The sequence below is a fragment of the Mobula birostris genome, chromosome 29 (assembly GCF_030028105.1).
Source record: "Mobula birostris isolate sMobBir1 chromosome 29, sMobBir1.hap1, whole genome shotgun sequence".
Taxonomy (NCBI): Eukaryota; Metazoa; Chordata; class Chondrichthyes; order Myliobatiformes; family Myliobatidae; genus Mobula; species Mobula birostris.
The window spans coordinates 12,457,574-12,579,469 of NC_092398.1; the positions used below are offsets into that span (position 1 = coordinate 12,457,574).

The 121,896-nt window shown below is 42.5% G+C and overlaps 2 protein-coding genes across 6 annotated transcripts; both read right to left on the reverse strand.

The window, feature by feature from the left end:
- Positions 1-48,316: 48,316 nt before the first annotated feature.
- On the reverse strand, positions 48,317-72,895 carry stx12 (syntaxin 12). 3 transcript variants are annotated; one of them, XM_072246433.1, is made up of 10 exons: positions 72,808-72,895; positions 67,670-67,853; positions 64,659-64,728; positions 63,146-63,239; positions 61,155-61,292; positions 57,893-57,945; positions 57,167-57,272; positions 55,663-55,735; positions 52,141-52,223; positions 48,317-50,213 (listed from the first exon to the last, which is right to left on the reverse strand). In XM_072246433.1, the coding sequence occupies exons 2-10, from the start codon at positions 67,779-67,781 to the stop codon at positions 50,118-50,120; spliced, it is 825 nt and encodes a 274-aa protein (XP_072102534.1). In that variant the 5' UTR covers positions 67,782-67,853; positions 72,808-72,895; the 3' UTR covers positions 48,317-50,117. The 3 variants fall into 3 exon arrangements, with proteins under 3 accessions (XP_072102534.1, XP_072102536.1, XP_072102535.1); XM_072246435.1 differs by lacking the exon at positions 72,808-72,895 and adding an exon at positions 72,532-72,621; XM_072246434.1 differs by lacking the exon at positions 72,808-72,895 and adding an exon at positions 72,478-72,579.
- A 7,964-nt stretch (positions 72,896-80,859) lies between these two features.
- LOC140190083 (tRNA selenocysteine 1-associated protein 1-like) lies at positions 80,860-121,502 on the reverse strand. Of its 3 annotated transcripts, XM_072246551.1 has the most exons (10): positions 121,308-121,502; positions 116,255-116,352; positions 111,646-111,745; positions 109,757-109,812; positions 104,682-104,813; positions 98,065-98,184; positions 96,957-97,122; positions 92,482-92,515; positions 89,161-89,245; positions 82,386-82,461 (listed from the first exon to the last, which is right to left on the reverse strand). In XM_072246551.1, the coding sequence occupies exons 1-9, from the start codon at positions 121,332-121,334 to the stop codon at positions 89,181-89,183; spliced, it is 798 nt and encodes a 265-aa protein (XP_072102652.1). In that variant the 5' UTR covers positions 121,335-121,502; the 3' UTR covers positions 82,386-82,461; positions 89,161-89,180. The 3 variants fall into 3 exon arrangements, with proteins under 3 accessions (XP_072102651.1, XP_072102650.1, XP_072102652.1); XM_072246550.1 differs by lacking the exon at positions 89,161-89,245 and having other exon boundaries at positions 80,860-82,461; positions 109,757-109,809; positions 121,308-121,501; XM_072246549.1 differs by lacking the exon at positions 89,161-89,245 and having other exon boundaries at positions 80,860-82,461; positions 121,308-121,501.
- Positions 121,503-121,896: the final 394 nt, after the last annotated feature.

The window sequence follows — 121,896 nt, forward strand, 5'->3', positions numbered from 1 at the left end:
CTGGGGGCAGCCCACGAGTGTCGTCATGCTTCTGGCACCAACATGGCATGCTCTCGACCTACTAATCCGCACGCCTTTGGAATGTGGGAGGAAACCCACGCGGTCACGGGGAAAACGTACAAGCTCCTTACAGGCAGCAGCGGGAATCGAACCCCGATCTTTAAGCTGGCATTTCAAAGCTTTACACTAACCACCTTGCATCTGCGCTGTCCCAACCTCTTTATTATCTCTCGGAAGCCAATTGAAAAGATGACCGGCTGCTAATACAGTGATCCCTCTCTAGTACAGCTGTTTGTTAAAATAATGTGAACCATAAAACCAGGGCGAACCAAAAGGGTCAGACCAGTTACGCTCACAGATCTCGATTTTGCAGATGACATAGTCCTGCTCTCTGACCAGATGGAGGAAGCACAGCAGCTGCTGACAAAAGTGGAAATTGAGTGCAATAAAGTTGGACTTCACCTAAACGCTAAAAATACAGAGTACATGGCGTTTAACTGTGACGAAGGTACTCTCAAGACCGTAGAGAATGATACCATTAAGAAAGTCTTTGACTACAAGTACCTCGGGTCAAGAATGATGAGTTTGGAGAAGGACATAAAGATACGGAAGGTGTTGGCCTGGAGGGCTATGAACGACATGAAGGAAATCTGGAAGTCGAACCTGACAAGAGGGCTTAAAAAGAGGATTTTCATAGCAGTCATAGAGTCCATTCTCACGTACGGATGCGAGACGTGGACACTCACCAAGACGATGCGAAAGTCTCTAGATGGTTGCTATACACAAATTCTCCGGATGGCTCTTGATGTGAGTTGACAACAGCACATGACGAACGTCGAGCTCTATAACAACCTGCCGATCCTCACCACTAAAATCAAGGTGAGAAGACTGCAACTAGCAGGGCACTGTCTACGCCACCCTGAGCTACCTGCCAGCCTAGTCATCATATGGGAGCCCAGGCACGGAAGGATGAACCCTGGGCGCCCTCCCAAGACTATGGTCAACACGCTCCTAGAAGACAGCGGCGTGGCTAATGTAGATGAACTGAACACACTGATGAGGGAGAGGGAGAAGTGGAGAGTCCGTCATCGTGCCCAACGCTGGCCCTCTAGGCCTGAGTCGACATAGTAGTAGTAGTAGTTATGAGTAATATCAAACGTAATAATCTAACACTGAAAAAAAACATTCTACTTCCATCATAGCCTGTATCACTGAAAACATTTGATTTATGTGTACACTTACACATAGGTTTAGACTCAGAATTGCTTTGTGCATTGAAGACCGAGGGTAGTGGTTGAAGTGACTAATTCGAGCTAGAGGTCTGTAATTAGTGGCGTTCTGCAGGGATCTGCGCTGTGGCTTCTGGTATTCGTGATGTATATAAATGACCTGGATGAACATTTAGATGGGTTGGTTGGTAGGTTTGTGGATGATACCAAGATTGGTGGAGTTGTGGATAGTGTAGAAGACTGGCAAAGAATACAGCACAATATAGATCAGTTGCAGATATGGGCAGAGAAAAGGCAGATGGAGTTTAACCCAGATAAATGTGAGGTGTTGCACCTTGGTAGGGCAAGATCCTTAACTGTGTTGCTGAGCAGAGAAGATCTTGGGATCCAAGTTCATAGCTCTTTGAAAGTGTCTACACAGGTCAATAAGGTGGTTAAGAAGGCTTATGGGACGCTTGCTTTTATTAGTTGAGGCACTGAGTTCAAAAGTCAGGAGGTTATGTTGCAACTTTATAAAACTCTGGTTAGGCCACATTTGGAATATTCTGGTTGCCCCACTATACGAAGGATGTTGAAGCTTTGGAGAAGGTGCAGGAGAGGTTCACCAGGATACTGCCTGATTTAGTGGTCATGTGCTATCATGAGAAGCTGGATGAACTTGAGCTTTTTTCTCTGGAGTGGTGAGACTGAGGGGAGATCTGATAGAGGTTTACCAGATTATGAGAGGCGTCTTGTTACATACACCTGTTAAGGTGCATTCTCCAGTTACCTTATAAGGTAACCGTAGCCTTCAGCCAGGAGTAGATGTCATCAGGTGGTTCCCAACTTTCACCGAGTGTTTCGACCCTTAACCACGACACTCTCCAGTTGGTGGGCCGGCAGTGGTGGTCAAATCACTGCCTGTCTGCTCCTGGCTTCCAGCTTCCCTCCTCTCGCCGACTCCAAATCCAACAAGAGGCTCGTTCTGCCTCTTCCCCCATTCTATGAGCTGCTTGTTTTTTGCTCCTTTCGTCCAGGCCCAGATCTGACAACAACCGCCATGCTGATTTGGCTGGGAAACCTCTGCAGCTGATCTCCACAGGGAACAACCATGCCTGCCATCCCTTGTCTTTACACTCCTGCACTACGGGCTGGTACTTCAAGGCCATTCTCTCGTGGGCCTCTTCTCATCCCTCCTCCCACGGCACAGTCATCTCAACCAGAATTATTTTCTTGTCTTCGGTTGACCACAGTACAATGCCCGGGCGTAGGGTTGTGTGCACCACATCTGGGAACTGCAGCCTCCTTCCCACATCAACCCTCATCTCCCAGGACCTGGCCATTGGCAGCAGATTGGGCTTTGGTTGTGTGGTTACGAAAGGCCTGGCTCCCTCTTTGATGAAGGTGATGGCCTTCCTCAGATCTGTGCCAGCCGTCCTCTTCTTGCATCTCTCCTGCTCTAGTGTGTCAGCAAGAGCCAGGAGAACCTTATCATGATGCCACCTATACCGTCCTTGAGTTAGAGTGGACAGGGAGTATCTGTTCCCCAGAGTAGAAATGTCTAATACTAGAGAGCATACATTGAAGGTAGTGGTGGGGGGGGGGGGTAGGTTTAAAGGGGATGTGAGAGGTAAGTTTTTTACTCAGAGAGTGGTGGAAGCCTGGAATGCGTTGCCTGGTATGGTGGTGGAGGCAAATACATTCGAGACTTTTAGGAGACATTTGGATAGACACATGGATGTAAGGAAGATGGAGGGATATGGACTCGGTGTAGGGAGGAGTGATTAGTGTTTGGGTGTTTTTGGATTTGCTCTTTAGCTGGTACAGCACAACATTGTGGGCCGAATGGCCTGTTCCTGTGCTATACTGTTCTATGTTCTATATTAACTATAACTTGAAAGACGTTCATATATTCTGTTCTCATGTTGTCCATGACTGTCCGACCATAACCAACACTTACAGTTTTCAATCTTCACCATCGAGGATTTTTCTCCTCATGTAAAATTCTGGTGGAATGTCCCTGAAACATGTTCTCTGAAACATAGACAGTGAATCGTCTCAGTCTAAACATATATTTACATTTGTGGCAAACCTAATCTAAATCATCAATAGACTTTGCCCACTGCCAAGAATTTCCTTTTAACTATTCATGCCAAGAAATAATTAATCTGGGAATCATTTTCCTTATTTTCCTTTTGAAAATAGCCTTTTATTTTGGATTAACTCAAGATAATTAAAATTACTCAAAATTAACATCACTTTCCCTGCCATTTAACTTTGAAACGCTTCTACATCTCATTAACAGATTAAACAATGTTATTTTCTAGGATACTTGCATTTTACACGCATGAGCTTTCTAATTTCACAAAATTCGGGAAAACTGATAAACAACTGAAAATAGGGAAGCATGCCACAAATGTCAAATGGAGGTTAAACGAAAAAATGTCTATTCCCAAACATTGGCAGCTCTCCGGAATGTTTATAAACCTTCTCCGGTGTTATTTTTGGGACACAGTGCAGTAGTGGGAATGTTCCCCTCGGCTTTCTGAATTGGACCTCTTGCCAAAATAATTGGCATTTGTGCAAAGTGACTGTAGTGCCCGGGCAAGTCAACAATATCCTTATCAGATTAGTGCTTCACTCACTCTGCCTCTCTTTCTTTGAGCTTTTACGCTGCAATTATCGAGGGTCCAGCAGCAAGAAAGGCTGAGAAGGCAATTAGAAATGCATCATTACGAAAATGGTTCGGTTATGCTTCCTTCACGAGAATGATTCCGGGATTGGAAGGCTTATCATGTGAGGAGTGTTTGATGGCTCCAGGCCTCTACTCACTGGAATTCTGAAGAACGAGGTGCGACCTCATTGAAACCCACCGAATGCTGAAAGGCCCCGATAGAGTGGAGAGAATGTTTCCTATGCTGGGGGAAGTCTAAGACCAGAGGACGCAGCCTCAGAATAGAGGGACGTCCTTTTAGAATGGAGATGCAGAGGGATATGTTTAGCCAGGGAGTAGTGGATCTGTGGAATTTGTTGTCACAGGCAGCTGTGAAGGCTAAGTTTAAGTATATTTAAGGAAGAGGTTGATAGATTCTTGATTGGTCAGGGAATGAAGAGATATGGGGAGAAGGCAGGAGACTGGGGCTGAGAGGAAAAATGGACAGCAAAGATGCATACAACAAAATGCTCTTTATTGACTACAGCTCTGCATTCAAAGCTGTCATCTCTCAAAACTAATCAGTAAGCTTCAGGACCTTGGCCTCAGTACTTGCTTGTGCAATTGGATCATTGACTTCTTCATCAGTTCAGATTGGCAGCAACACCTCCTCCACAGTCTCCATCAGCGCAGGTGAACCACAAGGCTGTGAGCTTATTCCCTGCTCTACTTGTTTTACATTTCTGGCTGTGAGACTAATCACAGCTCCAATGCCATCTCAAGCTTGCTGACCACATCACGGTCGTAGGCCGACTCAAAGGTGACGATGAACCAGCGTGCAGGAGGGGGACTGAAAATCTGGCCGAGTGGTGCTACAACAACGACTTCTTACGCAATGTCAGTAAGACCAAGGAGCTGATCATTGACTTCAGTAGGAGAAAACTGCAGGTACATGAGCCAAACCTCTTCGGGAATCAAAGCTGAGCAGGGTTGGCAAATTTAAATTCCTTGGTGTTATCACTTCAGAGGACCTGATCTGGGCTTCTGAACATAAATGTAATTACAAAGGAAGCACAAAGCACTGCTTTCTTAGATGTTTGCGAAGGTTTGACATATAAAACTTTGACAAAGTTGATAGATGTGTGGTGGAGAGTACATTGACTGGTTGCATCACGATCTGGCATGAAAACACCAATACCCTTGAGAAGAAAAATCATAGAAAAAGTAGTGGTAACGGCCCAGTCCATCACGGGTAAAACCTTCACTGCCACTGAGAACATCTACACAGAGCACTGTCACGGGAAAGCAGCATCCATCATCAGGAACCCCCACCACCCAGGTCATGCTCTCTTCTCACTGCTGCCATCAGGATGAGGGTACAGAAGCCTCAGAACGCATGCCACCAGCTTCAGGAAGAATTATTACTTCTTAACCATCAGGCTCTTGGACCAAAGGGTATAACTTTTAGGAGACTTTTAAGAAAGGTTATGGGGTAGTTAAGAAAGCTTATGGGGTGTTGGCTTTCGTAAGTCGAGGGATAGAGTTTAAGAGTTGCGATGTAATGATGCAGCTCTATAAAACTCTGGTTAGGCCACACTTGGAGTACTGTGTCCAGTTCTGGTCACCTCACTATAGGAAGTATGTGGAAGCATTGGAAAGGGTACAGAGGAGATTTACCAGGATGCTGCCTGGTTTAGAAAGTATGCATTATAATCACAGATTAAGGGAGCTAGGGCTTTACTCTTTGGAGAGAAGGAGGATGAGAGGAGACATGATAGGGGTATACAAGATATTAAGAGGAATAGATAGAGTGGATAAGCCAGCACCTCTTCCCCAGGGCACCACTGCTCAATACAAGAGGACATGGCTTTAAGGTAAGGGGTGAGAAGTTCAAGGGGGATATTAGAGGAAGGTTTTTTACTCAGAGAGTGGTTGGTGTGTGGAATGCACTGCCTGAGTCAGTGGTGGAGGCAGATACACTAGTGAAGTTTAAGAGACTACTAGACAGGTATATGGAGGAATTTAAGGTGGGGGGTTATATGGGAGGCAGGGTTTGAGGGTCGGCACAACATTGTGGGCCGAAGGGCCTGCACTGTGCTGTACTATTCTATGTTCTATCTTCAGTCAACTTCACTTGACCCATCACTGAACTGTTCCCTCAACCTTTGCACTCAGTTTCAAGAACTCTTCATCTCATATTCTCCATACTTATTGCTTATTTATTTATTTATTTGTTATTATTATTGTTTCTCTTTTCTTTTGTGCTTATGTCTTTTCACATTGTCTGCCCTGTTAGGTGCAGTCTTTCATTTATTCCGTTATGGTTCTTGGATCTACTGAGTATGCTCGCAAAAAAAAACAAATCAGGGTTGTATATGGTGATATATATGTAGTTTGATAATAAATTTACATTGAACTCTGAAAAGCATTAGAATTTGCTTTACATGAAGGAGCTTGAACAGAGGAGAAAATGGACAGCTGTAATGATAAAGGAGGAGGCTACGTTTCTCAAAAGGCAGGCAAGGGAAAAATGAAACAAATCTGCTTCATTGCTCTGCAGGGTAAAGTATTGTCTGTGGGCAGAGCACTTCAAGTTCTCGCTAATGAGTGGTTATGAAGTACAATACATCAAGCTTGCTTTTCAAGTAAAAAGAATGCGGTCTAAAACTGCACTCCACGGTCTTGAGCATGTTGGTGGGTGATCACTTGAGTTGAGTACGATGTTCTTCCAAGGGGTTTCCTCAGGTGACTGTCGGGACCGATCCCGCTCGTGTGGCCCTCTGGGGTAGTAATCACTACGATCACGGAGGGGTTTCCTCACCCAACCCAGCCCCAACCCCTCTCCAGTAGCCAAAGAGCTGTGGTCCTTCCCCACCGCAGCCCAGTGCATCCCTCAGTGCATGCTCCCGCAGCCTGGAATGTGCCAGTCTGCAGAATTCCTCCACGAGCATCTCAAAGTGTAGGCAGACCAAAGGATGTCTTTCAGCAAGCTGATTATATTTACCTCACTTTCATCCCTCCTCTTGGACCCAGCTGAGGCCCGAGCGCTGGCGTTGACAATGACCTTGATGCCTTACTTAGCTCAGGCCAGATTTAGCAATACCATCTGTCACTGGGACTGGGCTTTTGACTGCCTACAAACACAAGAGATCCTGCAGATGCTGGAAACCCAGAGTAACACACACACAAAATGCAGGAGGAACTCAGCAGGCCAGGCAGCATCAGTAACCGCTGATATGGGTTAGTAGGTTAATGCTGCCTCACCTGCCGAGTTCCTCCAGCAATTTGTGTGTGCTACTTTTGACCTGTTGTGCACAGATCACTCTCAACTCTTGCCGAGGCTTGTCCCCCACTTTTGGTGTGAACCAAGGGTCTCTTTTAAGATGGACGCTTTCAGGCCACTCCTCTGTCATAGTATCAGTTCTGCTGGATTCTGCTGCCCAGTTCATACATAACTGTGGAAATGTGCTTTTCACAGATCACCCTATCTGTAGAGTAATTGACATCCGTTATCTCACAGAACATAAAACAGTACAGCACAGGACAGGCCCCTTGGCCCACAATGCTATGCTGAACCAATTAAAATCATAATCGAATGGCCAATTAAACGAATCTCTTCTGCCTACACGATCTCCATATTCCTCACATTCTGGTTGCTCGGATTGAGGAGCGTGCCTTATGAGAATAGGCTGAGTGTACTTGGCCTTTTCTCCTTGGAGCGACAGAGGATGAGAGGTGACCTGATAGAGGTGTATAAGGTGATGAGAGGTATTGACTGTGTGGATAGCCAGAGGCTTTTTCCCAGGACTGAAGTGGCTAACATGAGGCGGGATAGTTTTAAGGTGCTTGGAAATGGGTACTGAGGGGATGTCAGGGGTCATTTTTTCACACAGAGAGTTGTGGGTGTGTGGAATGAACTGCCAGCAGCGGTGGTGGAAGCAGATACAATAGGGTTTTTTAAGAGCTTCTTAGCTATGTACATGGAGCTTAGAAAAATAGAGGGCTATGCACTAGGGAAATTCTAGGAGTTTCTAGAGTAGGTTACATGATAGGCACAACTTTGTAGGTCAAAGGGCCTGTAATGTGCTGTAAATTTCTATGTTCTATGTTCTATTCATCTGCCTATCTAAATGTCTCTTAAAAGTCCCGAATGTATTTGCCTCCGCCACCACCCCAGGCAGTACATTCCAGGAGCCCACCGCTCTCTGTGTAAAAAAAAACTTGCTCCTCGCATCTCCTTTGAACTTAACCCCTCTCACCTTAAATGCGTCTCTGATGAAAGGCCTTGGTCAGCTAATGGTGGCAGGGGCAGTATTTAATGCACATCTCTGATATCCCCTGAGAAGGTGGTAGTGGATCATCACTTTCAACCATATTGCTCACCCTGGGATTAGCGCTCTGTTAAAGGGTTGGGTAGGAAGTGATGCGTTTCGAAGCTAAGATTGTCGCGAGCCCTGCAGGTCTCTGCAAAGAGCCTTAGAGTGTTTGGTTTCTAGGTTTCTTGAGCATCTATATTGATTAATTATTGTCTTAACTAGAGTCATTAAGCCCTGGAGCATTCTGTTTAATATTGTCAAGTTAATCGTGACTGGCATGGGATTTTCACATTCTATGATTATTTATGGTGGACTCCTGATTAGTACTTATTGCGGGGTCCTTGTGTTGAGAATGATTCATCTCGTGGTGCCGTTCGGTCATGCCACTGATGTCCTGTCAGAATTCCTATATATAAGCTCTTTATTTCATCTCTACATGGGAGTCTGTCATTCAGTCATTGCCAGTGCTCACTGTGACAAAGATATAGTGTGACTTGGCTGTTGCATTTGATACGCCCTTTCACCTCGTCCTTCTGGTCAGTAGGAGGCACAGGCTTAAATACAAGTATTGGCATCTTGTGGATGACACTCAATGCAGCTACTGTTCAAAAGGTTTGTGGGTGACGTTCACCTTAATAAATAAATACGCAATAAATATGGAGAACGTGAGATAAAGAGTCCTTGAAAGTGAGTCCATAGGTCATGGGAACATTTCAATGATGGGCCAAGTGAAGTTACTATCCCCTTTGGTTCAAGAGCCTGATGGTTGAGGAGTAATAACTATTCCTGAACCTGGTGGTGTGAGTCCTGAGGCTCCTGTACCTTCTTGGCAGCAGTAAGGAGAGACTGTGTCCTGGGTAGATGCATGTACAGCGTAGTGCTTAGGAAAAGGTTATCACAGTGCCGACAACCTGGGTTCAATTCTGGCAATGCCTGTGAAGAATTCGGACCTTCTCCCCGTGACGTATCTCTAAGTAAATAAATATTCCTACTGTGCACGTCTCTAAGTGTGAGTGGCAGAGGGAAATGTATTGCCAGAGGTAGAGGTGTGTGTGTGTGTGTGTGTGTGTGTGTGTGAGACTGTTTATGTTAGTGGGAGCAATCTGTTTAACGTATCGTGGGGAGAGTGAACAATTTCAAGTTCTTGCATGTCAGCACCTCTGAAGACCTAACCTGGTCCCGACATATTGATGCATCTGTAAAGACAGAAAATATATTTCATTAGGAGTTTGAGGAGATTTGGCATGTCAGCTAAAGCACTCTCACGTTTGTACAGATGTACCAGTGGAGAGCCTTCTGACTGGTTGCTTCACCATCTGGTACGGAGGAGCCACTGCGTAAGATCGGGAAATGCTGCAGAGCGCTGTAAAATTAGTCAGCTCCATCGTTGCTAGTAGCCTCCGCAGTATCCAAGACCTCTTCAAGGAACAGTTCCTCGGAAAGGCGGCATCCATCATTAAGGATCCCCACCGCCCAGGACATGCCCTCTTCTCACTGCTACCATCAGGAAGGAGGTACAGAAGCCTGAAGCCACACACTCGACGATTCAGGAACAGCTTCTTCCCCTCTGCCATCTGACTTCTGAATGGACATTGAACCCCATGAACACCACCTCATTACTTCTTTATTTCTTTTTTTTTGCACTTCTTATTTAATTTAACTGATATATAATATAGAAAAAAGACTGAAATACTCTGTATGTACATAGATAAATAAATTGTATATATATTTATAGTTACTTACTCTAATTCATATTTTACTGCCACAGGGTTAACAAATTTCACGACATATGCCGGTGATATTAAATCTGATTCTGTCACAAGAAAGTGGTCAGCTTTAGAATGGGAACATGTCCTTTGACTCATTGGCTGCTAAAAACGCCAGCTCTTCACCATACTTGGAAAATACTTGCAAGAAATTCCAAAGGAGAAAGCAGAGTGTTTCATACACTGTCGTAAGGCGGTGGCTGGGAATGGACCCAAGTGCAAGACACAGACACTGAAGTACTAGGGACAGGACTAAGATACAGGGTGAGGGCAAGGACATGGACACAAAAACCGGGAACCCGGAACAGGACTGGACAAGAGTGCTAGGAGCCCGGGCTTGGATTCCGAGCCAGAGACTGGACAAGGACCCAGTACCTGGGTCTTGCCTCTGGCTTGGACCCCAGAACTAGGCCAGGATGAGACTTGGCTGGCAGGCAGGACAAGACTTGAGGCTAGAGACCTGAGGTCTTGCAGCTCCTCCTGGGCAGGGCACAGTACTCCTGGGCAGGGCACGGATCACCACCCGACAGAGGCAAGGGACAGGAAGGGACATAGATATAGGGTGGCTCCAAGGCAAGGCTTCAGGCGAGGCGAGGCGAGAACTTCAGGCCAGGCGAGGCGAGGCGAGAACTTCAGGCGAGGCGAGGCGAGGCGAGGCGAGGCGAGGCGAGGCGAGGCAAGGCAAGGCAAGGCAAGGCAAGGCAAGGCAAGGCAAGGCAAGGCAAGGCTTGGCTTCAGGCGAGGAAACAGAAGGCAGGGGAAGGGATACAAGGAGTAAGGACAAGAACAATCCAGCAACCATGCCCTGGTCTCTGGAGGTATTTATACAGCCAGTCCCAACGAGAATCAGCTGCCTCAATTAGAAACAGGGTAGACAGGAAAACCTGGAGCAAGGGTCGATGGACCAGACCGTGAACCGGAATGCGGACTTCACGGACCGGACCATGACATACACACACTAAGGAGGACGGGGTAAAGGGAAATGTGGCCCACTTCGAACAGATGGTGAACAGACCATGGAGAATAATGAGAGACTGGCAGACTGGTACGTGGTTTGTATCCATTTTCACAGAGCAGGAAAAGGAGAAAATAGCAGTGGTAAACAATAGGAATTCTGCAGATGCTGGAAATTCAAGCAACACACATCAAAGTTGCTGGTGAACGTAGCAGGCCAGGCAGCATCTGTAGGAAGAGTGCAGTCGACGTTTCAGGCCGAGACCCTTCGTCAGGACTAGCAGTGGTACACAGGCACCTAAAAATAAGTCAAGGGATTGAATTTAGTGGATTTAATGTAAGTAAAATAAAAGCCTTAGAAATAATATTGAACTTTATGGTTGAAGTAGCGTAGGATGTGGAGAGATCGAACTTCGTGGATTAGTAGGAGGAGGTGAGGAAATTTTGCGAATGTTAGCTTTTCCAAAGCTCTCCAGCTTCAGGAATCGTCCGTTTGGATCGGAAAAGTGGCACAATTCGTAGAGCTAGTACCTCAAAATGTCAGTTGCTTGGGTTCGATCCTGACTTCTCTGTGCCATGGACCAACACCATTAAGCAAGGGGTCCGTGCACCCCGGGTTGGGAACCCCCTGATCCTTGGAAATGAAACGGTCAACGTTTCGGACCGAGATTCTTCATAATGGTCTCATATCACACTTTTAGAGTGAAACGTGTGCTGCATAATTGATTAACAAGCACAGATCTCAGACAATAAAGTAGCCTGATTTGCCGAGTTCCCTACTGCATGTGTTATTTTTGATTTATTGTGTATAGGTCGCTCCCTTACTCTTGCCAGAACTTGTTCAGCACTTTCAGTGTGAATCAATGATCTCTACTAACGTGGACACTTTCCGTCCCCTCCCTCTTGGCCGTAGTACCAACCCCACTGGATTCTGCTGCCCGGTTGATCCATAACTGTGGAAATGCACTTTTCGTGAGCTATGGGAGGTCACCCTATCTGTAGAATAATTGACATTTGTTACCTCATAGAACACAGAATATTACTGCACAAGAACAAGCCCTTTGACCCACAATGTTGTGCTGAATTAATTAAATTAGTAATCAAATGGCCAACTAAACTAATCCCTTCTGCCTACACAATGTCCAGATCCTTCCATTTTCCTCACATTCATGTGCCTACCTAAAAGTCTGTAAAATATCTGCCTCTACCAGCACCCCAGGCATCCGCCAATCTCTGTGGGGAAAAGTAAATTTTTTTCCTCACACCCTGCTCATGTTGTGGTGTTTGAAAGTTATCCCCGTGACGGTGTGGGTGCTTTAGTTTCGTCCTACGTGCCGAAAACTTGTGGGTAGCTTGCTGTAAGTTACCCCTGGGGTGCAAGAGATTAAACGATTAGCTTTATTTGCCGCCTGTACGTTGAAATATTGAAACACACAATGAAGTGCGTCAAATCAAATCAGCGAGGATTCTGCCCATAAGTATCACCTTGCTTGTGGCAGCATCACGGCCTGGTATGGAAACACCAATGCCTTTGAGTGGAAAACCTTACAAAAAAATAGCAGATTCAGCTCAGTCCATCCCGGGTAAAGCTCTCCCCACCACTGAGGATGTCAACGTGAAACGCTGTCGCAGAAAAACAGCACCCGTCAACAGAGATCCCCACCACCCAGGTCATGCTCTCTTCTCGCTGCTGCCATCAGGTAGAAGGTACAGAGCCACCACCAGGTTCAAGAACGGTTGCTCCCCCTCAGCCATCAGGCTCTTGAACAAAGGGATAACGCCACTCTCTTGCCCTTCCATTGAGATGTTCCCACAATCAATTATCTCACTTTAAAGTCTCTTTATCTTGTATTTTAGTGTTCTCATTATTTATTGCTATTTATTTATATTTGCATTTACATGGTTTGCTCTCTTCTGCATTCTGGTTGATCTTTTATCGATCCTGTTTACAGTTACTACTCTATAGATTTGCTGAGTATGCCCGCAGGAAAATGAATCTCAGGGTTGTATGTGGTACTCTGATGATAAAATTTACTTTGAACTTATTTAATCTTGAACATAGCATGCCCACCACTTTACTAACCTTTCCCTTACACAGGGTTTTTGGACTGTGGGAGGAAACTGTATCACCCGGAGGAAACCCACATGGTCACAGGAAGAATGTACCAACTCCTTACTGACAGCAGGCAGGAACTGAACCCTGTTCGCTGGTGCTGTGATGCATTACGCTGCTGTGCCGATCTGCTGCAACTAATCAGTCCCAGTCCGAGCTTCTTCCTCAGGAATGAGGTTGAGAAGCTGACGTTGGAGGCTAAAGATAGTGGAGGGAGTCAGTTACGACTAATGGCCTTCCTGGCACTCCATCGGAGGGGAGTGTGGGTGAGCTGCTGTCGGAATACTCCAACATAGTTAGAAACTTGACGGAATGGGATTTACCAAGATGGGCAGGCAGATCTGTTGAGGTAGTTAACGATGAAAAAAAGAATTCCATTTGAGATCAGGAATGATGTCAACCCTATCATCGACTGCTTCAACATATCTTGGTTAGAAAAGCATTTACAGTCCACGTGGCCAAGTGGTTAAGGCATTGGACTAGCGACCTGAAGGTTCTAAGTTCGAGCCCCAGCCGAGGGAACGTGTTGTGTCCTTGAGCAAGGCACTTAATCACACACTGCTTTGCGACGACACTGGTGCCAAGCTGTATGGGCCCTAGTGCCCTTCCCTTGGACAATATTGGTGTTGTGGAAAGGGGAGACTTGCAGCATGGGCAACTACTGGTCTTCCATACAATCTTGCCCAGGCCTGCACCCTGGAGAATGAAGACTTTCCAGGCGCAGATCCATGGTCTCACAAGACTAATGGTTGCCTTTTTACAGTCCCAAAGGACTGACCTTACTGATAAACTCTTATTGTTCAAACAGAACTTGCTGCTCCTCACCGACTTTAATGATTCCCTGTAGGATTTTTGACCGAACATGCCTCTAGATGACTCTGAATTGTTTTGTACGGTGTCCGGCACATAGCCGCATTATGTCACAAAATGGTTCGCAGACAACAGAGCAACTTAATCCAGGTTCACAGCACGACACGTAGCTGAGGGAGGTGCACTGCCAAAGTCGCCAGGTCCAGCCAGAAGTCTCAGGTGGGATCCTCATGGAATAACGCTAAGGAAAAAGGAACTATTGTAAAATAATTTACATGATATAATTTAGTTATTTTTTTATTTTATATTCCATGATATAAATATAGTGTGCAAGAAGAGATCCAAGTAGTGAGGTGGTGTTCATGGTCATGGACCGTTCAAAATTCAGAGTCAGAATCAGGTTTAACATCACTGACTTACGTCATGAAATTTGAGGCTTTGCAGCAGCAGTACCACGCAATGCATAAAATATACTACAAAATACAATAAGAATTATTCATAAAAAATAAAGTAGTGCAAGAAGAGAGCAAAAGTAGTGAGAAGGTGTTCATAGGTTTGCCTCTCAAAGTCCAACACTTCGTCATGACGGGTGGAAACGGGCAAGGCTGGCCAACAGGTCTCTGGTGTAGCTGTACAGGCCGAGTCCCTGTATTGATAGATACAATGGATTACAGAAACATACTTACTTTATACTTTATTGTCGCCAAACAATTGGTACTATAACGTACAATCATCACAGCGATATTTGATTCTGCGCTTCACACTCCCTGGATTACAAATATTAAATATTAAAGATATTTAAAATAGTTAAAATTAGTAAATATTAAAGATTTAAATTATAAATCATAAATAGAAAATAGAAAAATGGGAAGTAAGGTAGTGCAAAAAAACCGAGAGGCAGGTCCGGATATTTGGAGGGTAGGGCCCAGATCCAGGTCAGGATCCGTTCAGCAGTCTTATCACAGTTGGAAAGAAGCTGTTCCCAAATCTGGCCATATGAGTCTTCAAGCTCCTGAGTCTTCTCCCGGAGGGAAGAAGGACAAAAAGTGTGTTGGCTGGATGGGTCGTGTCCTTGATTATCCTGGCAGCACTGCTCCAACAGCGTGCGGTGTAAAGTGAGTCCAAGGACGGAAGATTGGTTTGTGTGATGTGCTGCGCCGTGTTCACGATCTTCTGCAGCTTCTTTCGGTCTTGGACAGGACAACTTCCATACCAGGTTGTGATGCACCCTAGAAGAATGCTTTCTACGGTGCATCTATAAAAATTAGTGAGGGTTTTAGGGGACAGGCCAAATTTCCTTAGAAACATTGATGAACTCCAACCAAACAACAGGAATTCTGCAGATGCTGGAAATTCAAGAAACACACATCAAAGTTGCTGGTGAACGCAGCAGGCCAGGCAGCATCTGTAGGAAGAGGTGCAGTCGACGTTTCAGGCCGAGACCCTTCGTCAGGACTAACTGAAGGAAGAGTGAGTAAGGGATTTGAAAGTGGAAGGGGGAGGGGGAGATCCAAAATGATAGGAGAAGACAGGAGGGGGAGGGATAGAGCCGAGAGCTGGACAGGTGATTGGCAAAGGGGATACGAGAGGATCATGGGACAGGAGGTCCGGGAAGAAAGACAAGGGAGGGGTGACCCAGAGGATGGGCAAGAGGTATATTCAGAGGGACAGAGGGAGAAAAAGGAGAGTGAGAGAAAGAATGTGTGCATAAAAATAAGTAACAGATGGGGTACGAGGGGGAGGTGAGGCCTTAGCGAAAGTTAGAGAAGTCGATGTTCATGCCATCAGGTTGGAGGCTACCCAGACAGAATATAAGATGTTGTTCCTCCAACCTGAGTGTGGCTTCATCTTTACAGTAGAGGAGGCCGTGGATAGACATTAAAATGTGTGGCCACTGGGAGAAAGTAGGATCTCCCAGTGGCCACACATTTTAATTCCACATCCCATTCCCATTCTGACATGTCTATCCACGGCCTCCTCTACTGTAAAGATGAAGCCACACTCAGGTTGGAGGAACAACACCTTATATTCCGTCTGGGTAGCGTCCAACCTGATGGCATGAACATCGACTTCTCTAACTTCCGCTAAGGCCCCACCTCCCCCTCGTACCCCATCTGTTACTTATTTTTATGCACACATTCTTTCTCTCACTCTCCTTTTTCTCCCTCTGTCCCTCTGAATATACCTCTTGCCCATCCTCTGGGTCCCCCCCCCTTGTCTTTCTTCCCGGACCTCCTGTCCCATGATCCTCTCGTATCCCCTTTTGCCAATTACCTGTCCAGCTCTTGGCTCCATCCCTCCCCCTCCTGTCTTCTCCTATCATTTTGGATCTCCCCCTCCCCCTCCAACTTTCAAATTCCTTACTCACTCTTCTTTCAGTTAGTCCTGACGAAGGGTCTCGGCCTGAAACGTCGACTGTACCTCTTCCTAGAGATGCTGCCTGGCCTGCTGCGCTCACCAGCAACTTTGATGTGTGTTGCTTGAACTCCAACCAAATTCAACTTTGGACGATGGAGTTGGGAGGTCATCTGTGGTCTGTGCTCCAATGGGATGAAGATGTTCATGGGTTGAATGCCCGCTCAGAAACCTGATGGTGGAGGAGAAGAAGCTGTTCCTGAAATGTTGAGTGTGGATCTTCAGCCTGTTGTATCTCCTCCTGATGGTATCAAAGTGAAGAGGGCTTGTCTTGGGCGGTCCTTAACGATGGATCATGATTGGTGATGGAGTGTGCATCAAAATTGCAGCACTCCTTCTGTGCTACAATGAGGTGTGCCACTTATATCCTGAAGATCGGGTGAGAACCCACAAAAGTTCAAAGTAAAATTTCCAGGTCAAAATTAAAGAGGCGCTACAGACTGTATTGTTGAAACAGCAACTGTTTGTCTTCTTTCTCGTTGTGGAAGGAGTGCTCTCTCTCTCTCTCTGTCTGTCTCTCTGTCTCTCTCTGTCTCTCTCTGTCTCTCTCTGTCTCTGTCTCTCGCTCTCTCTCTCTCTCTCTCATTAGTGTGAGAGAGAGAACCTATGGCATGTCGAACTGCTTGGTGAACAGTGGTCTTTGTTGGACTGTAGACCGTGGTCTCTCTTTGGGGGCTTTGCTGTTGCTGGCATGGTGGGTGGTGGGAATGTTGACGCTTTCTGCTGTAATAAGTGGGGGGAGGAAGAGGGGGAAGGGTTGATGCTGCTTGTATGTGGGAGTGGGGCAGGGGGTGGGGTTCTTACATTTTCCTCTCCATTTTTTGGATTTTTTTTTTGTTTTGTGGTTGTCTGTGAAAAGTAAGAATTTCAGGTTGTATACTGTATACATTCTCTGATAGTAAATGGAACCACTGAAATTTATTATCAAAGTACATATATGTCACCTTATACAGCCATCAAATTCATTTTCTTGTGGGCATTCTCAGTAAATACAAAAATACAAAAAAAAGCAAACTAGTAATAAAAAATAAGTAAGCAATCAATATCGAGGTCATGAGATGAAGAGTCCTTGAAAGTGAGATCATAGGTTGAGGACAAGGGAACAATGTAGGCAGTAAATCCATTACGGCTGGAATCCACAATAGATTTTATAGGAAGTGAAAAATGAGTACATTTTTGTTTGCCGTTTTGGCCCTTAAAGTATTGGCACAAACTGAGGTGACTAGCATTCCTTTGATTTATCTTTTTTTCTCCCACCACTAGTTGGACCATGAGGGAAATTGTGAAGCTACACGTCCCTTAGCTGACAGATTTTAAAAAGCTGGGGAAGGAGTGCAGCTCAGAAAGTTCTCTTTCTCTGTCAGAGTCGTAATTGTCGAGACAAACAACGAGCTTTCAACTAGGCTGGTATCTCATGGAGTAAGTCACAAACTAGCAGGAAATGAGACTGTGGGAGAAAACTTTTTCTGTAGTCTGAGATTGTTCTTCCCTTGCGTCACATTGATGTGCTTGTAATTACCGTACTTGTAAGACACAAATCCATCTATCTTTTTACGTGGCAAGCACGTCCAAATCGTAACAGACCTTGAAGAGGCCAAATTGAGTCAGCGGATTCCGGGCCCAAGAGTGTATCGAAGTGGCAGGCCGCGGGTCCGAGAGCGAGGGACAACCAGCTGTTTGGCCAATTTAGGTGCCGGGCCAGATTGAAAAGGTCAGGCGAGTTGGGGGCTGGCGTTCAGCTCGCTACTCCGCAAGATTTACTCGTCCCTGCGCTGGACTGAGGCTGGGGCCTGGATCGGCTGCGACTGGATTTGTGGCTACAGACTCACTTCTGCGAACTTCGATTCTGAATGTTATTTGCTTACTTTTACTGTTTGCACAATTTGTGTTTTTTTTCTGCAATTGAGGTGTTTGACTGTCTTCTCTTTTTAATGGGTTCTATTGGGTTTCTTTGTTTTGTGGCTGTCTGTAAGGAGACAAACCTTAAGGTTGTATATAGTATATGTACTTTGATAATAAATGCACTTGCAACTTTGATGAGATCCAGTGCAGTTGTAGCATCAAAAGTTGCTTAGCATCTACATTGAATGTAGAACATAGACAATCCAGCACAGTGTAGGCCCTTCGGCCCACAATGCTCTGCCGACCTTTTAACCTACTCCAAGATCAATGTTGGCAATCTCCCAGATCAATCTAACCTTTCCTCCTACGTAGTCCTCCATTTTTGTTTCATCCACGTGCCTATCTAAAAGTCTCTTATGTTTCCTTAATGTATCTGCCTCTACCAGCACCCTTAACAGTGCATTCAATGCACTTGCAATGCAGTGAAGTTTAAAATTGTCTTGATCTCCTATATATATATATAAGGAAAAACTCTATTAAAAAGTTTTAAATTTGCCAGCACCTTTGCTGGGCGATGCCCAAGGCTCAGATGCCAGTTGAGTTCTAACTCTTCAACTTCTGTTATTCAACAGCCTCAGCACCGTCCGTGGATCGAACCTGGGTGCATTTGGTTTAAGTCAGCCACTTCCTGCTGCTGTTCGCTATCCATGACGGTAAGAGAAAATTTTTTAAAACTGGACAACATAACCAGACGTTTCAAAGATCCAATCCAGCTTTGAAGCACAGGGTGGTGTGTGATGGTAACATGTACTCAAGAGATGCTGGAAATCCAGAGCAACACACACACACACACACACACACACACACACACACACACACACACACACACACACACTCAAAATGCTGGAGGAATTCCACAGTATCTATGGAGAGGAATAAACAGTTGACATTCCAGGCCAAGATCCTTCAACGGGCAGGAGATTGGGGCTGAGTGGGAAAATGGACCAATGATGGTGAAATGGTGCAGCAGGCTCGATGGGCCAAATGGCCTAATTATAACGCCAACATACCACACAGTTAGACTGAAGCCTGTGCCGGATAACTGGCCAGCAAGCGCAGATTGCAGACCAGACAGTGTACAACACGACAAAGCAGCCGATCTGCCCCTTGGTCGCTGGCGGAGAAACACCAGGTTCCATCTTTCGTCGCTTCTGGGCTGCCATGTCTTTTTTTCTGCCTTGAAATATCTGTGCTAAATAAAGTTAGCTTGGTACAAAGAGCCCAGTCTTCCCCGGTCTCACATCACCAGGCATACCACTGTCATCTGGCTTGCAGGTGCAAGGCTGATTAATCCGGTCTAACACTTACCCCTTTTCTATTACATTCCCAACTTTTTTCTCTCTCTCTCTCTCTCTCTCTCTCTACCCCCTACTCACTTCTTTCTTCCTTCACTTTCAATTTCCTGGCATCTATTTTGCTTGGACAGCTTCCTGCTTAAAAAAACTATCAGCTTCCTTGTTGAGCGATGAGGCTAATCTCATAAAAGCTGCCATGCTTCAAGTAGAAACTGTAGCTCGTGGGCAGTTTCCAGATGCAGCAAGGTATTCCAAGCATGGAAAGCGGAATAGGTGATTACAGAATAATAACTTCTTAAAAAGAAATTATATAAGTGTAACACTATTTTTGATCTATAAACAGTAGCCCATTTACTCCGGGCAGCACAAGTACCGTCTTAGCTATAAAGTGGCAGAATCAAAATATACAAGCAAAGGCCGCAAAAACCTCAAATACCTGACATATTTTCTGCTACATTTGAACGGCTTCATCCACCGGACAGAAGAGCAAAGAACGATGGAGTTTTTATTTTTTAAAAATGCGCAGTCAAAATAGTAACAACATTCTTTCATATTTTGTCTTGGTCGAAAAATATATTGAAATACAGCAAGGAAAATAATTCAGTGAGATCCCGTTGAGGACCCATAATGGGCGGGGCTTTGCAACTAAGAATGTTGAAATGATGCTGAGGTTACTGGGTTGCTGGGGCAACGCAAACATTGGTCAATGGTTTCAATGGTTCAATTTAATGTTAGAGAATGTATACGGTGTACAACCTGGCCCGAAACGTCAACTGTTTACTCTTTTCCATGGATGCTGCCTGACCTGCTGAGTTCCACCAGCAACTTGTGTGTGTTGCATCTGCAGATCTTCCGAACCTGAATTTCTTACTCTTCTCAGACATCCGCAAAACAGGGGAGAATGAAAAAAAACCCAAAAACCATGCGATGGAAGAAGTGGTAGGACCCCAAAGCCCCCCCTCCCACACACAACAGCAACAAAGCATCAACCCTCGCCCCACTTGCTCCAGTCTGACCATAAACGTCCGAATCGGTGACCACAATGCGCCAATGCCAACAGCCGGCACGCGCAAGTACTGAGGCGAAAAATGCTTCCAATTGATGGAAAGGGACTGAGTGGGCCCAATTTACAAAAACAAAATGGAGGATTTGAATTAATCAAAGTCTTTCTTCGATCCATGCTAGCTCCTGATAGAGCAATCCAAGAATTACTCTTTCTCTCTTCCAACCTTGATTCTAGGGCTGGCCACTTCATAGTAGTTTATTCCTGATATTAAAAATAAAACTAAATTAAATTTTTCTTTCCTGACCTGGAAAATTCCACCGTGTCTGACAATATCCTTAATCTGGAATATATTCAGTGATCTCTTTATTAGATACCTCCTGTACATAATAAAGTGGCCACTGAGTGTATGTTTGTGGTCGTCTGCTGACTTCAAGCATCGATGTTCAGAGATGCTCTTCTGCACACCGTTGTTGTAACGCACGGTTATTTGAGTTACTGTTGCCTTCCTGTCAGCTTGAACCAGTCTGGCCACTCTCCTCTGATCCCTCTCATTAACAAGGTGTATTTGCCCACAGAGCTTCCACTCACTGGATTTTGTTTTTTGTTTCTCGCACCATTCTCGGCAAACTCTAGCGACTGCTGCACATGAAAATCCCGGGAGATGGGCCGTTTCTGAGGTACTCAGTTCCCGAGATACCTGTCTGGCATCGACAATCGTTCCACAATCAAAGTCACTTCGATCACATTTTTTCCCCATTCTGATATTTGGTCCGAATAACAAACGAACCTCTTGACGGTGTCTCCATGCTTTAATGGCCGGCTGATTACATAGTACACTACGTTACATAGAACAGGCCCTTTGGCCTTCAGTGTTGTGCTGAATCAATTAAATTAGTCATCAAATGGCCAACTAAACTAGTCTCTTTGCCTACACAATGTCCATATCCTTCCATTTCCCTCCCATTCCTGTACCTATCGAAACATCTCTTAAAAGTCTCTGATGTTTCTGTCTCTGCCACCATCCCAGGCAGCTCATTCCAGGCACCCCACCACTCTCTGTGTAAAAATCTTATCCCTTCTCACCTTAAATACATACCCTCTAGTTTTTGACATCTCAGCCCTTGAATAAAAATACTCCCTGTCTACTTTATCTATGTCTCTCATAATCTTAAAAGATTGTAGATCTCCCCTCAGCATCTGACACTCCAGAGAAGACATCCCAAGTTAGTTCAACACCTTGTTATAGCACACTTCCTCTAATCCAAGCAACGTCCTGGTAAATTTCTTTAGTACCGTCTCTAAAGACTTGACATCCTTCCTATATCTGGGCGACCAGAACTGTATGCAGTACTCCAGATGCTGCAACATAACTCCCTGACTTTTGAACTCAATGTCTCAACAAATAAAGGCAAGCATGCCATATCACAAACCCAAGGAAGTCTGCAGATGCTGGAGGTGGAGAGCAGCACACATAAAATGGTAGAGGAACTCAGCAGGTCAGGCAGCATCTATGGAAATTAATAGGCAGTCGATGTTTCAGGCTGAGACCCTCCTTTGGTTTATGCCATATTCCTTCTTAACCACCCTGGCAACCACAGCCACTTTCAGGGAGCTGTGAACTTGGTCCCCAAGACCCTCGACACTGTTAAGGACCTTGCCCTAACAGTGTACTGTCTCGTTGCTTTTGACCAACCAAAGTACAACAGTTTACATTTAGCCAGGTTAATCTCCATCTGCCATTCCTCTGCCCGTTTCTGCAACTGATCTATATCCCATTTTAATCTTTGCCAGTCTTCTACGCTATCCACAACTCCATCAATCTTCGTATCATCTGAAGACTTATTAACCCACCCATCTACGTTCATTTTCATCCAGGATATTTATATACTTCACAAGGAGCAGAGGTCTAAGTACTTATCCCTGTGGAACACCAATAATGACAGATGTCCAGTTTGAATAAGTCCCTTCCACCTCTACCCTCTGTCTCCTATAAGCAAGCCAATTCTGAATCCATACATCCAATTCACCATGGATCCCATGAACCTTAATCTTCTGGGTGAGCCTCCCATGAGGGACCTGGTCAAACATCTTACTAAAATCCATGTAAACAACATCCATAACTCTACTTTCATCAATCACTCTCATCACCTCGTCAAAAAACTCAATTAAGTTTGTAAGACATGACTTGCCATACAAAGCCATGCTTGTTCTCCCTAATTAGGCCATGATTTTCAAAATGCTCCTGAATCCTATGCCTAAGAATTCTCTCCAGTAACATTCCTACCATTGAATTGTGACTCACCGGTCTATAGTTTCCAGGATTATCCCTTGTTTATGGAACAACATTAGCTGCTCCAGGACCTTGCCTATGACTAGAGAGGATATGAAAATATTGGCCAAGGCCCCAGCAATCTCTTCTCTTGCCTCTCTCAATAAGCTGTGTATATCCCATCAGGCCTGGGGACTTACCCACTTTAATGGTCTTTAAGAGACCCAATGCTACCTCCTCCTTTACCTCTATATGCCCCAGAATATCAAATGCACAGCACTGATCACTACTGAACACATCTACACAGAGCGCTGTTGCAGGAAAGCAGCATCCATCATCAGGGAACCCCACCACCCAGGACGTGCTCTCTTCTCGCTGCTGCCATCAGGAAGAAAGTACAGGAGCCTCAGGACTCACACCACCAGGTTCAGGAACAGTTATTACCCCTCAACCATCAGGCTCTCGAACCAGAGGGAATTATTTCACTCAACTGCATTCACCCATCTCTAAATTGTTCCCACATCTAAGGACTCACTTTCAAGGGCTCTTCGTTCTCCATATTTATTGCTTACTTATTTTTGTTTCTTTTTGTATCTACACAGTTTGTTGTCTTTTGCACACACCGGCTGGGTGTCCGTCCTATTGGGTGTGGTCTTTCAGTGATTCTATTGTGATTCTTGTGGTATGAATCTCAGGGTTGTTATATGGTACCGATGTGTACTTTGGCCCATGGAGGGGTGTCCCACTAACATCAGCAGCATGAATGCAGAGAAGGCTCCTGTTTCTTGGAGGTCACAATTACAAGATCAAATTCAAGAGGACAACCAATCATGGAAATGTCGATAGACTGTCCCGTTCCCCTTGGAAAAGGAAACACCTGAAAAACTTACAAAAGAGGACACTTCTCTTGACGTATTCTCCCTAATGCAAATTGGAAGTCTTCCTATTACAGCGGAGATGACCAGAAATGACCCTTGAAGTTTTGTCTGGTGGCCTGCAACAGAACAGCAGATGGAGCAGTTCGCTGCGCACTATTTGGGATGCCTACAGGTCCAGAAGGTGCCAAGAGTAGCACCTCTCTTTCTCTGGGACTGCCCAGGCAGAGGATTCATGTGGATTTTGCCAGACCATCCATGAGCACAAATTTCTTACTCGTAGTGGATGCTACAGAGTGGTCGTCGGAAGTGTTCCCACTACAGCCTCACACGCTGTTGATGCACTGAGAAGCTTCTTCTCAAGGACTGGTGTCCCAAAGCACTTAGTCAGTGACAATGGACCACGGTTTGTTATGGAACGTTCATGAAAATGGTGAGGACGTGGATGTGGTGAGGACCTACAAGGACCTGGGAGTGCACCTGGATGACAGATTTGAGTGGAGCACCGACACAGAGTCTGTGTACAAGAAGGGCCAGAGTTGCCTCTACTTTCCGAGGAGACTGAGGTCCTTTGAGTATTCAGCCCTCTCTTTCACATGTTCTACCAGTCTGTTGTCGCCAGTACGATCTTCCACCTGGTGGGGTGCTGGGGCAGGTGATGCCAACAAGCTCAATAAACTGATTAGAAAGGCTGGCTCTGTTATAGGAGTCAAACTGGACACACTGGAGGCTGTGGTAGAACAAAGGACCCTGTGGAAAGTCCTGGCAATTCTGGACAATGTTTCTCACCCTCTGCATGCCACCTTGGCTGAACATTACTGACATATGTTGTGAAATATGTTGTCTTTGTGGCAGCAGTACCTGCAATGCATATTAATAAAAATGTAAATTACAGTAAAAGTTGTGAAATAGGTACCGTGCACAATCCTGATTTGATGGAGACAGCAGTGAGAAGCACGGAGGAACATCTGGAGAAGCTTCTGAAATGCCCGCTTCGCTGCCGCTGCTAATGTACGATCCAGAATCTCTGGAGGGGAAGACCCCAAATCCTCGGCTTTGCCTATTGCCTGTTGCCGGGGCTGGGGTTGAAGCGCTCGGCAGAGATGGTGCTCGGTGCTCGGTGTCGGAGGGCTGGTTAGAGGCTTGAAGTTTTCGGACAGACTCAAGAGTCGGCTGTAGTCGGGTGCTTCCAGGGTGCTGCATCGGCAAGTTTGCAGCGCTGGAAGCTCATGGCAGGGAGAGTTTCTCCCTTCAACCATCTGCGTGAGATGATGGGACTTTTGAGAGACCTTGAGACTTTTTTTTACCATGCCCATGGTCTGTTCTTTATCAAATTACGGATTGCTTTGCACCGTTGTAACTATATGTTATAATTATGTGTTTTTTGTCAGTTTTTTTTTAGTCTTGGTTTGTCTTGTGTTTCTGTGATATCATTCTGGAGGAACAAATTGTATCATTTCTTAATGCATGTATTACTAAATGACAATAAAAGAAGACTGCGTGTCCTCATAATCTAATCTAATCTAAATATATATATTAATGTATATATTAAGTAGTTAAACTAAATAATGATGACGATGATGACATCGACTCAGACCTTACAAGGCGCAGTTCGAAAGGCTGTGTGGGGCGCCACTCCTCGCACAGATATTTCGCAGTATTATCTTTACGAGGCCAAGTTGCGAGCTCGACATCAACCCGGCGCAGATGGAGAGCGCACATGGGGGCGGTCTGAAACTGGATCGAACTCGGGAACCTCCGTTCTCGAGCCCGGCGCTGATCTCACTGCGCCATCAGCCGAAATTAAATAAGTAGTGCCAAAAAAGTAGTGAGGTAGTGTTCACGGGTTCAATGTCCATTCAGAAATCTGATGGCAGAGGGGAAGAAGCTGTTCCTGAATCGTTGAGTGTGTGCCTTCAGGCTCCTGTACCTCCTTCCTGATGGTAGCAGTGAGAACGAGGCATGTCCTGGGTGATGGGGGTCCTTAATGATGGACGCCACCTTTTTGAGACATCGCTCCTTGAAGATGTCCTGGATGCTGGGGAGGCTGGTGCCCATGATGGAAGTTTACAACTTTCTGCAGCTTTTTTCGATCCTGTGCAGTAGCACCCTGCCCCCCCCCCCGATACCAGATGGTGATGCAATCAGTTAGAAAGCCCTCCACGGTACATTTGTAGAAATTTGTGAATGTCTTTGGCGACAGACCAAATCTCCTCAGCTCCTGATGAAATGTAACAGACCAGGTATGGAGAGGTACGTCCAGTTGCAGGCAGATGGGGTGAGTTTAGCTTGACCTCAGGTGCGGCGCCGACAGAATGGACCAACAAAGGGCCAGATCCTGAGCTGTGGTGTTGTACGTTCTAATCCATGACGTGTGAGGTAAATGCTTGGAGCATCCCCTCTGTCAAATGAACACATCACATGAAGTAAAACACAATAACTCAAGATATTGTCTAAATGGAGAAAATTAGACCTTTTCAATCTCTCTTAATTCTGACAATCACTGAATAAAAGGAGGAACTGTACAAATTAATGCATTTTCTCTTTTCTGGACCACAAAGATTTTGCTTCCTGAATACTTCTGGGACTATCTTATGGATTTAATATATATTATTTCTGTTTTTTGCATGATTTTTAACCTATTGAATATACGTATACTGTAATTAATTTACTTATTTATTTATTATTAACATTATTTTTTTCTTCTTCTTCTACATTATGTATTGCATTGAACTGCTGCTGCTAAGTTAACAAATTTCACGACACATGCCAGTGATAATAAACCTGATTCTGATTCTGGATTTTGGTCTGCTGATCATGAAAATCACCATGAAATTTCCCTATTGTGCACCTTTTTTTTAATTGACTATATTTTATTATTTCAATTCATAATTCATGTCAGAATAACTGATGTCAAGAATAAGGAAGGCATTTTTGTTGGTCCACGAATCAAACATATCATCAATGACAGGCAGTTCTAAGAACTTCCAGTGGGGCTGGAGAAAATCACATGGAAGGCATTCAAGGATGTTGATTTTCTTGGAAATGACAGAGCACCAAACTAGGTGCAGCTGGTTGACAACATGCTTCAAGCACAGAAAACCATGAAGTGCAACATGTCACTAAAAATTCATTCTCTGCCTTCCCATTTGGACTCCTTCCCTGCAGATCTTGTCACAGTCAGTGATGAGCACGCTGAAACATTTCACCAGGACATTGCGGTCATGAGAAACGGTAACACGCAACTGGAATCCATCAGTGCTGGCTGATTGTTGTTGGGCTCTTAAGCAAGAAGCTTCAGACACTGAGAACAAATGAAAGTCATCAACAAAACACTTTTAGCTTAGTTGAACTATTGCAAAACATCAGCACAGTTATGCAGTTAAATACACTATATTCAATAAAAACTAATTTCTTGTTTCTCCAAATTCCTACGTGATACAAGTAGTTAGAAATTATATTTGTGTTCAGCTTCAAGTGGTCTATCAAAAACAAAAAAATATTCTGAGGGAAGCAACAGTTCTGAAAAAATTTGTTGTACAGTGTAATTTATAAAAGAGAAACTGTGAAAATGAAACGTACATGCTAAACAAACGCTTAATATCACCGGCATATGTCATGAAATGTGTTAACTTACCGACAGCAGAACAATGCAATGCAATACATGATAAATATAGAAAAAATTAAATAAGTTGCAGTAAGTTAATATGTATATTAAATAGTTAAATTAAGAATAGTAATGAAAAAACAGAAATAATAAAAAAACAAAAATAATTTTAAAATATGAAATCATAAATGGTGCTATAACAGATTCATGAGACCCTTGGCAACCTTACACAACAAGTAAACATGAAACCTGTTATTTTAAAAGCCGGCTGATCCACTACAGTGTGTCAGCAATTAGCAAGCATTAGAAGTGGACATACATTTAATACGTTGATCCAATTTGGCGACGGGGATCTCACCACTGCACCACCAGCACTGCCTGCTGCTTTCACTTGAATTGTGCTTCCCACTGCTGCCAAGTAGACTGCAGACACATGTCGGGTCCTGCAATCTCTCAGGCTGAGATAATATTATTCTCACCTGTTCACGGGTGTCAGGCAAGCTGTGATGTGCGGGTTGTTAGGGCGTATTCCGGAGTCAGATGTATGCAGCAAATACTAATTTCGGCAGCAACCAGTCTTCAGATCTGAATGTGGATTGTAGATTGAATTTAAGATGCAGCTCAGGACAATGGTCTTCCTGGAGCTGCAGACTGGGGTCGATCACCTGAGATGTCTGCATATGCATGAATGCAGCTAGAGAGAGACGATGGGGATTAACATTGATTTTGGGTGTCTGGAGTGTTGGAGGTGTTTTGAAAATTATACGTAATTCAAAGAAAGCATTGTAGATGCATTGTAAATATAGAATTGTCCTGCTGTTGCCTTCGATCTTTAGCATATAAAAATGTCATGTAATATTGGGTCAGACAGGCCTCTTCTTCCAAGAGTGTCTCAAATATGATGCTGGTTGCTCATTTTTTTTGCTGAATAAACACTTCTATATCCACTAGATGCTGGAGGAACTCAGCAGGCTGGGCAGCATCTATGGAAAAGAACATAGGCGACATTTCAAGCCAAGAACCTTCAACAGGACGATAATGTCGACTGTACTCTTTTCCATAGATGCTGCCTGACTTGCTGAGTTCCTCCAGCCTTCAGTACATGTTGCCTAAGATTTCCAGCATCAGTTGTGTGCCAGAAATCCCCAGAATCCGGTGGGGATGTCGCATTCCTCTGAAGATGCAATGAGTGCGTCAAGTGGGGAGGAAGGAAGCTACTCACATCACTTAAGTCATACAGATTTCTCTTCATATTATCTTCAAAGTTCAAAGTAAATTTATCATCAAAGTGCATATATGTCACCATGTACAACCCTGAGATTCATTTTCTTGAGGGCATACTCAATAAATCCATGGAATGATAACCATCAGTGAAAGACCTCACCAACTTGGGTGATCAACCAGTGTGCAAAAGGCAGTAAATTGTGTAAATACAAAAGGAAAGAAATAATAATAAATAAATCAGCAATAAGTATAGAGAACATGAGATGAATAGTCCTTGAAAATGAGTCCATAGGTTGCGAGAACATTTCAATGATGGGGCAGGTGAAGTTGAGTGAAGTCATCCCCTCTGGTTCAAGAGCCTGATGGTTGAGGGGTGGTAACTGTTCCTGAACCTGGTGGTACGAGTCCTGAGTCTCCTGTACCTTCTTCCTGATGGCAGCAGTGTGCAGCGAGCAGGTCCTGGGTGGATGGGGTCCCTGATGATGGATGCTGCTTTCCTGTGACAACGTTTTGTGCTGATGTGTTCAATGGGGGGGGGAGGGTTTTACCCGTGATGGACTCAACCGAGTCCATTACTTCTTGTAGGGTTTTCTGAACAAGGGCTGAAAAGCTGGACAGTGAAACCCCCCGCCCCCCCAAGTCGCAGTAGATTAGACACTGAGCGGGATGTGGATAGAGAATAAACAAAGGGATTCACAAGTGAGTAGAGAATGTCCAAAACAGTATTGGGTTCAGAGGATGAGACACATAAAGGCTGATTTATACTTCTGCGTCAACTCGACGCCGTAGGTACGGCGTAGCCGCGAACCCTACGCAGTGCCTATGTGGATCACTACGCTGTAGCCTGACGCGCACCTCTCCCAAAATGTAACTACGCGTCGCAGCAACGCAGACCGCAACAACTGTGATTGGTCCGCTTGGTAGCATCGCATTTCCTCCTACGCTGCAATAGCTTCCCATTGGGCGACTGAAGGGCAGGGAAGGAACTCTGGCTGCAATGCTTTCCATAAAGCTTTACAGACCTCCAAAATTATGGAGGACACATTTCGCTTTTACGAAAGAGGATGCTCGCTTTAAACTTGTTTACCCGGAGAAAGACTACCATGACCATGAAGCCTTGCACGGGCAGGTGTGTGCGCATGCGCAATGTGCCCAAATTACAGAGCGACGCAGACACACCAACGCACAAGTATAAATGCTCACAATGCGCGTAGGCCACTTGCGTAGGTTACGGCGTCGAGTTGACGCAGAAGTATAAATCAGCCTTCACTGGGGATACTCAGTGTAAGAGAAGGCATGGAACATCAGAGCGTTTCTCACCGGTGTCCTGGGCAACGTTCACCACTCGATCAAGATAAACAGACCAGCTGGTCATTATGTTACTGTTCTAAAGCTGTGGGGAAACCAGATTTCTAGGATTTGAAGACCTGAGTTACAGGGAAAGGTTGAATAGGGGAGATTTGAAAGAGGGATACAAAACTACATCAACAAAGAAGGCAGCATCATTTTCATGATGTACTGCGTCGTATAACGTGGGTAATCACGGTTTTCCATCTGTTGCATGTTGTTCTTCCTGTTCTCTACCCTTGACCACGATAGTTCTTGGCAAATTTTTCTACAGAAGTGGTCTGTCATTGCCTTCTTCTGGGCAGTGTCTTTATAAGACGGGTGACCCTGGCCATGATCAATACTCTTCAGAGATTGTCTGCCTGGCGTCAGTGGTCGCATAGCCAGGACTCGTGATGTGAACCAGCTGCTCGTACGACCATCCACCATATGTTCCCTTGGCTTCACGTGACCCTGATTGGGGGGGGGGGGGGGCAGGGCAGCTAAGCAGGTGCTACACCTTGCCCAAGGGTGACCTGCAGGTTAGCGGTGGGAAGGATCACCTTACACCTCCTTTGGTAGAGATGTATCTCCACCCCACCACCCTTATAAGGGGTGTAGAAACGGTTGTGTACATACATCTACTGATGCTTCTGGACACATCTTCAGTGATGTTCCTGGAATCATCGGGTGTCTCGGGTCTTTCAACATCATACAACCTCCTCCAGGTGACCCAGCCGGGGCTGATCAGACCCCAGCTTGTGTCCAGATGGCTAGCTACTTATGACTCCATGGCTTCCCTCTTTTGAGCCACAGCCATCTTGAGGCCCTCTCTGCCGCATCGGTGGTACTGCGGATGGCTCTCCTCTTCCTCTCTCCCTCGATGCCCAAAATGCTGAAGGCTCTAACTAAGGAACGGGTTTGCGAATCCCCTACAACCAACCTCCACTGGGACAATAATTGTAAATATAAGCAGCCTTTTCCCACTGAGGTTGGGAGAGACTAGAACTAGAGGTCATAGGTTAAGATTCAAGGTTCAAAGTTCAAAAAGATTGAAGTAAATGTAAGTTTTTATTGACATACAGTGCAGAATAGGCCCTTCCAGCTCTTTGAGTCATTCGGCCCAGCACCCCCTCATTAACACTCGCATAATCATGGGACAATTGTTAATGATGGGACAACTAACTTACCCGGTACGTCTTTGGACTGTGGGAGAAAACCGGAGCACCCGGAGGAAACCCACAAATTCCAAGGGGAGGGCTTAATAGACTGCTTACGGATGACATCGGAATTGAACTGCAAACTCCAACACCCCAAGCTGTGACAGCATCGTGCTAACGCGGCGCATATAATTTATCATCAAAGTACATATATGTCAACATATACCAACTTGAGATCGACTTTCTTGTGGGCATTGACAGTGAATACAAAGAAACAAAAAAAAATAATAAATAAATAAGCAGTAAATATCGAGAACATGAGATAAAGAGTCCTTGATTGTGAGTCACAAACAAGAGGAAATCTACAGATGCTGGAAATGCAAAGCAACACACACACACACAATGTTGGGGGAACTCCTCAGGCCAGGCACCATCTATGGAGATGAATAAACAGTCAATGTTTCGGGTCGAGACCCTTCATCAGGACGTGAGTCAATGGGTTGTGGGAACAGTTCAGTGATGGTCAGTGTTGGGGTGAGAGAAGTTGTGGGAAATTATCCCCTCAAAATTGTTTAATGTCATTCCAGTAAAGAATAACATAATTGTTACTCCAGGTCTCATGCAGCACAAAAAGAAACACGATAAGATAAAGAACAAAATAGTGAAAAAATCACAATAAATATAAATACGTAAAATAGCTTGTATGCATCGACTGATTGTATGGCCATAAATAGATGCTAAGCACAGGAATTCTGTGCATAAGGTGACTCTGCCAGGAGGTGATAAAGTTGTGGTGTTTGGGGAGTGGGGTTGATGGGTGGAGGTGTTGATAAGCCTTACTGATTGGGGAAAGTAACTGTTTTTTCAGTCTGCCACCGATGCTACGTAGCCTCCTCCCTGATTGGAGTGGGACAAACAGTCCATGGGCAGACAAGAGAAAGTCTGCGGATGCTGGAAACCCAGGGAACACACACACGAAATGCTGGAGGAACTCGGCAGGCCGGGCGGCATCAATGGATGAGAGGAAACAGTTGGCGTTTCAGGCCGAGACCCTTCACCAGGAGTGGAAAAGAAGATGCAGTCCACGAGCAGCGAGGGTGCAAACCTTCACGATGTTCTTGGCCATCTTCCGGCATCTTTCTGTATATATATATATGTATGTATATATGTATATATATGTATATATGTCCTTGACGGCAGGTAAGCTGGTGCCGGTAATGCTTTGGACAGTTTAACTACCTGTTCTCGAGCCTTCCTGTGCACCACAGTGCAGTTTCAGAAAGTAGAGGTGTTGGTGAGCTTTCCTGATTGTTTTGAAGAAATGTCAAAGATACTTAAAGAAGACCGGGACAGGGAGGATCTTTGACTCAGACTTGGTGCAAGTGTGGAATGAGCTGCCGGTGGAAACTGTGGATGCAGATTTGATTTTGACGTTTAAGAGAAATTTGGATGAGTGCATGGATGGGAGGGGCTCTGACTTCTCCTCTTCCTTTCCAGTCCTGGTGAAGCGTCCCAGCCTGAAACGTTGCCTGTTTTATTCGTTTCTATCGGTGCTACCCGACCTGCCGAGTTGCCTGTGTGTGTTACTTTGGATCTCCAGCGTCTGCAGATTTTCTCATGTTTGTTAATATTACGGGAGCTTGTTTGTATATGGGTCACCATAATTAGGGCATTCATTACCCAGGGATGGCCGGTAAAATGTATTACTTCCAAAGTGCACTGGCATCTGAGGTCAAGAAAGATGTGATGTCACTTTGTCGATCAGGTGAAACGGGTTAGGGTGGGAGGAAAATCTCATTAAGCTGAAAGAACAGTGTTAGTCTGTTACCCCAGGGGCCCGTCCCTCTGCTGTACATTTACTGGGCAAGCTCTCCTTCAGTCGGAGGCCATTGGCGGTTCGCTGGAGAGACAAGTCATTGGCATGTCTCTGGAGGCAGTAACGTTGCTTCATACTTGGTGTTCCTCCAAAAGGACCACAACCTTGTCATTGGGTTTGGAGGCTTGCATGCCTCAATGACCCGGAGAGCTGTGTTGGCTGGAGTCAGGGATTTATGAATTGGCTCTTGCTAGGGTCACCCGTGCCAAACAGGTCAAAGGGTAGAGGCCAGACTAAGAGAGGTCCACTGGTCCTCCAGGTTTGGGGTTCCGCTCAGGGCTAAAAACCCCATCTGGTCAAACAAAACTGCTATGGAAACAGCAGTGAAGAATCCTTCAGAGCAGTGAAGTGCCCTAACTCCATAGCCTTACATCTCCCAGCCACATATATACATCCACCAGCCCGACACACAAACCTAATCCTAATGTCCAAGGGGGGGCACACCCCCACAAACCCTAGGCACACCCCGATTAACCCTGGCCACACCCCCACAAACCCGATTATCTTTGTCAGGAGGGACAAGATCCAAGAAAGGCAAGTGTTGGACCTGGTTAATGAAGGCGTGGGCCAGATCGAAGTGGCAGGGTTGCATGAAATTGAATCTCAAGTGACGAGATCAAAAAGCACAAGAGGGCTGGTTTGCCCACTGCCCGAATACTCTCAATCAATATTCCTGAGTCTCCACCCGGGACTTTCATAGCTGACAGGAGTGAAAATCGAGAGGAAGCTACTGACATGATGAAGGAAGCCCTGAACACCACCAGAGATGGAGGACCTTCATGGCTGCCCGAAACGCCAGCGGTGTTACAGGCAGTGAGTGAGATACTTGGTGTTGGAAACAGTTTTGTAGGAAGACAAACAGCCGTTGTGTGATACAATATTACAGAGAAGCCCTTCTGGCAGTAACTGTTTAACTACAGAGGTTTTGCCTTTTGGAGGTGTGCTTGGCATTTCGGCTTCAAACAGAACTTACCGGATGGCACGTTATTGCTTGTTACTGACAGTAACAAGAGAAAGGTGCTCACTAAACCAAGCACATCAAAGTTGATGAAATAGCTCCATCTACTGGTGATCCATGGATTTAACAACCAGATTCTTTTAAAGACGCAAGAACGAAGCAACACGCAGAAATGCTGGTGAACACAGCAGGCCAGGCAGCATCTATAGGAAGAAGTACAGTCGAAGTTTCGGGCCGGGACCCTTCGTCAGGAGAAGAAAGCTATTATTTTTAAACAGCATCCAAAATCTTGTTGGATTTACAGTAATTTTTGCAAGTTTATGGCATCCATAAAAACCAGTGCACCAGAATGGACTGGAGATAACACACCTTCATTTCTTTTCCAGTCCCGATGAAGGGTCTCGGCCTGAAACGTTGACTGCTTATTCCCATCCATAGATAATGTCTGGCCCACTGAGATCCTCCAGCACATCGTGCGTATAACTACATTTCCAACATCCACGGTACTTCTTGTATCTACTTTGCCTCCAGACTGATCAGCACACAACAGGAAGCTGAAGGGAAGATCATTACTTTGTGTTATTTGTCCACGGGTTACAGACATTGCTGGAAAATATGTCTTTATTATTTAACCATAGTAGCACACCGAACTGAGAGGCAGTTAAAAATCATGAGGCATACACCCAGTGGCCACTTTGTTAAGTACTGGAGGCGATGGAGGTCTCTAGCCGCGGGCTTGCCTGCTGCTACAGTCCAGGAAAGGAGACGCCGGAGGTGGTGTAGCATGGTATCCGTGCTAGATTGGGGGTTGGTCCCTCCCATTGCGTTGCTCCCAGTGTTTGATCGGTGGAATGACAGGCTGTATTGCCTGCGTATGTTTGTTGGCGAACTTCTGTGAACTGCGCGATCAATTTGTGGGACATGTCACTCAGGGACTTGGACTTTTTTTATATATATAATGTTTTTTGTGCGTGACTGTATGCATGCTTGCTACTTTTGAATGTGCTGTTTATGTTCTGCCCGAGAGGAACGCTGTTTCGTTTGATGTATGGTTGAATGATAATGAAACTTGAATTTGATCTGATGTGTACATTCATAGTCTTCTGCTGCTGTAGCCCATCCACTTCAAGGATGCTCTTTTGCACATCACTGTTGTAACACGCGGTTATTTGAGTTACTGTCACCTTCCTGTTAGCTCGAACCAGTCTGGCCATTCTCCTCTGACCTCTCTCATTAACAGGATGTTTTCACCCACCTACTGCCACTCACTGGATTTTTTTTTTTTGTTTTTCTCTGTAAACTCCAGAGGCTTATACGTAAAAATCGCAGGAGATCAGCCATTTCTGAGATACTCAAACCACCCCATCTGGCACCAACAAGTATTCCACAGTCAAAGTCACTTAAATCACATTTCATTCCCATTCTGATGTTTGGTCTGAACAACAACTGAACCTCTTGACTTTTACACATTGAGTTGATTGGCTGACTAGATATTTGCATTAACGAGCAGGTGTACAGCAAGTACGTAATAAAATGGCTACTGAGTGTACAACCCAGATCGGGTAAGCGTAGCAGAACATTAACGAATGAGGCAGATTTTTAGGTCAGGTCTGCAGATTCATTACTGAGGCTGACTTCAAATTCCAGATTTCATTAATTGCTAACACTGAAATTCACCAGCTGCCTTGGTGGAATTTAAACATGTGCCTCGATCAATTATTTAGAATATTGACTGTTAGTTCAGTAACACAACTGCTACATTATCATCCCTTGTAACACTGGTATCCAATCAATCAGTCTGATTGCATATGATCTATGGTGTCGAATCAAGCCATCATCTCCTCGGGGGTTTAGATAGCATTACTTTCATGGTTAGAAGATCTATTTTGTTGAACTGGATGGAAATCAGCCCTCCTACTACTTTCCAATGGTTTTATCAAACTATATTAAGTTTAAATTTAGAAAAAATTACAAGTGATATTTTTGACCCTCCGGTTAAATTTAAAGAAACTTGGAAACCTTTTATGCAACATTTTCATATGATGTAATCTGACCTTTCCGAATCTTTCTTTTCTTACTTAAATTATATGAATAGAGGAGCAGAGTTGACGACATTACTGAATGTGTCTGATTCAAGATAGTGGTCTAGTCCTGTTTTGTTCTGTATTTTGGGGGTTTTTTTTCTCTTTTTCTTTTAGGGATTTTTTTTGTTTATATATATATTTTTCTTTCTTTTTATTTCTTTTTTTATGACAAATTTCATTATGAGTTTGGAAGTCTATTATTTCTATGTTACTTAAAATCCTTTATGTATATGCTGATTAAGATTATTCCAATCTCTTTGTACCAACTTTGTTATTGACTTCATAATTTTGAAAATTAATAAAAAGATTTAAAAAGAAAGAAAAAAAGATGATAGCATTTGGAAAAGCACCACATTGGTGATGATACTTATTCAATTAACACTCACTCAGAACAATAAAATATTTTAAACCACACCACAAAGGCACTGGATTGGACATTTAAAGTTCAAAGTAAATTTTATTATCAAAGTACATTATACATCACCATATACAACCCTGAGATTCATTTCCCTGTGGACATACTCAATCCATCTCTAGAATAGTAACTATAACAGAATCAATGAAAGACCGCCTAACAAGGGTGATCAGCTGGAGTACAGGAGACAACAAAGTGTGCAAGTACTAAAACAAAGAAATAATAATAATAAATAAATAAGCAATAAATATTGAGAATATGAGATGAAGAGTCCTTGAAAGTGAGTCCATTGGGTGGGAAGAATTCAATGATGGGGCAAGTGAAGTTGAGTGAAGTTATCCACTTTGGTTCAAGATCCTGATGGTTGAGGGGTAGTAACTATTCATCAACCTGGTGGTGTGAGTCCTGAGGCTCTTGTACCTTCTTCCTGATGGCAGCAGCGAGAAGACAGCGTGACATGGGCGGTGGCGAGCGGTCCCTGATGTTGGATACGGTTTTCCTGCGACACCACTTCATGTGGGTTTGCCCAATGGTTGGAAGGGCTTTGCCCATGAGAGTGAAAGGGAGGTTAAGAGAAGTTTTTAATAGTCGTGTACAAGATAATAAGTGTCATAGATAGAGTGGATAGCCTGAGACTTTTTCCTGGGGCAGAGATGGCTAATACGAGGGGCATAACTTTAAGGTGATCGGAGGAAAGTATAGGGGTGATGTCAGAGGTAGGTGTTTTACACAGAGAATGGTGGGTGCATGAAGCGTACAGCCAGGGGTGGCGATAGAGTCAGATACACTAGCAGCATATAGGAAACTCCTACGTGGCCACATGGATGATAGAAAAATGGAGGACTACGTGGGAGAGAAAGGTGAGACTGATAGCGACCCAGGTTCAATTCCCGCCACTGTCTGTAAGGAGTTTGTACGTTTCCCCTGTGATCGCATGGGCTTCCTCCGGGTGCTGTGGTTTCCGCCCACAGTCCGAAGACGTCCCGGTTGGTTGGTCGATTGGTCGTTGTAAATTGTCCTGTGATTAGGGCTAGGGTTAAATCGGGTGGGTGCGTGATGTGGTCGATAAATTAACCTACAAACAATTGCCAAGGGAAAAGGATACGGGTCAAATTCTTAAACACAAAATAATCTGCAGATGCTGGGGTCAAAGCATACGTGAAAGGGTTAGCACAACATTGTGGGCTGAAGGGCCTGTGCTGTCCTGTAAGAAAAAGGTGATGGGTAAGCTTGGTTTTGAGGTGAGCGGAGAATGCCATCTCACTCTAAAAACAGTGTTGTGCTCAGAGGGTGAGACACAGTTAGCTGAGGATTTTATTGCCCCATTATCAGATACGAAATGTGGCATAATGTTATTTCATACAATGTCAGGGTGTGAATCACCAGTGTCCTGGCCAATATTTATCTCTCAGTCAAGATAAGGAGTATAACTGGTTGTTATCATACTGTTGTCAAGCGGAGATAGAAAATAATGAAGGCAGGTAAGAAGAAACTTCTAGAAAGATGTCTAGAACCAGCAAGTGGCAGAAGGCTGAGAGAGAACTTGGGGAAAAGTTTTTTCACCCAAAGGATAGATGGAATTTGAAACACCCTGGGTAATAAAAACAGTGATTCTCACACATGTGAAGTATCTAGGTGGGCTTATGGGTGTCACGGTAGCGTAGAGGTCGGCACAATGGTTTGCAGTACCAACGACCCAGGTTCAATTCCCGCCACTGCCTGTAAGGAGTTTGTACGGTTCCCCTGTGACCACGTGGGTTTCCTCCAGGTGCTGTGGTTTCCACCCACAGTCCGTAGACGTCCCGGTTGGTTGGTTAATTGGTCATTGTAAATTGTCCTGTGATTAGGGCTAGGGTTAAATCGGGTGGGTGGGTGATGTGGTCGATAAATTGACCTACAAACAATTGCCAAGGGAAAAGGATATAGGTCAAATTCTTAAACACAAAATAATCTGCAGATGCTGGGGTCAAAGCAACAGTCGCAACTTCCCTCTGCAGTTCTGACGAAGGGTTCCGGCCCGAAACGTTGACTGTTCTTCTCCACGGATGCTGCCCGACCTGCTGAGTTCCTCCGGCGTGTTGTGAGTGTTGGGTCAAGTTCTTGGAGTGGACGGGGACTCATTGATAGCATGATCATGACGGGCCAGAAGGCCTTTGTGCCATGACACTTGCAAGATGCGCTGCAGCTTTGAGAGAATGTGCTGATCCGGGTGAGACGGGGTAAGATGCGAGGGAAATCTTATGGAGTGGAAGGAACAGCAATGGCCAGTTCCACTGTGGTACGTATATGACCCCAGCTCTTTAAGCTAGAAGGCACTAGAAGTCGCTCGAGACAATGAAGTTGCTTCATAAGTGGTGTTGTGGGGGGGAAGATCGATTCATTTATTTAGAGATACAGCTGCAGTATGATCCTTCAAGCTGCATACCCCAGCAACCCCCGACAACCCCAATTTAACCCTAACCTAATCACGGGACAACTTACAATGGCCAATCAGCCTACCCGTACTGTGGGAAAAACCCGGAGGAACCCCACGCAATCCACAGGGAGGACAAACAGAGACTCATTACAGAAGAGGACAGGATCAAACTCTCAGCTCTGACGCCCTGAGCTGTAACAATGTCACGCTAACTTTTGCGCTACCTTGGAATCCAGGAGAGTCAAGTTAGGAAAAGGGGAAGTACCACGAGACCTAGGTGTTCTTGCACGTCAGTCACTGAAAGCAAGCATGCAAGTACAGCAGGCAGTGAAGAAAGCTAATGGCATGTTGGCCTTCATAACAAGAGGAATTGAGTATAAGAGCAAAGAGGTCCTTCTGCAGCCGTACAGGGCCCTGGTGAGACCACACCTGGAGTACTGTGTGCAGATTTGGTCTCCAAATTTGAGTAAGGACATTCTTGCTATTGAGGGAGTGCAGCGTAGGTTCACAAGGTTAATTCCCGGGATGGTGGGACTGTCATATGTCGAAAGATTGGAGCGACTGGGCTTGTATACTCTGGAATTTAGAAGGCTGAGAGGGGATCTTATTGAAACATATAAGATTATTAAGGGATTGGACACGCTGGAGGCAGGAAGCATGTTCCCGCTGATGGGTGAGTCCAGAACCAGAGGCCACAGTTTAAGAATAAGGGGTAGGCCATTTAGAACGGAGTTGAGGAAAAACTTTTTCACCCAGAGAATGGTGGATATATGGAATGCTCTGCCCCGGAAGGCTGTGGAAGCCAAGTCTCTGGATGCTTTCAAGAAAGAGATGGATAGAGCTCTTAAAGAGAGTGGAATCAAAGGTTATGGGGATAAGGCAAGAACTGGACACTGATTGTGGATGATCAGCCATGATCACAGTGAATGGCGGTGGTGGCTCGAAGGGCCGAATGGCCTACTCCTGCACCTATTGTCTATTGAGAGTGTTTCAACAAGTACTACAACAATGTCCTTTTGCCAGTTGTTTAACTTCACCAGGCTTCTCCTTTTAGGAAGTGTGTGCGTGGCCCTTCAGCTTCACGGGGAGCTTACTGAATGGTGCCCGCCAACAAGAGAGAATCTGCAGATGCTGGAAATCCAGAGCAACATACGCAGAACGCTGGGGGAACTCAGCAGGCCAGGCAGCATCTATGGAAGAGAGCGAACAGTCGACGTTTCGGGCCCAGACCCTCCCTCAGGACTGGAGAGAAAAAGATAAGGAGTCAGAGTTCGAAAATAGAAGGAGGGGAGGAAGAAACACGAGGTGATAGGTGAAACCGGGAGATGGAGGGGGTGAAATAAAGAGCTGGGAAGTTGATTGGTGAGAGAGATACAGGGCTGGAGAAGGGGGAGTCCGATAGGAGAGGACAGAAGGCCATGGAAGAAAGAAAAAGGGGAGGAGCACCTGAAAGTGCAGGCAAAGAGACAGGGAAAAGGGAATGGGGGATGGTGGGGGGGGGGTGCATTACAGGAAGTTCGAGAAATCGATGTTCATGCCATCAGGTTGGAGGCTACCCAGACGGAATAAAAAGAGTTGGTCCACCAGCCTGAGTGTGGCCTCTCATGAGAGTAGAGGAGGCCATAGATAGACATGTCAGAATGGGAATGGGAAGTGGAATTAAAATGGGTGGCCTCTGGCAGAATGTCGGTGCTCGGTGATGCAGCCTCCCAATCTTTGTTGGATAAGAACATCTTTCCCTCCCTGCCCACCCCCCCCCCCACTTTCTGCTTTCCGCAGGGATCACTCCCCACACAACTCCCTTGTCCATTCATCCCTCCCCACTGATCTTCCTCCTGGCACTTATCCTTGCCAGCTGAACAAGTGCTGCAGCTGCCCCTACACCTCCTCCCTCACTACCATTCAGGGCCCCAAACAGTCCTTACAGGTGAGGTGACACTTCGCCTGTGAGTCTGTTGGGGTCATCTACTCTATCCAATGCCCGTGGTGTGGCCTCCTGTATATCAGTGAGACCTGATGTAGTTGGGAGACCATTTTGCCGAGCACTTACACTCCGTCAGCCACGAAAAGCGGGATGTCCCAGTGGCCACCCATTTTAACACCACTTCCCATCCCCATTCCGACATGGCTATCCACGGCCTCCTGTACTGTCGCGGTGAGGCCACACGCAGGCTGGAGGAGCAACACGGATTCCTTCCGGGGAGCCTCCCACCTGATGGCATGAACTTTCGGAAATGACCCAGCCCCACTCTACCATTGCTTATTCCCTTTCCATAGAACATAGAATAGTACAGCACAGTACAGGCCCTTCGGCCCACAATGTTGTGCTGACCCTCAAACCCTGCCTCCCATATAAGCCCCACCTTAAAATCCTCCATATACCTGTCCAGTGGTCTCTTAAACTTCACTAGTGTATCTGCCTCCACCACTGACTCAGGCAGTGCATTCCAGGCACCAACCACTCTCTGAGTGATAAACCTTCCTCTAATATCCCCCTTGAACTTCCCACCCCTTACCTTAAAGCCATGTCCTCTTGTATTGAGCAGTGGTGCCCTGGGGAAGAGGCGCTGGCTGTCCACTCTGCCTATTCCTCTTATTATCTTGTATATCTCTATCATGTCTCCTCTCATCCTCCTTCTCTCCAGAGAGTAAAGCCCTAGCTCCCTTAATCCCTGATCATAATCCATACTCCCTAAACCAGGCAGCATCCTGGTAAATCTCCTCTGTACCCTTTCCAATGCTTCCACATCCTTCCTATAGTGAGGCGACCAGAACTGGACACAGTACTCCAAGTGTGGCCTAGCCAGAGTTTTATAGAGCTGCATCATTACATCGCAACTCTTAAACTCTATCCCTATGAAAGCTAACACCCCATAAGCTTTCTTAACTACCCTATCTACCTGTGAGGCAACTTTCAGGGATCTGTGGACATGCACCCCCAGATCCCTCTGCTCCTCTACACTACCAAGTATCCTACCATTTCCCTCTCTCGTCTTATCTCCTTGTCACCTCCCTCTGGTACTCCTCCCTCGTTTTCTTTCTTCCATGGCCTTTGTCCTCTCCTGTTAGATTCCCCCTTCTCCAGCCTGGATCCCTCTCACCAGTCAACTTCCCAGCTCTTTACTTCACCCCTCCCCCTCCCAGTTTCACCTTTCACCTTGTGGTTTTTCCTCCTCCCCCCCCACCCCCTCCCCCAACTTTCAAACTCAGACTCCTCATTTTTTTTTCTCCAGTCCTAATGAAAGGTCTGGGCCTGAAATGTCGACTTTTTACTCTTTTCCATAGACGCTGCCTGGCCTGCTGAGTTCCTCCAGCATTTTGTGTGTGTTGACTGGGGCTCACTGGCGGATTATTGCTTATTACTTATGGTTATAAATTCACAACAGAATCAGAGACTCTCAATTGGCCGAGCACGGCAAAGTTGATGAACAGCTCCATCTACTGGTGATCCATGGATTCAACAATCAGATTCTTATAAGAGACGCGGGGAGATAGGAGACAAGAAGAGAGGAACAGCATACATCTTCCCGTTGTGTCGCTGGTAAATTTTCAAAATTAATAGCTGTTGAAAAACTAATCTGCTTAGCAAACCAGTAGCAGCAGAATGAACTCGCAAAAACACACTCACCTCCCTTTTACGAGGGCCTCTGTGATAGATTGACGTGAGACTTTGTACCTCTGTAGAGGCACGTAGGGTATCAGGCATAAAGGCAGCCGTTGGTTGACTTTTTTCTTTTTAGAGGGACTGTTATGCAACGTTTCCTCTCATTTCGTTTTACAGCTGTGCGGACCAACCATTGCTCTGAGCAGGAAATTTTAGCTCGGCCTGAGAACTACGCAGGGGTCCCGGCCCAGAATGTTGACAGATTAATCTTTTCCATAGAGGCTGCTTGGCTTGCTGAGTTCCTCCAGCATTTTGTGTTGCTTTGGATTTCCAAAATCTGCAGACTTTCTCGTGTTCTCGTGCATTTTAAATGTGTTTTTGTAATATGCATACTATGAATACTTAAAAGGAAAATTGAAAATCGCACACTTTTGATTTTATTTATTAATTGAAGGGTATAATGAAGTAAAGAACAACAAATTTGAAACTCCTTCAAATTTTGTGAACTTTTTCCAGCTGTGTTCAATTCCAGCTGCGTGGCAACAAAAGCTATGTGCGCGGGAGCATTTCAGTTACTGCGTGGCCACGCAGTGCTGTTACATGTTCAATTTGTGGTTATCTGTCTGCATTCTTTCCCTGAATCGTAAACACAAAATAATCTGCAGATGCTGGGGTCAAAGCAACACTCACCACATGCTGGAGGAGGTCAGCGAAGGGTTCTGGCCTGAAACATTGACCGATCTTTTCCACGGATGCTGCCCGACCCGCTGAGTTCCTCCAGCATGTTGTGAGTGTTACTTTCCCTGAATGCTTTTCGATGTCAGGATCACGCTGATGTGAAACAAGGGATATGATATGGCAACACATTACTAAAAAAAAAACACATGGAGCGTCATGCCTCCAGTGCTGGGATCCAAACATGAGGATATAACTCGTGAAGCCATGAGAGCAGATGGTCACAAGTCCTGGTTACGTGACCACTGGCACTGTAAGACCATCTCTGAAGAGTATTGATAATGGTTGGAGGTCACCCATTTTGTAAAGGCACGGCCCAGCAAAAAAATCTGCAGAAACCAAGAACAATCATGGTTAAAGGCAATGAACACCCACATCGCCCATAATGAGTGAATGAACGCGTACGCACAGATATAATAGAAAACTTTCTTAGAGCATCACAGGCACAGAACATCATCATATAAGCAGCGTTCACAAGAAAAACAGAAAGCAACCATAAATTGTACAGATGACTTACAGGAAGTAACAGAAATGCAACATCAAAACTTCCTTTCTGCACAAAGTAAAACAAAGTGGCCAGAGTGTTGATCAACTGTAGTGATTAGGGTTGATCTTGTTGGTTTAAGAACTGTTTGAAGGGAGGTATCAAACCTGGTGTTGTGGGACTTCATGCTTCTGTACCTCCTGCCCGATGGTAACTGCGAGATGGCATGGTCTGGGTGGTGTGGATCTTTGATAATAGATGTGATCGATGGCACAGAGGGGTGTGCCTGTGGTGTATCGGGCCGAATCCACTATCCTCTGCTCCTATCTCCTATTTGCATATTTGAATTACTGCCCCACACAGTGATGCAACCAGTCAGGATACTTTCAAGCAAGCGTAGCACAGTACAGCTGTGGGCCCTCAATGTTATGTCGACTGCTAACCTGCTCCAAGTTCAATCTAGCCCTTCCTTCACTCATTTTCTTTTATCTATGTACCTATCTAAGGAACTGGTCAATGTCCTTAACGTATCCACCTCTACCACCACTCTCAACAGTGCATTCACCCTGTGTAAACACTCACTACCTACAGACCTGCAGTCCTCCTCTTTGTCCTACTGTCCACTCTCTCCTCCTCTCAGATTCTTCCTTCTCCAACCCTTGACCTTTCCCACCCATCTGGCTGCACCTGTTATCTCCACCCCACCCCCTGCCATTCACCTGTGAGTCGGCTGGGGTGATATACCGTGTCCGGTGCTCCCAATGCGGCCTTCTATATATTGGGGAGACCCGACGCAGACTGGGAGACCGTTTCGCTGAACACCTACGCTCTGTCCGCCAGAGAAAGCAGGATCTCCCAGTGGCCACACATTTTAATTCCACGTCCCATTCCCATTCTGATATGTCTATCCACAGCCTCCTCTACTGTCAAGATGAAGCCACACTCAGGTTGGAGGAACAACACCTTATATTCCGTCTGGGTAGCCTCCAACCTGATGGCATGAGCATTAACTTCTCAAACTTCCGCTAATGCCCCACCTCCCCCTCGTACCCCATCCGTTATTTATTTATATACACACATTCTTTTACTCTCTCTCCTTTTTCTCCCTCTGTCTCTCTCACTATACCCCTTGCCCATCCTCTGGGCTTCCCCCCTCCCCCGTTTCTTTCTCCCTGGACCTCCTGTCCCATGATCCTCTCATATCCCCTTTGCCAATCACCTGTCCAGCTCTTGGCTCCATCCCTCCCCCTCCTGTCTTCTCCTATCATGTCGGATCTCCCCCTCCCCCTCCCACTTTCAAATCTCTTACTAACTCTTCTTTCAGTTAGTCCTGACGAAGGGTCTCGGCCCGAAACGTCAACTGTACCGCTTCCTAGAGATGCTGCCTGGCCTGCTGTGTTCACCAGCAACTTTTATGTGTGTTGCTTGAAATTCCAGCAGCTGCAGATTTCCTCGTGTTTGCCCCCTGCCATTTCTTGTTTTAGTTAATAGTGTTTGATGTTCAACCCAAGGCTTCCTAACCCGCTGAGAAAGTACAAGATCTAACGTCCCTTATTTGTGATTGCATCGACGGACTGGGTTTAGTGATTATTACACAGTAACACTAATTTGCCTCCGGGGAACTCAGGTTCTTTGTAGCCAGCCGTCATGTCGATAAGTACTTCGGATCGCTGCAAGAACTAAATTGCAGGCTGGTTCTATTCCATTAGAACATTTACATTTATTCTCAGCCACGTTCACGTCGTCGTGACAGCACAGTGGTATACAGTACTATTGTTTTTTTTTCCCAGGAAAGCAGGGAAAATATATTCAACTTCTCGAGAGTCTGAAAAAAAATTCCATTATCTCACTTCAGCGTATAAAATGCCACTCAGAGAACAGAGAAACAGATTGACTGAATTGCCTGGTATGAAAAGGGCATTGTTAAATCACAGAAAGCAGGGGAAGAGAAAAACAGCACATTAAATAAATTGAACCCAAATGTTAGAAAATTGATTCAATAATAGATAATGGGAAGAAGCGGAGTGGATGATTACAGGATGTCAAGTTGAGTACGAGTTTGCGGTAAATCACACTGGGCTTCATGCAGTCAGTTTTATTTCACTTCGGATCAACACAAATTACAACGATCAATTCACTTAGGTTAATAAAAAGATAACTAGGTTATTCATACCATACCCAGAGTGTGACGTATCGCGCATTGCACAATATCGTACAGCTGATTCTTCACCCGCTCCCACCTCCTTCTCATCCCATTGAGGACTAAAAATACAGGGAGATATTTTCCGGGAATTGAGGGAAAGTCTGTGTTGCATAGTGTTAAAGGGGTGGGAAGACTATTTTGTAACGTCATTACAACCTGGATCCTTTCCATTTAATTATATATTTGGTTAAAATAGTTCCCAAATTAAGGGCACAATTGAGAGCTTCCTGACTGGGTGCATCACTGCCTGGTATGGGAACTGTACTTCTCTCAATCGCAGGTCTCTGCAGAGAGTGGTGCGGACAGCCCAGCTCATCCGTAGATGTGAACTTCCCACTATTCAGAACATTTCCAAAGACAGGGGTGAAAAAAAGGGCCCGAAGGGTCACTGGGGACCCGAGTCACCCCAACCACAAACTGTTCTAGCTGCTACCATCCGGGAAACGGTACCGCAGCATAAAAGTCAGGAGCAATAGTCTCCGGGACAGCTTCTTCCACCAGGGCCGTCAGACTGATGAACTCACGCTGATTTGAGTGTACTCTATATAACATTGCCTGTTCTATTTATTATAAATTACTATGATTGCACATTTAGACGGAGACGTAAAGATATTTACTTCTCACGTCTGTGAAGGATGAAAGAAATAAAGTCAAATCAATTCAAAATGGATCCAGTTTTATTAGTTCCTGCTGAATAGGAGCTTGTCAATGACTGAGGTTGTTTCCTCTGAAGTGGCGGAGACCGAAGGGAGATCTGACAGAGATTTACAAGATTGAGAAACAAAGATAGACAGGAAATTAGAAATGTCTAACACCAGAGGGCATCCATTGAAGTTGAGGGGGGGATGTGAAAGGCAAGTTTTTTTTACTCAGAGAGTGGTAGATGTCTGGTATGCACTGTCTTGTATGCTGGCAGAGGCAAATACATTAGAGCTTTTAAGAGATATTTGGATGTAAGGAAGATGGGGGATATGGGCATGGTGTAGATAGGAGGGATTAGTGTTTGGCTGTTTTTGAATTGCTATTTAGCCTGGTCAGCACAACATTGTGGGCCGAATGGCCTGCCCCTGTGTTGTACTCTGTGTTCTCTGTAAGGCTGTAGAGACACTACTAGGCTGAGAGCAGAAATGCCTGTTGCGCGCACACAGCTGTCCAGTAGTTGCGAGTCAAGTTAAGAACAAGTAGGTATGGGATTTGATCATTCCCAATGACAGGACTGAACATAGCTGTCGGGTTAAAGCAGTTTCTCGAGCATCTTTAAAGCTGCAATGACTGCTCTCCAGGTGTAGTTACATTTACCACAAGAAAGTAGCATCCATTATCAAAGATTTAAAGTACATTTATTATCAAGGTATGTATGCAGTATACAACTCGGAGATCAGTCTTCTCACAGCCAGCCAATAAACAAAGAAACCCATGGAACAGAGAAACATCAACTGCCCCTCACCCCCATACAAAAACAAATCCAACAAACAGCAATAAAAACGAGCGAAAGGCATAGGACATCAAACAAAACTGCAATTCCAGGCACATTCCGTTCAGCTCAGTTCCAGTTCAATCTAGTGATGCGTTGTTTAGTATCTGCAGCCCACCCTGATCAAAATCACCCAAAATAGCAACCATGAACTAGAAATTTATCAACGTGAACTGTAAGAGTCCAATCCACAAACCGTGTCGATTAAACTTGGCCCAAGATCCAGCACCATCGAGGGAGAGACTGTCACACAGTCACACACAGACACTTTCCTCTGACAGCAGCCGGTGAGAGGCTGGAAGACGCCGCTGAACACCTACTCGCCATCCACTCTCGCCTCAATGACTTCAGTCTTCCTCGACGCTTTAATTGGTGAGAAATGGAGTCGACCATGGGCTCACACCCCGTCTCAGTGCTTCTTGGCCCCCAGGCCGCGTGCATCATGGAGCAGCCTCCGCCAGACAGCAAAGCGCTAGATCGCTCTGTCGGCCAGAACACACACCACCAAAATGTAGATCATAGGCTCCAACAGTAGCAGAACCACATTTGAAAGAAAGTTGTAAAAGTGAAAGTAGTTTTGTGAATGGTCTGGAGGATGCCACCCTCGGTCACGTTGTTCACTGGCACCATCTTCTCTGGCCATCCAGGCCATGCTTTCTGCTTGCCGTTGGCATCAGGAGCCTTAGGTCCCACACCACCCAGTTCAGGAACTGTTATTATCCCTCTAACCATCAAGCTGCTGAACCAGTGTGGGTAACTTTGCTCACCTCAACTCTTGAACTCATTCCACAACCTTGAGACTAACTTCCAAGAATTCTACAACTCTCATCCTCTCCTGGTTCCTAAAATATCTGCCATCTATTCAAGGTTTCTGCAGTCATTTTAGAACAGGTGATGCTGCATTGGAACCCTTGTTTAACTTCTTGTTTCATGTTCATGTGACAGACTGCAGCAGTGGGAGTCTGGTTGTTAACATGAAGTGTGCAACGGACAAAATGGAATTCTCTGACCACTACTCCACATTGGTCTAAATCATTGCCAAATCATCTCGATTCTTGAACCTGCCAAGGGAAAGAAGCAAACTTGGCTGAGAACAGGAAGAAAAAAAATTAGTAAGAATGCTGGGAAGAATTTGAATCCACAAACCCAATACTACAGGACTAGTATCTGTGGTATAAATGCATCTTTATTCTCAAGCCTCCTATATATATTGCTGACGAAAAAAAAATCACATTAGGGTACATTTATTCAGAAAATGTCAAAATCAAAAGTGCCTTTTTTTTTCCCCCAAGTATAATATGATAAAATGTACAATGCAGGGAATGGAATGGCTTTGAGTAAACAGATTCAAATTCATACTGAGCATGTCCACACAGCAGAGATTTTAAAGCCTAGGACCAGCAGCTACCTACTCAGCTCTGCAAAACCAATGGGTACAAAATATGTTAAGAATGCATCCTGTGGAAATTTATTGAGGGGAAAAAAAGCAAAATCCACACTAATCATAGTACTGTGAATATTGTTTTTTAAAAAAAAAACACTGAACTGTGCATGATTAGATTAAACCTAAAACTACAGCTCTGAACTTTCAAATGTTCCTTTATTTTCTAGAGATGCACCACCTTCTTCACTCATCTTTCACCTAATAAAAATGCAGAGCAATTAATATTCTGTGTGTAATATTGCCCCATTCCCACAAACCTCATGCAACGTTTTGTTCAGGTCTGGCTAGCAGCAGAAGAAACCTCACTGAGAATGCTGAGAGGAGTTCGAATCCACATAGGGCTCTAAACTGCATGGCCAAGTTTTACAGTATCAATGTAGTGCAGGTACCATAGAATATCTAACCCACCATACACACCCTACTTCTAGTCCTTAGGAGGCTCTGATGACCATCACTCAATGCACTCCAACATTCTAATGGGAAAGGAAAAGACTTGGAGGCAAGCAATTACAAATATAGTTAGTTCCAGCATGTAATATAAACACTGCGGGCTTTTTTTTTTAAAGTGGGAAAATAATTTCAGGGCAGATTTGGTTTCATCACTCCCACATACAAAAATGTAATTGCTGTATCCCAATAATAGGAAATGTCATAATATTTTCTAGTGATTCTCTTTCAGCATTAAATTGTACTTTATGCAGAACTCCTAGGAAAAAAAAGTCCTAGAACAGACACTTAGTTAGTACAGGGATCAGATCAGCTTCACAGGTTTTGAGTAATTAAACCTTGCTTTGACCTTGGAATACCAATTTCTAAAAGAAATCTGAAACAAAAAATGAAAGTTTTGGGAAATCAACACCACAGGTTAGCACATGAAAGATTTAAAATGTTTGCATTAATGAACTAAGAAAAAAAGGTATTGTAGTATCTACCTGAAAGTAGTGATTTGGGTACAGTGACATCTGTTTATTTATGAATTACTGCTGTTTGCCATTATATGCCTCCAAACCCATCTCATTATGCAGTTTCACCACGACAGAATTTGAAAAGAGTTCTATTCCACTGCTAAAAATCAATGTTTGACTCTGCTTCGCTTTAGGAAAATCTAGGACTATGCTTAAACAAATCACGACGACAGTAGATTGGGTGGACAACAGTGAAGTTTCTTGAATTGCAATGATCAGGATCATCGCCACATGGGACTCCCCCAGATGGAAAAGCTGGCCAGGTGATACTGAAACTCTGAACCATTTGCATGCTATTAGAAAATCTATTTGATAAAGGAATGAAAATATGCTGGTAAAACTCAAGACGATTACATATAATTTACAGTGCACATACAGAAGGCTAAATCTTACTGGCTTTACATATATTCACAAATAACCAATTTCTTGGCGCTTGGTCACAATCCATGAAATTCTCTGTGATTCACCAAGTTACAGTACAGACAGAAGATTTTCCCCACTGACATCAGTTTTCTGTACAGTTTCTTGTGTAGAGAAGCAGCAAGTGTTCAGAAGCAAGTTCATTTTTTGCTTGCCCACCAGATAATAAGGCCCAAAATGACAGCAACAATTGCGAGGAATACAATCAGAATGAATATCTTCTTGCGGGATTTTTTCTGAAAATACAAAAAGAAAAGAATAAATTAATTTTACATAGATTTCAGTAACTCAGTGGCTTTATCATTAGACAATGAGCATTTTCCCATGTTGTGCATTCAACCAGCATTCTTATACCACATCGAATAAACACACTGCAGAGTATATTTAATCAGTGCATTCAAATACAAAGACATAATCAATTATGCAAATAAAACTTATCTTTTTCTCAGAAAGGCAGCCCTTTGAAAGAAATTGATATATTAAAGCAGGAGCTCCCAACCCCTTTTTATGCCATGGAAAAATACCATTAAACAAGGAGTTGGTGGATGCCAGGTTGGGAATCCCTGTAACTACAGAGATATATAATAGATCTGGCCTCATTTGGAAAAGGATCAAATTATGCCACAAAAGTAGGAAATAATAAGGGAGTAAGCCATATAAAACTGAAAATCGAATGAGGGTCAATACATTAAGGAAGAAAATAACATTAAATGGTCCACTCTCCTCTCCTATCAGATTCCCTATTCCATAGCCACTGACCTTTCCCATGCACCTGACCTCACCTATCACCTTCCAGCTAGCCTCCTTCCCTTCTCTCCACCATTTTTATTCTGGCATCTTCCCCCTTCCTTCTCAGTCCTGAAGAAGGGTCTTCACCTGAAACATCGACCATCTATTCACTTCCATGTATGCTGCCTGGCCTGCTGAGTTCCTCTAGCATTTTGTGTGTGTAACATTAATGGGATTCAGAAGAGTTTTTCCATTTAAGGTTACAGCCTGCAGTAAATTATGTTAAAAAGTCTGATCCTGTTTCAGCCAGTTAAAATTATTACTGCATTTGAGTGCTCCTTGGAGCCTGGCTACCTGAGATGGATCTGATGGAATCTGACTAAATGTTGGGTTTAAGACAGGTTTGCTAATACATTCTGTTATAATATTTGGGTTCAGGACATGCCATTTCGTGCTAGCCTGGCTCTCTATTTAGATCAAGATGATGGACTTCGATTTACCCTGCATCCTGTTTATGATCAATAGCAACGTACACACAGCACGTTGTCTTCTTCCACAAATACCTCCAATTACTTTGCTCATATTTGATCCAAAGTTTCATGTTCAGGTCAGGACTAGTGTTAACTTTACATCCTCATATAAACTTCTTCAGTAATTGTTTAAGCAGCACAAAAAGGACTAACTGATCGCCTACAGGTAAACTACATTATTTCTTCACATACCTGAGACTTAAGGCCACAAGAGAAAAGACACATTCAGTAAGGTTGAAGGTGGAGGTGAATCAATTGTATTCAATAGAATAAAGTTCTTTTTAAAGAAAAAGTATGATGATGAAAATGCGAGACAAAGATCAGGTTTTGACTTGCTAATGAAAGTGGGTTAAAGTTCAACAAAAGCCAATTCCAATAATGCAGGAGTTCAAAAATATTACAAAGAGGAATATCTGAAACCTAAGCATACAAAGAAAAAAATAGTCCAGACAACCCTCTGGAGCTACAGCTTTCTGGATAAAAGAAATTCACAAATCACTACTTTAAAAATTGATATACGGAATAAAATATGGTCCCAGGTAATATATGAGAAAACTTTCTTCTCCACTTGCATATTTTGACCCACCCGACGCTGGCCCCCTGGGCCTGAGTTGACGTAGTAGTAGCACAGGTGACTGGGCTTTGCATTACAGGCCAATTTTTTTTTTAAATGAAACCATCCTGCACCACAGGTCTTTGGGGTTTGCCTGTGTACAATTCCGTTGTAGCAAAGGCAGTTTGATGTCTGTGTTAAAATTTAAGGAATCTGATGGTGATAGGCCAAAATTATTATTCTAGTTCAAGAATCAGGGACAAGGAGTCAATCTACAACTTGCTGAGCCAGTCAATAATTGAGAAATGTCAATAATTTTAAAATTTGATAATAAGAACATCACAATCAAACCTGATAATACGCTGCTCTTTGCAATTGGTGAGACCCCTGCTCAACATGTACTTCAGCACTTTCCACATTTGCTTCTATGCTATCTGCAGGAATCAAAACAGAAAAACTTTCAGCAGAGTCCAAATGGAAAAAGGAAAACCAATATCTACAATAACAGGCCTAGGAACCCAATAATAAAATAATTACAAATTCAAACATATTTAATTGGTAGTAAAGCAATACAGGGTTTTAAATATAGATTCATTCTCTTTAGCATCTGACATCACTGGCAATTAATTGCCACCCATTCAGAAGGTGGTAACTCACGTTCTTGATCCCACCATGTGATATTCTCCCATGTAACCACCTTTGCCCTGGTGGTAGAGGATGGAGGTTTGGGAGATGCCCAGCTGAGTACTGGCAGTGCATTTCATAGACGATGCACACCACAGGCAATGGTGCAAGGAACAAGTAATGAGGGCCTGTGATGAGGTGCCAATCAAAGCAAGCTGCTTTGTCCCAGATGGCATAGAGTTTCCCCAAATCCTCTGAAAACAACACTTACTCAGGGTAAGTCGAGAACATTCCATTACACTCACATCTTGGAGTCACCTGCAGAAGAATGCATTATGTGATGGGATGCAATTTGGGGTGTTGGGCTGGATCTTGTAAATCATATACCACACATGGTAGGACCATAGGGAGTAATGAAGAACAAAGGACCTTAATGGACAAGTCCAAGTAACTCTGAAAGTGGCAACTTAGGGAGAAAGGGCAAGACCAAAGAGACTGCAGATTCTGGAATCTAGAGCAAAAACAGCTGGAGGAACTCAACAAGTTAAGCAATATCTGTGGTGTGGTATGTAGGAGGGGAGAAATTATCTGATGTAGGGACTTGAGCTGAAATGTTGACATTTCCTTCCTCTGCCTTATGGATGCTGCTCAACTTGAATTCTACCAGCAGCTTCTTTCTTTGCTCCAAGTAGATGGTGTGGTGAATTCAGCTCTCACTGTTGACGCAGAGGGTATAAAAGTCTTCACCCCCCAATAAAATATCAGTAAGGCTACAGATGAAGTATTTCCCAAGAAAGCTTTGGAGCTGGTATTCTAAGAATATTAAAGCAACTGCTGGATGAGTATTAACATTTCCAAGGCACAGCAGGCTACAGACCAAGTGCTAGTGAAAGGGATTAGTGCAGATGGGTACTAAATAACGTTGGTGAGGCCTAATTTGGAGCACTGTGAGCAGTTTTGGTCACCTTCCTAAATGAAAGACGTAAATAAGGTTGTAAGAATACGGAGAAAATTTACAAGGATGTTGCTGGGTCTGGAGGACCTGAGTTCTAAGGAAAGATTGAATAGGTTAGGACTTTATTCTTTAAAACATAGAAGATTGAGGGGAGACTTGAAAGAAATATGAGGGATATAGGTAGGGTAAATGCAAACAGGCTTTTTCTACTGAGGTTGGGTGGGACTACAACCAGAGGTCATGGGTTAAGGGTGAAAGGTGAAAAGTTTAAAGGGAACATGAGGGGAAACTTCTTCATTCAGAGAGTTGTGAGAGTGTGAGACAAGTTGCCAGTGCACGTGATGTATACAAGCTCGATTTAAACACTTAAAAGAAGTTTGGATAGGTACATACAGTGGCATGCAAAAGCTTGGGCACCCCAGTCAAAATTTCTGTTACTGTGATTAGCTAAGTGAGTAAAAGATGAACTGATTTCCAAAAGGCATAAAGTTAAAGATGACATATTTCTTTAATATTTTAAGCTAGAAAACTTTATTTCCATCTTTTACAGTTTCAAAATAACAAAAAAGGAAAAGGGCCCAAAACAAAAGTTTGGGCACCCTGCATGGCAGTACTTAGGAACACCCCCTTTGGCGAGTATCACAACTTGTAAACACTTTTTGTAGCCAGCCAAGAGTCTTTCAATTCTTGTCTGGGGAATTTTCGCTTATTCTTCCTTGCAAAAGGTTTCTAGTTCTGTGAGATTCTTGGGCCATCTTGCATGCACTGCTCTTTTGAGGTCTATCCACAGATTTTCGATGATGTTTAGGTCGAGGGACTGTGAAGGCCATGGCAAAACCTTCAGCCTATTCAAAAAGTTCAAAGGAACATCTAAACAAGCCTGATGCATTTTGGAAACAAGTCCTGTGGACCGATGAAGTTAAAATAGAACTTTTTGGCTGCAATGAGCAAAGGTATATTTGGAGAAAAAAGGGTGCAGAATTTCATGAAAAGAACACCTCTCCAACTGTTAGGCACGGGGGTGGATCAATTATGCTTTGGGCTTGTGTTGCAGCCAGGGGCACAGGGACCATTTACTGGTAGAGGGAAGAATGAATTCAATTAAATACCAGCAAATTCTGGAAGCAAACATCACACCGTCTGTAAAAAAGCCAAAGATGAAAAGAGGATGGCTTCTACAACAGGATAATGATCCTAAACACACCTCAAAGTGCACAATGGACTACCTCAAGAGGCGCAAGCTGAAGGTTTTCCCATGGCCCTCACAGTCCCCCGATCTAAACATCATCGAGAATCTCTGGATAGACCTCAAAAGAGCAGTGCATGCAAGATGGCCCAAGAATCTCACAGAACTAGAAGGCTCTTGCAAGGAAGAACGAGCTAAAATCCCCAAAACAAGAATTGAAAGACTCTTAGCTGGCTACAAAAAGCGTTTACAAGCTGTGATACTTGCCAAAGGGGATGTTACTAAGTACTGCCATGCAGGGTGCCCAAACTTTTGTTTTGGGCCCTTTTCCTTTTTTGTTATTTTGAAACTGTAAAAGATGGAAATAAAGAAGCTTTCTAGCTTAAAATATTAAAGAAATATGTCATCTTTAACTTTATGCCTTTTGGAAATCAGTTCATCTTTTACTTGCTTAGCTATTCACAGTAACTGAAATTTTGACCGGGGTGCCCAAACTTTTGCATGCCACTGTAGATGGTAGGAGTATGGAGGGCTATGGCCCCAGTGCAGGTCAATGGGAGTAGGCAGTTTTAAGTCGTTCAATACAGACTGGATGGGCCATTCCCATTTAACAGCCCATGACTGGGTCTTGATGCAAGCAGGCATAGAGTACCTTACTTTCTGAGGAGTGAGAAATGGAACTGAGTATCAGCCAAACATAGAATCATCAAAAGGGCTTGTAAAAGTGAAATCAGGTCCAGCTCCATCGCTATCGAGGAGCTCACAGATGAGGTAGACTTGCAGTAAATGATGTTCTTAATATCCAGTGCTGCGTGATCGAACTTGAACTCAATTAGTAATTGTCTGCAAATGGCCACAATATGCCCTATACAGAAAATGTCAAGTCATTCATTCACCTGTGCACAAATGAAGCTTTTATCAAGTTTGAGACAAATTGCAATGCAGAGTAAAATCATTTTCACACAGCAGCTACTAGTGCTGTAACTGACCAAGGACCCCTGTGGCACTGTTATAGCAGATTTCCATTTTCCAACGTTAACAACTCAACTGGAGGATCACAAACGTTGAACAAAACTATTTAAAAAAATTAATGAAAGGAAGCACTTGCCAATCATATCTCCTTGATCGTGGATCATTATTGCCAAGTCTTTGAAAATCTGGTTGACATCTAAGATGTTGGCCTGGGTAACAGGAGAGTTTGAAAGAGCTGGTTAAGAAATCGGAAAATCTGTGCAACTCACAGAAATCAGATGGTTAAATTCTAATTGTGATTTCAGTTCACCCTACAGAAGCAATTTCCAGTATCTTCAGATTTCTTTATTTTATTTAGAGATTCAGTACAGTAACAGGCCTTTCTGACCCATGGTGCCCAATTACACCCATGTGATCCATTACTCTACTAATCCATACATCTTTGGGACGAAACTGGAGCATCTGGAGGAAACCCACATGGTCCCAGGGAGAACGTACAAACTCCTTACAGACAGGAGCATTAGTGAATCCAGGTCACTGTAATAGTACTACCTATCACATGAAATACGACAACAAACTGACTGAAATTCAATTATATTCTAGTGAATTAATAAATACAATACCATTGCAACACAGTAGACCAAATCTTTTCCCCTTAGATCCATAGTTAAAGAGTCACTCACAACACGCTGGAGGTAAATTCCCATAGATGCTGCCCGACCTGCTGAGTTCCTCCAGCGTGTTGTAAGTGTTGCTTTGACCCCAGCATCTGCAGATTATTTTGTGCTTACGTAGTTAAAGAGTAGAAGTGCATTGATTCAGGCGTAAGCAAGGTTGAGCAGTGAGTGCCTAGACAAACTTCCCCACACCAATACCCAGGTGCAAGCTCAAAGACATAAGCAGATCCGAGAGAGTGCTGCAGTGTAGGAGTCATCATCTTTTGGAGAAGTTATACCCAGGACCCATCTATTTCCTCAAGTGGGTCCAAAAGATTGAGGAGGAATATTCAGAGTATCACCTTCTGATTTCTACTTCTGGGCATTTACTTACATTCCTAATATTGCAGCATCTTCCAAGCAGTCCACAATCTTGTTGTTGAGTTTGGAGGCTTGTGTGTCTCAATGATTTGGAGAGCTATGTTGGCTGGAGTTAGGGCTTTATGCTTTAGCTCTTGGTAGGGTCAAAGGGTAGAGGCCAGACTAAGAGTGGTCTACTGGTCCTCCAGGTTCGGGGGTTCGGCTCAGGACTAACAACACTGACTGGTCAAACAAAATTGTTATGGAAACAGCAATGAAGGATCCTTCTACATCTGAGTGTGACGGTACTCCCCAGTCTCCACCCAGACTTGCATGACTGACAGCAGTGAAAACCGAGCTACTGACATGATGAACAAAGCCCTGAGCACTGCCAGAGATGGAGGACCTTCATTGCCGTCCTAAGTGCCAGCGGTGTAATGGGCAGTACAACTACGTTGCAGCATGGTGACACATCATTGGCTACAAAGAGCTTTGAGGTGAGCAGACCGGGCTCCCTAACAGAAATGTCTCTCCTATAAGCTTAATCAGCAGAGCTTAACAACTTGCTCCAGTCTGTATTATTCTAAAAAGAACCCGAAACTGATATACAAATGAAAAACGAACCTCAAGCTGCCGGATTGCAGTTTCTCGTTCCTTAATCAGTTGCAAGTCTTCTTCCGTTACTGCCACGTCTTCAGACTGAGCTTGTATTCGGTTCCAGTCTTCGTTACTAAAAAAAGTGAAATTCCTTCAATATTGCAACACAATGAAATTCCACTGGAGAATTTACATCTGCAAAGTTACATCAACTACGAAGCCAAATTACATCCCCAATACTTTATCCTATTTGGTTGATTTGCAGAAAGGACTTCAACAACAGTTAAGAATTGTTACACAATTCAAGCATCTGACTTTACGAATCATTATACAATGAAAATACTGTGGATTCCAGTTAATTGGGCCATCAGTTAGTCAGAGTAGCTGCTTATTTGGGTCAACTCTTAAAGAACAATTATTTTGTCTTTGCATTGCACTGCTGCTGCAAAACAAATTTCACGTTATACAGTCATTCAGACTCCACATAAACACCTTGCTTATTTATTCTCAAAGTTCAATATCCTTAAAATAATCAATGCCCCACCCTGGTCATTTTGCAGCCGTATCTTTACAATGGCTGAGAGACTGCACCCATTTATTTCTGTCTATTAATTTTCTTTAATAGCTAAGAATTTTGAATTTATACTATTTTCCCTTCATCCACGTAGACCAAGGATGATAAGAAAACGTGTGACGCCCTAGCCAAGTGAATCATAGCAAAGAGCTTTTCTGATCAAAAGTTCATGCTCTTACCTTTCAAATGATACAAGCTGTTCTTCTTTATGTTCATCATCACTGAGGCCACTCTGGAAACACAAAACATTTCCATCTTAGTTAAATTTCAAGATGATGGGATGAACCTACACTTAGAACTTGACTAAATATGAACAGATCCAATGTAAAGCAACACACAAAAAATGGTGGAGGAACTCGGCAGGCCAGGCAGCATCTATAAAAATGTACAAACAGTTCACGTGTTAGGCCGAGGCCCTTCTTCAGGACTGAGAAGGAAGGGGGAAGATGCCAGGATAAAAAGGTGGGGGGAGAGGAAGGAGGATAACTATAAGGTGATAGGTGAAGCCTGGAAAGGTAGAGGGACGAAGAGGAAGGAATCTGATAGGAGAGGGCAGTGGATCATAGGAGAAAGGGAAGGAAGAGGGAACCCAGGTGGAGATGATAACCAGGTGAGAAGAGGTAAGAGGCCAGAGTGGGGAATAGAAGAAGCAAGGAAGGAGGAAAGATTTTTTCTTTTAACCAGAAGAAGAAATCCATATTCAAACCATCAGGTTGGAGGCTATCCAGACTGAATACAAGGTGTTGCTCCTCCACCCAGAGGGGAGCCTCATCGTGGCAAGAGAGGCGGCCATGTCGGAACTGGAAGGGGAATAGGAACTAAAATGTTTGGCTACTAAGAAGTTCTGCTTTTGGTGGATGAAGCAGAGGTGCTTGATGAAGCAGTCCTCCATTTTACAACTGGTCTCACCCAATGTAGGAGGTTGGATTGGAGGCACCGAACACAATTGACAACCCCAGCAGATCCTCAGGATACTGTTTTGGGGCCCTAAATGGAGGTGAGGGAGGAGGTGAATGGGCAGATGTAGCTCTGCAGCCGCTTGCAGGGATCCAGTGTGAACCATGAAATTCTTTTTCTGAGATATTCCCTCAATATTGGCTGTAAGCAAACTTGCAGTAAGTTGCATAGTAATGGAGATAATCAAATAAGTATTAACTTTGCAAACTAAAAAAGCTACAGATGATGGAAATCCAAACACAATGCATCATCCATAGGGAGGGAAGCAGTCAATGTTAAGGACTTTTTATCAGAACTAGAAAAGAAAAATACTATATTTTAATTTGCAGACAGGGATTCAGGTGGAGAGAAGAGTGTGTGTGACAGGGCTTAGACCAAAGTTATCAGGGTTACAATTGATTTGGAAGAAAACAGCAGCTAGAAATAGAAGGGATAATGAAAGATATAATTGAAAAAAGGAACAGCCATGTCTGTGGAGTTTTTTTTTTAAAAGCAGGTGGTCAAATGAAATTGTTAAATTGATTGAATGCTGAGGGATACAACACACGTGCAACTGCTGCTTATTTTGTACATCACTGGAAGATGAAGACAGACGTCAGAGTAAGAGCAGGATAGCGATGTTTAACTACTCAGGGTCATCCTCGTGGACTGAATGGAATTGGGTGGAAGGTTTGCAGGCAATTGTGGGAGGTACAACCTCCATTTTGTTGTTTATTCTTTTCCCACCATTCCAGGTGAAGTAGCAATCCAAGTTAACACACGTAAAATGCTAGAAGAACTCAGGTCAGGTAGCATCTATGGAAATGAATAGGTAGTCGACGTTTTGGGTTGAGACCCATCTATTCACTTCCATAGATATTGCCTGACTTGTCAAGTTCCTCCAGCATTTTGTGTGTGCTGCTTTGGATTTCCAGCACCTGCAGAATTTTCTTGACTTCATGAAGTACCAATCCACTTGCATTTCTCTCAGTTTAGTATCCTGCATTTGGTACTCTGTGTGGACTCTTCTGCAATGTAGAAACCAAATGTGGTTTAAGAAACCTTTGTGGAGCACCTCCATTGTCCTGACATCTTTGATTAGTGCACTATCATCCTGTCTCTCCACTTTCCCAATTCTGATGATGGGTCCGTGATACATATACCCAAGTTACTGTCTCCATGGATATCATTTTAAGAATTCAAATACTTTTAAATACTTTATAATTTTGTCAAGTCACTTTTATTTATCACAGTATACAACTGTAAGTATATAATCTAAATTACTGCATATATTAAAATATTAGAATTCCTGCAAACACTTATCAAGCCATGAAATTACTCACTAATGACCTTCAAAAGCAATTAAACACCAAGAATTGGGTTACTGATAAATGACAGGCCACCCAAGTAATAACATGTGCAAATCAATTCACTTATTATGGTACACTGCTTTCTCAGAGTCTCCCAGGAAAATAGTTGTTTTTAAATAGTTTGTCAATTAAGTTGTGCACAAAAGGCTCCACTGGCTTATGCCATAGTACACTACCAAGATTCAAAATATGCAAAAGTGGGAGGAACAATGGGAAAAAGGAGAAAAAAAGTAAACTATCATTGATCCCTTTCAATCTACAGCATAAGAATCACCACCATCCAAGTCCCAAAGTAAAACTGATGAAATCAAATATTTAAAAAGTTCAATGTTATTATCAAAGTTCATATATGTCACCATATACAACACTGAGATTCATTTTCTTGTGGGCATACTCAATAAATTCAATAGCCGTAATAGAACCAATAGTTATTGATTCTGAATCTCAAAGTAAATTTGAGACTTGAAACTGAGTCTCAAAGTAAATTTGCAGGAATTCTTAATGAGGCACTAATGAAATGAAGTATTTAAAATTAAATAGCATTCCACTTCTGTCAAAAAAAACTTCACTTTTGTTGAAATTATAACTGTCTTCAACACTTGCATAGTATTTTTTTAAACATTGCAACTTTTTAAGTTAGGTTTAAAATACAATATTGAAGCATCTGTATCATTATATATGAGACATGGCCTGCTTGCATTTAGTGCTCCTGGTTTTTTTTTCCACTGCTCCATTTGTGGCCGAGCCCCCCCAAGTTTGTTTCAATACCACCCTGTAGCTTTGTGGTTTCATGCCAAACTGTTACAAATTGTATTGCAAACCACCTCCAAATATTTCAAATCAAAAGCATAACAGATATGCAAATTATTCAGGGTCAATCTATAAGAGCAGAGTATGCCATTGTTAATTACTTTCGTTTACTTCAAAAAAATATCTGGGAATTACAAATACCAGACTTCTGTCTTTAAGAACATTTGTGAAGTAAATGGCTTTTTGCAACAATCTGGTAGTTTTCCGGTCCTCAGGACAGATTTAAGGTCAGGGGAACTGCTGTACCACAGCCATGCCCTGTATTGCAGGTATGGTAACACAAGCACTATGGCTTTATAATAGACAGTGACCTATTTTCACTTACTGAGAGGCGTGACGCTGCTCTTGCCCTTGCTACAGATTCTTTCTCTTTTTCTGCAGCTTTTCGCTGCGCTGCTTGAAAGTTGTTCAAGGCTGCAGAAAATTCGTTCATGAGACGCTCCTTCTGTATTCTCTGCTGACGCTGAAATCGGGAAAGAAAAACTGCTTGAGATTTTCAAGTTGCAAAACATTTTAGGCCAAGACAATGCCTCAACACAACACCAAATTAAACATTTGAAATATTTTTTTTCCCCTACAACTATTTCAAAGGGAATTGTTTCTCTAGATAGCAAAACAATACTTGAAATCTGAGACGAGATCAGTTTTGGCATGGCCTGCAGTCATACAGCTCAACAGAATTCTCACATAGAGCAGTCCTGAGCAATGACCATATCACAGGTAGCACAGACACAGGCCTTGTCACCACCTTAATTCCAAATTTCAATGATCAAAGACAAATAGAAAAAGCTATATAAATAAAGGATATACTTAAAATTAAGTTAGTTATCTTTCCATTCAAGCTGTCAACCCCATTCAAATGAATGTGGCAATTTAAATGTGTCACCTATTGCAGACATCAATGAAGTGTGTCTGATTCCCAGTTCACTAGTTGATAGAACAATTCCCAGACTCTGTATGGATCAGCTAGTTAGCCCATCAGCACAATCTAGCTTGTTGTATTGAACTCTTACGCTACACAGTGCTGTATCTTTGACTTAAACTGCGTTGTTTAATGGATAATCTACATGTCGCAATTGATTTAGCGAATGCTTCTCCCCTTCCACCAGTTACTTCCATGGCAAACTCTGCTTTTAGGCTCATCCATAATACCTGAGCTGGCATTTACATAAAACACTGATATGATCAATAACCAAATTATTAGTCTTGAGTTGAGGTTTACAAAATCATGAGAGGCAAAGAGTAGACAGGGAGTATCTTTTTCCGCAGGGTAGAAACGTCTAATACCAGAGGGCACGCATCGAACGTGAGAGAGGGGTAGATTCAAAGAGGGTGTGAGAGGTAAGTGTTTTTTTGTACTTAAAAAGTGGTGGACACCTGGTTATGGTGGGAGAGGCAAATACGTTAGAGGCTTTTAAGAGACGTTTAGATAGGCACATGGAGGGATATGGACATTGTGTGGGCAGGACGGATTCACCTTTGATTTACTTTTTAGCTGGCTCGGCACAACGCTGGGCTGAAGGACCTGTTCCTGTGCTGTACTCTTCTATGTTCCCTGCACCATACCCGACTTGGGTGCTCACATGAGTCTTTAAAATAATTAATTACTTGGAGAGAAAATGTGAAGAGTCCAAAACAAGGGACCATAAATTCAAAGTGGTCATGAAAAAATCCAATAGGGGAAGGAGAAATGTGCTTACCATATGGAATCAGAGAGGTTGGGAGAAGTGGTTTAAACGCCTTCAGAAAAGGAGTGTGTACATGATAGAAACCCAAATTGAACATTAGGAGCAGATTGACAGAACTGGAGAAGACTTTTACAAAAAGAGGGGGGAAAAGGTCCAGAAATTAGTTGAGCTAGGTGACCTGTTTGTCTGCCATAAATTCAAAATAATTCTCTGCAGAGAACTGGGAGTTTTACATGCACACATTCAATGAGAAGTTTGACAGGCCCACCTGTCTCTCACTGCACTGAATTGACTCATGAATAGGGAATAAGATTTTAAAAGACTAACACAATGTAAAGCGCTATTTTATACAACATTTAGAATGTTTAAAAGTGAAGACAATGCACGTTCATACACAATAGTAAGCTTCTGCTAAAAAGCTCTTGAAGTGAACCACAAGTCTTGTTTAATTACAGACTCAATATGACTTCCCAATCCCGTGTATATATGCTTGGCCTAGGTGACAAACAGTTAAGCTTGGGAACTGCATAAAGATATTGATCAGGTTATGTTATAGAGCAAAGCTTAGACAAACCAAGATTACAACTCAGGTCCCAGAGAGGTGGTCCTTCTTCTGTAAAACACTCACCTGCTCAGTATATGTTAAAGGTAGGGATCCAAGCTCCTTCAGGTGATTATTGGTTTCCTTTGCTAACTGGTTTGTGTAGTGTTGCAGACGCTGCCTGCAAAGATGGATTAAACAGTTTACTCAAGAGGATACAAGCAGTTTTCAGGTTTGGCCATTTTTTGAGGAATTAGCTTCCATTTCTAAAATTGGGATCCATCACTGATGTGCAATAAATTAATAATGACGATTGCTCAAAACAGTTTCACAACATTGACAGCTCTATACAAGAGATTAAATGAAAAAGAAATCACAGAACACATCACCTTTTCTTTACCAACAATCATCCCTTAAACCTTAATTATTTTATATCATTATTTTATAAATCCCCTACCTCTATTATACCCATTTTGATTTTCCTTCTTATAGGTAATGGTGACTTCAACCAAGGCTAATAATGTTTCACACACTGCAGGCAAAGCCTCAAATGTACCATCCAAAAGAGTATTAAAAAGTTTGTCAATTTACCATTCAAAGGTAAGTAGCAACGTCTACCTGTTAACTAGATTAACTAGCTGTACTGCCAAATAAAGGAATAACCAGATTTCCAGCTATGGACATATTGAACTAGTCATACTTTATTGATCCCAAGGGAAATTGGTTCTCGTTACAGTTGCACCATAAATAATTAAATAGTAATATGTAAATTATGCCAGGAAGTAAGTCCAGGACCAGCCTATTGGCTCAGGGTGTCTGACCCTCCAAGGGAGGAGTTGTAAAGTTTGATTGGCACAGGCAGGAATGACTTCCTATGACGCTCAGTGTTGCATCTCGGTGGAATGAGTCTCTGGCTGAATGTACTCCTGTGCCCAACCAGTACACTATGTAGTGGATGGGAGACATTGTCCAAGATGGCATGCAACTTGGACAGCATCCAAGCAAATAATTAATTTTGTCATTTTAAGACCCAAATCCAGTGGCTCAATAAATGAATATTTAAATTACTCCAGTTACTGGTTCCATAGGATAACTATTTGTTCTGAATTAAAGATCCAGAATATAATGTCTCCTCCAAGAGGACCACAACCCTTGTCATAGGGTTTGGAGACTTGCGTGCCTCAGTGACCCGGAGAGCTACGTTGGCAGGAGTCAGGGCCTTGTGCTTTGGTAGGGTCGCCCATGCCAAACAGGTCAAGGGGTAGAAGCCAGATAAATGTGGTCCACAGGTCTTCTAGGTTCAGGGATTCAGCTCAAGGCCAACAACTCTAACTGGTCAAAAACCAATTGTGATGGAAACAGCAATGAAGAATCCTTCTATGCAGAGATGGAGGGCCTTCATCACTGCCCTAAACGCCAGGCGCAATGGGTGTGTGTAAATATAATGTCTAATCTGCAATTGACATATTACCAATATGGCTATACTCAGCAAAAATGCATTATGAAATGTACTTAACTGTACAAGTTCTGAGCTGCATCCGCAAAACATGGCCTATTTATAGTATGATATACAATCTCTATCTCTCACAGACATACTTACAGTCTGTCCTGAAGTTCACTTGTATCTTGTTGTGTTCCCAGTTGTTGCACCAATGTATTAATCTGTGCAGCTGTTAATAATAAATAATGAATTGCAGCAAATTCCTAGGACATGAAGATGGCTGATCAGTGCATGTATATTTAAACACTTAACTCAAACGGGGGAAAATAAAAAAAATCCAGTTAACTGGCAAAAAAAAATGCTCTTTATAAAATGATCTTTAGTATCTTTCTAGAATGCCATGTAGCATTCTGTTCGATGTTAAATTTAACTTCCCCATCCCCCACCCCCAAGAAATCAGCTAAGTTTTGAAGTTGAAATAAGCAAATGAAAACAGTATAATCTTATGATGAGGAAGAATGAGAGAAGATTTACTCGAGCATTTTTTAACACCGTGGACCAATACCAATAGCATTCATGAATTCCAGGCTGAGAACACCTGCACTAGAACTCACGTGGAATGATTGAATTCAATGGTCCATTTCTGTGCTGCATATCATTTCAGATGTAAATCACTATGAGGACAACAAGGCTGCAGACCTGCTCAAGACTGGGAACTAAATATTATTTAACTTCTAGAAGAGACTTTACTAAATTGGAAATTGAAAATGTAGATGGGCTTGGGATGCCCTGATAAAGAATGGTATAGAGAAAGAAAGATCTTAGGTTGGTAAAAAAATAAATCAAGATTTGTAATTAGTTTTGGCAGGCCTAGGGAAAAAGTCAAGAACAAAAATGGGTGATGCCATGGGAGTTACAGTAGCAGGAAGACTTGAAGAGTTAAATTTAGAGTTGCGACTTTATCCTATATGTGAATGGATGGAACCTAACTTGCAGTAAGATTTCATGCAATACTTGGCGGTTTGTATCAATCAGTACGGTACAAAACCAACTTTCGATTTGTCATACACAGAGACAAAATTGATTGTCAGAAAACAATATCTGGAGATGAGTGATCCTAATGGATTTAGCTATTAAATTCTACTTCAAATTTGCTAAGTCCAAAACTGAGGGCTTAAATCTGAGCAAATCAAATTACAATTTTCTAGGGAAATACGAGCTGTGATGGGAAACTAGATTCAACGAATCGTCTGTAGTTTTAAAAAAAAACATATCAGTAATAATTAACACACAAAGTGCTGGAGGAACTCAGCAGCCAGGCAGCATCTATGGAAAAGAGTAGAGTCTTTTCCGGCCGAGAGCCTTCGGCAGGACTGCGTGTTGCTTGGATTTCCAGCATCTGCAGATTTTCTCTTGCTCGTGATTCAATTATAATTAAGGCTTGCTATAATTCAAAGTCAACTATATGACATACCCTCATTCACTGTCAAACTATATTTTTTGTGAAGTTGTTGATGTGGAATATCAATATAGGTTAAGGGATCGATCAATTCGGATGCGGGAAGTGGAAGGAATCTCTGAGGGGTTGCCAATTTAAGATAGGAGGCAAAATTTGAGGAACATAAGTCCTGAGAACTCTTCTGCACAAGACAGTTGAAGTACAGCCTTAGAATCGTCGGAGGATCAGAGGTGGAGAGGGTCAGCAACATTAAATTCCTGGGTGTTGCCATTTCAGAGGATCTCCCCTGAACCCAGAATGCACGTACAATTGTGAAGAAAGAACAGCACTGCCTAAACTTCCTTAGGAGTCTGCAGAGATTCAGCATGACATCTAAAACTTGGATAAACTTGTATAAATGTGTAGTGGAGAGTGTATTGGCTGGCTGCATCACAATCTGGTATGGCAGCACCAATGCCTTTGAACAGAGAATCCTATACAAAGTAGTGAATATGGCCCAGCACATTGCAGGTAAGCCCTCCCAACCACTGAGCACATCTACATGAAATGCTGTCATGGGAAAGCAGCATCCATGAAAGATCTCTACCACCCAGGCCATGCTCTCTTCTTGTTGCTGCCATCAGAGCTTCAGGACTTGTACCACCAGGTTCCAGAGCAGTTACTACCCCTCAACCATCAAGCTCTTGAACAAAGGGGACAACTACACTCACTTGCACGTCCATTGAGATGTTCCCACAACTAGTGATCTCACTTTAAGGACTCTATCTCATGCTCTCATTATTTATTGCTACTTATTTATATTTGCATTTGCACAGTTTGTTGTCTTCTGCACTCTGGTTGATCTTTCATTGATCCTGTTTACAGTTACTATTCTATAGATTTGCTGAGTATGCCCGCAGGAAAATGAATCCCAGGGTTGCATAGAGTGACATATACGTACTCTGATAATAAAATTTACTTTGAACTTCCAATATTTTCAAAACACATGCTGTAAAGCCATCCAACTATTCAAAATTCCAAATGACCTAGAATCCCTTCTTTACCAGACCAGGTTCACTGGAAAATTTATTACACCATCCTACAAATGTACGTCTCAGTTAGTATCATCTTAATAGCAGGGCTGGTTTGAGTGAGCTGGCAGCTTACACGTGGTAATCTCTGGTGCAAGTAGATTCTGAAGGAAATTGATAAAGATGAGCTTTATTGTCACATTTAGTGACATGCATTGTTTGTGTCACTGAGGATTGTGCAAGTGTCACCATGCTTCAGGCAGCAACGGAGCATGCTCACAACTCCCTCATCCTAACTGCATGCCTTTGGAATGTGGGAGGAAATGGGAGCACTAGGAGGAAACCCATGCAGCTACAGGTGCCATGAATTCTGATGAGAACATAGAGTTGGGGTCACAGTCAAACTAGCCGAACAATTGATGATACAAATGGCCTGCTCTTAGTTAGTACGTGGATCTGCATTGCACAATGAACACATAACTGAGGTCTAAGACAGTTTAAAGTCAACAAAAACTACTTCACCCACTTTAAAAGAAACCAAAGCTGCTGTTAACATCATTTCCTTTCATAGCAACGACCTTCCCATTAATGACTAACTTGGTCAATAAGTGAAATAAGCACAGCCTAAAAAGCTATTCCCCAAGTTTAAAGATTTCAGTACAACTTTTTTTCCCCAAGTTGTAGAAAACCCAAATACTTACTATTCTGTGTAATCTTCTGGATGTTGATACTGCATGTTTGAATGAGTGTATTAAAGTCCTGCGGCTGTGAGTGGTAGCTAAAGCGGCTGTCTTCAATTCTTCCGTAAGACATGGCTGCGTGAGGGGTTGGCGATGACCCAGCACAAAGAGCGATCACGATCCCGTGTTCCCTTCAATAAGAGAACTGGAGAAAAAGGAAACATGCAAACATAAAAGTTAAACTATTTGGCAAGACAAGAATTAATACAAAGCAATTTTCTCAAGTTACACCAAAAGATATTTTTCTTCTGCCCTCTACCAAGTTAATAAAGCATATTTTTTTTAAGCATTACAGTACCAGGTAAATCGAATCCAAGATTTCATCAGACATGAAGTGGTTATTTGGTCCACTGTTCCATCCCAGTTGGCTAAACTAATGGACTCTCTTAGTTTAAAAAAAAGATCAAGGTATTTTTCAGCAAGGCATTTCTAAGCTGGTCCCAACATAGCAATGCAGCTATAAAGGCAGCAAGACAGCGGCTATATTTCATAAAGAGTTTGAAGAGATTGGGGTTGTCACCTAACACACTGGAAACTTCTACAGATGTACCGTGGAGAACATTCTGACAGGCTGCATCACCATCTGGTATGGGGGTGGGGTGACTACTACTGCAAGGGACCGAAAGAAGCTACAGAAAGTTCTAAACTTAGTCAGCTCAGTCTTGGGTTCTAGCCTCCATAGTATCCAAGACAACCTCAAGAGCGGTTCCTCAGAAAGATGGCATCCATTATTAAGGACCCTATCACCCAGGGCATGCCTTCTTGTCATTGTTACCATCAAGAAGGAGGTACAGAAGCCTGAAGGTACACACTCAGCAATTCCGAAACAGCTTCTTCCCCTTTGCCCTTTGCCATCCGATTCCTAAATGGACATCGATCCCATGAACACTACCTCACTTCTTAAAAAATAAACATATTATTTGCTTTTGCACTATTTTAATCTATTCTGTGTGTGTTTTGTGTGTGTGTGTGTGTGTGTGTGTGTGTGTGTGTGTGTATATATATATATATATATATACAACGTACACATATACATACACACTATAATTGATTTACTTACTTATTTGCTTTCTATATTATCATGTATTACTGCCACTAAGTTAACAAATTTCACGACATATTCAATAATAATAAACCTGATTCTGATTCTAGCCCTATCTTCAGGTCAGCTGGAACAATCGAGAGCTAGTAAATCATAGTATCATTCCATCTGTGTTTATAAATAAGACAGTGGAAATCTTCAGCCTCAACCAGAATTCTGATTTCTCTTTTCCTGTTTACACCAACTATAGATCTTAATCTGGCAATGACATCACTTGGTCTAGACAAGTAAAGATGTTTTAGACTAAAGTTTTCAATAGAACTGCAGGACTCAATATTGAATTCTCCAATTTTGGATAAAATGTTCTTTCCTTCCGTTTTAAAAATCAGGACTGGGTGTTTTTTGTTCTGCTACCATTTCCCTTTTTTCATTTGTCTACTTTTAGTCTGTTGGGCAACATTACCTAGACATTACAGCATAGTATTCTGCACAACACATACAGGAGCTTAAGTACCTGTTTAATAGCTATTTTACCAAATAACAGACAATTCCTTCCCCCTCCCCACCCGCCCACATCTATTGCCCTTCCCTTACCTTCTCTGCTAGTTGGACTAATTTGACCCAACAATGTGGTTTTGACCAAAGGTCCTCTCCCCACTGATGCTGCCTGACCTGCTGGACTTTTCATCATGCTGTTTGTCATCTCAATCCACACTAGTGCAAGACCTCCAATTCCATGTGCTCGAATGTCATTTATCAACTTTTTTTTGTGAAATCCCTCAAAAGCCTTCCAAAAAAATTCAAATGTACCATATCTAGTGGTGCCTACTTATCTCTCCTACCAGCCCATTTCTCAAAGAGGACAGATTAGTCAATCAGGGCTTCCCCTTCATAAATCCCTGCTGACTAATTAAATCATTATTTTTGTAAATGTCTAGATCTCACAGCCTTCATTACAGACTATAGCATTTTCTCTGTCAGGCCAACAGGTCAGGCCATTTTCATTTTTTTTTAAATAAAAGGACAGATATTTGTTGCCCTCAAATCTGCAGGACTTCGGATGATTACAACCAGAATATCCATTATATCCAGAGACATCCCTTTCAAAACTCTGGATAAAGATCAGGCCCTTGAGATTTATCAGCCCATTCTACTAATACTTCTTTAAGTAATACTTATGATCTCAACTGCATTTGCATGGCCAGTATTTCTGGGGATTTTTTTTTGTCTTCCTTCATGAACAGTATTTGATTAGTTGCTCTGTCATATTCTTATTCCTTATTGTAGATTCCCTTTTTCTGGTAAGCACCTGCATATATCCCTTAGAGTCATTGAAAAGTACAGCACAGAAACAGGCCATTCAGTCCATCTAATATGTGCCAAATCATCATGGCTTATTCGCATCAACCTGCACCAGCTGTAGAGCGCTCCAAACCCCTACCATCCATGTAACTATCCAAACTTCACTTAAACATTGAAATCAAAATCACATCCACCACTTGCGCTGGCAGCTCATTCCACACTCTCACCACCCTCTAAATTCCCCTTAATCTTTTCACCTTTCACTCTTAACCCATGACCTCCTGTTGTAGTCTCACCCAACCTCAGTAGAAAAAGCCTGCTTCTATTTACCCTCTCTATATGCCTTATAATTTTGTATACCTCCATCAAATCTCCTCTCAATCTTCCACATTCGAAGTAATAAAGCCCTAATCTATTCAATCTTTCCTTATAACTCAGGTCTGCCAGTCTCAACAATGTTCCTGTAAATTTTCTCTACACTCTTTCAATCTTATTTACATCTTTCCTATGGGTAAGTGGCCAAAACTGCACGATACACCAAATTAGGTCTCACCAACTTCTTACACAACCTCAAAATAACATCCCATCTCCTGTACTCAATACATTGATTCATGAAGGCCAATGTGCCAAAAGTTTTCTTTACAACTTTATCTACATGTGACACTACTTTCAACGAATTATACACCTGTATTCCCAGATCCCTTTGTTCTACCGCACTCCTCAGTGCTCCACCATTCATTCTATAAGATCTACCTTGGTTTATTTATTAATGCACCAATAGCTCACCATTAGCTTACCTTCATTTACTATTTACTCTTTATTAATTTCTTGATAAACCTCTGAAACAACTAGTACTCAGGCTTACTGTCTCTTCCCACCCCACCCCCCACCCCAGCAATGCCATCAGTTTTTCGAGAGCCTTAACTTTATGTTTAATCCCTCGTGTAATTCCACAGTAGGACCATTTTTCCTGTTGTGCCTTAAATTAATTCATATCTATTGCAAATTATGCATTTGTGTGAACGCAAGCCACTGAATTCCATAATCTGATCCATGTCAAATCTCCTGTTATTTTCGATCCCTGGGTTCTTTTAGTTCAAGAATGGGCAAGAAACTTTTATTTGTTGATTCTTCACGGCCGTTTATTCTAAAGCTTAAACAAAGATACAGAGAATTTGAAACTAAGTGAGGAGTTGAAAAGCAAAGATTGAAGCGATTCAGTGAAAAGATGGTGTCTTTGAAAAATCTATCACCTTTATATTCAAGTTAACATAAATTCCTTAGATAAGAATAAACCAATCAACGGTTGCAAAATCATAACACATGGGCTATGTGCTAATACTCAGCCAATTAAAAAAATGACAATATCTAACTGCTATACTGCCTCCTGCCAGTAAGTGGGGACGAACTACCACATACGTGTGAAAAATGCACAAGTTTGTTAAAGATACAAAGTATGTCAGTAAGAAACTACAATTTTAGTCTTGGATTAATCCAACTAATATTTTATATGCCCTTATATTCCATACATCTTTGCCATGCTCTTTAAGAAGCACCTAGCTAAGAGCTTGACATTCAATAGCTCCACAGTATAGGTCTTTGAACAGATCAATAAGTATGCTGATATTCCTATTTAAATGTTAGCTCCCTCTTGAAGGTCTCTACTGTTCAGTTCTCATCAACAATGTACTGAATTCAAAATCCTTGTTTCACTTATAGATGCAAGAGTCTGCAGATGCTGGAAATCTGGAGCAGGATGCTGCAGGAACTCAGCAGGTCAGGCAGCATCAATGGAGGGTGGAATCCTGTCATTAGACCTTTTGGCTTCTGCCCTCTTTCTTCCCATTTCCAATGAGGGGCCTTGGCCTGAAACTCAACAAGACATTGCCTGTCCTGGTGGGTGGGTGAGTTGCTGTCTCATTTCTAAATGATTTTACACCATATGATAGAACAGCAGAATTAGGCCATATGGCCCATTGAGTCTGCTTCTCCATTTTACATAGCCTAAACCACTTCCCTCCTAGCTCCAATCGCCTGCCCGCTCCCTGTATCCTTTCTTGCCCTGATGAATCAATAATCAATCAACCCCTGCCTTAAATATACCCAATGAGTTTGTCTCCAAATTCCAGAGATTCACCACCGTCTGACTAAAGAAAATCCTCATCTCCATTCTAAATGGACATCCCTCTATTCTGAGGCTGTGTCCTCTGGTCTTAGACTCCCCCGTCACAGGAAATATCCTGTCATTAGACCTTTACTCTCTCAAGGCCTTTCAACATTTTTAAGCCACAACCTAATTTGCCCTGTATCCTGGTCTTTTACAGCTCAAAGTCTTTCCCGTTCCAATTCTGGTCTACAGCACTTCCTCTCCTTCACTTGTTGTGTTCAATTTGCCGTGACTTGGTTCAGCCCTGCACCATTTTACCGGTCGAAGCCAAGAGGGCTCCTGCCCTTCCGCGCAGCACGGTAGGATGGTCACCTCATCCACAGGGCAGTCGGGGATGTCAACACCGCGGCCGAAGGGCCAGCTTCTCCTTCCCTCTGGAACTGCGAAACGTTGCGCCCTTGACCACACTGCGCATGCGCCTCCCACCCCACCGCCGCTCCATTCTCCAGCGAACGGGTGACAGCGCCCCCGACAGCAGAACCTGCCCACCGCCGCAGGGCGACAGCCCCCTCGCCCGGCACCTGGCGACAAGCTACACCTCACATTACCCTCCCAAGATAACAGCTTTATTTGAAAAAAAAATCATACCAGAGATAGTTCCCTCCAACAGCTAGCCGCTATCGCTTCCGACCGAGGGCCCGCCGGGTCACCTGATAATTACGTAATCAACGAGGCCCCACCCCGTCATTACGCGATGACGTCACCCTCATTCCTGTCAGTCCATGGGCCAAGACGTCGTCGCCTGGAGCAATAGTGGGTCCCTGCTGTTGGCATTTCAAAACTAAAAGTAAACTTTGTTATCAAAGTCCACTTATGTCATCAGATACAACCTTGAGGTTTTTCCTGCGGGCATCCTCAGCAGATCTGTAGAATAGTAACAATAACAGGATCAATGAACCATCAGCCAAAGTGCAGAAGACAACAAATTGTGCAAATGCAAATATAAATAAATAGCAATAAATAACGAGAGCATGAGATAACGAGTCCTTAAAGTGAGGTAATTGGTTGTAGGCACATTTCAATGATGAGGCAAGTGTAGTTATCCCCTTTTTAAGAGTTGATGCTTGGGGTAGTAACTTTAATACTTTTTGGGACAAAGCTTTCTTGAAAAGAATACAATCCTTGTCTGCCTTGTATTCTGTGTTGCGTGTTTATTATGGTAACTAGTCACATGAGCGGGGGCACGGTAAAAGCGAAGGGAATAAGACACGTATTTGTGGCCATTTGTAGCTGGGGCCTGATGGAGGTCATATCTTTTGTTGACTGCTCAATTAAGCTTACACTTGGGTATGCTTAAGTTTCATCGCTTCGAGATTGTATGCTTGCTTATTGCTAATAAAGGATCGAATACCTATCCCCGACTTTTGGAACAATCATTATTGGAGCTGAGGGTGCATCATGCAAGTATAACAAACCCATGGGGGTCGCTGACTGCGGCGATTGGTTTGGTTAAAATTGGCTGCTACAGTATGCGAGACAAGACTTTCACGTGATGTCAGTACAATAATAAACCAGTTCCAATTCCAATTCTGGTCTCCTGCTCTCATCCATGTTCCCATATTAACCTCGGAAGTCATGACAAAATCCACAAATCCAGAGTGGAAGCTAGTCATCCCTTGATCCTGAGACACTGCTCAAAAAACGAAGTATTATAACTCTATGTGCTTTATAACAAAATGTGTTCTGAAGTGAATTTATTGCTAAAATATAAGATAAGAAACACTCAACAATTCAGGAACAGCTTCTTCCCCTCTGCCATCCAATTTCTGAATGGACATTGAACCCATGAACACTACCTCACTACTTTTTTATTTCTATTTTTGCACTACTTATTTAACTATTTAATATATATATATTAACACTGTAATTCACAGTTTTTTTCTCTATTATTATATATTGTATTGTACTGCTGCTGCAAAGTTAACAAGTTTCGCGACATATGCCGGCAATACTGAACCGGATTCTGTTTCTGAAGTGCCGGTCAACAGCTCATAGATCATAGGAAAAGGAATATGACCAGATCTTCTTCAGTGTCCTAACGAAGGGTCTTGGCCCGAAGCATCGACTGTTTACTCTTTTCCATAGATGCTGCCTGACCTGCTGAGTTCCTCCAGTATTTTGTGTGCGTTGCTCTGGATTTCCAGCGTCTGAAGATTTTCTCGTGTTTACGTCCATAACATGCTAATTTAATTTTTAAATGAGAAATAAATATTTAAGTTGAGGCATTAAGAATAGCTCCCTACATATTTATTTCAAAATAATGTGGTAGGATGTATTAGGGCTAACTGGGAGAATACAAGAACGTAAGAAATAGCAGGAGTCGGCCATCTGGCCCATCAAGCCTGCTCCGCCATTCAATAAGATCATGGCTGATCTGACCATGGACTCATCTCCACCTTGCTGCCTTTTCTCCATAACTCTTAATTCCCCTACTATCCAAAAATCTATCTAGCCTTGTCTTAAGTATATTTACTGAGGTAGCCTCCACTGCTTCATTGGGCAGAGCACTCAATACCTTGGTTCAGGACCTTAGCCAAAATCAGAATCAGAATCAGGTTTATTATCACCGGCATGTGACGTGAAATCTGTTAACTTAGCAACAGCAGTTCAATGCAATACATAATATAGAAGAGAAAAAGAATAAAAATAATAATAATAAATCATCATCATCATCAGGTGCGATGCCCAATTTGAGCTTTGACCGCCATGGCCCACACACTCCTGTTTCGGGTCAAGTGGATCAATTCATTGGTATTCATTTCCAGTTCTCTGGCTGCTGTCTCCATCATCATTTGTCTTTGTCTTCCTTTTGCTTTCTTCCCTTCAATCTTTCCCATAATTACCGTGCATTCTAACTCCTCATTCCTAATCACATGTCCAATGAAGTTACGTTGCCTTTTCATGATCTCATACATTATTTCTCTTTTTGTGTTTGCTTGTTCATGACATCCTCGTTAGATATTCATTTCATCCATGATATTCTTTGCATCCTCCTCAAAAACCACATCTCTGCTGCTACAATTCGTTTCCCCATGTTACTAGATATTGTCCAACATTCTGAGCCATATAACATAACTGGATAAACGTAACATTTCAGTACTCTGAGGCGGGTTGTCATGCCTAGTTTAGTATTGGGCAGTATACTCTTCATTCTCGTAAAGGTGTCTTTTGCCATCCCTATTCTTCTTTTGTCATCCAAGTCACACCTGCCATCTAATGTCACCCAGCTTCCTAAGTAGCAAAAGTTCTGTACTTGTTTTATGTCTTCCCCATTCTCAGCCTGCATATAGGATTCTCCTTCTTTTTGGATATCACCATACATTCTGCCTTTTTGCAATTGATAGATAGATTCATTTTTCCACTTTCTTCAACAACTATATCAATTAAGTCTTGTAGTTCTTCCTCTGTACTTGCAAATAACAATGTCATCTGCATATCTGAAATTATTGATGTTTTAACCGCCAACTTTGATTCCCAAAATGTCTTACTTTTTGTAATATTGTTTCACTGTACACATTAAATAAATGAGGGAAGAAAACACACCCTTGTCTAACGCCTCTCTTGATTTTCGTAAACGGACTCACTTCTCCATCTATTCTTACAGCGGCAGTTTGTTCCCAGTACAGATTTCTGATTAGGCGGAGGTCTTTCGAATTTAGATCAAGAGTTTTCTGTAATATTTCATATAACTTTATCAAATGCTTTTGTGTAGTCGATAAAACAAACAAACAAATCTTTTTGCACTTGAATAGCTCGTTTTGATAGTATCCTTAACATCAATATTGCATTTCTTGTACCTTTGTCTTTCACAAAACCACATTGTTCTTTGCCTATTTCAGCTTGTATCTTAATTCTTAGAAGTATCTTAATAATCAATAACTCAATTACAGTATAAAAATGTGCAAAAAACAGAAATACTATATATTAAGAAAAGTGAGGTAGTGTCCATGGGTTCAAAAAATGCCACTTTCAATGGTGCATGCACTGCCCTGGAGAATCAGCCTGTGTATGTGTCCTTTTTTTTCCCTTTGGCTCTTTAAAAGCCTATTTGTTTAATCTCTGTTCCCACCCACCTTCCCATAGCCTCTTTCATCCTCTTCTCAAGCCAACTGAAAGCATACAGCTGTAAATGTACTCACTTTCATGTTCCTGTAGTTGGCAGTACTCCGGGATTCATTTTCTGGTGATCCCGAGAAACCAAAGATTAGTTTGGCCATTACTGCAAGCAAATTAGAGGGAAAAAATACAATGACTGCCATCTTTTTCTGTGGCAAAAGAAATAGTGAGGATGTGGTATCAAACCATTTTATACACAGTAGATTCTTAAAATTGTGAAGGTGGGAAAACAGCTTTGTCCAGATTGAGTGGGGTGACGTTGCAGGTTATGTGACAGTTATGCAGCATAGAAACAGGCACTTCAGCCCATCACATCTATGCTGACCACTTATTTTAATGCCACTTGCCTGTATCAGTTCTATTCCTTGACCATTTGAGTATCTGTCCAGATGCCTCTCGCATGTGTTACTGTTCCTTCCTCCGCCGCCTCTTTGTGCAGCTCATTTCAGATACCGACTTCCCAACCAATTTCCAACCAACCAACTTTAACCAATTTCCCTCGGGATCAATAAAGTATGACTACTCTTTGTGTGAGAAATTTACTCTTCAGATTCCCTTCAAACCGCCTCTCCCTCACCTTAAACCATGCCATTTAAGGGACCATGTCAAAAGTTTAGCGAAATACCACGGACCCAGCATCTACTATCCCGCCATCATCAATCCTCTTAGTTACTTTTTCAGAAAACTAAAATCATGAAACATGCACAAAGTCATGCTGACTATCCCTAATCAATCCTTGCCTTTCCAAATGCAACCTCTGACCTAACACGGCTAAAAAAAACTCTGCCAGGACCCTAGCAACTCTTCCCCTTCCTTCCCAAAACATCTTGAGATACATCTGGTCAGTCATCAGGGATTTATTCAGCTTCATGTGTTCCAAGACCCCCAAAGTCCCCTCCTTTTTAATGTTGATAATGTTGCTCTGTGATATCACAGTTCCCTCTTCTGAACTCAATAGCTTCCATGACCTTTTAAATACAAAAGAGTATTCATTTGACACCTCACCACTTTCTGTGCCTTCATACATAGATTACCTCAGGTTTTCTCCATGTCCTCCCACAGTCCAAAGATGAACCAGTTCGTTGGTTATTGCAAATTGTCCTGTGATTAGGCTGGGGTTAAATAGGGAGTTGCTGGATGATACGGATCAAAGGGACGGCAGGGCTAAATAAATCTCACTGTATCTCTAAATAAATAAATATATCCTTATGAGGAACTATGCTGTCCCCAGCTACCCTTTTGCACTGAATAGAATTTTTGGGACTCTACTTCATCTGCCGGGGGTATCTCATGCCCCTTTTTGCCCTCCCAATTTCCTCAGGTGTACTAGCTTGACCTCATCTGCCTAAACTGGACAATATGCTTCCATTTTCATGACGGAACCCTCAATATCCCTCATCATTCGAGGTCCCAAATCTTGCAGTCTAGCCTTCCCTCACTTGAACAGGAAGTGGTTAGCCATGAATACTTCCTCACTCTTTTGAAAGTCTCCAGTTACCAGACATCCTTTTACCTGCAAGAAGCTTCTTACAATCAACTTTTGAGACCTCAAATTTAGGACTTTAGCTTAAGAACCAGTCTTATCTTTTTCCAAGACTAACTTGAAACTAATAGAATTATTGTGACTAGACCCAAAGTCTTCCCCCTAATCTGTAGAACATACTCAACCATTCTCATTTTTCATCACAATAGTTCCAAATTTAAGTAAAATCATTCAAGGGTGAAGAGTACCAAAATACTGGAACATCAGGCAATATTTGAAAATCTTACTGTTTATTTAAACTTTTAATCAGAAATTCCTCTTCTCAAATGCTATTTGCTTCTACTTCTCCATTATTATGTTCCTTCTTCTCATCTTGGTACATTAAGTTTGGTCACATTGAAGCCTTATTTTTAAATTTTAACTTCTATGCTTAGCAATACACACAAAAAGCTGGAAGAACTCAACAGGTCAAGCAGCATCTATGGAAAGGAATAAACAGCTGAAACACTTCATCAGGACTGGAAAGGGGTAAGCATTCTAGGTGGAATGATTCCACTACTTCCCACTTTCCCCATTTCTGTAAACTTCTGCCCATTTAAAAACTGATACCTAAGGTCCAGTCCCTGTTGATTCATCATTGCTATTCAGGCTGAATTGCTTAGTGTATGGATTCTGAAGTTATAGAAACTTGCAAAGCAAAGATATCCATCTAGAAAGTCCTGGGTTTAAATGCCACCCAACTGTAGCTTCGTTGATCTTAACTAATCGGAGGGCTATAATACACTTCTAAACTCATGGGCTATAAAGGAAATTAAATCAACCAGATCTGCTATTCTGATTGCTATTTGGTGAACTATAATGCATTAATTTCTGCTAAGATGAGAAGGCAACTTAAAGCCTGCAATTTTAATGGTCTGACCATTGTGTCGAGCCATCATTCTACTTATTTTGGGATTGTTCTTGTCGTGTTCGTTATTGAGGGGTTGTGCAGAGCACACGAGGACACTAGCATGCAGGATATTCAACTGAACTTTATTGACAATCCTGCTTGTACAGTGTGTAAACTCCTCCCATGTGGGAGTGGCTAACTGATTGGCATAGGACTAACACTATTAACTACCATCACAGTTCTCTGTACAGTCCAAATTTCTGGGGTTGTTGGTTTTGTAACTGCTGAAACAAGCATGGCCTATTTGGATGAACAATTCTAATTTTAGTTAGTCTTCTATTTGGCTCATATATTGTTCCTGATCTGCTAGCTGCAACAGCCATTTTAAAAAATGCTTTAAATGTCAGTAAGTCAAAAATGCTGATTGTGGACTTCAGGAAGGGTAAGACGATGGAACACGAACCAGTCCTCATAGAGGGATCAGAAGTGGAGAGAGTGAATAATTTCAAGTTCCTGTGTGTCAAGATCTGAGGACATAACCTGGTTCCAACATGTCGATGCAGCTATAAAGAAGGCAAGACAGCAAGTATATTTCATTAGGAGTTTGAAGAGATTTGGTTTGTCAACTAAAACACTTGAAAACTTCTATAGATGTACCATGGAGAGCATTCTGACAGGCTGCATCACTGCCTGATATGGGGAGGGAGGCTACTACTGCATAGGACCGAAAGAAGCTCCATCTTGAGTACTAGCCTCTGTAATACCCAAGACATCTTCAAGAAATGGGGCCTCAGAAAGGTGACGTCCATTATTAGGGACTCCCATCACCCAGGACATGCCCTCTTCTCATTGTTACTGTCAGGATGGCGGTACAGAAGCCTGAAGGCTAGAAGTAGGGGATGCAGTGATTCAGGAACAGCTTCTTCCCCTCCGCCATCCCATTCCTAAATGGAAGTTGAAGCCATGAACCCTACCTCACTTTTTAAAAATGTTATTTCTGCTTTTGCACTAATTTTAATCTGTTCAATGTACATATATATGTTTGTATATTAACTGTGTATATATATATATATATAATATATACCAAAACTGTAATTGATCTACCTTTTTTTATACACAATATCATGTATTGTTTTGCACTGCTGCTAAGTTAACAAATTTCACGACACATGGTGATAATAAACCTGATTCTGAAATTATTATGCTGACCTGGTTAGTTTTTACTTTATTTATTCAGGTACGACATGGAATAAGAACATAAGAAATAGGAGCAGCAGTCGGCCATCTGGCCCGTTGAGCCTGCTCTGCCATTCAATAAGATCATGGCTGATCTGGCCATGGACTCAACTCCACCTACTTCCCTTTTCCCCATCACTCTTTAATTCTCCTACAATGCAAAAATCAGTCCAACCTTGTCTTAAAAATACTTACTGAGGTAGCCTCCACTGCTTCATTGGGCAGAGAATTCCACAGATTCACCACTCTCTGAGAAAAGCAGTTCCTCCTCATCTCCGTCCTAAATCTACTCCCCCAAATCTTGAGGCTATGTCCCCTACCTCTAGTCTCACTTACCAGTGGAAACAACTTTCCTGCCTCTATCTATCCCTTACATGTCCTCTCATTCTTCTGAATTCTGACAAGTACAGTCGCAGGTGAGTTGGTCTCTCCTCAGTCAGAATAGGCCCTTCCAGCCGAGGTGCCCAGCACCCCCCAATTTAACCCGAGTCTAATCACAGGACAATTTACAATGACCAATGAACCTACCAACCAGTACGTCTTTGGACCGTGGAAGGAAACCGGAACACATAAAGGAAACCCTTGCAGTCACAGGGAGAACGTACGGATTCCTTACAGGCAATGGCGGGAATTGAACCCATGCTAACCACTGTACTACCTACTTGTTATGGGTCACCTGAAACAATATCGACATAGCCATTTAAATGAGCGCACAATATTTCTATTATTAAACTCTAGCCTGTGCTTTTATGCTATAATTTATATCCTATGTGTCATATTGAAAATAGTGAGCTGTGACGGATCTAATTGAACTCGCTGTAGTGATCTTGACCCATATTCCAGTGTGCTATTGAATTAGAAAAAGGTATAGCACTCAGTACAAACAAAACTTTCATTTTTAAAAAAATGCCTTTATTTTTAGTTTACAAAATAAATTTTGCTTTTACAGGCTTCTGCATATCGTAAAATTGAAAAATCAACAAAAGCATAACTAGGAAAATGTAAACATGCGGGACTTAATGTTCTTAAATAAATTCCTGACACTTTTTCTATTAACAAATAAATTTTCACACTATACCATATCTTTATTTTATATAAATTTACAAATCTAGAGTCCTACTCAGTAGTGAGTAACCAGGTCATAGAAACAACGCTGGAAAATACCCAAAAATAAAATTCAGCGAGATGCACAGGCAGAATAAACAAAATATTGTTCATTAACATTACTTATCATTTTCTTTAAACTATAGCTAGTAACTTCAGCTGGGGTTCTGCATTTCTGAAAGCTGGAAGCAAATCTGACCCCATGCTTCAAAGTTTGTAATCACCTGTGCTTTGGAGGTAGATGTTGAGAAGAACTTATACCAGTAACAATGTCCTACACTCACTTTGATCACAACCTCCATTTTATCCTTTATTCTGATAATCTTAAAATCAAAACAGAATCCTATACCATTCAAAGGTCCACAATGACACCTTTTTTTTTTTTAGCTTACCCAGGTAGATTTTTAACACAAAAGCCCAGAAGGTGAGCAATGTTAAAATTCATAACATAAACGCCCGCACACACGCACAATATACTGTATCAGCCTGTAAGTGTGAACAGCAATAACATCATAAAACTTGCATTGATAAATGCAACACTTTATGCAAAAATTCAGATCTTATATGAGGAATCTTTGTGACAGTGGGCATTTGAATTTGCTAGATTTAAAATCAATATTGCGCAGAAGTGACCCGGCTGGGGGCGTAGTGGCATTAGTGTCGGAATTCGGGACGAAAGGTTCCGAGTTCGAATCCAGCCGGCTCCCCTGTACACTTTCCATCCGTGCTGGGTTACGAGCTGGTGATCTCTTTGGAAACTCACCCGGCAGAAGGCAATGGCAAACCACTGCTGTAACTTGCCTCGTACGCGGTTCCCCACTAGGTCAGAGGCGTGGAGGGAAATCGTCTGCTAACCCGGAGAAACTCTGGATGCAACGTACCTTTCCTTCCTTTCCCTTGTGCAGAAGTAGTAACATATGCAACAAAGAACCGTAAGGCACTCTCTGGTGTTGCGATTCACATAGAATTATGAACCTCTACACTTGGTTATGAGAATACCACATAACATTTCTGGCTCTTGCTCCTATTTATAATCACACTTAAAACATTCCAGAGCAAAACAAATTAATTATTTTAACAGCTCTAATTCTAATATTCTTTAAAAAAAACATTTCTTGAAATTATTTGCTTAAAACCTTGGATAAAACTAGAAAAAGAGGGTGCAGCATTTTAAGTCCATTTTCTCACAATAGGAACCTTATTAAAGAGTGAAAGGATATAGAAAAACACAATCCCATGGAGTATCTAGTATTTTCATGGTTTTCTAGTGGCTAGGCCAGGGCCGAGGCAGGGATTTCAGATACAACACTGTCCAATGGCTGCCAATGGCAATTCATTAGGGCATCGTAGAACTCTTCACTCTGTTCCATGAATTGTGCATTAGCTTCTTCAACATCCAAGTAAGGAACTGGATCTGAATCACGACAAATGTAATAGTGACACTTCAATATACAATACACAATTGCAAATATGAAGAGTAATTATTAAACATGCATTGGGAAATGTAATCCTTCACACAAAAATACAGATTTTATGTGAGGGTATTTGAAATTGTTAGACCTAAAATCAATATTTTGGTTATCAAAAACAAGATATACAATAAAGAATCGTAAAGCACTCTGGTGTTGTAATTCACATAAATCCTATGAACCTCTACGTTTGGTGCTCAATGTTGAAACCTCAATTTAACAACAAAGCTACCCATTTACACAAAATCCACATTAATCCCAGTTTTTTCTCACTTTCTCTCAGCAATTCCCTCCCAGATTCTAACACCTGCAAAATAGGGGTGGTTTACAATTATCCTACCAATCACACATCTTTGGGATGTGGGAGGAAACCAGAGCACTAAGGGTAGATCCAAAAGGAGCCACAGGGAGAACTTGCAAACACCACACAGACAGCACTTGAGGCCAGAACTGAACCTGGGTCTCTTGCTCTGACGCAATGGTTCTACTAGCTTGTATACCATGATGTATGTATAGTCAAAATATTAAATAAAAATTCGAGGCTTGTTATTCTCATTCCTTCCTCCCAAAGTTTGTGTATGCACCATCCTTTTTGCACGTCATTCCTCATTATTATATCTATATATCCCTCTGGTGTCAAGTTGGTTGTCGTGAAGCGTTTAGTGTGGTAGTGTAGTGGGTAGTGCTTCTTGCTCTCACTTTCAGCTTCCACTGCTGGCTCACAATCTCGTGAGAAGGAGAGCTGAATGTGTAAGCCTCTCCCTGCCAGTACGTAGCCTCTCCAGCAGCAAGCCTCATGTAGTGCCTCCTCACTGACGACATACGGAAGCTGAACTGCTTTCGGACTCAGGCTGAACTACAGAAGACAGGGAGGAGGTCTGGCCCCTGCACACGTGGCACACAGGCCCACCGGTGTGTGGACATGGCTTGGTGCTCGTGAACCAGATCCCCAGCTATGGGTAAATAGCCCCACCGCCTTGTGAGCAGCTTCGGAAGAGACGAAGGCCACCGGAGTAAACACAGACAGCAAATCCAGAGTGGAGCCCCTAAGGCGGCCAGAAGTCACTGAACATCCTTCCGGCAGCTCCCGCAGCCAAGCTGGTGCCAAACGTATTGCTTCATAAGCTTTCCTTTGGACTACACTGGTGAGGCCGAGAGGGGGGTCTTGATGACTGGGCATCTCAGGATCTCCATACCTTCCGCTCAGGCTTGTGCCCTGGAGAGGTTACTCCACTGTACTTTGAGACAAGATGGATAACATCATTAAGCCCTCTGAACACTTATTAGAAGTTGTCATTCTCCTCCACACCATGGTTCAACTAATCATTTCCTGTGGAACTTACCTCACCTCAGCAAAGACTCTATTACAACTCGGGCCGTTGGAGCTTGGAGTTCAATTCTGGCATCCTCTGTAAGTCGTCCCAGTAGAATGTGTGGATTTCCCCCAAGTGCTCTGGTTTCCTCCCATGGTCCAAAGGGTAAGTTAATTGGTCATTATAAATCATACTGTGATTAGGTTAGGGTTAAATCGGGTTTGCTGGGTGGTACAGCTCAAAGGGCCAAAAGGGCTTACTCCGTGCTATATCTCTAAATTTTTTTTAAAAACTGCAGGGAAAGTATAAATAGCAGTGAATTTGTGTTAATATGTTGAGATAATATGGCTGAGATAGAAGTTGAGATAATATAATGAGATAACCATTGAGCATATCTACATGAAACGTTGTCATAGGATCATAGCATCCATCATCAGAGATCCCCACCACCCAGGCCACGCTCTTTTCTCGCTGCTCCCATCAGGTGGAAGGTACAAGAGCTCAGGACTCACACCATCAGGTTCAATGACAGTCACGAACCCTCAACCATCAGACCCTTGAATAAAAGTGGATAACTACAATCACTTGCCCATCCAATGAGATGTTCCTACAAACAATGAACCCACTTTAAGGACTCTTTATCTTGTTATTTCCTATTCTTGTTATTTATTGCTATTTATTTATATTTGTATTTGCACGGTTTGTTATCTTCTGCACTCTGGTTGATCTTTCATTGATCCGGTTATGGTTACTATTCTATAGATTTGCTGAGTATGCCCACAGGAAAATGAATCTCAGGGTTGTAAGTGGTGACATACAGTTGCAAGAAAAAGTTTGTGAATCCTTTGCAATTATTCATAAAATGTGGTCTGATTTTCATCTGTCACAATAATAGACAAACACAATCTGCCTAAACTTCCAGGCTGGAAAAAGTATGTGAACCCTTGTATTTAATAATTGGTAGAACCTCCTTTAGCAGTAATAACCTCCACCAAACATTTCCTGCAGCTGCTGATCAGACTTGCACAATGGTGAAAAGGAATTTTAGACCATTCCTCCATATCAAACTTTCAGTTCATCAATATTTCTATGATACCTTGCATGAACAGCCCTCTTCAGGTCATGCCACAGCATCTCAATTGGGTTAAAGTCTGGACTCTGACTTGGCCATTCCAAAACACAAATTTTTGTCTTCTTACACCATTCTGCTATTGATTTACTCTTGTGTTTTGGATCATTGTTTTGTTGCATCATCCAACTTCTATTAAGCTTCAGGTGACGGATCGCTACTCTGACATTCTTCTAGAAAATGTCTTGCTACAATTTTGAATTCATTGTTCCCTCAACGAATGCAAGCTGTCCAGGTCCCAAGGCAATCCCAAACCATGATGCTCAGCTTCACAGCTGGGATGAGGTTTTGGTGTCAGTGTGCAGTGCCCTTTTCCCTCCAAACACGATGGTTTTCATTTCTACCAAAAAGTTCAACTTCTGTCTCATCTATCCACAGAACTTTGTCCCAGAAGTGCTGTGGAACATCCAGGTGGTCTCTTATAGTGGACACAAGAACAAAGGCCTTAGCAAATTCTGGAGATTTCTGCAGGTCTTTTGCTGTTATCATCAATATTCTTGCGATACATGCCACAGCATCTCAATTGGGTTAAAGTCTGGACTCTGACTTGGGTAGCAGACACCAACAGAATCAACAAACTCATTCGTAAGGCTAGTGATGTTGTGGGGATGGAACTGGACTCTCTCACGGTGGTGTCTGAAAAGAGGATGCTGTCTAAGTTGCATGCCATCTTGGATAATGTCTCCCATCCACTACATAATGTACTGGGTGGGCACAGGAGTACATTCAGCCTGAGACTCATTCCACCGAGATGCAACACAGGGCGTCATAGGAAGTCATTCCTGCCTATGGCCATCAAACTTTACAACTCCTCCCTTGGAAGGTCAGACACCCTGAGCCAATAGGCTGGTCCTGGACTTCATAATTTACTGGCATAATTTACATATTACTATTTAACTATTTATGGTTTTATTACTATTTATTATTTACGGTGCAACTGTAATGAAAAACAATTTCCCCCGGGATCAATAAAGTATGACTATGACTATAATCCCTGGGTTCTTTTTCACTTCCTTCAGCATTGCATGTTGTGCTCTTGGTGTAATCTTTGCATGATACCCACTCCTAGGGAGAGTAGCAATAGTACTGAGTTTCCCCCATTTGTAGACAATTTCTCTTACTGTGGACTGATGAGCACTCTGGTCTTTAGAAATGCTTTTGTAGCCTTTTCCAGCTTCATGCATCTCTACAATTCTTCTTCTAAGGTCCTCTGAAAGTTGTCTTGATCGCGACAGGGTGCACATAAACAGATCTTTTTTTGAGAAGAGCAGGCTCTCTCAGTAATCTGACTTTGTGTGTCTTTTATTGGGCAGCGCACCTCTACAACCCACACCTCCAATCTCATCTCATTGATTGGAACATCTGACTCCAAATAACGTCTGTGGAAGGCATTACCCCAGCGACTCACATACTCTTTTGAACCTGGACTGTGATTGTTTAAATGGTGTACTCAGTATTGACGAGAAGTACAATTATTTGTGTGTTGTTAGTTTAGGCAGATTGTGTTTGTCTATTATTGTGACTTAAGATGAAGATCAGACCACATTTTATGAGTAATTAATGCATAAAAACAGGTACTTGCAAAGGTTTCACAAACTTTTTCTTGCAACTGTATATGTACTCTGATAATAAAAGTTACTTTACTTTAAGCTAATAATCTACAACAGATAAAATTGCCTATTGCTGAAGTTTCTTTTCACCATATCTCCCCTGAGCCTATCTGCACTTTATTAGCATGGTGTCTCTATCTTTTCAGTCTCAAGATCCAGCCATATTTTCAGCCTTTCTAATCTTCCACTGGCCTTATTCCTGATGGTCTTCTATTTTCTTCTGAGACAGGATTAAATTTACAGAAACTAATTCCTGAAAACTATAAGGAGGAAATCCATAGGATATGAGAACAATTTAAAAAATGAAAGGATTTCACACCAGGGCATTTTACCTCCATAAAACATCCAGCAAACATTTTTTTAAAATCGTAAAATGTTGATTAAAATTCTCATTTCCTGCGCTCACATAACTATGTTTAGGCATAATTATAAAGTGACCATTACCTCTTTTGATGGATAAACTAGGATTTACTAACATTAATTGGGTCAACGAAGAAGAAAACTGACTTCAGATTTACAACAAAACGAACACTAAAGTTACTGTGCAATCCAATAAACAAGACACCACATAATTTTAGAACTGTAAACTACAGGTGTAACAATGCTGACCAGTATATCAACAATTCAGTCTTTAAGATGTAAGAGCAGAGTCTGGCCATTTGGCCTATCAAGTCTGTTCCACCACTTCATCATGGCCAATTTATTTCCTTCTCAGCCTGATCTCCTGCTTCCTCCCCATAACGCTTCATTCCCTGACTAATCAAGTATCTATCAACCTCTGCCTCAACTATAACCAATTACTTGGCCTCCACAGCTGCTTGTGGCAAAGAATTCCACTGATTCACCGCTCCCTAGTTAAAGAAATCCCTCATCTCTGTTCTAAAAGCTCTCCGGTAAAAAATGATGTCGTATCTGTTAAATAGGGGCCGTGGACAATTCTGATTTGATGGAGAATGGACGTGAAAGCACAGAGGAACATCTGGAGAAATTTCTGAAACGCCCGTTCACTGCTGTCGTTACTGTGTGGTTGGAAATCTTTCGGAGGGTAGGCCTCAAAATCTCCGGCCTTGCCTGCTTTTGGCGACCGAGATTGAGGTCGAATCGTTCGGCAGAGATGCCGCTCAGTACTCGGTGTCAGACAGCTGATCAGAGCTCGAAGTTTTCGGATGACTCAGAGTCAGGTTGCGGTCGGCATGGCAGGGAGAGTTTTTCTTCCTTCTCCCGTCTGCGTGAGATGTGGGACATTTGAGAAACTTTGAACTTTACTGTGCTCACAGACTTCTTCATCAAGTTATGGTATTGTTACATTGTAACTATATGTATAATTATGTGGTTTTGTCAGTTTTTTTCAGTCTTGGTTTGTCCTGTGTTTTTGAGATATCACACCGGAGGAAATAATGTATCATCTCTTAATCATGCATTACTAAATGACAATAAAAGGGGACTACGTAATAATCTAAATGGAACATCCCTCTATTCTGAGGCTGTGCCCTATGATCTTAGACTCCCTCACCATAGGAAACAACCACTCTACACACACTCTACCAAGGGCTTTCAACATTCGATGGGTTGCAATGAGATTCCTCTCATTGTTTCGAATTCCAGTGAGTATAGGCGCAAAGCCATTGTACACTCCTCATATGATAAGCCCAGAAGCATTTTTGCGAACCTCCTTAGAACCCTCTCCAATGTCAGCATAGGCTGATAGGGACTTAAGGAAAGCTTCTGGCATGTTGGCCTTCATAAATCAAAATACTGAGTACAGGACATGTTATGTTGCAGTTGTATTGATGAGGCCTAATTTGGAATATTGTGTGCAGTTTTGGTCACCTACCAACAGGAAAGATGTAAACAAAGTTGAAAGTGTATGGAGAAAATTTACAAGGATGTTGCCAGATCTGGAACACCTAAGTTATATGGAAAATTTGAATAGGTTAGGACTTTATTCCTTAGAATGTAGGAGTCTAAGAGTTGATTTGATAGAGGTATACAAAATTATAAGCGTACAGATAGGGTAAATGCAAGCAGGCTTTTTCCACTGAGGTTAGGTAGGACTACAAACAGAGTTCATGGGTTAAGGGTGAAAGATGAAAAGCTTAAGGGAAACATGAGAAGCTTCTTCGTGCAGAGGGTTGTGAGAGTGTTGAACGAGCTGACTGTGCAAGCGGTGCACACGAGCTGAATTTCATCATTCAAGGGAAGTTTGGATAGGTACATGGATGGTAGGGGTATGGAGGGCTAAGGTCCAGGTGCAGGTTGATGGCAGTAGGCAGATTAAATGGTTCAGCACAGAATGGATGGGCCAAGGGACCTGTTTCTGTGCCTCATTTCTCCAAGCCTCTATCCTTTCTTAGATAAAAGGCCCAAAACTGCTCACAATACTCCCAGTGAGGCCTCAGCAGAGCCTTACAAAGCTTCGACATTACATCATCGCTTTAATATTCAAGTCATTGCAGTAGTGCTGGCATCAATGTTCTCTACTTGGATTTATTATATTATCATTATAATTAGCCAAGTAATTTGGCACAATAGGAGAAAGTTACTACACTTGGGCTTACATATCCTCCTCTGCTGATGACTTCTAGTACTGACCTCCTGTGTCTGAAGCTAATTTATTCTGCATATCTTGGAGCCATGATGCATAACATCATAGAAATGACAGTGGTTCCATTGTTGCCTGGATGAAATATAATGGACAATTATAGGTCAGGCATCTACCATGATCTCAAAGTTGCAATTAGAAGCACTGCTGATTGGATATTGTCCTTCCATTTCCCATAGTTATCTCCTACCATTCTACTCGCCACCTCCAAGAGGACCACGATCTTGCGTATGGGGTTTGGAGGCTTGCGTGCCTCAATGACTGGGAGGGCTATGTTGGCTGGAGTCGGGGCTTTATGCTCTGGCTCTTGGTAGGGTCACCCATGCCAAAAAGGTCAAAGGGTAGAGGACAGACTAAGAGTGGTACACCAGTCCTCCAGGTTCGAGGGTTCAGCTCAGGGCTGAAAACCCTGACTGGTAAAATAAAATTATAATGGAAATAGCAATGAAGAATCCTTCTACATCTGAGTGTGACGGTATTCCTGAGTCTCCACCCAAACTGAGAGGAAGCTACTGATAGGCCAAAGGAAGCCCTGAACACTGCCAGAGATGGATGGTCTTCATTGTTGCCCTAAACACCAACGGCTTAACAGGGAGTAAGTGTTTTACTCGTCAACCAAAGCCACTCTCTTATTGATAAGCACATGAGTTACAACTAGTGGACTGAAATTAAAATGAAGGGAAATAAAATATCCCAAATTAATGTAAAATTATGCTTAATACTTATGAAAGATAATTGTCTATTGTCTATTATCAGAAGTTTGAAGCAAACAAATAGTCCTTATTTTCCTTCAATAAAAACTTTCAGTTGATGATTTCCTCCATATTTCCCTTAATTAGAAGAAAATTGACATAGAAGCCCACCAGAAAAAGGTGGATGCATTGTCACATACTAGGATATCTACTTGTACACTGGGCATGATATTTCCTGGAATTATGTCATCTTATTTAGTTCTCTGTACATTAAGAGAATCTGATATATTTCAGAAATCCAGCTGTTATTATATGTGACAGGCTGGAATTAATAATGAAGACAATACATATTAAAATTACTGACTCCCACCCCCCAAATCTATGCAATTCCACAACTGTATCAGGATTAAAAATGATGTTTGTCAACTTTCGCCCAGATCTTATTTGAATATTGGCTATGTGGTAATTTTGACAGCCAGGCTGCTGGCAAGATATCAGGCAAGCTGAGAACCAATCTGTATGGGACTGGCAGAATAGGTCTCTAGGCTAATGACAAAATAAGAGTTTGCTAGAAAACCAAGATATATTGTTAAAAGTCATTAGCCTGTATTTGTGTAGTAAAATCACCAGATAGCAGGATACAAAGGTATGATGCAACTAGAATAGGTACCCTGCCATAATGTCAACTGTGCTTCATACTAATTCATTTGGGATTGAAAGCAAATCTCTCATTTGATTGGAAAGATCTTCACTAAAATCACTTTGTCACATATAATAAAAACATGGATTTTTGAAATATATCAGACTCCTTTACTGTACAGAGGTCTAAAAAAACAAGTACTGGGAAATACGAAAAATGAAGCAAATAAAATTTATCAAAAATAATACTTTGGCATCATTGTGAGGCTGGCACAAGAGCAGCTTCCATCTATGAGAACAGTGGCTGTCGTTAATTTTAATTGGGGGGAGGAGCATAATAATTAACTTCCAGGCATGGGAGATAATGAAGGGGCCAGGAAGATACCAGATGGTCTATCACTCGCTCCATAATCTTCTTTTTAATTTTGCATCTTTAATGAGTAGATGATGGGCAAAATCTCCAGGAAAATCTGATCAGTGCACTTTTCTAATGGTTTATAAAGAAGCAGTAGCATCATTGACATGACAGAGGTCATGCTGCAGTATACATGAAACACTGTCAGAGGAAAGCAGTGTCCATCATCAGAGATCCCCACAACCCAGGCATGACATCTAAACTTTTGACAAACTTCTATAGATGTGTGGTGGCGATTACTGACTGGCTGCATCGCAACCTGGTGCGGAAACACCAACACCTTTGAACGGAAAGTCCTACAGGAAGAAGTGGATTCGGCCCAGTACATCACAGGTAAAACCCTCACAACCATTGGGAATGTCTGCATGAAATGCGGTTGCAGGAAAGCAGCATCCATCATCAGAGACCCTCACCAGCCAGGTCATGCTCTCTTCTCACTGCTGCCATCAAAAAGGTACAGAAGCCTCAGGACTCACACCACCAGGTTCAGGAACAATTATTACCCCTCAACTATCAGGCTCTTGAATAAATGGGATAACTTCACTCACCCCATCATTGAAATGTTCTACAACCAATGATCTCACTTTAAGGACCCTTTATATCATTATCTCACTATTTATTGCTATTTATTTATACTTGCACTTGCACAGTTTGTTGTCCTCTGCTCTCTGGTTAATCTTTCTTTGATCTAGCTATAGTTATTATTCTGCTGATTTGCTGAGAATGCTCGCAAGTAAATGAATCACAGGGTTGTATATGGTGACATATATGTACTTTGATAATAACATTTTACTTTGAACTTTGAACTAATCATAGTGATTATTTTAGAAGCCTGTCTTGGGAAATTCTGGTGGTCTCAATGCTAACACTCTGTACTATAGATTATCAAATCAACCATAAGGTGAACTTCAAACAAAATTTAAGAAGGACAAAATTCCAGAACACAACACACAAAGTTCATCACACAGCAAATCAGTGACAAAACACCCCCCGCCCCCCACGTCACAACTGAGTTTCCATAAAGATGGCCAATCAGTGGATTGATCAGTATATAAGGGCCAAGCACTCAGAGGACACACCACAAATAAACAGCACCCTGATGTCTCCTTGTATGGTGATGAAACATTTGCAAGTGGATTGCCAAGATCAGAGAACAACTCAACCCAACCACTGAATAAAGAAATAGTAAAAAAAATACAACTGAAAGGTGAAAGTGTGAAGTGAATTGGTCTAATTTGAAACAAGCAGAACAGATATAAAGGGTGAAGTGGCTTCCTCTGTGATGAAATTCTGTCACTTTTTTCTGAAAGAGCATTTAAACAGTTAAGTGTGAAAAAATGATAAACAGTAAAATTGTGGGGGAAAAAAATCACAGGAACTAGAGATAACAAGAATGTGAGGCTTTCCTATGCACTGTTGTTGCACAACAAGTCTATTTTATTAACCTTGTAGACTGTAATAAATTTTCAATTATAATAAAGGGACAGGCAAATCAATGTAAAATACCACTAACTCAGTAGATTTTAATTAAACTCTATTAGACACAGTAGAATTGTTGAGCTTACCTTCCAGAGCATCATCTCCAACTTCTTCGTAACTCTGTAAATAACAAAAGTTTGTTTCAATCGACATATCCCAACATATTTCTGGTACCCTCCAAATCCCACACTTTTAGTTATTTTGTCTTTTTGCTACTTGTCCACACAAATTTTGTACAGTTTGCTGTCTTCTTATGCACTTGCTCTTTCCTCGATCCTGTTTACAATTACTATTCTATAGATCTGCTTGAGTATGCCGCAGGAAAAAGAATCTCATGGATATATGTATGTACTCTGATGGTAAATTTTATTTTGAACTTTGAAACTTTATCCTAAATGATCTTGTCAGCAGTTGCCCAAATGTGGGACCTTGTGAAATTGTTAGCATTCATTTAAAAGTAGCACAACTTCGTTGACAGTTGGGAGAAGTTCCTCATAGTAGAAATGTGAGGTAGCAAAGCTTTGTTTAGCAAGGTCAAAATAGTCCATTAAATGGTTAAACTTTGTTGCAGTTAGAATTCAAAATCAAATTTATTATCACTGACACAGGTTGTGAAATTTGTTATTTTGTGGCAGTATAGTGCACGACATAGAACGTTACTGTAAGTCACAATAAGAAATATATTTTAAAAAACACACAGAGCAAAAAGAGAACAAAATAGTGGGGCATGGACCATTTAGAAATATGATGATGGAAGGGGAGAGCTGTTCCTAAAACATTGAGTATACCTCTTCAGGCTCCTGTACCTCTTCCCTCTGGTAGTAATGAAAAGGGGGCATGTCCTGGATCATAAGTATCCTTAATGATGGATGCTGCCTTCTTCAGGCATTGTCTTTTGATGGTAGGGCAGTTGATGTATATGATGGGGCAAACTGAGTTTACAATCCTTTGCAGCCTTTGGCTCTCAGACCGAAAAATCGACTTTTTTCCTTTCCGTAGATGCGACCTGACCTACTGAGTTCCTCCAGCATTTTGTGTGTGCTGCTCTGGATTTCCAGCATCTGCAGAATCTCTTTTTATGATTTGCAGCTTTTCTTAAAAATCATAATGTTTGCAAAACATCAAGGGGACAGCGGAACAATGGATAGAACTACATGAATAATGTATAGAACAAGAGTGATCCAGATAAATGATCTGGAGACAGCAGTTCAAAAGGAAAATTTGAAAATAATCAACTGAGTCATATGGATTGCAACATGGATTGTAATAAGTATTAGAAATGGTGACAAGTAAACGACCAGTCATAAAATAATCATTTTTTAAGAAGCTGTTCCTGAATCACTGAGTGTGTGCCTTCAGGCTCCTGTACCTCCTTCCTGATGGTAGCAATGAGAAGATGGTATGTCCTGGGAGATGGGGTTCCTTAATGATGGATGCTGCCTTTTTGAAGCATTGCTCCTTGAAAATGTCCTGGATGCTGTGCAGACCAGTGTCCAGGATGGAGCTGACTGAGTTCGCAACTTTCTGCAGCTTCTTTCGATGCTGAACAGTATAAAGGACAGTGATGCAGCCAGTGAGAATGCTCTCCATAGTACATATGTAGAAATTTGCAAGTGTCTTTGGTGACACTTCTCCTCTAACTCCTAATGAAATATAACTGCTGTGGTGCATTCTTTGTAACTGCGCCAATTGGGCCCAGGATAGATCCTCAGAGATGATGACACCCAGGAACTTGAAATTACTCACTCTTTCCAGTTCTGATCCCTCTGCGAGGACTGGTGTGTACTCTCTTGTCTTACTCTTTCTGAAGTTCAGAATCAGTACTTTAGTCTTACTGACGTTCACTGCAAGGTTGTTGCTGTAACACCACAAAACCAGCTGATCTATCTCACTCCTATATGCCTTCTCATCACCATCTGAAATTCTTCCAGCAATAGTTGTGTCGTCAGCAAATTTATAGATGGCATTTGAGTAGTGTGGGTGTAGAGATTGTGGAGCAGTGGGCTAAGCACACATCCTTGTGGTGCGTCAGCGAGGCGGAGGTGTTATTTCCGATCCGCACAGACTGTGATCTTCCGGTGAGGAAGTCAAGGATCCAGCTGCAGAGGGAGGTACAGAGGCCCAGGTTTCGGAGCTTTTAGTTAGAACTGTAGGAATGATTGTGCTTGACTTTGAAATGGCCAGAGAGTTAGCAGATGGTAATCAAGCGTGGGAGATAAATGCTGACTGTGCATGTATTAAACATAATCAGCAAATGATTAAAAGCTCCAACAACAAAACAAAACTAAATGCATCACTATGAGTGGTAGAAGGATGTAGCAGCGCGACTGATTCGGGCGCTATTTCACACAATTTTCAAGAAAATACTTCACCTTTAAACACAGAATCATTCAGCCAGCCTTAGCACTGCCCATATATTCATCAATTACAATGACATTACTTTTTTAGAAATTAATTTTTCTGAACTAAAAATGCATTTTGGAAGGGAAACGATGAAGGATATTTCAAAGTACCCCCACACTTAACAGATCACAATAAAAAAAGATAGCATGGAAAATAGAATTTGATGTTTCCCCTATTTCTCTTGATAACTGTTGTGTAAATGTGGTACCCACAAATAGGTAGCTCACAGCTGATACATAATATAAAACACATATAAAATAGGAGCAGGAGTAGACCATACAGTTTACTCTACTAATCGTTAATATTGCTGATTTGATTGTTGGCTTTAACATCACTTTCCTGCAAGATCCCTGTAACTCATGATTTCCCAAATCAAAAATCTGCTAGCCTTAATGCCTCTGGAGTACAGAAATCCAAAGACTCACAACCTTTGATGATGTCGCTGAGACTGGAGGACCTAAGTTATATGGAAAGATTGAACAGGCTAGGGCTTTATTCCCTAGAACGTACTGTAGAAGACTCTGGGGAGATTTAATAGAGGTACACAAAATTATGCAGGGTATAGATAGGGTAAATGCAAGCAGGCCTTTTCCACTGAGGTTGGATTGGACAACAACCAGAGGTCATGGGTTAAGGGTGAAAGGTGAAAAGCTTAAGGGGAAAATGAGGGGAAACGACTTCACTCAGAGGGTCGCAAGAGTGTGGAATGAGCTGCCAGCACGAGTGGTGCATGCGAGCTTAATTTCAACATTTAAGAGAAGTTTGGATAGCTACGTGGATGGTAGAGGATGGAGGGTTGTGAACCTGATACAGGTTGATGGGAGTAGGCAGTTTAAATGGTTCAGCACAGACTAGATGGGCTGAAGAACTTGTTTCTGTGCTGTACTTTTCTATAATTCTATGACTATTAAAAAAAAAGTAACTCAGCATTTCAGTTTTAAATGAACTATCTTATACCCTGAAACTATCCCATTATTATAGATTCACCCACTATGGAAGATATCTCCCCTCTCAAATCAGCTCCCATTTCAATACTATCACTTCTCATCCTCCTAAACTGGAAATATTTTCCCAAGAGTTGTCTCACCAAAGTTTTGCTGTAGCAAGGCTTCTCTACCCTTTCTACTCTAACCTCTTAAAACAAAGGCCAACATTACATTTATGTTGCAAATTAAATGCTGTGCTTGACATTAATTGCTGTTTCTTGTACATGTGCACTCAAATCTCTCTGAACGCCAGCATTCATTGGAGTGACACCACTTCATTCAGTTCTGCTTTACTATTCTTCCTATGAAAGTGAGTAGAAAATTTCCCTGCATTATCTTCCATTAGTCATCATTTTGTCCAGTCATTTGTTACATCACCTCCAAATTGTTGAATAACTCCAAACTGAACTTTCAAATTCATTCAATATAATTTGTACTTGATACCTGTCTTCATCCATGATATTTATAAACTAATGCAGGATATCGGAAGAAAGCAATAAAGACAAACAAAAGAAAATTGAGAAAAGGACTTGCACACTCAGTGGCCACTTTATTAGGTATACCTGCTCGTTAATGCAAATATCTAAATCAGCCAATCATGTGGCAGTAACTCAATGCATAAAAGCATGCAGACATTGTCAAGAGGGTCTGTCGTTGTTCGGACCCAACATCAGAATGGGGAAGAAGTATGATCTAAGTGACTTTGACTGTGGAGTGATTGCTGGTGCCAGACAGGGTGGTTTGAATAGCTCAGAAACTGCCGATAACCTGAGATTTTCACGCACAACAGTTTCTAGAGTTTACAGAGAACGGTGCGAGAAACGAAAAAACATCCAGCAAGAGGCAGATCTGTGGGTCTTGTTAATGAGAGAGGTCAGAGGAGAATGGCCAGACTGGTTCAAATTGACAGGAAGGCGACAGTAATTCATATAACCATACTTTACAACCATGGTGTGTAGAGGAGCATCTCTGAATACACAATACGTTGAACCTTGAAGTGAATGGGCTACAGCAGCAGAAGACCATGAACATACACTCAGTGGCCACATTATTTCATAGATGAGGTACCTCATAAAAGTGGCCGTTGAGTGTGAAAAATGGGAACAATTCTTTTGATCAACCTAACATATAGTACGTGGTGGTCTAGTTCTCTAGCTTTTCAAAGACGTTACCTGAATGGTACTTGGTGTATAACCATACTGTTGGTAGCTGTAGCTGTAACTTCCAGTGTACTGATCATACCCCCAATGAGTATAATAATTCTGGTATGGTTGGTAGTACTGGCTGTAGTTGTAAGTATACATCTGGCTGTAGTCGGGTGCCTTCACTACACGATTTCTGAAATTTAAAAATATTTTTACCTGTCACATCATGGTAAAAAGATAATTCCTGAAAAATAAGTATGTGCTTTTAAATAGAGACACAACAACAAATTATCTTTTAAGCTGTAATTGACTATAATTATTGCCAAAAATTGGATATAATTTTACTAATTAAATGTTGTATAGTTCAATGGTGTTACATCTGCAAAATGAACTCTTCTACAAAACTTCCATTTCTTATCACTAATGTAAACTGTTCTGGGTCTCTGCACATTAGTGTTAAAGCACATAGTGAAATCACAGCTTCTAACCACTCCAACTGAAACTAATCATTGTAGATAAGAACTTTTGGGATACGAATGCATTTGAATAATACAATGCAATTAATCTAGCACAGTGTTTTCTACAAGTTGGGCAGCGGGGTGGAGATACGCCTCTACGAAAGGAGGTGCAAGGTGATCCTTCCCTCCACTAGCCTGCAGGTTACCCTTGGGCAAGGTGTAGCACCTGCTTAGCCCCCCGATCAGGGTCAGGTGAAGCCATGGGAGCAGGTCGTATGAGCAGCTAGTGCACATCACAAGTCCTGGTTATATGACCACTGACGCCAGGCAGACAATCTCTGAAGAGTACCGATAATGGCTGGGGTCACCCATCTTGTAAAGACACTGTCCAGAAGGCAAACAATTTCAGTAAAAATATTTGCCAAAACAATCATGGTCATGAATAGAGAAAGCAACAACGGCATGAACTAGGTTTTCCCCTCGGACATATTAGACAGATGGAAGACTACGATCGCCCACGTCAAAAACATGGCACATAATGATGATGATTCTACAAGTACTTAGATGTAGGCGTTGCCCCAAACTTCTCTAAAGGACTATTTTAAACTTAATAGTGCAAATAAAAGGTTCAGAAAGATAGTGTAGGAAGTGCAACACCCAACCTTTGCGCTACTTACGTTTTTGGTATTGCCACACTAAGTCTTAAAGCTTTTCCTCCGATGCCAATAGCGCCTTGACACTCAGCAAGTGCACGCTTCTGTTCAGCTTCATCTGAGAACTTCACAAAGCCATAGCCTCTAAAAAAAAAGGAAAAAAAATCTGAAAAACATATGAAAAACATATGCTCCATTTCTAACCTGAATACTTTGCAGTGGGGTGCCTGTGTATGACAGCTTTTGAAGTGGTTGACTGAAGTCCCTCAAATATTTTACCATGCACAGTTAAATAAAGTTTGAAGTAAATTTATAATCGAAGTACATATATGCCACCATATACAATCCAGAGACTCATTTTCTTGTGGGGATACTCAGCAAATCTATAGAATGGTAACTGTAAACAGGATCAATGAAAGATCAACCAGAGTGCAGTAGACATCAAATTGTGCAAATGCAAATATAAATAAGTAGCAATAAATAATATGAACATGAGCTAAAGAGTCCTTGAATGTGAGATCATTAGTTGTGGGAACATATCAATGAAGGGACAAGTGAAGTTGATTGTACATGATAATACATAGCATCTCTCTTCCATTATATGCCGGCGATATTAAACCTCATTCAGATTATACAAGACCATGTTGGAAATGAATGGGGACTGGTTGGGTGAAGAGGACTGAACAAAAAAGAGAAAAGGGTGGCCAAAAGAAGACGGTGCACATTACAATTAGAATCAGCTTTAATATCACCAGCATAAGTCGTGAAATTTGTTAACTTTGCAGAGGCACTACAATGCAAAAAATATATAAAAAAACTGCAAATTGTAGTAAGAGTGTGTGCGTGTGTGTGTGTCTGTGAGTGAGAGAGAGAGAGATAGTTAAGTTAAATAATCAGAGCAAAACCAGAAATAAAAAAGAAGCGAGGTAGTGTTACATAGAAACATAGAAAATAGGTGCAGGAGTAGGCCATTCGGCCCTTCGAGCCTGCACCGCCATTTATTATGATCATGGCTGATCATCCAACTCAGAACCCCACCCCAGCCTTCCCTCCATACCCCCTGATCCCCGTAGCCACAAGGGCCATATCTAACTCCCTCTTAAATATAGCCAATGAACTGGCCTCAACTGTTTCCTGTGGCAGAGAATTCCACAGATTCACCACTCTCTGTGTGAAGAAGTTTTTCCTAATCTCGGTCCTAAAAGGCTTCCCCTCTGTCCTCAAACTGTGGCCCCTCATTCTGGACTTCCCCAACATCGGGAACAATCTTCCTGCATCTAGCCTGTCCAATCCCTTTAGGATCTTATACGTTTCAATCAGATCCCCCCTCAATCTTCTAAATTCCAACAAGTACAAGCCCAGTTCATCCAGTCTTTCTTCATATGAAAGTCCTGCCATCCCAGGAATCAATCTGGTGAACCTTCTTTGTACTCCCTCTATGGCAAGGATGTCTTTCCTCAGATTAGGGGACCAAAACTGCACACAATACTCCAGGTGTGGTCTCACCAAGGCCTTGTACAACTGCAGTAGTACCTCCCTGCTCCTGTACTCGAATCCTCTCGCTATAAATGCCAGCATACCATTCGCCTTTTTCACTGCCTGCTGTACCTGCATGCCCACTTTCAATGACTGGTGTATAATGACACCCAGGTCTCATTGCACCTCCCCTTTTCCTAATCGGCCACCATTCAGATAATAATCTGTTTTCCTATTTTTGCCACCAAAGTGGATAACTTCACATTTATCCACATTAAATTGCATCTGCTATGAATTTGCCCACTCACCCAACCTATCCAAGTCACCCTGCATCCTCTTAGCATCCTCCTCACAGCTAACACTGCCACCCAGCTTCGTGTCATCCGCAAACTTGGAGATGCTGCATTTAATTCCCTCATCCAAGTCATTAATATATATTGTAAACAACTGGGGTCCCAGCACTGAGCCTTGCGGTACCCCACTAGTCACCACCTGCCATTCTGAAAAGGTCCCGTTTATTCCCACTCTTTGCTTCCTATCTGCTAACCAACTCTCCACCCACACCAATACCTTACCCCCAATACCATGTGCTTTAAGTTTGCACACTAATCTCCTGTGTGGGACCTTGTCAAAAGCCTTCTGAAAATCCAAATATACCACACCCACTGGTTCTCCCCTATCCACTCTACTAGTTACATCCTCAAAAAATTTTATGAGATTCGTCAGACATGATTTCCTTTCACAAATCCATGCTGACTTTGTCCGATCATTTCACCGCTTTCCAAATGTGCTGTTATCACATCCTTGATAACTGACTCCAGCAGTTTCCCCACCACCAACGTTAGGCTAACCGGTCTATAATTCCCCGGTTTCTCTCTCCCTCCTTTTTTAAAAAGTGGAGTTACATTAGCCACCCTCCAATCCTCAGGAACTAGTCCAGAATCTAACGAGTTTTGAAAAATTATCACTAATGCATCCACTATTTCTTGGGCTACTTCCTTAAGCACTCTGGGATGCAGACCATCTGGCCCTGGGGATTTATCTGCCTTCAATCCCTTCAATTTACCTAACACCACTTCCCTACTAACATGTATTTCGCTCAGTTCCTCCATCTCACTGGACCCTCTGTCCCCTACTATTTCTGGAAGATTATTTATGTCCTCCTTAGTGAAGACAGAACCAAAGTAATTATTCAATTGGTCTGCCATGTCCTTGCTCCCCATAATCAATTCACCTGTTTCTGTCTGCAGGGGACCTACATTTGTCTTTACCAGTCTTTTCCTTTTTACATACGTATAAAAGCTTTTACAGTCCGTTTTTATGTTGCCTGCCAGTTTTCTCTCATAATCTTTTTTCCCCTTCCTAATTAAGCCCTTTGTCCTCCTCTGCTGAACTCTGAATTTCTCCCAGTCCTCAGGTGAGCCACTTTCTCTGGCTAATTTGTATGCTTCTTCTTTGGAATTGATACTATCCCTAATTTCTCTTGTCAGCCACGGGTGCACTAACTTCCTTGATTTATTCTTTTGCCAAACTGGAATGAACAATTGTTGTAGTTCATCCATGCAACCTTTAAATGCTTGCCATTGCATATCCACCGTCAATCCTTTAAGTGTCATTTGCCAGTCTATCTTAGCTAATTCACGTCTCATACCTTCAAAGTTACCCCTCTTTAAGTTCAGGACCTTTGTTTCTGAATTAACTATGTCACTCTCCATCTTAATGAAGAATTCCACCATATTATGGTCACTCTTACCCAAGGGGCCTCTCACGACAAGATTGCTAATTAACCCTTCCTCATTGCTCAAAACCCAGTCCAGAATAGCCTGCTCTCTAGTTGGTTCCTCGACATGTTGGTTCAAAAAACCATCCCACGTACATTCCAAGAAATCCTCTTCCTCAGCACCTTTACCAATTTGGTTCACCCAATCTACATGTAGATTGAAGTCACCCATTATAACTGCTGTTCCTTTATTGCACACATTTCTAATTTCCTGTTTAATACCATCTCCAACCTCACTACTACTGTTAGGTGGCCTGTACACAACTCCCACCAGCGTCTTCTGCCCCTTAGTGTTACGCAGCTCTACCCATATCGATTCCACATCTTCCCGGCTTATGTCCTTCCTTTCTATTGCGTTAATCTCTTCTTTAACCAGCAACGCCACCCCACCTCCCCTTCTTTCATGTCTATCCCTCCTGAATATTGAATATCCCTGAACGTTGAGCTCCCATCCCTGGTCACCCTGGAGCCATGTCTCTGTGATCCCAACTATATCATAACCATTAATAACAATCTGCACTTTCAATTCATCCACCTTATTACGAATGCTCCTTGCATTGACACACAAAGCCTTCAGGTGCTCTTTTACAACTCTCTTAGCCCTTATACAATTATGCTGAAAAGTGGCCCTTTTTAATGCTTGCCCTGGATTTGTCGGCCTGTCACTTTTACTTTTCTCCATAGTACTTTTTGCTTCTACCCTCACTTTACACCCCTCTGTCTCTCTGCACTGGTTCCCATCCCCTTGTTGTGAAATAACCTCCTCACGCCTAGCCTCTTTAATTTGATTCCCACCCCCCAACCATTCTAGTTCAAAGTCACCTCAGTAGCCCCCGCTAATCTCCCTGCCAGGATATAGGTCCCCCTAGGATTCAAGTGCAACCCGTCCTTTTTGTACAAGTCACGCCTGCGCCAAAAGAGGTCCCAATGATCCAAAAACTTGAATCCCTGCCCCCTGCTCCAATCCCTCAGCCACGCATTTATCCTCCACCTCAACGCATTCCTACTCTCACTGTCGCGTGGCACAGGCAGTAATCCCGAGATTACTACCTTTGCGGTCCTTTTTCTCAACTCCCTTCCTAGCTCCCTATATTCTCCTTTCAGGACCTCATCCTTTTTCCTACCTATGTCATTGGTACCTATATGTACCACGACCTCTGGCTCCTCACCCTCCCACTTCAGGATATCTTGGACACGATCAGAAATATCCCGGACCCTGGCACCAGGGAGGCAAACTACCATCCGGGTCTCTGGACTGCGTCCACAGAATCGCCTATCTGACCCCCTTACTATCGAGTCCCCTATCACAACTGCCCTCCTCTTCCTTGCCCTACCCTTCTGAGCTACAGGGCCAGACTCTGTGCCGGAGGCACGGCCACTGTCGCTTCCCCCGGGTAAGCTGTCCCCCCCAACAGTACTCAAACAGGAGTACCTGTTGTTAAGGGGCACAGCCACCGGGGTACTCCCTATTACCTGACTTTTCCCCTTCCCCCTCCTAACAGTGACCCACTTGTCTGCCTCCCGTGGCCCTGGCGTGACCACCTGCCTGCAACTCCTCTCTACCACCTCCTCACTCTCCCTGACCAGACGAAGGTCATCGAGGTGTGTTCATGGGTTCAATGTCCATTCAGAAATTGTATGGCAGAGGGGAAGAAGCTGTTCCTGAATTGCTGAGTGTGTGGCTTCAGGCTCCTGTACCTCCTTCCTGACAGTAGTAATGAGAAGAGGGCATGTCCTGGGTGATGGGGGTCTTTAAAGATGGACACCACCTTTTTGAGGCACTGCTCCCCGAAGATGTCCAGGATACTACGGAGGCTAGTATCCATGATGGAGCTGACTAATTTTACAACTCTCTGCAGCTTACTTTGATCCGGTGCAGTAGCTGGTAACAGCTCAGATTGAAGCAAAGCCCGATGCAAACCCGCAGGCAGTCCTCAAGTCTCAAGTTATATTTTAAAAATGAATCCTTCAGTGAAAGGTTTTATTGGGAAAATTTATAATTTACTATTACAACAGTACAATTATCCTTTACTTAGGATTAAGCAAGATTGGGAAAGAGAGCTTAACATGACCTTGATAACAGAGGATTGGTTGCAAATTTTGAAGTTGGTTAACTCTTCTTCGATTTGTGCCAGTCACTCTCTAATTCAATTTAAAATTGTACATCGGTACTATTTGACAAAGGAGAGACTGTCTAAAATATTTCCTAATGTTGATAGTCAGTGTGATAGATGTAAAACTGAGACAGCTACATTAACACATATGTTTTGGTCATGTTCTGTACTGAAAAGTGTTTCGGAAATCTATTTTCTCTACAATTTCTAAAGCTTTAAAAATTAAATTACAACCTGATACTAATGCTCCCACTTTGATACAATGGTTCTCTCAGGTGATGTTATGTCTTAGTTTGGGGAAAATCAGAAGTCAAACTTTCGATCCTCGATTTGCCTTTGAGAAAAGGTGGGGTTCTTTTGCCCGCTACTATCATTTGATTTGAGTTAATTAAGATGGTTCCCTTCTGATTCTTGTGTAAATGGATTTGGTTGGCAGATTGATGTTTTTCTTTTATAGAAGCTTGTATGGCGTATAGCTCTGGGGCTGTGCTCCCAATGGGATTTTTTTTTGTTAGTAAGGGGTTTTTTTTTGTTTTAGTTAGTAGGGGTTCTTTTTTCCTTCTTTCTTTTTTCCAAAAAAAAGTTTTAACGTTTTGTTTTTTCTTATTATTATTGATATATTGTTTAGCTTTGTTAATCAGTTATTTGATAATTTAATTCTTATTATACATATTGATATGTTGACTTGATTATTTTAATGTATTTTTTGTTGATTTTCAATAATAATTAATAAAAAGATTTAAAAATGAAATGAAGTCTCAAGTTAAGGCATGCTTCAATACCCTCTCAAACCGAGTAGGCATAGTAAAACAATTGCCTTCATTGCACTCACCCAGTCTGTTCCATGTGAGGAACATCACACCACCAACAAATTCAGCCCATGGAACAGGGGGAGCATAATATTCACAGATTTGCATTAGCTAGGGAACAGGGAGAACATAAAAACTCCATGGGTGCTGCTGCAGGTAGTGTAGCCGTCTCACAGCACTAGTGACCCACAGTGTTTTTGTGTACTTGGTGCCAACCCATCACACTGTTGTGGCTAACGTCCACAGACTGTGATGAACTGCGAGCATTACCTTATATTCTGTCTGTGGCACACAGTCCCAATGCACTGATTTGCTCCATCTGTACACAATATCATTTAAAATATTTTTCTTTGAGATATCACAAGAAAGGTTATGATCACTATGACCACTTCTAGAATATGGAAGATATAATTCAAAGAACATTGAACTTAACACTAATATTTTTTAAAAACTAGTACGTACTTGGAGTTTCCCAGATTGTCCAATACCACTTTCCCTCCTCTACACGTGGGATACTTTTCAACAAAAAACTCGTAAAGCATTCCATCATCCACTTCTGGTGTTAAGTCTCCAACAAACAATGAGTATTCAGGACTAGACAAAATATATGAAAAACATTAATCCCCAAGCATTAAATGTGCATTGAAGCACTGACTATGAATACGACCCAAATATGTTAGAGAGAAATTCTGATTAGTTTTCTGCAATAACTGTATAGAGTGAAAACATACATAAACATTGTTACTGAATTCCAAACACCTTGCTTCATTAACAATTTTAATTGTTTTGCAGTGCGTTTTATTCAACTAATGGTTGCTTTCCGTACTTAGATACTGATTTGAACTGTTCACCTCAGCGTATTGCTGACAGTCATCAGAAAATGATTTCGAAATTTGCCATTGCTGAATAAAATAGGCATCGCTTTACACTGGGCTATGAGTAGGAACACCACCTCAATTTTTCTGAAAATATAACAGCTACTTTTATGTGGGTAAAAATCCTAAGGGATGTGGAAATATATCTGTAACCTTGAAGTCTTTATGAATTTGTAACCTTGGTAAAATGTAATGTGACAAAATGGAACCTGTGAAATCCCATGGTGCTTTGCTGGTTTAGATGGGAGGCTTATAAGCCTGTGTGTATGTGTTTTATCGAGATGTTTGTTTTATAACAGGAGATGTGTGTGTTTTATGGCAAGGGGGATGTTTTGACAACAGAGAAAAACAGGACAGGACACAGCCTCTAAAGACAAATCAAACAGATGACAAGACCTAGAATCTTTGCAGATAATGGAGGAATGCCATTATGGAATGGAGCAACCTAATTAACTTTGTAAAAGTATAAAAGTGGTTGGTTTGAGCTATAAGATTGAAGCTATTTTCCAGACCAATATGTGTGGAGCTATCTTCCTTTGGAAGATATGCCTACAAAATGTGCCTATAATTTCATCCACTCTGAATTTGTTGCAGTTTGTTTCTGTATATTAGAAGACCTAGCTGAATGGTTACATTGCAGGGACTTTACAAGGATTTAATCAAACAAATTTGACCCCAAATCATAGCAAAAGATGCTGGGGGTGGGGGGTAGTAATTAAACGCTTAGACAAATAGATTGGCTCTAAGAAGGAGAGAAATGTAAAGGTTTGGGGATGGAAATTACAAAGGCTCAGGGCAGATAACTGACCATTTAGGGTAGGGTAAAGGCAGAGATGGATGGGTAAAAGATAAGGATTGGGGGTAAGCTGAGCTGAGGTGAAAATTGGGTTTGGAAGAATTAACAGAAAATTCACACTGGCTTGGTGGAACATGACACTGATTAACACGCGAACCTATCTGTTCTGAACAAGCAGAGGATGTTGACCATGAGAGCTTGGACTTCTTCTGGAATTAAGAATGACATAGAGAGGACAGTTTCAACAGCAGTGGGTTGATGAATAGGCACAGAGGAGTGAAACAAGGGAGTCTTCCTAACTGCAAAAATACATAGTTAGAAGTTCAGCTCATGCAATAGGATGCCATGGCTGCAAAATATTTTTACTTGTTCTAGTTTAGCCTGAGGCATTTGAGAAAGGACTTAATAATGAGAGAATATTTCAAATGTTCAAAATGGTTCAATTTAATATCAGAGAATGTATACAACATACAACCTGAAATCCTTACACATCGTAGGCACCCACGAAACGAGAAACCCCAAAGAATGAATGATAGTGACATCTGGACCCAAGCTTCTGTTCCCCCCTCTTGCACCTGCAGAAGCACCCAATTCCCTTGGCCCTGACACAAATTATGAATTCTGCCTTCCCGAAGTTCAATTGATGGATGCAGACCAAGAGTCTGATAAAGTCCTGTGACTGCTATTTCCACACATTTTAATCAGTAAGGAATTCTGGAAGGCCACAATGACTATATGGGGATCCAGAGGTAGTGTTGCAGGAACCTCAGGCTTTATACTTGTCCATGAGGTGCAGGGTTCCTACATGTTTTGTGGATTAAAATAGAAACTGAAATTACAATCATCTCTTTCACGTCCCCCTTCCTGATGGTGCTGCCACGTTATCAAACCCATTATTTCATTCTATTTCATCCATTATTATCATTTCAGCATTTCATTTTGTGCTACTATACTTTACACCATTCTGTTATTTTGCATTTGTTGCTATATTTATTGTTGCATTATCAATACTACAATAGCAATAATTATACTATGCAGGTTGCAACATCAAAACAGCGAGCTGTTGGCCTCCCCTCTTGTTGTGGCAGGAACAATATCTCTCTCTTCCTCATTGGGGAGAGAGAGGGCCTGTTGAGATATTGGAGTGGACTCTGGATCATGGTCTCTGGGGACTTACTATTGCATGGTGTGTGGTGGTGGGGGGGCTGATGCTTTCACTAGAGTAAGTGGGGGGAGAGGGGAGGGTTGATGTTTTTGCTGATGCTTGTGCGTGGGAGAGGGAGAAGGGGAGGGGGACTTTGGGGTTCTGACGTTTTTCTATCATTCATTCTTTGGGACCTTTTTCACTCTTGTTTCATGGATGTCTGTGAAGAGTAAGAGTTTCAGGTTGTATACTGTATACATTTGCTGATATTAAATTGAACTATGTATAATTTGAGCTTCCACAGGCCATGAATTTCATTGCACACTAGTGTATAGAACAATAAACTGAATCTGAAAGGATGGGCAAAAACCACAATAATATGGTTCCAGGAGGTCATTATAGTCATAGAAGTGAAAAGGAATGTAATGGTGAAACAAGAAATTGGAGATGGTGGAATCTGAAGCAACAAGGAATCTGCTGGAGGAACTCTGTGGGAGGAAAGGAACTGTCAACATTTCAAGTCAAAACTTTGTTTAGGGGCGGCATGGTAGCATAATGGTTAGCACAACACTTTACGGCACAGGCGACCTATGCTTAATTCCAACTACTGCCTGGAAGTAGTATTCTCTCCATGACCATGTGGGTTTCCTTCAGATGCTCTGGTTTCCTCCCACAGTCCAAAGATGCACCAGTTAGTAGATTAATTGGCCATTGTAAATCGTTCTGTGATTAGGTTAGGATTAATTTGGGGGATTGCTGGGCAGCGTGGCTCGAAGGGTCGGAAGAGCCTATTCCGTGCTGTATCTCAATAAATGAATGAATAAGTAAAAGATTTCTGAATTAATTCCCAAGTCACATGTCTCCAAATTCAATGTGTGGCTCAAACATTGTCCTGGGAGAAATGGGCTTCAGTTATGAGGTAATGGGGAAAGGGGATGCTGTTCAGTTGAGCTAGGCTTAATTTAAATCAGATTGGGGCTGTGTCCTAGCAAATCACGGAATTGAAATTGTTGATTCCAATTGTTCAGGATTTAAACTAAGCAGTAAGGGACATGCTTTAATGAGAGGAAATTTAGAAAGTTAAAGAAAAAGTTGCGGTTGGTCTTACACAGTGAACGGTAGGGCACCGAAGAGTACAGAAGAACAAAGGGATGGGGGAATACAGGTCCATAATTCATTGAAAGTAGAGTCACAGGTAGAGTTGTAAAGAAAAGTTTTGGCACAGTTGCCTATATAAATCAAAATACTGAGTACAGGAAATGGGATGGTATGTCGAATCTGTGTAAGACATTGGTGAGATCTAATTTGGAGTATTGTGTGCAGTTTTGGACACCTACCTACAGGAAAGATGTAAATAAGCTTGAAAGAGTACAGGAAACTTCTTCACTCAGAGAGTCTTGAGTGCGTGGAATGAGCTGCCAGCACAACTGATGCACACAAGCTTGATTTCAACGATTAGGAGAAGTTTGGATAGGCACGTGGATGGTAGGGATACGAAGGGCTATGGTTACAGTGCAGTTCAATTGGGAGTAGCAGTTTAAATGGTTCGGCATGGACTAGATGGGCCGAAGGGCCTGTTTCTATGCTGTACTTTTCAATGGCTCTTAGATATTGAAGGAATATTGGGTTATGGGGTTGGTGAAGGAAAGTGGGATAGAGGTGAAAACTCTGTCACAATTTTTTAGAATGGCAGGCTGAAAGAGTTCTCTCACTTTTACTTCTTATATTCCTACGCTGAGATAGTGGGCAGGTCTAAAGATCTAGGGCTGCAATATTGTATTGTCAAAGAACTTGAAGAACCTAACATCACTTTCTAGGATGATGCCATCAAGGACGGATCCCTGGTTGACTCTAGAGCAAATGGTACAGGAAGAACAAAGTGCTTGCTGTGTATTCTTTGGCTATGACTGTGTGCTACGGAATGGAAGCAGGCAGGGCAATCCCAGTCAGCTAAACAAGAAAGCAGAAAAGTTGAAAGAGAATGGCACACTCAGTAATTTCAAAAGCCAGAGACAGGGCATGAAGGATGAGAAGACAAAATACACATTGGTCACAAACTGTCAAAGCCAGACTAAAAACTAGTGGATTCAACATGCAGGCGGCATGATAGATAGTGGTTAGACAAAGCTTTACAGTACAGGCAACCTGGGTTCAATTCCCACCTCCATTTGTAAGGAGCTCTACATTTTCCCTGTGATCGCATGGGTTTCCTTCAGTGCTCCAGTTTCCTCCCACAGTCCAAAGATGTACCAGTTGGTAGGTTAACTGGTCATTGTAAATTGTCCTGTGATTAGGCTAGCATTAAAATTGGTGGGTTGCTGTGTGGTGCGGCTTGAAGGGGCAGGACTACTCCGTGCCGTACTTCAATAAATAAATCAATCAATCAATCAAGGATGTCATTTTTAGATTTCGTTTGAGCTACTTCATTTAGACTGGCACATGAACATTCAGGCAATGGAGGGGAAAAAAAATAGCTGGGGTATCTTTGCAGTCAAGCACGGTCCATGAGTGGTAAGCAATTATGGTATAGAGAAATACATGTCTTTATCATGCTTGATGTACACCACTGTGGCCCACATAAGCTGAAGTCTGCCCTCTTGAACTGAAGGAAGCAAAGGTGGATCATGTCGCAAGGGGAATAATGTCACTAGTAGACAGGAATTTTTTTCAAAGACACAATTAAGAAGAGTACCAACAAGTGTAAAAGTTCATAATAAATTACCTGTTATCTGGCTGCTTCCCATAAGTGGCATAGTTAAGCTTAAATCTTCTGGGCTGCTAGCAAAAAATCAATTTGTTATATGTGGTCATGTTTGATCTTAATTAACAAGTGACATTATTTACGAGCCTTATGAATAGTTATTACGGCTAGTATAACTCTCAGAAAATGACTCTATGAGGTAGTGCAGTAAAACTCGGACAATCTAGCACAGGGGTTCCCAATCTGGGGTCCACAGACCCTCGGTTAATGGTAGGGGTCCGTGGCATACAAAAAGGTTGGGAGCCCCTGACCTAGTATCTGATTTTTCTTTTGGAAACCTTGATAGTATGGCATGTAACTCACTCTTTAGTCTGGAATGCAAGATGGGGTGGGCTGCGGTCCAAGGCCAGAGGCAGGAGTTCACAATGAGGCAAGGGATTGGCTCTGGACTGGAGGACAGTGGGTGTATTAATGCCAGGGTTGGGATACTCAATGCCAGAAGTCAGAAATGAGGGTAAATTTGTGGCTGAGGTCTAGAATGCTCGAGTACTTCCTGCTCCCTTTAACCTCATGACTTCACTGGAAATTTTATTACACCACTGTGTAATGTATTAAAATAGTGAAATACAAGTACCATGTAAAAGAAGACTTATCCAATAGTCTGGAAAATCTGCTAGTCTGACATACAGAAGTCCTAAGGATAATGGATTAACAGTTTTACTCTACACATTATTCTCAATTATGTTTACCTGCTACCATCACTTAGTTCTCTGTCAGTGGCCTCATACAGCTTTCAATCTCAGCTCATACCTCTCACTTCAGATCTCACCCCACACCTTCATTTCAGTGTCTGCCTTCCGGAATCTTCCTGAAATATTCCGTCTCTCTTGCTTTAACAGGAGTTTAATTTCATCCCTTGCTTCAGAAGCCTTCCCTTCAATACCTTGCTACTAAGATTTTCCTTGTGTATATTACATTTATTTAGGCCTCAGAATTGTAAGGTATGGAAGGACTGCTATATAAATAAAAATTACAATGCGACACTGAAATCTCATACGACACTTTATTTCTAAATTTGTTCACTAAATATCCAATTTTAGAGTAAAATATGAGAAGGGCTAGAATTGCAATGTTACATTCATGGAAAGACACATTACAGAAGCAGCCCAGTGAGTCCATGCTGACCATCAACCAGACAGTTACATTAATTCTACACTAATTTTATCTTCTTTTTTAAGTATATTCTCTCCACATTGTCATTAACCTGAGAACACTACTCACCCTCACATTAGCGGCTATTACAGTAGTCAATTAGCATTTCAAAACTAAAACAAAATATACTGGGAATATTTAGCATGTTTAGTCACACCTGTGGGAAGAGAGAGAGTCAATGCTTCTGGGCAGAGAATCCTTTCACATCTCTGACCTGTAGCATTGACTCTGTTTCTCAACCTGGCGATGCAACCTAACCTGCTGAGTATTTCCAGAAATTTCTCTTTCGGTTTTAGGTTTCCAGTTTTTTTTTTGATTTTCAATTACCTCCATGTCTTGCAAACTCTGCAAAGGCACTGTCCAAAATTGAACCTCTCTTGTTTTGTAACGCAGTTCTATTAACTGTGTCACATGTGCAATATGTCTGCGTAATAGTTGCGTGACAGGCAAATTCCAACATGCCCTTTAACACGTATTACCATAAGTCAGCTAAACTATCAAATCTAAACAGATCAGTGTCAGGTGGATAGAAGAATATTCTTCAGGTATTAAAACACCCAACTGCCAAAACATAAATTCAGATGATCCAAATACATTTTACAAATTAAAGTAACATCACACAGTAGTTTTGTTGAATTGATTTCTCTTTTCTCCCATAATGGTTTCTCTTTCTTTAACACTTTGGCCAAAATACTTACGGGTGAGGCACCTGGAAGTTTTTTCCCGTTAATCTTCAGCAGACATCGTTCTGCAGTAGCCTGGTCTGCAAACTCCACAAAGCAGTAACCTGCTGGTGTCCTGAATGGGAAAGAATTGTCAAAACATGAACAATTCATGGTACACCATGACTGAAAAACGTTATCAACTATTAGAATACATGAGGTTATATAAAAAATGGAACAAATAATGCAATATTCAAGAGGAACTAATTATGAGCTTAATAATTTATAATTTGTTAGTCTTTGCAACATGCAATAAGAAAGAAAGAATTTGTATTGATAAGTTGTCTTTTTAAGTTGTCAGGTCATATAGTGTTTCCCAATCAATTAATTATTTTGCTATCATTGCAACATAGGAAGAAGCAGCTACCAATTCATACTCTTACAAAGATGACACAGTCATTCCGGTGGCCTAATCTGCGGCAGAACCAGTGCACAGCGAGGACGTTTCTCGCAAGAAGGCCGTGCTGGTTTAAAATGAGAGCTTCGCAGGTGTTTGGTGTCATTCCGGCGGCTCAATCAGTAGTGGGAGAAGCTCAGTGAGGAGTAAATAAAAGTACAGAAGGGACAAGTGGAGCGGTCATTGTTGGGAGGGACCAGTGGTGAGAGTGGGAGTATTGCGCTTTGGCTTGGAAGAGGCATCAGCTCTGGGTAAGTTGGCCAAGTAAGTTTCTGTTAAGTTTTCTTTTTTTCTTACTGTGCCAGGGGTACCTTCTGTAGTTTAAATGGCCATTGTGTGTTCTTCATGCCAGATGCCGGAGTCCTGGGAGGCACAGTCTCCCAGGGAACTACATCTGTGTGAAGCGCATCCAGCTGCAGCTCCTTAAATTCTGTGTTAGGGATCTGGAGCAGCAGCTGGATGACCTTTGGCTTGGACAGGAGAGTGAGATAATTGATCAGAGTTACAGGGAAGTAGTCACCAAGTTGCAGCGGGCGAATAGCTGGGTGACAAGTCCGCTGAAATGAAAAATGTGAATAGGCAGTTAGCGCCGAGCACCCCAGTGGCCATTCCCCTCAAAAATAAGTATACCACTTGGATACTGTTATGAGAGATGTTGTGGAGGAGTAAGAGCAAGCCAAATGGTCCTTCATTCCTGCTTCATCATTCAATTAAATCTAACCTTCAACTTTTCAGACCACTCCCCAATCCTTGCTTTTCTTTTAATCCAAAGATCTACCTGTCTGAGTCTTGGATATACTTAAAGGCTCAGCATACAGGTCCCTCTTAGTCTATTCCAAAGTTCAACATTAAAAGTAAGTTTATTATCAAAGTACATATGTGTCACCATATACAACCCTGAGATTCATTTTCTTGCCGGCAATCACAGTAAACGCAAGAAGCAAAATAGAAAGACTGCACACAACAGGATGGACAAACAGCCAGTGAGCAAAACAAACCATAAATACAAACAGAAAAAAATAATAATAAATAAGTAATAAACATACAGAACATGAGATGAAGAGTCCTTGAAAATAAGTCCATAGGTTCAGCGATGGGATCAGTTCAGTGATGGGGAGAGTGAAGTTGAGTGAAGTTATTCCTTTTGGTTCAAGAGCCTGATGGTTGAGGGGTAATAACTGTTCATGAACATGAAATGTATTTATTGGTTTTTGTTTCTCATTGTAGCCTATTTTCAAGGTTTTATCTGTTAAAGCATTACCTTTCCCTCATGAATGACCCATACCGCTGTCTAATCAAACTTTGTTCGGTTCCCAGTAAAAAAATCTCTTAACTTGTAATGGCTTGAGGCAAATTAGCATTCATGGGTGAATTAGGTTAAAAAAAGAACTATCAAATAGTTTTAATCCTGTGTATCACATGACTATGCATGTATTTATACAAAAATTGTAATATGTGTGAACTAAAGAATGGTTAGTGTTAAGGTCATTTAATATTCCACTTTGAAAATCCCATCAAAAGTTTCCCATGTGTATAACTGCAACAAGTAATTTACTGGTCAGAAGCCTGAATTAAGATACTCATCTTGATCTTAATGGCTGGGTTCTATTTCTATACCTTCTGGCCAGGAATTACATTGTATCTGTTAAGCCCTATCAAAGCCTTGTTTTACCAGAGACCACATCATATTCTCCTTCAGAGAACCTAGGAGTAATATCCTCAATTTATGAGGAATAATTAACCCCTTGATCCCAGGCATCGATCTAATAAACCTTCACTGGAAAAATCAGCATCGTACTGGGCAGAAGGAATCAATGTGTGTGCCAAACTTTAAAACACAGTTTACAACACTTGTGATTCATTACCTATTTAGCAGATTCTAGATTGTAAAGTGTACAATTCAAGGGGACATAAAAATCTCCCAGAATCTATGAACTGTTCAACTTACATAAGATATTGGCTAATGCCCAATGGCTCTCAGCAGACTCAGAACATGTGGATTTAAGGTCTACAGATTTGAGTACAAAATTTTAACCTATTTTAGTACATTTCCTAGTGTGTGTTTGTCCAGTTAGAAATACTGTTGTTTTGAAGAGATGTCAAACCTGAGTTCCATTTCTTTATCCACTAAACACAGAACTGTGCAAAAGTCTTAGGCACATATACATGGCTAGAGTGCCTGAGACTTTTGCACAGTACTGTATTATACTGTACAGATGCCACCAAAAAAAATCATGACATATGTGAGTGTTGATAAATCTGTTTGTGATATTGGTCTCTACGGTGGACTGAGAGTGGGAAGGGGGCAGGGAGAGAGGAATCATGGTTGGGAAAAGGGGAAGGGAGAGGAAAGCACCAGGGAGACATACACCAATTGTTTAGAGTCAAATGACCTTGCCTGGTGTCTCAGGCCTGGGTGTGTCAAAACCCGCACCACCCTCATCACTGGCACTCCTTTTCTGCCACCCTCCTGTGGTGCTCCACCCTCACCATTCATAACATCCTTTGCTTCTGCCAGATTTACAAACTCTAGAATAAGGGATAGGCCATTTAGAACGGAGTTGAGGGAAAAACTTTTTCACCCAGAGAGTGGTGGATATATGGAATGCTCTGCCCCAGAAGGCTGTGGAGGCCAAGTCTCTGGATGCTTTCAAGAAAGGGATGGATAGAGCTCTTAAAGATAGCAGAATCAAAGGTTATGGGGATAAGGCAGGAACCTAATACTGATTGTGGATGATCAGCCATGATCGCAGTAAATGGCCTACTCCTGCACCTATTATCTATTGTCTCTCTCTGCTCCACATAGACAAATACAGTACTGTGCAAAAGTCTTCGGCACCCTAGCTTTATACATGACATGTGCCCAAGACTTTTGCACAGGACTGTATATATCCATTTACAATTTTTGGGAGAACATTTGAAGAACAGTGGATTTCCCTCAGAGTCCTAATCTATATCAAAATAACCTCTTATAGCTTGTATAATTGCTGTTTGTGGAACTTGTGCAAAATTGGGTATTACACTGCCCCAAACTGGGAATGCACCTACATGCCATTTGGTGCTTAATAATAATAATGAAGTACTTTGTTGATCCCAAGTGGGAAATTATTTCACTACAGCAGCAACATTTAAAATCACAATTAGCAATAATAAATATAGTAATAATATTAACTAAGAATAAAGTGCAGAATAGTAATATACACAATAATAATTTACAACAATTTAACTGGAGTTGAAGTGTTTTGGAGGGTAATGAAAAGAAACTTCCTCATTGAAAGAAAATTTTAAAAGTTCAATGTTCAAAGTAAATTTATTATCAAAGAACCTATATGTCACCACATACAACCCTGAGGTTAATTTTCTTGCGGGACACTCGATTAATCCATAACAGAGTCAATGAAAGACCGCACCAACTTCGGCGCTCAACTAGAATGCAAAAGACAATGAAGTGTGCAAATACAAAGAGAAAGAAATGATAATAAATAAATAAATAAACAAACAAACAAACAAACAAGCAACCAAGCAATAAAATATCGAGAACATGATAGGAAGAGCCCTTGAAATGAGTCCACAGGTTATGGGAACATGTGAACCAGCAGCGTAGTGGTTAACACAATGCTTTACAATACAGGCGACCAGGGTTCAATTCCTGCTGCTGTCTATAAGGAGTTTGCACGCTCACTCTGTGACAACGAGGGCTTCCTCTGGGTGCTCCGGTGTCCTCCCACTGTCCAAAGACCTACCGATTGGCAGGTTAACTTTAATTGCAAATTGCCCCAGGATTAGGCTCAAATTAAATCGAGGATTGCTGGGTGGTGCGGCTTGAAGGCCAAAAGGGCCTATTCCACGCTGTATTCCAATAAATAAATAAATAAATTTCAACGATGAAGAGAAGTTGTTCCTTTTGACTCAAGTGGTTGATGGTTGAGGGGTACTAACAATTCCTAAACCTTTAGTTTATTTTAGTAATGCATTTATAGCAACTGTCTCAGCTTTCCAATATGTACTCTTAAGTTTTATTGTTCTAAATCACTCCTTTTTGTGGTAACTCGACATGCTCACCTTCACTGGGATTTTGCTCTATTAGATAATGTCCATGAAACATGAAAAAAAATCCATAAATTTCAAATATCTTCAAGATTCTAATATTTCGAGAAATAATTTATCACAAGATAGAATTGTTCTTACCCGGTCACTCGGTTTCGGATGATTTTCACACTCATTACAGTTTCGCCCATTGTAGCAAATGCCCTAGAGATGAAATTTTCATCCATGTAATTTTCCAACTGCAAAAAAAGTAAAAGAATTAGGCCAAATTAGTCCAACAAATGACTTAAACATTAAATTTATATTTAGTAGTTTCAATTTTGGATGGTTTTTGATCAAACTCTGATTAATGACGAATTATTCCAGTTAAAAACACCAGGGGTGCAGGTGGATGGTGAATAAAAGAATGGGCTTCTCTCTTTCACATCTTGATCTTTTAAATGCCTCCATGGAAACTTGGCTGCGTGGATCCAGAATTTTTGCCTACAGAAGGGAGAGGGTGGTGATAGATGGAGCATATTCTGTTTGGAGGTGGGTGACTAGTCATAGTCATACTTTATTGATCCCGGGGGAAATTGGTTTTCGTTACAGTTGCACCATAAATAATAAATAGTAATAGAACCATAAATAGTTAAATAGTAATATGTAAATTATGCCACTAAATTATGGAATAAGTCCAGGACCAACCTATTGGCTCAGGGTGTCTGACCCTCCAAGGGAGGAGTTGTAAAGTTTGATGGCCACAGGCAGGAATGACTTCCTATGACGCTCTGTGTTGCATCTCGGTGGAATGAGTCTCTGGCTGAATGTACTCCTCTGCCCACCCAGTACATTATGTAGTGGATGGGAGATATTGACCAAGATGGCATGCACAGCATCCTCTCTTCAGACACCACTGTCAGAGAGTCCAGTTCCATCCCCACAACATCACTGGCCTTACGAATGAGTTTGTTGATTCTGTCGGTGTCTGCTACCCTCAGCCTGCTGCCCCAGCACACAACAGCAAACACGATAGCACTGGCCACCACAGACTTGTAGAACATCCTCAGCATTGTCCGGCAGATGTTAAAGGACCTCAGCCTCCTCAGGAAATAGAGACGGCTCTGATCCTTCTTGTAGACAGCCTCAGTGTTCTTTGACCAGTCCAGTTTATTGTCAATTCGTATCCTCAGGTATTTGTAATCCTCCACCATGTCCACACTGACCCCCTGGATGGAAACAGGGGTCACAGGTACCTTAGCTCTCCTCAGGTCTACCACCAGCTCTTTAGCGGGTTCTGCAGGGATCTGTTCAGGGACCCCTCGGTCTTTGTGATTTTTGTAAAAGACCTGGATAAGGAAGTGGAAGATTGCGATGACACGAAGGTTGGAGGAATTGTCGATGGTGTAGCAGATCATTGCAGGTTACAATGAGACACTGACAGAGTCCGGAGTTGGGCGGAGAAGTGGCAGGTAAGAGTATGATTGAAAAAGTGTGAAGAGATACGCATTGAAAGATCAAACTTGGAGTCAGAGTACAAGATTAATGGCAGGACTCTTAGCATTGTGGAGTAACAGAGAGATTTTGGTGGGGGATTCTCCTGAGAAAACCCATTTAATTTTCTCCACTTCCACTCCTTTGAGTAACATGTTTCCCCATTTAGGTGGAAATGGCCATTCTTCTCCGGGGCCTCTCAATCCTGTTCGTAACCATTTGGCAAGAACCATGCAAGTGTGGTCTGCCTTTCCCCCACCCTGCTGTAAACTCCATGCATTCCTACATCTAAGATTGTGAGATGAAGGAGCATGAAATATAGAGTCCAAAACACATGAGGCTGTATGGTGTTTTACATTATAGTTTCTTACAATTTCCAAAATAAATAGCTGACTTAAACGCCTTTACTTTCAACCATAAACTATGCAGCCAGGTGGTACATTAGAACATTACAATAATTTAATAGGGGAAATTGTGAAATCGACAAATTACCTGCCATTCTCTTAAGTTGAGCAAGGTAGGATCTACTCAAACATATTTTGAGAGGGGACACGGTGATCACACTCTATAGCAACAACTCAGAGAACAAGGCTCTGAACTCCACTATGAAATTACATAAATGGAACTAACTTTCAAAAAAAGTCAAACAAGTTTACTAATATCCTTACCCCCAACTGGACCCTTGGCATTTTTGTTCTGGAATTTAGTGGTTGACATCTATAAATTTATGATGACACAAGTATTGTTGGCAGAATTTCAGATGGTGACGAGTTGGAGTACAGGAGGGAGATAGATCAGCAACAACCTTGCACTCAACATCAGAAAGACGTTACTGTGGACTTCAGGAAGGGAAGTCAAAGGAACACACACCAGTCCTCATCGAGGGATCAACAGTGGAAAGGGTGAGGAGTTTCAAGTTCTGAGGTGTCAAGATCTCTGAGGATCTATCATGGACCCAACATATTGATGCAATTACAAAGAAGGCACCAGTGGCTATATCTCATTAGCAGTTTGAGGAGATTTGGTATGTCACCAATAACTCTCATAATTTCTACAGATGTACCATGGAGAGCAGTCTAACTGGTTGCATCTCCATCTGGTATGGAGGAGCCAGTGCACAGGATCGGAAAAGGCTGTCGTAAATTGTAAACTCAGCCAGCTCCATCATGGGCACTAGTCTCCTTAGCATCGAGGACACCTTCAAAAGGCGGCATCCATCATTAAGGGCCCTCATCATCCAGGACCAGTCCTTTTATCATTACTAACGTCAAGGAGGAGGTACAGGAGCCTGAAGGCACACATTCAACGTCTCAGGAACAGCTTCTTCCCCTCACCATTAGATTTTTGAATGGACAATGAACACATGAACATTAACTCACTTTTATTTTGCTTTTTGCACTACTTAATGTAATATTTTATATATATTTCTTATTGCAATTTATAGTTTTTATCAATAGGTATTGCAACATACTATTGTCGCAAAACAACAAAGTTCACGACATGGTGCTGGTTAGTGATATTTAACCTGATGTGATTCTGACTTTGTACACGTTGATCTAGTTGGTGGAAACTTTTCCTCACAGCACCAAAGGCCAAAGTTCAATCCTGATCCCAGGTCTTGTCTGTGTAGAGTTCACAGGCTCCCCTGAGACCGCATATGCTTTTCCTTCGGGTGCTCCGTTTGCCTCCCACATCCTAAAGATGTGCGGGTTGGTTGGTTAGTTGGCCACGGTGTTAGTTGGCCACGGTAAATTAACGCTATTGTGTTGGTGAGTGGTAGCATCCGGGTTGATTTTACGAGAACATAGGAAGAATAAAAAAGAATTACTGTAGGGTTACAAAAAACGATAATTTGTGTGGAGCTAGTAGGTTGAAAAGTTTGTTTCTGTGCTAATCTCTTTGTGATTACAGTGGCCTGACAGCCTACACCAGGATGCCTAAAAAGGCTGGCCATGGCTATTTTTAAACTGCAGACCCTCTGGATTAATTGGTGTGACGTTTTTTGCATTAGACCTCCTCTCACTTCTGACAGAGAGTGATACTGTATGGAGTCAGTTGATCATTTTTTTAAGAAAGCTTATGCACAATAATATTGGGAACCCTCAAGTTATGTGACCCAGAGCTAAATCTTCAACAGGTTACCAGGTGGGCAGAGAAAACAGTGGATTTATTTCTTTAGTTAAACTCTGACAATCCACTATCCAACCATTCAGACATCTCAATGGTTCAGTATCTGGTTTACCAAATATTTTCAATTTCCATTAACCAGGTCCTAGCTTCCTGAGAATTTATCAGGGTCCAGGGTTCTTTCCCCAACATACCTGGTGTTCACCCTCTCCTACTCCCACTGGCCGTAGCCCCAGATTCCTCTTCTCCTTCTCCAGCTTACTGGGATCCAGTTTCAGCCCCTCCGAACTCCTACTCACCATGGCCCCAGATTCCTCCTCTCCCACTTACTGGGATCCAGAACTCCCCTCTCCCTCTACCACTTACTGAGACACAGATTCCCGCTGCACCCACTGTGGCCCCGGGTTCACCTTCTTCCTTTCCCACTTACCGGGATCCGGATTTCCTCTCTCCCTCGGTTCCCACTCTCCCACTGCTACCTGACGGACCTCAGATTACCCATCTTCCTCCTCCTGGGATCCGGATTCCCCCTCTCCCTCTCCCCGGGATCCGGATTCCTTCTCTCACTCTCACTGGGTTCCCACTCTCCCACTGCTACCCGATGGACCTCGAATTACCCATCTTCCTCTTACTGGGATCTGGATTCCCCTCTCCTTTTCCCTCTCCCACTTACAGTACTGGGGTCCAGATTCCCCTTCTCCCACTTATGAGATCCAGCTTCACCCTTTCCCTCTCCTTCGGATCTGGATTCCCCTTTCCTTTTTCCTCTCCCACTTACTGGGATCCAGATTCCCCCTCTCCCACTCCCATTTACTGGGATTCGGATTCCCCTTCTCCCACTTATGAGATCCAGATTCACCCTTCCCCTCTCCCTCTCACTTGGATCCAGATTCCCCTCTCCTTTTCCCTCTCCGACTTACTGGGATCAGGAATTTCCCTCCCCCCCCCCGGATCCGGATTCCCCTCTCCTTTTCCTTCTCCCAATTACTGGGATCTGGAGTTCCCCGTCTCCCACTTAACTGGGATCAGGAATCCCCCCTCCCACTTACTGGTATCAGGAATCCCCTCTCTTACTTGGATCCGGTTTCCCCTCTCCTTTTCCTTCTCCCAATTACTGGGATCTGGATTTCCCCCTCTCCCACTTAACTGGGATCAGGAATTCCCCCCCCCCCCCCACCTACTGGGATCCAGATTCTCCCTTTCCTTCTCCCACTTACTGGGATCCGGCTACCCCTCTCTCTTTCCCTCCCACTTACTGGGATCCAGTTCTCCTTCTCCCACTTACTGAGGTCCGGGTTCCACCCACCGCCGTGGCCCCGGATCCCTCCCTCTATCCCTCTCCTACCCGTCGGGGCCCCGGGTTTCTCCTCTCCTTCTCTCTTTAAACTCGCTGCAGGATCACTGCAACTTTACTGGCGTGGCGTCATTTGCAAAAGTGAATTCAACGTGTGTAGAATAACCCGGTTACCGAAAGGCCCGAGACCGACAGATTAAGAGCGAGCGTGTCCGTGACCTGCCTAGCCGGGGCGAACAGAAGTGGTGGGCGGGAGCCCTGGCAACGCGGCGCCCTCCCCTCCCGACCCGGCCCACTCACATCGCCCATCCACAGGCTCCGCGACATCTTCCTCTCAGTTGATCCTCGGGCCGATGAAATACATTTAATGGCGCGGAGAAGCGGCCTCGGTCGCCCGATCTGCCTTCCACCTGGGTGCCGGCCGATCCAGCGACGCTTGTGTGCCCGCTCCTTCCACCCCTATTCCCCGCCGCCGGCCCGGCGCGCACAGCGCCACCTGCTGCGGCGGAGGACCCGCCCTGAGCAAGCTCTGCGATTGTGCGCGACGGACGGAGGATAGAACAGGGTAGGTGAACTGAATGGCCGGATAGTGGCTATTCAGAGTTTTTCTAAAGCAATGCATCCACTGTTTTCTCTGCCCACCGAGTAACCTGTTGCAGATTTAGCTCCGGGTTACATAAGTATGAGGGTCCCCAATGCTATCTTGAAAAAAAAATCCATCGACTGACTCCTTACAGTACCAGTCTCTCGCAAGTCAGGGGATGGCTAATGAAATAAAAACGCATTTTAATGTTTTTCTATGTTCACGGGAAACTGTAGACGCTGGAATCTGTATTTTTTTTAAAAAAGCAAACTGCTAGATGTTGCTGTGTACTTCTTATTGGAATTG

Bases quoted from the DNA above. Each gene is read 5' to 3' on its own strand.
- stx12 (XM_072246433.1), bottom strand. From the start codon at position 67,781: ATGTCTTACGGAAGAATTGAAGACAGCCGCTTTAGCTACCACTCACAG. The intron at 55,736-57,166 runs GTTCGTTTTTCA...CCTGTTACCCAG, and splicing joins CTGCAATCCGGCAGCTTGAG to GCCAACATCTTAGATGTCAA. The intron at 50,214-52,140 runs GTTTGATTGTGA...TTGTATTTTCAG, and splicing joins AAAGAGCAGCGTATTATCAG to AAAAAATCCCGCAAGAAGAT.
- LOC140190083 (XM_072246549.1), bottom strand. From the start codon at position 121,334: ATGTCGCGGAGCCTGTGGATGGGCGAT. The intron at 116,353-121,307 runs GTGAGTGGGCCG...CTTTTTTTGCAG, and splicing joins GGAGCCTGTGGATGGGCGAT to TTGGAAAATTACATGGATGA. The intron at 104,814-109,756 runs GTAATTTATTAT...TATTTTGTCTAG, and splicing joins GGGAAGCAGCCAGATAACAG to TCCTGAATACTCATTGTTTG.